This window comes from Diceros bicornis, chromosome 23 (genome assembly GCF_020826845.1).
Source record: "Diceros bicornis minor isolate mBicDic1 chromosome 23, mDicBic1.mat.cur, whole genome shotgun sequence".
NCBI classification, from domain to species: domain Eukaryota; kingdom Metazoa; phylum Chordata; class Mammalia; order Perissodactyla; family Rhinocerotidae; genus Diceros; species Diceros bicornis.
In genome coordinates this window covers 28,527,635-28,671,813 of record NC_080762.1, presented here as the reverse complement: position 1 = coordinate 28,671,813, position 144,179 = coordinate 28,527,635, and the positions used below count along the sequence as shown (strand labels likewise).

The 144,179-nt window shown below is 40.7% G+C and overlaps 1 protein-coding gene across 4 annotated transcripts; it reads left to right on the top strand.

Moving 5' to 3' along the window:
* Positions 1 to 40,496: 40,496 nt before the first annotated feature.
* PRDM1 (PR/SET domain 1) lies at positions 40,497 to 142,608 on the top strand. 4 transcript variants are annotated; one of them, XM_058566548.1, is made up of 9 exons: positions 120,152 to 120,554; positions 121,859 to 121,874; positions 121,949 to 122,012; positions 122,119 to 122,372; positions 128,859 to 128,978; positions 132,352 to 132,604; positions 137,547 to 138,655; positions 139,094 to 139,222; positions 139,608 to 142,608. In XM_058566548.1, exons 1-9 carry the CDS (start codon positions 120,493 to 120,495, stop codon positions 140,178 to 140,180), a joined length of 2,580 nt encoding a protein of 859 aa, XP_058422531.1. In that variant the 5' UTR covers positions 120,152 to 120,492; the 3' UTR covers positions 140,181 to 142,608. The 4 variants fall into 4 exon arrangements, with proteins under 4 accessions (XP_058422529.1, XP_058422530.1, XP_058422531.1 ...); XM_058566546.1 differs by lacking the exons at positions 120,152 to 120,554; positions 121,859 to 121,874; positions 121,949 to 122,012 and adding an exon at positions 40,497 to 40,570 and having other exon boundaries at positions 122,124 to 122,372; XM_058566547.1 differs by lacking the exons at positions 120,152 to 120,554; positions 121,859 to 121,874; positions 121,949 to 122,012 and adding an exon at positions 82,121 to 82,223 and having other exon boundaries at positions 122,124 to 122,372.
* Positions 142,609 to 144,179: the final 1,571 nt, after the last annotated feature.

Genomic DNA, 144,179 nt, shown 5'->3' with positions numbered 1-144,179 from the left:
CCAAATCTACTCCAACAGCAGTCCTTCCGTAGTGATTCCAATAGATGACAATGGCCTACTTGCAGTTGCTCGGGACAGAAACCTTGGAGGCATCCTTGACTCCTCAGGTTCTCTCTCACCCCACATCTAATGCATCCTCACATCGGTGTTTTGTCTAAAATATTAAATCAATCCGACCACTTCTCACCAACTCCACCTCTAACACCTTGCTCTAAGCACCATCTCCCTCACATGGACTGTTTTTAAATGCTTCCCACCTAGTCTCTCTGTTTCCACTTTACCCCCACTTCAGTCTTTTCTATCTATTCATAATATTCTCCACAAAGTGATCCTAATAAAATGGAAATCAGATCCTGTTACTTCCTTGTTCCAAACTGTCCCAAGTCTCCCATTTCATCACAGCCTCTAAGGTCCCTACATGCCGGACAGGTCCTTACCTGTCCCATCACTGCTGATCACCTTTCCCCTCTTGCACTGTGCAACAGACACACGTAAAAGAGCTTCCTTTGTTTTCCTGAAAAAGCCAAACATGTATCCCCCTCAGGGCCTTTGCAACTTCCTTTAGCCTGGTTTCTCCAAAAGCAGAGTCTGAGACAAGGCTTGCCAGTAGTTTATGTGGGAAGAAATCAGAAAGGGACAGAAAGTAAGAGTGACAGAAGGAGTGTCATAGAGAAGGAAGGAAGGCAGATATAAGGATGCATGATTGACTTGATCATCTCTGTGGGAGACAGGTACTCAATCTCATGGGACTGTGCTTATGAAAGTCTTAGGAAATTCATCTCAACTGTCCACCATAGAAACAAAAAGGGGTAGAATTTATCTATAGTCTCCAGTTTCATGTTGGTCAAAGGTGGCCCATGAGCATGAACCCCTCGGCACAGCTGGGTTGTGCATGCATGAGTACTGAATGGGTTTCTGCTGGCATCCAACGCTGCAGCAACAGAGAAGTCCCAGGTCAGGAATCAAAAGTATGTGACTGTATGTGACACAGGCCCCAATGGAGGTGCTATCAGATTACACCTCCATACAGCTGGCTGAAGCCTGAGGAACTGGATGTTGCAGCAATGGCTAGAGTAAGTGGTAGGAAGAGTGGATTTGAAGTGGCACACAAGAGGTGTCAATTGTGAACTTGCTCTTTCCTCTGCCTAGAACACTCTTCCCCCACCCCCCCGTATCCAAATGGCACTCTCCTTCATGGCTCAAATGTCACCTATTAGAGAAGCTTCCCCAAGCATCTGATTTAAGATAGTAACCACTATACACACACACACACACACACACACACACAAATATATATATCAAAATCCTCCATACTTAACATTAAAATTATGACTCCTATATGAATTTAACTAATATTCTAATTAGAAGGAAATGGACAAAAGGGAAATAATAAAAAGATTCCCACATACAGCCAAGAAGATTGTGAACCATTCTGAAGTTTGTGAAAAAAAAATGGGCATATGGTTGGCTCATAATACTTTGCTGAATCCCATTTAATATCAGCTTTAACTTTATAAAAATGGAATATTAATCAGACAGCAGGAAAATAAAACTTTCATTATACGTGATTTCCTAACCTGAGTGAAGGATTTTATCACTAGGACAAACAGGAGAAAAGAAAAAAAATCTCTTTCCCTGAACCACCTAGGTCTTTTGTAGTTACAGATCTGTCTATCTGAAACCATTGGAACACTATATTTAAGAGACATTAAAATCATTTTATTTAAGAAAAAAGGATTTGTAGAACTAATGGTCTGCAGACAGGAAGGATATGATAGATTCAGAAATAAGAGAAATAGCATGAGAATTTAGTGTATTGACTTACCAGTGAACACAGTCTATGTAATCACTCCTCCTATCCTCTGCTGTGAAGAGTTGCCCCTCAGAAGCCATAAGTGGGAATCAGGTTCAATGCCACTTTTAAACCCTTAGAAGGAACGCTGGGAACATCTCTCAACATTTAGAGAAGGTCTCATTTAAGGCAACCAGGCTGGGTGACCACCTTATTTTAAAGTCTTCCACGGGCCGGCCCCATGGCTTAGCAATTAAGTGTGTGCTCCGCTGCTGGCGGCGGCCTGGGTTCTGATCCCAGGCGCGCACCGACGCACCGCTTGTCTGGCCATGCTGAGGCCGCGTCCCACATACAGCAACTAGAAGGATGTGCACCTACGACATACAACTATCTACTGGGGCTTTGGGGGAAAAATAAATAAATAAATAAAATTATAAAAAAATAAATAAATAAAGTCTTCCGCAGGAAAAAGGATATTCAAATGTCCCATTTAGAAGCCTACCTATATCCTTATTGACAAATAATTCTATTCTGTATCGAATTCAATCCTGCCAAAATGTATGTCTATCATATATAGACTTAATAAAGCTATTAAACTCTTTGTGTAACAGTGTACATATTTGATATGCATTTTTATATCCCCCTGCAGTTTCCTTTTTTTTTTTTTTTTTTGGATGCTACGTGATAATTTCTTTTATCCTTTCTTGCAAGTTTAATTTCCTCTTAACTGAATCTCTAGCTCAAAGTCTCCTATGTCCTTGGTCTGAGGATTCAAGAGGCTAAGTAGCATGGGCTTCTATAACAGGCCTGATGACTTCTATGTCTGCTGTTTCTGAATTCAGTCCAGCCTTTGCTATTCCTCAAAGTGTGGCTCCCAGAGCAGCAGCACCTGGGATCTTGTTAGAAATGCAGATTCTTGGGTCCCACCCCAACTACTGAATCAGAATTTGCCTTTTAACAGGATCTCAGATGATTCATTGCACAGTTAAGTCTGAGAAGCACGTTCTAGAGAAGTAGAAAATGAGAGCGCCACCATCATCCCCAATACCCTCCAAGGTCCTGGTGTTTTTCTCTCTTATGCTGTTGATTTTTTCTTATAACCACATTTCTAGCATAAATTGGTATTTATCTGTAAAAATTTGTAAAAATACATCTTTTTTAGAGACATCAAAAGATAATAGTCTTTATTTTAATCCTTTAAGAAAAGTTATATCTTCAAGGTGCCGTTTGCTATTTATCATACAATGAAGTTCAATATGTGCTACCTTGCACTTACTGGTTTATGTTGTCTCTCACTCCCTAGATGATAAGCCTTAAGCCAACCCCAAGCCCCCTGAAGGGCAGGGACTGGGTTTTATCTCTCTTTGCAGCTCCAAGTCTGCATATATTCAGATTTTTATAAGCAGCTGTTAATGATGTAAAAGGCAGGCATTCCCTTGCATCTTTTGTCCTCAAAGGTTCACCCATGGATGCCAAGAGTTGCAGAGTCAAACTGCATTTCTCGATTTTATTGTGGAAAACAAAACCAAAATTCCTGCTAAAATCAATATAGATAAAATCTGTCATTTCCTTTTGCCTACCAATCCCATTACCCCACCACAGTAAGAGATAAGATAGTCTGATCAAATTTAAGACCAGGCTGTCACCACCCAGAACTTCTTCAAATTGTTAGCAAATTAAATCCATGATTACTTTTTGCCCTAATAGCACACTTTTAAGGGTTATACTTTTTCTAAATTTTAGATATAGTTTCTGTTATATACAAGTTCGTAAAGATAATCAGTGGCGTGGCATTGTAATCTTAATCATCGAGCTACAAAGTGTTAGCGTTTTTACAGCCCTGAAATATAAGTAATCAAGATCAATTTATTTAATTTTTCAAAAGGCACATTCCCTCCTTGATTTTGGTTCTTCTTTCTACTGAATTTCCTACTAGGAATGGAAGAGATCATTTTTTCTAAGGAATATGTCTACATACTATGACATTGCCTTTTTCATGTCATCTCTTAGCAGCCTTCCATCTTAAAAAAGGGGATCAGCATTTTCCTTTACCTTCTCTCATCACTCTGTAGTGTGGGCACAATAGAGGGATTTTTTTTAAAGTCTTCTTTATGCCTGACTATGTTCCAGAGTCTTCCCCAGGAAAGGCGGAGTACGATATGGCTTTTTCAAAGTGCTTTTCTTACCTCACTCCTACAAGCCTTCAAAGTTTATTTGTATTTCTTGATAATCTACTAAACTATCCCACTTTCTCTGGCCAACCCATTTGCAAAAAACTTATTCAATACTTTGTGGAAGTATATAGATTTACTTCTCTCATCTTTCACATTTTTATGTTCCTAGCATGCATATATATAAATATATAAATATAAAATATATAAAATTTATATATAAATGATAAAATAATTTTATTAAAAATTTAAAAATAAAATAATTTTACAAAAAATTAAAAATTTTTATATTAAATGTAAATATATAATGTATATTTATATATATATAAATATATACACATACATGTAGTATAACATAATATGAGCTCTATTTAGCAACACACTATAAAGAAAGCAGTGCTGGATTTAGTATCACAGCATCTCTCCCCTCCCCGCCCCACTTTCTCTTTGCCGATAAAAAGAACGAAATGACTCCTTGATTGAGTTAGGAAATGTGTCCTTATGCAGGTGATTTTCAAATATCCTAAGGTTATGGGAGCCCATCGCCATTATACCTAAGGCCACAGAAGTCAAACCAACAAGTGTCCCATGGGGCTGAGATCCCAAAAAGACTTTCGATGCCAGCTATCCCTCTCTAATCTTACTGCTACTGCCCTAGCTCAGGTCCCTGGACCTATGTGCACTGCTACATGAAATTTCTCATTGTCTTGCATATTGCCCTAATTATTTCATGTGAAACATGCTTCTGTGCCCCATACAAGCCACTTGAGGGAAATTATTGACACATTTTCTCTATTCCTCAGCACTCAACCAAATACCTAGTGCTTACCACCACCCTGAGCCCCTGGCACAATTCTGTTGACCTAACACAACCTTGAGCACTTACACACTTCTTTGTTGATTGATTCACTGATTGGCTTTTACTCTTTCACTAGTAAAGTCTGTATCAATACAGGTCATGTAAAATTGAGAGTTGAGGTAATTACCTAGCTCATTAAAGCAAAAGCCAATCATTCTCTCCAGCCTCCATTTTCCTCCCACAGTAAAACTTGCAGAATCAGCAGATTGGCTGTTCCCACCATGAATCCACACACAGTCACTAGTCAGTTACTCAGCCCTCTGTCAAAGTATCTTGTTTAGAAGTGGCCAAAGATAGCACAGAGCTTTGTTCTTTTGTTTTTTGGGGGATTTTTTTGTTTTTTGTTTTTTGTTTTTTTGTGAGGAAATCAGCCCTGAGCTAACATCCATGCCAATCCTCCTCTTTTGCTGAGGAAGACTGGCTCTAAGCTAACATCTATTGCCAATCCTTCTCCTTTTTTTTTCCCCCAAAGCCCCAGTAGATAGGTGTATGTCATAGTTGCACATCCTTCTAGTTGCTGTATGTGGGACGCGGCCTCAGCATGGCCGGACAAGCGGTGCGTCAGTGCGGGCCCGGGATCCGAACCGGGGCCACCAGCAGCGGAGTGCACACACTTAACCGCTAAACCACGGGGCCGGCCCCAGCACAGAGCTTTGTAAAACATAGAGCCAGGATAACCGATATTTCTCCATATGAGCACAGGATTTCAATTTATTGTATACATCATCCCAAAACATAATAAATCATGCTGTAGTTATTTATTCACATTCTTTTAAAATCTGACCTCTTTCTTTTTCTCAGGATACTAAGTGAAGAAGAAGGCATCTTAATTTTTATAGATTGCAGACAAATCAATAGGCTTTCTAAGAAACATTAACATTAGCTTTGTTTTTAATTAAAAATTTCTCCACTGTGTACACAGAGCCTATGGCTGTATTAGATTTTACGAAAAAAACTTTCATAATACTTGTACATGTGTAGGCACATAGACCTGGAAATAGAATATATATTATTGTTGGTATACAGAAATGTAAAACTCACATCTATATACTTATTAGCACACACACATATAATGACACCTACTATGAGACAGGCTAGGCACTAATGAGAATCAATTTTACAGCAAAATTCAAGCTTTAGTTCCTGTTTGATGTTGTGTGTTTCATTTAATTACAGAAAGCAGAATATTTAAATATTTTTTGTTATTTAAATTATAAGTTAAATTGTACTTAAGCTCCTTTGCTGGTTAGATTGAGTGAATACGACTGCATATTTTGATTTCAGGAATGTAAGTAACTGTATACTACATCATTAGTCATCTTCAAAGACTAGGAGGTCTTCACACCTTTCTCTCAGTTTCCCCTGGCCAGGACCGAAAAAGGATACTATAAATGTCATGCTGTAAATGATAAATCACACTTTTATGGACTTGGAAGTTAATTTTGCTTAGAAGCATTTTTATGGACTCTGGAAGCTAAAGAATAAAAGCAGCTAGGTTTGTAAGATCAAAAACTTTCCTTCCAGGGAGAGCATTTGTTCTTTGTTCTGGCCATTCACCATTGGTTTCAGTTTCCTCCTGGTATTTTTTCACTGCTAAGAGGTATAAGCTGAAAACAATATACTTAATGAAGGCAATTTTTCACCCAGCATCTCAACTGAAAGAGAATTGTTTTGGTTATGTATGGGAAACAATAAAACAATATTGGGAAGCCGTCCCCACTGGCCACTGCCCGTTCTTCCCTGTTGATGAGATCATGATTTTGTTCAGGTGTCCACACTCCTCCTGAGGACATGAGCAAGGCTGGCCCAGGTCCAAGGGGTGAATTTTGGTTAGTCTATGGCATTCGTATTAATAAATGATGAGATTAGGAAGGGGCATGTGACCTAGGTCTGGTCAATAAGATCCAATTTCTGCCTCTACTTGTTGTTGTTCCTCAAAGGGATTGTGAAACTACAGTGGCCATCTTCCCACTACGAAGGAAGCTAGGCTACCTTGATGAAAATGGCGGAACAGAAGCATGGAACCTGGATCTTTGGTGACACTATTGAGCCACTGAACTAACCAATTTGAAACTACCCTACTTCTGAACTTTCTGTAATATATGTTAATAAATTACTAACCTTTTAAGCCAGTTGAATTAGGAGTTTGGTTATGGAAAACTAACACACTCCCTTCTATCTCATGCTGTGACAGAGTAGGGGGAAATTCAAAATGCAGCGAGAATTTCTTGATATTTCACTATATAAGTAGCAGGAGAAAGGCAGCAAGATGAATACAGGATCTGAGCATGAGTACGCCACTCGTGTATTAACTGTCTCACTTAACCTCAGTGTTCACTCACTCATTTCCTAGTCTGTTGTAGAACACTAAATTCCCTGCCATTTTGCTGGGTTCTAAGGATATGGAGATTAACATACTACTACAAACCTCATCTTAAAGAACTCATAGACCAATGAATGAGACAGATGTGTCTACCAAAATTTTTGCCTCAATATGATGAAATACATATATATATGTACCATCTGCCACAGAAGCCCTGAGTGGCACCTAATTTAACCTGCTAGTGAGGGGCCAGTCGTTTGGCTGGGTTAAAGGAAAAGGATTATTCAGGGAGGATTCCAGAAGGAATTTTTTTTCATGTCATGAAGATATTTTCCTTTAATTTATCCAAATGTTTCACACTTATGAAGTCATTTACTTCAAAGCAAATCTAAGTGACCCTTGAAGTTGATCTTGAAAAAAAGAATCAGTCTTAGCCAGACACATGCAGTAGAGAAGGGACCATCCAAGAAGGGAACAGTGTGCACAAAGGCACAGAAGCACAAGAGAGCACAGCTAGGGAACCAGAAGTAACGTAGCATGACAGGGCAAAGGTGCATATGGAGAACTGGTAGGCCATGGCCCTAGAGAAACAGACATGGGCCACACAATAAAGATCTTTATCCTGGTGAGAGTCAAGAGCTACCGGAGGATTGCAAGTGACAGAGAGACATTATCCTATATGCTTTTTTAAGAAAACCACCTGGTAGAAGAAGGGATGATAAATTTGGAAAGGTGCAAGTTAAAAGACAGAGGGACAAGACTTGGAAGCTATGGGGGAAATCCACCCAAAACTGGTAAGGACCTGAGCAAAGGCTGTGGCAATGGGGACAGAAAGAAAAAAGGCAAGCTAAGGATAATTAAAAGAAATTGATTTATGGCAGAGTAGATGGAGGGAGGGGTAAGAGGTAACCTAAACTGACTCCCAGAAGACTGGATTGGACAATAGGGGAGATAGTCATGCTGAGAAGAGAGACAGGACATTCCTGGGGAGGAGAAGTGTGGCATAGCACGAGCAGGAGACATTGCTGCAGCCAATAGCCATAGGGAAAGCTGCCACGTGTTCCGACTGTACATAGTCCATCCCATTGTCATCGCTGCAATGTTAATCCACCGGAACTGAGTTCATCTCAGAAAATGTGTTACCTATAGTTGTGAATAAACAACTGTCAATAAATTCCTATTCCTAACCCCTTTCGATGTTCAAGTAACAGAAAACCTCAGAGGTAGATATAAGTACATTGATTTATTTTATAACACATGGATAAAACACACTGTAATAAAAGGATAATGGAAGAATAAGTTGAACATCTTTCTACGCCTAGAAGCATAAATAAGCCCCAAATTAAAGAGACATAATTGAAAGTGATGTTCTTTTTTTAGTTTCATTGGTCTACATTAAACTATGTAAATGCAACAGTTAATTTACTTTATTTACATTTGTTTACTCATGTATGCTGTATAGGAAATAGGAAATATATAAATACATAGATATTTTTAAGGTACCTTCTGATGGCATCCTTAAAGACACAGATGTTGCCTATGAATAAATGTATTTGCAGCCTTCAATGTCATTCTATACGAAAAGGAAATGGCCTTCTACAAATAGAGGGGAAACGAAAACCCCAAAAGGCAGCTCTTTTTGGCTTAAGGCAGGTGCCTGGGAGAGCAGAGTCCTGTTTCCTCCTGCTCCCCTTAGTCCTGGCTGAGAGTCAGCAATGGCTGCAACAATATCTCTCTCCAACACATCTGAGTTATATAACAAACAACTGAGGTTGATTTTTCTCTAACTGCCTACCTTAGAAAAATTGTAGCGGATGTGTAGGAGTTAGGCAGTAAGAGATGCCTACTGCTCATTCAAAAGAAACTTCATGGAGAACATATTGTAGGCAAAGTGCCTACTTCAGAGGGCTTACAATAGAATTACTACTATACCAAAAGTGAAAAGCGGGCACCAGAGCGGCACCAGAAGCTGCAGGGCATGTTTCACAGTTGATTGAATATTTGAGCGAGATCTTAAAACTGAGTAAGGTGAACAACAGGCAGAAACAGGAGAGGAAAGAATATTTCAAGTAAAAGGAACAGCGTGAGCAAAGAAATGGATTCCAGAAAGAACACGGTAAGTGCATGGCATAACCCACCTGTCTCCTCTTTGGTGACTTTGCTGGGCCTCTGACACCATCGAGGAGCCTCCATAGCACCTTCCACATGTCTTATAGTTATTCTCTCACAGATGTCTCTCGCCAGCTAGAATGCTAACTCCTAAAGATCTGGGACTGTGCTTTTGCATCTTTGCATTCACACATGATGCCACACCTAGCACATAACTGGTATTCAACAACATCTTGCTGAATGGGTGTATATGTGTGTATGCATCTGTGAAGCAATCCCAGTTAGCTGGAACCAGGGTGAATGGGAGTGATAAGATGGGAGATGAAATAAGAAATGGAGCTTGGAACCACACCGTGAAAAACTCAAACTCCATAATGAAAGAGTTTACACTTTATAGAGAATGTAGACTGTTTTCATCATGAGAGATCGGGGGTGGACAACCAGATAAGAACCTATCATGATAGTCAAGAGGCCGTGAAGATGAGGGACTATGAGAGACAGTGTGGGGGACAGAGGACTTACCTATTTAGAATTCAGTGCTTAGCAGGGGCTGGGTATCATGCTAAGCACTTTGTGCAGCTATTTCATTAAATCTTCACAGCACTGTAGAGTAGGTACTATTATTCCCAAACTAGAGACGATGAATCTGACGCCTGTGAGGACCCCTATAGATCCTTAAGTCTAAGATTCCTTCCCAACCCCATCTGACCCTGACAACAAAGCATTATTTTGCGCAAACAAGTGTGAAGAACCCCAGACAGAAGAAAATTCCAGCACAAATCAAGAAGAAGCATACTTTTGCAACAGAACTGGGCAGTCCTGCCCAGGCCAGAATCTCTCAAGGGAAGGAAGCCACAGCATGCATCCACTGGCACAAACATAAAATTATATCTTTGCAATAATTTAATCTTATGATGAAAAATTTTAGACACTAACTTTAAAATGTGCAGAGGTGCATAGTTTTTATTTTGTTTGTTTCTTTTTAGGTGGTAGGAGAGCAGAAACTTGGGAAGGCTTTTGCCCTGGACTAGATTTCTACATAAAATTTTCTGGGGGCCGGCCCTGTGGCTTAGCGGTTAAGTGCGCACGCTGCATTACTGGCGGCCTGGGTTCGGATCCCTGGCGCACACCGACGCACCGCTTGCCGGGCCATGCTGAGGCGGCGTCCCACACACAGCAACTAGAAGGATGTGCAACTATGACACACAACTATCTACTGGGGCTTTGGGGAGAAAAAGTGGGAAAAAAAAGGAGGAGGATTGGCAATAGACGTTAGCTCAGGGCCCATCTTCCTCAGCAAAAAGAGGAGGATTGGCATAGATGTTAGCTCAGGGCTGATCTTCCTCACAAAAAAAAAAAAAAATTTCCATGCAAGGTATATTTAGAGGGATAACTATTTGCTCCTGAAGGCATACATTTTCTCTTATTTATTTTTATATTTACTTTAACACAACACTACACACACACTTGAAGCTCAGATATTTTAAACCAATCTGAACTTAATCAGTTTGGAAACAACAGAAGGCCTAGCTGGCAAGGTGATCGACATCGAGTGTGACTCAGAATCCTAAGTTTTGTTTTGTGGGTCATGACTTTTGGAAATATATATGACAGGAAGTTTTTTGGCAGGCAAAGAAAGAAAAGGAGAAAGAGAGAGAGGAAGAGCAGAAGAGAGAAAGAGAGATAGACCACAGACTTCACCACAGTGTACAGTGATATTTTCCTGGAAGCAGCCTCTTAAAGCAGGTTGCTGTCAGAGGGAAAATCCTAACTGAGCACAAGGTAAGGTTTATTACCCTGGTCAAAAAATCAAGGAAAAGGAGAGAAGTCAAGATGGCAGTGTAAGCAGACTCTCAACTCACATCCCGCGGACACAGCCAATTTACAACTACTCGTGGAAAAATTATCCCTGAGACAGAACTGAAAACTGGATAAGAGGAACTCCTGCAACAAACAACAATCCTAATTGATGTGGAAGAGGCAGAAACTCCCTTCTGGAGAGACAAAACGCTGCCTTCACAAGCCGCCAGCTTCACGGCCGCCCGGGAGCAGCCCACAGGTCCACAGCCTCCCTGGAGGCGCGGGGCCCTGAGCCGGCGAGAGCCCGCTGTGGGCATTTTGTGGACCCAGCACAATCGAAGAGAGTCGCATAATATCTGACTTTGCCTGCTACTAAAACATTGGGGAGTAACCCCAGAAAAGCTGGTTCACAAAGAAATTAAAACCGGCTCTTAAAGGGCCCATGTGCAAACTCACCCATTTCAGAAAGCAAACTAACATCACCAGAAAGAAAGGTGCACAGTGCTTTGGTGAAAAGAGACTCACCTGATAGGCTCTGAGTGTATTGCAGTGAGAGGTGAGACCTCTCCAGGGACTGGGACATTGGCGGCGGCCACTGTTGTGGCCTGGTGTGAGCCCGCTGACACAGCACCATTGGAGATCTCCCTGAGGCCTGCTATCCCAGGGTCTACCCCACCCGCTAGAGCACCAATTTAATGCAGCTCAGCCAGGGCAGGCAGCCCACCCTAGAGACTGGCCCCACCCAACAACAAGCCCTCAGGCAAGTTGTGAGCCTGCATAGATTGGTGACTGGATTCTCTGCAGCCTGGCAACTGACCTGACTTCAGTGAGGCAGGGTGTGCACAAGGAGCGGGTGGAGAGTGTGGGGCAGTGGTGGAGTGTGTGGGGTTCCCACCGGGGAGAGACTGGGTCCACTTCAGGAGGTCAGGGCGCACACACGGGGCAGGACTGTGTTGACTGTGTGTGTGGACCTGTGGGCGGCGGGGCTTGTCAGCTGCAGAAGACTTGTGCTTCTCAAAGACCCACATAGGGGGTTTGCCCCACCTTCCAAAGCCTGAAACAATTGGGTGCTCCCGTGCCTGAGACCAGCCCCACACAGCTGCAATCCTCAGAGAGCTGACAAGAGACCTAAAGGCTGGAGGCTTATAGCATTTGTAAGCCCCTGAGCCTAACAACCTGCCATGCTGGGGGCGTACTCATTTAAAGGAAATACTGAAACACAAATGTGGTATTAGAACATGCAGCCAACTGTGCTGGGGCTCCCCACAGCCAATAAAGAGACTCAAGGGCCCACAACAACTACAAACAGCTGAGCATTATAACAGCTGGCCAGGAGCATAACTCAGCCTCCCTGGGCGCCTACAGGGAGAGCAAACAGGCCACAACAGAAGGACACATGTAGCCCACATAGGGATCACCCCTGGAACATTGAGAACTGAGGGAAGCACACTGCAGGCCTCCTAAGACATCACTTACATAAGGTCACCCAGCTAAGAGCAGGAGACGTAGCTGACCTACCTAATACACAGACACAAGCACAGGGAAAGAGGCAAAATGAGGAGGCAAAGGAATACATTCCAAGTAAGAGAACAGGACAAAACCCCAGAAAAGGAACTAAGTGAAACAGAAATGAGCAACCTACCTGACAGAGAGTTCAAACAAAGGATGCTCACTGATCTGGGGAGAAGAATAGATGAACTCAGTGAGAATGTCAACAAAGAAATGGAAGATATAAAAAAGAACCAATCAGAAATGAAGAATACAACACTGGAAATTAAAAATTCACTAGAGGGACTCAAAAGCAGAGTAGAGGATACAGAAGAACAGATCTGCGAGCTGGACAAAAGACTAGAAGAAATTACCCAAGCTGAACAGGTAAAAGAGAAAAGAATTAAAAAGAGTGAGGACAGTCTAAGGGACATCTGGGACAACATCAAGCACACTAACATCCATGTTATAGGTGTCCCAGAAGGAGAAGAGCGAGACCAAGGGGCAGAGAATCTATTTCAAGAAATAATAGATGAAAACTTCCCTAACCTAAGGAAGGAAACAGACATCCAGGTACAAGAATCACAGAGAGCCCCAAACAAGATAAACCCAAAGAGGCCCACACCAAGACACATCATAATCAAAATTTCCAGAATTAAAGATAAAGAGAGAATCCTAAAAGCCGCAAGAGAAAGACAAGTTACAAATAAAGGAAACGCCATAAGGCTATCAGCTGACTTCTCAGCGGAAACCTTACAGGCTAGAAGAGAGTGGCACGATATACTTAAAGTGCTAAAAGGAAAAAACTTACAGCCAAGAATACTCTACTCAGCAAGGTTATCATGCAAAATGGAAGGAGAGATCAAAAGTTTCCCAAACAAGCAAAAATTAAAGGAGTTTGTCACCAAGAAACCAGTGCTACAAGAAATGTTAAAGGGACTGATTTAAGAGGAAAAAAGACCACAAATAGGAAAAATTATCTATTTCCATGATAAGAAGTTAATGGATACAAATGCACAAAAAAGAGGTTAGATATGATATCAAAAACATAAAATGAGGGAGGAAGGGAGTTAAAGAGTAGAGCTTTCAGACAGAGGTCAAACTTAAGAGACCATCAATTCTGTACAGAAGGAGAAAAGAACAGAAAAGGACTACTAAAACACTGAGGAAAAAAAAAGTTAAAAAATGGCAGTAAGTACATACTTGTCAATAGCTACTTTAAACGTCAATGGACTAAATGCTCCAATTAAAAGGCATAGGGTGGCTGATTGGATAAAAAAACAAGACCCATATATATGCTGCATACAAGAGACACACTTCAGATCTAAAGACACTCACAAACTGAAAATGAAGGGATGGAAAAAGATACTCCACGCAAATGACAATGAAAAGAAAGCTGGGGTAGCAATACTCATATCAGACAAAATAGACTTTAAAACAAAAACTGTAAAAAGAGACAAAGAAGGGCATTACATAATGATCAAGGGAACAATCCAACAAGAGGATATAACACTTGTAAATATCTAAGCACCCAATGTAGGAGCACCTAAATATATAAAGCAATTATTAACAGACATAAAAGGAGAAATAGACAGTAACACAATAATAGTAGGGGACTTTAACACTCCACTTACACCAACAGATAGATCATCCAAACAGAAGATCAATAAGGAAACATTGGCCTTAAATGACACACTAGAACAGGTGGACCTAGTAGATATATATACAGCATTCCATCCAAAAACCGAAGAATACATGTTCTTTTCAAATGCACATGGAACATTCTCCAGGATTGATCACATATTAGGCCACAAAACAAGTCTCCATAAATTTAAGAAGATTGAAATAATACCAAGCATCTTTTTTGACCACAACGGTATGAAAGTAGCAATCAACTACAGGAAGAAAATCAGAAAAGCCACAAAGACGTGGAGATTAAACAAAATGCTACTGAACAACAATTGGGTCAATGAAGAAATCAAAGGAGAAATCAAAACATACCTGGAGACAAATGAAAATGAAAATACGATATGCCAGAATTTATGGGATACAGCAAAAGTGGTTCTAAGAGGGAAGTTTATAGCAATACAGGCCTATCTCAACAAACAAGAAAAATCTCAAATAAACAATCTAACAATGCACCTAAAGGAACTGGAAAAAGAAGAACAAACAAAGCCCAAAATCAATAGAAGAAGGGAAATAATAAAAATCAGAGCGGAAATAAATGAAATAGAGACTAAAAAAAAATAGAAAACATTAATAAAACCAAGAGCTGGTTCTTTGACAAGATAAACAAAATTGACAAACCTTTAGCTAGACTCACCAAGAAAAAAAGAGAGAAGGCACAAATAAGTAAAATCAGAAATGAAAGAGGAGAAATTACAACAGACACCTCAGAAATACAAAAGATTATAAGAGAATACTATGAAAAGCTATATGCCAACAAATTCAACAATCTGGAAGAAATGGATAAATTCTTAGAATCGTACAACCTTCCAAAACTGGATCAAGAAGAAATAGAGAATTTGAATAGACCAATCACCAGTAAGGAGATTGAAACAGTAATCAAAAACCTCCCCAAAAATAAAAGTCCAGGACCAGAGGGCTTCCCTGGTGAATTCTACCAAACATTCAAAGAAGACTTAATACCTATCCTTCTCAAACTGTTCCAAAAAATTGAGGAGGAAGGGAAGCTCCCTAACTCATTCTACGAAGCTGACATTACCCTGATACCAAAACCAGCAAGGACAACACAAATAAAGAAAATTACAGGCCAATATCACTGATGAACATCGATGCAAAAGTCCTCAACAAAATACTAGCAAATCGCATACAACAATACATTAAAAAGATTATACACCATGATCAAGTGGGATTTATTCCAGGTATGCAGGGATGGTTCAACATTCACAAATCAATCAACGTGATACACCACATTAATAAAATGAAGAATAAAAATCACATGATCATCTCAATAGATGCAGAGAAAGCATTTGACAAGATACAGCATCCATTTATGATAAAAACTCTGAATAAAATGGGTATAGAAGGAAAGTACCTCAACATAATAAAGGCCAACATATATGACAAACCCACAGCTAATATCATCCTCAATGGTGAAAAACTGAAAGCTATCCCTCTAAGAACAGGAACCAGACAAGGATGCCCACTGTCACCACTCCTATTTAACATAGTACTGGAAGTCCCAGCCAGAGCAATCAGGCAAGAAAAAGAAATAAAAGGGATCCAAATTGGAAAGGAAGTAGTGAAACTCTCACTATTTGCAGATGACATGATTTTATATATAGAAAACCCTAAAGAATCCACCAAAAAACTTTTAGAAGTAATAAACGAATATGGTAAAGTTGTAGGATACCGAATCAACATACAAAAATCAGTTGCATTTCTATACACTAACAACGAAGTAGCAGAAAGAGAAATTAAGAATACAATCCCATTTACAATTGCAACAAAAAGAATAAAATACCTAGGAATAAACTTAACTAAAGAGGTGAAAGATCTGTACACTGAAAACTATAAAACATTGCTGAAAGAAATTGAAGAAGTCACAAAGAAATGGGAACATATTCCGTGCTCTTGGATTGGAAGAATTAACATAGTTAAGATTCCATACTTCCTAAAGCAATCTATAGATTCAGCGCAATCCCTATCAAAGTTCCAACAACATTTTTCACAGAAATAGAACAAAGAATCCTAAAATTTATGTGGAACAAGAAAAGACCCCAAATAGCTAGAGGAATCCTGAGAAAAAAGAACAAAGCTGGAGGTATCACACTCCCTGATTTCAAAATATACTACAAAGCTATAGTTACCAAAACAGCATGGTACTGGCACAAAAATAGACACACAGATCAATGGAATAGAATCGAAAGCCCAGAAATGAACCCACACATCTATGGACAGCTAATCTTCAACAAAGGAGTCAAGAACATACAATGGAGAAAAGAAAGTCTCTTCAACAAATGGTGTTGGGAAAACTGGATAGCCACATGCAAAAAAATGAAAGTAGACCTTACCTTACACCATACACAAAAATTAACTTAAAATGGATTAAAGACTTGAATGTAAGACCTGAAACTATGAAACTTCTAGAAGAAAACATAGGCAGTATGCTTTTCAACATTGGTCTTAGCAACGTATTTTCAAGTACCATGTCTGACCGGGCAAGAGAAACAATAGAAAAAATAAACAAATGGGACTACATCAAACCAAAAACCTCCTGCACAGCAAAGGAAACCATCAACAAAACGAAAAGACAACCTAACAATTGGGAGAAGATATTTGCAAACCATACATCAGATAAGGGGTTAATCTCCAAATATATAAAGAACTCATGCATCTCAACAACAAAAAAACTAACAACCCAATTAAAAAATGGGCAAAAGACCTGAACAGACATTTCTCCAAAGAAGATATACAGATGGCCAACAGGCACATGAAAAGATGTTCAACATCATTAACTATCAGGGAAATGCAAATCAAAACTACAATGAGATTATCACCTCACGCCCGTCAGAATGGCTATAATTAACAAGACAGGAAACAACATGTGTTGGAGAGGATGTGGAGAGAAGGGAACTCTCATCCACTGCTGGTGGGAGTGCAAACTGGTGCAGCCACTATGGAAAACAGTATGTAGATTCCTCAAAAAATTAAGGATAGAACTACCATATGATCCAGCTATTCCACTGCTGGGTATTTATCCAAAGAACTTGAAAACACCAATGTGTAAAGATACATGCACCCCTGTGTTCATTGCAGCGTTATTCACAATAGCCAAGACTTGGAAGCAACCTAAGTGCCCATCAAGGGACGAATGGATAAAAAAGATATGGTATATATACACAATGGAATACTACTCAGCCATAAGAAACGATGAAATCCAGCCACTTGTGACAACATGGATGGACATTGAGGGTATTATGCAAAGTGAAATAAGTCAGAGGGAGAAGGTCAAATACGGTATGATCTCCCTCATTAAGTAGTAGATAATAACAACAACAAACAAACACATAGAGACAGAGATTGGATTGGTGGTTACCAGAGGGGATGGGGGGAGGGAGGAGGGCAAAAGGGATAATTCAGCACATGTGTGTGGTGATGGGTTGTAATTAGTATTTGGGTGGTGAACATGATGTAATCTATGCAGAAATAGAAGTATAATGATGTACACCTGAAATTTATACAATGTTATAAACCAATGTTCCTGCAATAAAACAAAAAATTTAAAAAAATATATCAAGGAAAGCACGGGGAAAAAGTGAAGATCCTTATTGCCTGGAATGAAAGCGTGCAACAGTGAAACGCAGAAGAGAAGGGATGCCTACATCCTTTTTGAAAGAAAACAAACCCCCAGGCAGTAAAAATTGGCCACTACCTTTATTATAAGTTTAGAGAGTGAGAAAATAGGGATTGAACTAGAAGAAACATGATATAGAAATAAGGAGATCATGACGCAGTTGCACAAAGCGGTACTATTATTGTAAAGAAAATAATTAGAAAATACCTTCACCTCTAAAAAGATATGAATTTATTCAGTATTAGTGTTAATGAACTTATTGATGACATTAAATAACATCTTAATGAATCTGTGTCCCCAGACACAGATATATCATATCAACTGTTCATCATTCTAAATTTGTTGCCTTTTAGTTGTTTTCTTCATTCACCCAAGTAGCAAAATCTTCTGAAAATATTCTTTTTGAAGGACCAAAATCAATTTCCTCATTCCTTCATTCTTTGCACAAGTATTTTTCCTAACCATGCACTCGATACTAGTGTCCCATGAGGAATGTGATGATAAATGGAACATTCCAGAATGCAGGGAGTTTTAATCTTCTAAGAGAGGTGACATGTACACAAAGAACTATAATTCAAGTAGTAAGTGCCACAAGAGAAAGATGAACATGCCCCTAAGATTTCAGAAAAACGAGCAATCACTTCTGGCCCAGGCGATCAGGAAAAACTCCACACGTGAGGAAATGAGCAGATTCTTGAACATAAAAATGCCCAGTTGTTTGGCTTTTAGAAAGAGATTTTAGCTAATGCCAAATTCTTTGCTTTCCACTCCATATACTTGCTGGTTGACTGAGGGAAGAAATCCTGACCTGTCTCCTTCAAGATTAGGATGTTCCTAAGATAAATACAACAGCACCCAAAACATATCCACCCGCAGACTTCCTAGACATGTTTTCAGATTAGTGATAATCACTAGAAGCAACATGGGTGATAGATGCAGTGGCGACTTCTGGGACGATTCACCCTTTCCTGCTCTGTGCTTTCTTTCCTTCGGTAATACAAGGGAACTGTTTTCATTCAACCTAGCAGCATACTGAGAAAAACAAACAAATAATATAACAAACAAACAAACAACCTGACACTATTGGCTCTAATGATCTAATCCTTGAATATTAGTGATGATGACATGATGTTGGATGTTAACTTCTGGATCCTCTGTGTTAGCTAGAAGCCCTCCTGGCAAGGGGAGAGGGACGGAGGAGAAATATTCCATTCCTACCCCCTACCTCCAAATATTTGCCTGCCTCTGTGCCCTAGTGTTCTTCACCTTTCAGCAAAGAGTCGGGTATAACAGCATTCTCATAATGAAAGCATTACACATGGGAACCATAGAGGGGGCTTTTCAGTTACAAAGATAATATATCTAAATCTTATGTCATGTATATTTTACCACATTTTTAAAAAAGTAATGGTCTATATATTCTTCCTTTAAAAAAAAAGATAGAGAATGTTAAAAACAGTTCTAGGGGCTGGCCCAGTGGTGCAAGCGGTTGAGTGCACGCACTGCGCTGCGGCGGCCTGGGGTTCGCAGGTTTGGACCCTATGCGCACACCAACGCACTGCTGGTCGAGCCATGCTGTGGTGGCGTCCCATATAAAGTGGAGGAAGATGGGCACGGATGTTAGCCCAGGGCCAACCTTCCTCAGCAAAAAGAAGAGGATTGGCAGATGTTAGCTCAGGGCTGGTCTTCCTCACACACACACACAAAAAAAACAGTTCTAAAGTTCCCACCATTTCTAAACCTGCTCACTTCCCCCAGAGATGTTCCTTTGAGTTTGGGGTATATCCTTTCTTCCAGTTTTTTCAACAAACAATATATGGTGTTATTTTCTTTGCTTTTTGAATTTATGCAAATAGTATCACATTATTTGTGTCATTCTGCAACTTGCTATTTTTCCCTTAACATTGTGTTTCTAAGATCTATCTACGTTTGTTTTGTATATGAGAGCTGGTTCATTCTTTTCAAGGCTTTGTATGATTGTGGTCCACTCTATGGGCCCATTTCCTACTGATGGGCAGTTAGGATGTTTCCTATTATTCACTATTATAGTGCTGCAATACGGTCCTCCTCTGTCTCTTTGTGTAACTGTGCAACAGTGTGGGGCATTTGCACCATGTCAATTTAGCTAAGCTGGAACTACATTTCCCAGAATTCTCTCCCTATATTTTTCCCAGTTAGCATGTGCCACGCAAGTTATTTTGCTCAAGGTTTGGGAGGCAGATGTGAACAGCAGCCGGGTGTGCAGCTCCTCCAACTCCTTCAGATCTCCTCCTTCAGCCTCTCTGCTGCCTGGGCAGGTGCACATTGGGCTCCATGACAAAGGGCACCAGCTTCTCCTGCAGGTTATTCCCATCATCAAAGCTGAAAGTTCGGAGGTGGTGAGAGACCTATATGGGCTTCAGAACATCCTCTTTGGTTCCAGCTTGTCTTTGCTCTTCCCCACTCTGTGTCTATTATTCCTTCCTAACTGCCTGGCCTGCTGACTTCAGGCTCCAGCACCACATGCAGAAGCAACAATGTCACATAAACTGCTTAGATCAACTCCCTATAATAAAGCCCTTTGTTCTGTATCATACCTAGTGGTTCAGCTTCTCTGGATCCAACCCTGCCTGGTACACTGGGGGGATATCTTCAGAGTCAGAGAAACCCTAAGCTGTTCTCTACTCCAATCGCCTCACTTCCTCCTGCTTCCCTTGGAGGTATGGATGGAAAGTAGCTGCCTTATTCTTAGGAAAGAAAAGTTGTTCATACTAGAATAAGATTGTGTCCCACCTCCTCTATTAACCTTCTTTCCTCCCTTTTGAGGCCACTGTCTCCTCCTTGCTCAAAAATTAACCAATCAGTTGAGCGTAAAATTCCTTCTTGTGAAACTAAACATACTCTTACCATACCATCTAGCAACTATGCTCCTTGGTATTTACCCAAAGGTGTTGAAAACTATGTCCACACAAAAACCTGAACACGGATGTTTATAGCAGCTGTAGTCATAATTGTCAAAATTTGGAAGCAACCAAGATGTCCTTCAGTAGGTGAACGGATAAGCTGTGCTACAACCAGACAATGGAATACTATTCAGCACTAAAAACAAATGTTTTTAGAAGCCATGAAAAGACATTTAAGAGGAAACTTACATGCCTATTACTAAGTGAAAGAGGCCAATCTGAAAAGGCTACACACTGTATGATTCCAACTATATGACATTCTGGAAAAGGAACAACTATGGAGACAGTAAAAAGATCAGTAGTTGCCAAGAGTTGGGGGGGATGGTGGTATTTTGAAAGTCAGTAGGATTTTTAGGGCAGTGAAACTACTCTGTATGATATTATAATGGAGGATACATGTTGTTATACATTTGCCCAAACCCACAGAATGTACAACACTAAGAGTGAACTCTAATGTATAAACTATGGATTTTGGGTGGTAATGATGTGTCAATGTAGGTTCATCAGTTATAACAAATGTACCACTCTGATGGGGGATGTTGATAATGGGGGTGGCTGTGCCTGTGTGGGGGCAGGTAGTATATGGGAAATCTCTGAACGTTCCCCTCAATTTTGCTGTGAACCTAAAACTGCTCTAAAAAAAAATCTGTCTTAATAAAAAAATTTTTTTAAATTCCCTCTTGCCAAAGGCCCACAAAGAAGGTAACCGCCTTTTTTTTTTGAGTTAAAGGAAATTCATTTCTTGATTTTAAATACGAAACACGTGTCATTTGAAAACAATGAGTAAGTCAACATCGCACTTCACCAGGGGCTTCCCCTCTATTGGGAGTTCGTCAATATTGAAGCAGACAAGGCTTAAGCAGAAACACAAATTTTTTAATCAGTTTTTAAAGCTGAAGAGTTTAGCTGAGAGAGACAGTAAGCCATGAGTAAAAATCCAACACATTTGCTCATCCCAAAGAGCAATGAGACATAACCAACTCTGTTACATTCTAAGAGGTTTCATATGGCAGGGCTCTGCTGAACATCCCTCTCAAGAGGATGCCAGCAGCCAGGGCCATTAACAGCAACACAGACAGTAGTGAAGAGAGAATGTGATAATGGAAGCTCAGCCTCATAAAAGAATTTCCCGCCTCGTCAAGACTACAGGAGCTGAAAGCTGGGTACTTGAAGAGAACTAAAGCACAGCAAGAAAGACTGAAATACACCAACACTCACGCTTTTTTTCAGTTAGGTTCCTTCATCCTGCCAAGACTAATAGTTTTCCCTCAACTTTAGGATTGACGAGGGCATTCGTCATTGCGTCATTGTTTTTCCTCTCGAGAGAGAAAGAAAGAGAACGTCTGAATAAGGTCAGTACTTTTCTCTCATGTAACTATGATCAAGCGGGGGTTATAACACAGACGTGAAATCATAAAAAAAAAAAACAGCACAAGGTAGGACAAGATATTTTTGGCAAACTAAGTAGTAGAACAGATACGCAGTCAGAGTTATTACTGTACCTGAGACTCCACCCGTTACATGCATTTATAAAGAAGTTCTACACATGGCATGGAAAGAATATATCTTTATACAGGAGTCTACTTTTAGAGTGAAGGGTAAGTGCACGTATGGTAGTGCCTAAATTCATCTCCTGTTAAATACTCAAATCCAAGTAAGAACGAGGCTCCAGACAACCACAAGTAACTCTTTGTTTTCATTAGGATGCCTGCATCAGTGAGCAGCTGAAGACCCAACTAAAGATGGCCTAAATGCTCAGGGAATTTATTTTCTTACATTAGAAAAGTCCAGAGGAAGATCAGTTTCAGTTGATTAATTCAGCGGCTCAGCAACATGGTCATGGATCCCGGGTCTTTGCGTCTTCCCACATCATCATTGGGGTGTCAGCTAGGTCTTCTCATAATCACAAGATGGTTGCAGCATCACATCCTCAAACACCAATGTCCAGAGGTTTGTGTCTCTTTATAAGAGCTAGGATGCCTCTTTCAGAAATGCCTTCGAACCTCCTTGTGAAGAATGAGATCACGGGCCCATCCCTAAGCCATTCACTAGTAAGAAGAATGAGAATTCTGTGATCAGCTTAGACCAGTCGAGGTTGAGCTGAGTCCCACCGGTGGACACAGGAGCAAAGTTAAGGCTCTGGGTGAGCCACTGATAACATGTGCTACATTGCTGCCAAGCCAATGCCTGCTTCTACTTCTACATAAGATTAAAATACTTGCTATCAGGTTCAAAATGGGCAGTTTCCACAATTTTTTTCTAGTTTAATATTTTGCCCCTTTAGAAGCCTAATGAATAAAATGTTAGCAGGAAATAACCCTATCTGAAACATATTTATGTCAGTAGTCAGAGCTTGTTCTGAAGGAGCAATGTGAAACATTTTTCCAGGGAACATTCCCCCTAAATATCAGCAAATAGCCCAAGACAACCTAACTTCCTTGTTGAGAAAATACTCTCTGTTACATGAACAAGTTCCAAAATACTGAGTGTTTATAAGACAACAGTCTTCTTTCTGTTGGAAAACATAAACCCCCACCACCCAGTATTCCTATGTGGATCTGGTACACCTGCCAACACAGTGCCCACTGCAGAGGTGGACATGGGGCCCAGGCCTCAGCAACTGGGCACTCCAGCCCCCTGACCACAATATTACACCAGCGATTAGACACTTAAGCTTAACCCAAGCAGGCACCAAAAAAAATAAGTCCTTCTCTGAGATTTATTAGATGAAAACCAAAAGAATTAAGTGTCACCCTTCTTTTTTTGGATCCTGCCATGTTTGGATCCTGGGGCCAGAGGTGAAAATGTGGCCAACGACACACAAAAAGAAGCAAAGACTAGTGGCCATGAGAGAGAGAGAGAGAGAGAGAGAGAGAGAGAGAGAAGAAAGAGGTAGATCCAGCTGGCCTGAAGCTGTGAACTTCCCAGTGTGACAGATTGCATAATTAGTCCCAATTTTCACCCCTCCCCATATCCACAACTTTCGCCATGAGACTTTGCAGCTTCCCCCACTTCCGAGGGGACAGTATATTTCCCTACTCCCTGACTTTGGGCTTGGCCAGGGGACTTAATTTGACCAACGGGATGTTAGCAGACATGACCCAACAAGGGCTCTAATGTGCCTTTGTCATCACCAGGAGAAGAACTTGCCTTGGCTCACCAGCCATCCAAGGAAGCTGCGAGATACATGGAGCAGACCCACAGCACTGTACCGCAGCCTCCCAAGCCTAAATCTGCTGATGAAGCTGAGATCAGCTGAGATCAGCAGAGCTGATCCAGCCACCCACACATGTGTGAGCTAAACAAATACTTGCTGTCACATGTCACTGTGATTTGTGTGGCTGTTATTATGCAGAAATGGCTGACCAATACATCGGTTGTGTGAGCCAGTAGACCACTCACAAAAATGGAGGCTTCAAGAGGGCAGGGCTTTGTGCCTGTGTTGTTTTTTGTTACATCTCCAATACCAATAAAATGACCTGGGACATTATAGACACTCAATAAATGTTTCATGAATGAAGCAAATTTGAGCTGAATTTCTGTCACTTCAAACAAAAGCCCTGACTAATACAAGCCACAGACCAAACGGGTGTTTTTTCCTTTGATTTTACAACATATATTTAGGTCACAAAACTCACATCAATAGAATCTAGCCTACCAATAATATTGTAATAACTTTGTAGGTGACAGATGGTTACTAGACTTGCCGTGGTGATCATTTTGTAATGTATACAAATGTCAAATCATTATGTTGTCCACCTGAAACTAATATAAGGTTGTATGTCAACTATACTTCAATTAGAAAAAAAAAAAGAATTTGGCCTAGTGGGTTTCTCCCATGTTTGGAGGATTCTCAGTGTTAACAAACCATTAATGTATCAAGGGCTGACACAAAAATACAGATTAGTACTTAATGAAGTCAATCCTCAATTGTTTCTTGACAGAGAAAATGCAAGTCATAAAGACCTAAAGTCACCCAGCCAAGGCCACACTACGGCACTGGATCCAACGTTATTCCTTTGTTATCTACACCTCTATTGATTATTGAGACCAGAGTGACTTTATATCACATGACCACCATTTGATTTTTTTTTTTTTTTTTGGTGAGGAAGATTAGCCCTGATCTAACATCAGTTGCCAATCCTCCTCTTTTTGCTGAGGAAGATTAGCCCTGGGCTAACATCCATGCCCATCTTCCTCTACTTTATATGTAGGATGCCTGTCACAGTATGGCTTGATAAGCAGTGCGTAGGTCTGTACCTGGGATCCAAACCTGCAAACCCCAGGCCTCCGAAGCAGAGCACATGAACTTAACCACTACACCACTGGCCTGGCCCTGATTTTTGTTTTTTACCTTTTATTTCACACAGAAAATTTGCCAGAATAGTACAAAGGATACCTGTAAGCTGTTTACCCAGACTCATCAATCTTTAGCATTTTGTTCCATTTGCTTTACCATCTGCTCATTCTGTATATTTTTTCCCCTGAATCATTTCAGAGTAATTGCCAACATAATGCCCCTTTATCAATAAATACTTCAGTGTATAGTTCCCAGGGATGAAGACTTTCTTTAACATACATAACCACGGCACATTTACCAAAATCAACAAATGTAACATTTAATACTGATATCCAATCCACCATTGATATTCAAATTTTCCACACCACCTTTTGTTTATCTATCCATCCCTCCATGGATACTTGGGTTGCTTCCACCTTTTTGCTATTGTGACTAATCCTGCTATGAAATATCTCGTGGAGACCCTGCTTTCAATTCTTTTGGGTATATACCCACAACTGGAATTGCTGGATCATATGATAATTCAATTTTTAGTTTTTTGAGGACATGCCATACTGTTTTCCATAGAGGCTGCATCATTTTACATTCCCATCAACAGTGCACGAGGGTTCTAATTTCTGTACATCCTCACCAACATGTGTAATTTTCAGCATCACTGAAATCAAGATAACCAGACATTATGTGCTTCAAGAAATGATACTATACGGGGCTCACCCAGTGGCACAAGTGGTTAAGTGCGTGCACTCCGCTTCGGCGGCCCAGGGTTTGCAGGTTCAGATCCCGGGTGTGCACTGATGCACCGCTTGTCATGCCATGCTGTGATGGCATCCCATATAAAGTAGAGGAAGATGGGCACGGATGTTAGCTCAGGGCTAATCTTCCTTGGGAAAAAAAAAAAAAGAGGAGGATCGGCATCTGATGTTAGATGAGGGCTGATCTTCCTCACAAAAAAAAAAAAGAAAAAGAAATGATACTCTAGCAAGTATGCTACACCTCTATGAAGTATTCCTGCCTAATATATTGAACCCAAATCTAATCACTCTAGATCTAATCACCAATCTGCAGGAAATAGAGGCTATAGAAGAACAAGGCAAACACCACCACAAAGGAAGGCAACCCACCAAGTCCACAGAATGTGGCACATTCTACAAGGATAAATGATCTGGTTTCACCAACAAAATCATTAAACAAAAAAGTAGGAGGGACAGTTATAGAATAAGAGAGGCTTATGAGCCATAACAATGATATGCAACGTGTTGACCTTATTTGGATGCCAATTTAAACAAACCAACAGTAAAAAGATAGCTTTGAGACTGTTAGAGAAATGTGAATAAGGTGTGGGTATTAGATGATATTAAGGTTTACTGCTAATTTTGTTAGGTAAGCTAATAGCACGGTTGTGATGTTTTTTAAGTCTTTATCACTTAGAGTTGCATACTGAAGTATTTACTGGTGAAAGAATGTGGATGCTGGAATTTTCTTTAAAATACTCCAGAAAAAAAAAAAATAAGGAAATAGATGAAAAAGAATGGCATAAAGCTAGGCAATATACAGACAGAGCTTCATTATACTATCCTTGCGATTTTTGTATATGTTTGAAAACTTCCATAATACCAAGTAAAACAAAAGACAAAGCTTAACAAAACAAACAACAGCAAGAAAAACCCTTTGACATGGAGGAGTATCAGAGCATCAGCAGGTGGGCATTTGCATTAGAGTCCAGATCTGCTACTAACCAGCCAGTGTAGGGCTCTGGGCCTCAGTTTCCTTATTCCTAAAGTGAAGAGTTGGATTTGGACTTCTCAAGTCTCTTCCAACTCTAACACATTATGACTCTGTTACTCTGAAATCCCCATCTCTGGTTCCTTCTCAAGAATCCTGTCCCAACTGAGTAACTGTAAGCAAGGCAGGAGTTTCCTCTAACTCTCCCAAGACTACTTTCTCTGAATATGACTTGCATATCTCACTTTCTATTCTCTCATACATAGAAAGCACCACAACTAATTCCTGTATATCTAAATCATTCAACACTCGCTGCACTCCACATATACATCTGCTTCTGCTATATGTGTGTATGTGTCAGCAGTGTATGTCTGAGACCGTAAACTGGGACGCTGTCAACCCAGCATATGGGTGTTCGCTTTAATCACGCTGATGACTCAGCACATTGTCATCGGATGGCAAATGTATAATACTATAAAGCTATAGCATAAATAGTGAACTTTCTAAGCAATCTGTTGCAGCTGGCCTAACTGTCCACAGACAGAATACAAAAACCTGTATTTTCTGACTTAATTTGCTTCTTTTCCTCCTGTCCAACATTATGAGTTGGCATTTGCTGGATCATATTTCCAAGGATGGATAAAAGATCTTTCGTCATGTTTCATGCAAAATAGGCCTAATCCACAAGTTTCTCTTTTCCCTTACTAAATTAGGTGCACGGCCTACTTCTTGTGTGAGGAATACAAACTTCTCCAATTTTGTCTTTTAGATAACTTCTAAAAACCAGGTAGTAACCACGTGAAAGCTTATGTGGATTTCTTTTCTTGTCTTTTTGTGAGGGAGGGGGGCAGGGATGGGATGGTTGTGCTTTTGAGTGTTTGGCCAATTCCAACTGAGTCACCATATTTTGCCTACATGTAAATTTGCTTATATGTAAATTTTCTCTAATCCATCCTCTCAACTCTAGGATGACCTGGTCTAAGGATGCTAAACACTGTAGATTGCTGAATTCCATACCTGCTGAGGCAGTGTCAGCAAAAACCTTTCCTAATTAAAAAAATGTGACCACAAATTTCCAACAGAGGTTTCAAAAAAGTAGCCCCTTGCTGTTGCAAGTGACCACACAGGACTATGCTCCCCTCTGCGGCAGTGCCTTGCTTCGTGAATTACACAGAAACTCCGCAGCTTGCATTCTGCTCCCAGGGTAATGATAATAGCTACATTTCAGGGAGCTGTTATGAGGATTTAAAGAGTAATTAATACACATAAAGTATTTAACACAGTGTCTGGGAGCAGTAGGCACACAAGACATTTCTTCAAAAACACTCCCAGCATCCCTTGCAGTCCCTAGAAAGACTACATTTTGAAAAAACATTTGTTGAACAAATACACTGAATGACATAATGAGAAAGATTAAGTTATTCAACATCTGTGAACAAATAGAGGTTCTCCCTTAACAGGGTAATACACCTTGTCAAGGATTTTGACACAGGTATAGAATGCCCCAACCTAGAATTTTAAAATCAAATAACCTCAATTTTGAAATTTTAACAGGAAGAATTAACAAAGGGAAGGCCCACTTATTCAGATGAATCAAAGATGAGTCCGAGACGTTTTATTTGAACAGGTCATTCACCCTGGAATCAAAGCCCTCACCACATATTTCATTAACCCTTAGAACACCCCCAGCAGGCAGGTAGATGTTGAAGATGATCCCCTTGTTATTGATGGAAAGAGAGCCTGAGGCCCAGGACACTGAAGGGACTTGTCAGAGGCCACATCAAGTAAGTGAGTAATGGAGCAAGAAAAGGAACTAAATTCTAGTCTTTATCTTAGGCACACTATTATGTTTCACCCTGAGGTTGCCAAACATCTCAATTACTTCTTATTCTAAAATCCATTTTAAAATGAACTCTCTCCCTTTTTTTCTCAATCAGCCAAGAGTACAAGAATCAATAACTAAGAGAAAAAAACACAAGTCAGCTGGGTTTTTTGTTTTGTTTTAATGGTTCCATGATATCAGTTAACAACACATCTAGGGAAGAAAACTGAAGCAAATATTGGTTCCAAAACAAACTCCTGCATGAGGCAAATCGCTACATTTTAGGGCAATTAATGTGAACTCTAATTTGCAACTGAAAACACAGGGGCTTGGTTTTGAGTTTCCAAATAGTTTCCAAATAAAGGTTGAGAGTATTTCTTCATTGATTTTCCTATGATTCTACTTGGGGATGGTGAGTAGATGAACTCTTTTTAATTGACTCATTAGAACAGGGATTACCAGAATTTTCAAGTATTTTAATCTCCAAATTTTCCCAGAAGCCCGCAAGATGAGTAGTTATGCTTTTAGTATCCCTTGACTAAATAAAACACGTATCGACAAAATGACCAAAAGCTCCTAAGAATTCGGTGACCTTCACGATGAATTTACTATCCCTTGTGTCTCCCTACATTTAAAAACTGTCGCGCGCGAAGGCGTGGTGGGTGGACGGTTCCCGGACGCGCGCAAACAGCCCCCGGCAACGACCGTGAATCGAGGCACGCAGGGCGCAGGGCCAGGAGGCTGGATTCTACACTCGCTCCATCTCCGCAAGGATTGAGAAAAACGGGCTCATAGAGTGAACCACTCTATCTCCAAGTGATTTAAGCGTGAAAACGATGAGAACGAGGAGCTAGATGGCACTGCCTTAACACGCCGCGCGTGGCGGTCCCTGCGCCCCCGCCCGCTCCGGGCGCGGGTGTCCGCGCGTCCCCGCCCGGGGCCCGGCGCCCAGCTTGCCCGGCGCCCTCGCTTCTCCGCCTACGGAAACGCGTGCGCCGGGGCTCGCACCGCACGCCAGCAGCCAAGTGCAGTCGGGTTCTCGGTTCCCAGAGTCGTAGTTCCCAGTTTCTAGTTTCCTTACGATACGATTTCTCCCTCGGGGTCTTCCAAGGGGATCGGAGGGTGGCGGAGCCCCCGGGCTGGGGAAACCCGCGCGCGTGCCGGGCTCGGTCTGTCGGGCTTTTGGTGGCTCACCTACGTCCCACTGGCCGCTGCTTGTTCCTACCCGGAAAATTCGAGTTGTTGGGCACCAACAGGGACTTTGGAGGGAGCGTGTATGAGAACAGGCTTCTCGGCTTAACCTCCTGGGCAGGCTGATGGTCCCAGTCCCATCCCAGACCCGCGCTGGCTTCGGAGCAGCTCGGCTATAGCCCGGGGCACACCTGGCAGCCGCAGAAGCCATGAGGGGATGCTTCGATGGCGGCAGCCTCTGGCCTCCTCTCAACCTTCAGACCTTTCAGGGTCCAGGCCTGCTGCTCCTGATGCTGCGATTGGCCTTCGGGCCCAAAGAGGGTTGGGACTCAGGCCCAGACTGTGTTGATTCTGTCCTTAGCGCCACCATTTCTCAGCTGCTGCATGACCGTGAGCAAGCTACTGAACCTCACCGGTCTTCAGTTTCTCTATTTGTAAAATGGGAATTATAACACCAACCCGAGAGAGGGCCGTTGTGAGAATGATAGGAGAGAATGCATTTAAAGTGTTCTGGCACAAGGATTGTTCCATTAATGTAGGGGGCTGCTTGGAAGAATTAAATAAGGTCGGTAAGAGGTCTTATTCAACCAAAAAGAATTTATTGGCAGCAACCTTGTGTGCCAGGCCCTGCCCTAGGAACTAGAAAGAAAGCAGAGAATGTAACAGACAAACATTGCTGTCCCCTTGGAGCTCACATGAGTGGAGGAGGTGGGGGGAGCTACACAGCTAATATATAGTGTCAGGTAGAACAGGCAGTGGGGCACAGATGCCATTTTAAACAGGGTGGACAATTGAGCAAAGCAAGGGGAGGTAGGGAGGCATGGGAGAAGCTGGGCCAGCTAGAGAGAAGAGCACTAGGGACCTACTGTCCAATTTCCCTTACTAAGGCCTACCACCCTCTCCCCATTCCTCGGCCACCCCCAAACCTATCACCACCCTTGGGGAGCCCTCCCTTGGGAGATCTGCCTAAGGAAACAGCCTGGGTAGCTGAAGCATTCCAGCCCATGGGATTTAAGTCAAGTGCCCCTCCCTCCATTCCACCGCACACCTTGCAGTCTCATCCTTTTAGTCTTCAAAAGAATTTCCCTGATAGAATCATAAAGGGGGATAACTTACATTCTCCTAAGGAATCTAACTTCCCCTTTCCATGGAAGATGACGGGGATGGTAGATGATGCTGCTGACACAAACCAAGCAAAAAGTGGCTTCCCTCCCCCGCACCTCAGCTGTCAGCAGTAATAGTGACCACACACTTCCAAGGCACTAAACAAAGCAACATCAATAACAAAGAAACAATTTCAGCTGGTGCTACATTCTTATTTACATTGAACCACTACAAATAGAGAAATGATTTCTAAAAGGTAGGTAAGGTACAAGACATAACGGACATGTACAAGTCTGGCCTGCATATCCACTATCAATATTATATATCAGTAAACAATCACTACCACTTATTATGCTCTTCTCAGGTGCTTAGTGTTTTACGTGTATTTACTTATTTAATATCATTGATAACCACATGAGGTAGTATCTACCATCATTTTAGAGATGAGAAAATTGAGGTTCCGAGCAGTTAAATAACTTGCCTGGGGTACAGAGGTGGTAAATAGTGGAGCCACTCCCTTCCTCCCATTTTATTGTGGGTTCATTCATAATAAAACAAATATTTATTTACCAGGCACTGTTCTAGGCACTGGAGATACAGCAATTAATAAAAGAAAAAATTCCTGCCCTCATATATATTATCTACATTCTTGTGGAGGGACAGAAGCAATAAGAGAAGGAAAAAAGTAAATTTAGTGTATGAGAAGTTAAGTACTATAGAGAAAAATAAAGCAGGGAAAGAGGAAAAAGAGGGGATGAGGTTGCAGTGCTAAATAGGTGGTCAGGGAAAACTTCACCCAGAAGGTGACGTTTGAGGAAAGGGTGGAAGCAAGCTATGCGTATGTGGGGGAAAGTGCTCCAGGCAGAGGGGACAAGTGCGGAGACCCTAAGGCAGGACTAACAGTGTAGCGGAAGGGAGTGGCTTGGGCAAGGAGAAGAGGAGTATGGGGGTCAGAGGTGGAGTGTCACTCAGGGGTGTAGACTCTGAAGGACTTAGGCTATGACCAGGAGTGAGGTGGGGAGTCACTTGGGGATTCTTTGTTCCCTTCTGGACAGGATCACTCTGGCTGCTGTTGCAAGTGTACTGTAAGGGGGCAAGGTAGAAACATGGAGACCAATTAAGAGGCTGTCATAATAACCTAGGTGAGAGATGATGATGGTGTGGACCCAAGTAGTGGCAGCACATGTCAGAAGGAGTGGTGAGATTCTGAATAGCCACAGAAGATTGAGGCACTGCATCTTCCAACAGGCCGCATTTGGAGTGTGAATGACAGAGAGGACTCAAGGATGGCTCCAAGGCTTTTGGCCTGAGAAACTCCTGAAAAAAATGGTTTGCTCCTAACTGACAGGGGAACACTGTGGATGGAGCAGGTTTGGGGGCAAAGCTTCAAACAAGTTAAATTTGAGTGTCTTTTAGGCATTCAAGTGGAGATAGATATCAAGCAGGCAGTTGAATAAACAAAACGAAAGGTTGGAAGAAGTTCCAGCTGGAAATGTACATATATTTTTTAATGAGAGGATTGTCAGGCTGTAGGTGCTGGTGACTGCAAGAGATCACTTAAGGGGTGAGGGCGGATGGAGAGAAGAGGTGGGAGAACCCGGCGGAGGTGTGGTCCCACTTTTCCCACTTCATCAGGACTGAAGAGTGAGGGAGAAGAGCACAGTCTTGGCACCTGGGTAAGTGTTACTTCCGCTGTTAAAACTCTGCCCACTTTCCTGGGCAAAGTTCATCCTTTTCAGCCAAAGGAACTGGAAGGAAGCAAGAGTTTGGTGCGCCACGTTTGGCATCAGACACAAGCTCCAGTGTCACGGCCCTGGGCAAGTCATTTAATCTCTCCAGGTGTCAGTATTCCCCTCTGTAAAATGGGGATACTAGCACCCCTTTACTGAGTAGTAATCTGGGTTCAGTGAGAGAAAGGAGCCCGTAAAACCAACTTTTTCGAGCCATCCTGCCGCTCAGAGCTTACCCCAGCGTTTTATGTCCCATTTACCTCCACACATTGTCGTATCTTGACAGATGCTTCCTTAGCGCCACGCTAGTACAAAACAGGTGTTCAGGGAAAGAATGAAGTCCAAGATCGGAGGTGGACTCCCAGGACAGGAGTTGAGCCCTGTCGACTCAACCTGCCTTGAAAGGAGGGGATCCCGCGCATGAAACGCAAGGCGGAGCCGCGACGGTGTGGCTCTGCGTGGAGCCTGGAAAGGGCGCCGTGTCCCCGGACACCCCCACCCCGCAACACACACCCCTAAGGAAGCGCATTCTCCGACCCGCAGCCCGGCGGAGAGGGGCCCCGGCCAAGGGCGCATCGTCTCCGACGCGATCGGAGCCGTGCGGGCCGCGGTTCTCCGGGACCAGCTGCGAGAGGCTGCAAGAGGTCGCGGTGTGACTGCGCTGCAGGCTGGACGCGGGACTCAGTCCGGGGCGAGGGAAGGGCCGCCCGCGGGACTGGGATGTGAGGAACTCGGGCGCACTCGCCGCGCCTGCCCCGCCCGCGTAAACGCACCGGGGAAAGGCGCCCTGGCTTCTAGTGTTTTTTTTTCCCAAAGAGATTCTTTTTTTACCTCTACTGCCGTCCCTTTCTGAAGGAAAAGCGGACCCACTGGGCTTCCTGTAGACAGGTCATCCAGGGAAAATCGGGTAGGGCCCTTTCTGGAGAGAGTTGTTCTGGCAAAAGCTGCCTAGGCGCCCAGGACGCGGCGGCGCCGGGTCTGCCCCAGACGAAAACGCCGGGAGAAGGACCCAAGCACTGGGACCACGGTTCCCATGTCCACGGGTGAAATCTCGAGAGCTGCTGCTGAGAAGCGCGCAGGTTCTTGTAGAAATTCATTAAAGCGAATTTACAAGGGGTCTTTTCAATACTTTCCAGCAAACCAGGCCTAGCAAGATCCCAGTCTGGCAACAGTGGAGGAGCTAATCAGGATGTTACGGGCAGTGGTTCTTAACCGTTGAGGGGTCACAATTGGACGCAAGCTATGGGCCCTGGTGCCCAAACACACAACACTTTGGGATGCACGTTTGACGTTTCAGGAACACACACACACCCCTCCTCTGTCACACCTAGAGCCCTGGATAAGAACCGGTGCCTGACAGAAAGTTTGCACAAGCTTTGTGATCTCTGCAGGGGAAAGAAAAACAAAAACAAAAACAAAATATCCAGTTAATTTCACAGGGCTGGTTTGGGTGGTTGTTTTTTTCCTCAGTAGCAAGTGGACAACAGTTAATCAAGCGAGTTTGGTGGATATGAAAGGACACAGACCTCCTGGGAAAGGAAAGATGCAATTAGAGTGGAATCATTCCCTTGGGTTGTCCTGGCCTCTCCAAACCACCAACAAAAATGTAATTAGGGCAAAAATGTTTTGGAAGGAAGTTAGCAAACACGGAAGGTTTCCTTAGACGTAATGATGACAGTTCAGTGATTTTGTTATTCTGTTAACCAAGAAATTTCTATGTTATAAGCCAAAAACTTTTAGTGGCCTCAGAGAAATAGTACATGCCTCAGGGTTTTTGGAGGGGAGAAGGGAGGGCAGGAATGCCATACATACTGCTCCAAGGACAGCAGCTCTTCACCATCTAAGTGGCCTGATGGTGGCGTTTCAGTGTAACAGTGGAGGATAACATATCTGTCTTATTTTATTTCACCAGATGGAGAAAATGCAACAATATTTGGGGGAAAAAAACATTTCCTGTCTTTTTGTTCTTAGCATAAAAAGTTCTTTATGGCTATTTTTTTCAGCATATTTTCTCCTCCTCTGGGGCACTTTTTAGAGCCTCAAAGCATATATTTGCCAGGAGTCTTTGGATTCTCACAATATTCTTAACCCTACAACCAAGACTTGCTGGACCTGCTCCATTAGAGGAACTTGTGTTTTACAAGCTGTGGATGATAACTGCAATAGCTAAGCTTTTTTTTTAAGAAAATTTTAAACTTAAAACAGTTACTATTTATGGGCCATTGCTTTTTCTTTTATTACCCATTTAACCATGTCTTTTCTTTGACGCTCATCCAGAGGGACTCTCATCATCCATGGCTAGATCAGAGAAGCCCAACGAATAGGTCTTCATCATCTCTAATCTCCATCTCTCACCTCCCTCCAAAACAGTTTACAATAAAAAGAACTCACTCCCACATCCTGATCCCTGCTCGTCTTTGATCTTCCCCATCATTTTCTTATTAAAAACAACTGCTCGGTTGCCACCACCACCAGTTTCAAGTTGTCTGAGTAACTATTTTCATCCCTAAATTTTTAATTTTGAAAATCAAGTCATATATTAGAGTTATTATGGCAAATACAATATCCCCACTTGAAAAACAGGGGAAATCTGTAGAGAACAACCTATTAATTTTCCACCAGTTAGAAAGCACTAAAATGCTACTTTCTGAATATGCGGCTCTAGTTTTCCAGCCTGGCTTCTTCCTGTCTCAGTCATACCACCTTTCATGGTTTCCTGGATTATTTCTTCCACTGACCAGTAATTCAAAGAGAGCAAATATTAAATTTCATTGCCACCGACATACTAAAAAAATTTACATTCTGTAACAAGTTACCAAACTCCAGCCAATGACGCAATATACCACCAAATTCCAGTGGAACAAAATAATTTGAATAAGCCCTCAGATTTCCTAGTTTGGGAATTTATTAACTACTAAAACACACATTGCATTACATCTTTACAAATGAATGGATCAAATAACTTATCAAATAACAAAAATAAAATAAAGGTTAAAAAGTTTATGCTTTAGGTTTTACACATGAAGATGGTAATCAAATTTGGGAAAAGGGCATTAACATTAGCCAAAGTTGAAAAAAAAATGAATAAAGCAAGATTCATTGAATTTTCAGATTTTTGTATAATATCTAGTACCTTATACAAGTCTACAGGGGATTCTTTTATTCACAGCTAGACATGTACCTCTACTTTCTGAATTTTAGTGTCCCTAAAGCCAATGGTACATTCCACTTGGAATTGTCTTCCTCCAGGACATATGCCCTCATCCTACAGTTTTCTCCAGGCTGGGTGGCTGGGTCAGGAGCTGCTGCTAGAGTTACCTCAGTGGCACCTGGTCCCCCCTCCATCAGAGCACCGGCTGCACATTACTACCCTTGCTTACACAACTGTGAGTCTTCCCTGCTGGAGTGTAAACTGCACAGGGGAAGGGACTACATCTGTTTTGTCCACTATTGTATTCCAAGTACTTGGCACACGATAGGTGCTTATTAAATATTTAATGAATTAATAAATAGACAGAATTAATAAGTGTGTGTTTTTTAAGCTTAGGGAAGCCAAGTGCAAGAAACAAAACCAGAGATAAATTCCCTCCATCTCTTTCATTCAATTTAGTCAGGAAGCCTGAGAGAACAGAATGCAATGTAGCAATTGGCCAGACACTGGAGTTTGAAATGCAGCTCAGATACTTACCAGTTGTGTGACTTCGGATAAGTTACCGAACCTCTTTGAACCTCGTTTCCTCTTCTGTAAGACAGGTATAATGAAGCCCACCTTGTAGGGTTGTTTTAAGAATTTATAAACATATAAAATACCTGACATATGTAGGCAATCTATAGACAAATATTATTATTATTCTTTCCTTGAACATTTGTGTGCCCGCTTTGAGGACTGGGGATACAAAGATGAATAAACCCAAACCCTTCCTCAAGACCTAAGTCCCATAAGTAATATGGCACATGCAGTAACAGAGACAATCAAAAGGAATTACGGGAGCAACTCAGCTGGAGAGAGGGGTAACAATCCAAACAGAAGGGAACACATGAATAGAGACACAAGGTCTAAACACCATGGCTTGTGGGAGCGACCACAAGTAGCTGGCTTCCCATTTAATGCAAAGTAAGCCCCCAACTTACTACAATGGCTGATGAGAACCTGTCCAAAAGCACACTCACACACCCTGTTTTCTCTCTGACCTCATCTCCTACTACGCCCTCTGTTCTCTCTCCTTGATATGCTCAGCACACTCCCACCTTAGGGCACTGGCTGTTCCCTCTGCCTGGATTTTCCTCCTCCGTTTATCCACGTAGCTCACTGTTTCACCTCCTTTCATTTCTTTGCTCAAATGTCACCTTTTCAATAAAGCCAACCTTGACCAGCCTATCCAAAATTACACTCTTCCCAGATCCTATAAAATGTGCTTATTTATTATGTTTATTGTTTACTGACACCACCTACTCCCTTCCATATAAGCTCCATGAGGGCAAAGATCTTAGTTTTGTTCCCCAAGGTATGCCAAGTGCTTCAGACAGTGGCTGGCACATAGTAGTGTTGAATGAATGAATGAAATGTGGCTGGAATGTGAAGTCAGGGCAGGAAGTGGAGACATGTACAGAGGCTTTGAATGCTGTGGTGAAGAGCTTAGATTTTTCTCTTCTTAAGTAAAAGGAAGCCATTAAACGTGAGTGGCATGTGCAGATCTGCTTTTTAGATAAGTCACTCAGGGAAAGGATTTGAAGGGAATGATAATGGCAGAGCCTTACAGTGAAGACGCTGCTGAAGGCCTAAACCAGAGCAGTGGGAATAAGAAAGGAAGGGAGGGGACTTACCAGAGGCATAATTACAAGGTTAAATCAGGCAGGACTTGACAACTGACTTAAAGTGGGGGAAGAGAGAAAGAGAAGACTCAAAGATGACTCCTAGGTTTGTAGTATGGATGACGGGGAGGTTGAAGCGAGGTCTAGAATGTGGAGAGGAAGACAGGCAGAGGAGGTGATTCGTTCAGCTCCATATGTATCCACATAGAGTGGTCCCAGTGTCATTTGTGGAAGATGGAATTTGGAGCTCAGGAGAGAGGTTTAGACCAGAGATATTCTTTCTACCTAGTGATAATTACATTAATTTTAAAGGGAAAACTTTCATTTCAAATAGCCAAATTTACTTCCAAAAACAGCAGAAATTAAAACACAGCTATGTTGCTTAATTAAGATTTTATATATATATGATTTTGTCCCCCAGATAGCAAAAAGAATGTGGGGTTTTTTTTTTTTTGGTTGTTTAATTGATTCTTGCTCCAGACTTCACTTTTTGTTAGAAGATTTTCAGCTAAGTGCCCAGAGAAAATAATCTCTTCCCTCTAAAAAGTTACCATGTTTGGTTGTGAAATAACTAGTGGTATAAAACAAAGAACATAGCCTTTCATTTTGTAAAAGTATAAGGGGGAAGTTAAAGAAATTCAAAGGCAACATTATATATTCAAAACAAATTTGAGGAAATACTTTCAAAATGACATGTAATTAGTTAGTGGAAGTTACTATCACAACACACAATTGAAGCAAATTGCTTTATGAGCTTTCCCTTCTCCCTAATCAAACCCCTATATAAATATAAAGCATGGAAGAAGGGACAACATTATACTGTCGCTTAAAATTACAAGTAGGAGGAAGTGTAAATTTTCACTTCAATAATAATAATAATAACTTACTGAGCATTAACTTTGCATCAGGCACCACGATAGACAATTGTCTAAGCTTTACCTGGTTTCCTCCTGCCCTTTGAAGGGTACAGATGATCAAATAACAACAAAACAGATAATTGGGCAAATTGCTAAAGGTCACTTTGCTATCAAGTGGTGGAGACATCTTTTAAGAGACAGGGGAAAAAATGTTGTTCTCTTTCCGAGATCCAATTATTTGTTGCAACTTGCCTTGACCTGTTACGGATGAGCACTATGAGGACACGATGTGCAAGAGTCTGACTGGTTCACAGGTTGCTGCTAGCAGGTCAGGCACTTGAAAATATGTGCTATGTATAATAACATAAAAGACCAAATGAATGGGCTAAGCCCGTGTTAGTGGAGATCTGAGTTGATCCCCCCAGTGTTAGTGATTAAGTGGCTTTTTCAATATTCTGACACATTTTCTTCGTAAAGGGGAACTTATTATTTAGGATACAGGGAGAATGTTTTTAACTCGACAGACAGTAACTAGCCGTGATCATAGATAATTAGTGATAACAGAAGGTGCCCAGGCACATACATTGTATTGATTATTAGCTGCGTCTGGGTTTCACCGACTGATTAGCTCACCCCGGAGCCAACGCTGAGCTCTCTGTCTACACTGTTGCCGAACTGATTCCAGTCAAGTCACACACGGATAGAGGTGCGATGGAAGCCATCGTCAGCTTATCTTTTAAAAGAGCGCTGTTTCCTAGGTTGCATAACAAGCTAGCTTTGGTGGCCCTTTACTCACGCCAAGGTAATTAACTACGCGGAGGACTTTCCTCCTCAAAACCAAATTACCAAGTCAGCGCTCAGAAGGTGAAGCACCGACCGCTTTCTTCTTTTGATCGGCATCCTGGCCGCTCTTGTCATTCGCAGAACGCTTTGTGGACCCGCAAACTCGGTTTTACCCTCGCGGTGTTTCCCAGACTCTCTTCCCGGAGAGCGGACTCGGAGTCAGCTTCCCATCACAAGCACTTATTTCTTTAGAATGCAACCCTTATTTCTTTAGAATACCTCCCTTTTGTGCCGGTCACCTCAAAATCTTCGTTTTAGAAACCCTCACGCTCCCGCTGGCGTGTAAACCCCCGGTGCAGAAAGTGAAAGTGGGCGCGAGGCCCGGCGGCTGCGGCAGAGCGCGCGCCGGGGGCGGGGCCAGGACGCCGCGCGCCTGTCACGTGACGCGCGACCGCCCAATCCGAGCGGCCCCGCGCCGCGCGCGCGGATCTGGCCTGGAAAGCTCTTCTCTGTCAATGAAAGTTGTCATGTGGGCTGTTACCTCCTAAACGCGGTGTAAAGAGGGCCTTGCACCTCCTTCCGCTTCAGGTCCCCCCTGCCTGGGGACATCGAAGGTCGAACGTCCCTACTTCGGGGCTCCTGGGCACTGTGCACAATCCCTTTCATCAGCCGCTACCTCCTTATGAGCAGGAAAGAGCATTTCCTTTTAGGTGTGTGTCTCCAGGCGGGCCCAGGAAGGATCGGGACCTCAGTTCCTTCTGATTTGTTTGCTAGAGAGGGAGCTAGGGCTGTACGTCTCCTTCCCCCAAAGCAGAAGTGCAAAGTGCTGGTTAGAGGGAATCCGAAGCCTTGGGCCCCAACATGCGACCCGAGGAGTCCCGCTGTCGCCACCTTTCCCAGTTTGACAGAGGGGACCCGTGAGTGGAACTGAGCTCCTGGAAAACAGGGCAGATAGATGGCAGACGTCAGCCCGTCTTTTACAATATTTCAAATGACTCTGGATCTTTTCTCCACTGGAGTCTTGACGCTTCTTAATTCAGTATTTTAATTCAAAAGAACTCAAGTCCTAATTTAGATAAGGTTTTACCCTTTCCAAGACTTCTGGGAGGCTTAACTGGCTTCTCGGTTTTTACCCCCAATATCCACCACGAAACAAAAGCTAGCTTTCCTAAACTCAATAACAATAGGAGAACTGGTTTAAGCCACCTCTGGGTAGGCAACCCCCACCCCCGAAGCCCTCCTTTAGACTCCAACCTGCCTTTAGGTATGTTTGTGTAATCAGAGACTGATTGTAGCAGCATTGCCGATTCTCCCCGGGAAAGCTTAGTTTGCATTCATTGAAGTTGCTTGTTTTCTAGATTTATCTAGGTGAGCAGAGAAGATGCCACTCGGAAGATAGCTGGGCTTCCTGCTCGACGTCTTCAGGAGCTGGCTGAGCTGCGCAGGTGTGCGGGTTACGATTGCAATGAGGAGGGTGACGTTAGCAGGTCTTTAAAATGTTACGTTTGCGATTTTTGGAAATAGATTTTCAAAGAATCAAGACCACAGTGGCAAAAAAATATCTGGGCTGGGATTTTAGTGAAGAGAATCACGCCCAGGGTTAGGAATATCGAGAAGAGTGGTGATTTGGGGCTCTGCTATTGCTTAATCTGTAAACACTGGCAATGTTGATAGTTCTCTTTCTGGCATTAATTATTCGGTATTTTAAAACAGGGTAGAAAGAGGGACGTTAAGATTGACCATTACGGTCTGTTTGAAGGATAAAATTCCGTGTCACCAACTTGCAAGTGTAAATGAAACGCAGAATCAGATACACCTCATTTTTGGAGTGTTAACTTTGTATCTTTTCCGAATCTATGAAAGTGCAGGGGAGTAAGGGCATCTACGTTAGTTGAACAAGGGCAGGAGCATTTATTACTCGTCAGTCACGTAAAAGCTGCGCCCAAAGTTTTAAAAAGCGCTGGCACTGTGGCGAGAGGGGCGAGGAGCGGGAGCGGCTCAGGGGATCCGGCTCTCAGCGGTCCTGTGGTGGATGCTGTTAGTAGATCGTCCACCGGTGACGCCGTGGGAGGCCAGGGGGTCGAGGTAAGACGCCGCTAAAGGGGGATCCGGCTCAGGACAGGCTCTCCCCCAGGGTCATTGTTGAAGAAGCAATTTCTACGGTGAATTCTACTGAGCTCAGCGTGTATGCAGCTAGCGGCTCTCGACTGCACTACATTAGCTTGAATTGTGAAATTAAAAAAAAAAAACCCGCAGCGACGCTTCCGCTTGAAAAGTGGGGACGTGTGACAGAGCAGAGATGGCTTGTTTACTACGCACCTTTTTCTCCGAGCTCGAGCTCCTTTTTTTAAAGTCGCTCACCTCCCTCCCGAAAAAGGGCGGGGGGCATGGAATGAGAATTACCAGAATGTTGCGTCCATTTGGACGAGATGAGAAGGAAAGAATTAGGGGTCCTGACATCAGGTCGAGAGGACTCTCGAAATCGGTTGAGTTCGTCATTTTGTCTCGAGGTCCGCGGGGCTGCAGGTGAAAGGGCTTATGTAAGACAAGCTTCCAGAGAAATCTTTCCCGGGGTGCCCCTGCCGTCACAAGCATCAGTCCTGCTCGTAACTTCTTAAATGTGGCTTTCTTGGAGCAGATTTCGCGGCTTGGATGGCTGGGTGTATACACTGTAAGATCATTTTCAGCGCGCCAGTCTGAGACTGCATTGGGAAGGCGGCAACGGAGGGTCGCGCCGTCCGCCCCGGTCGGGTGGCAGTGGGCATGTCACAGGAGCCTCCGCAGACCCCGGATCATCCCGACGGCTCGAGTGTTTTGGCCGGCAGAGAGGAGAGCCCCTTGCTGAGAGGACTAGAGCGCGCCTTCTCTCCCACCTAGCACCCCGCCTAACTCCATAGCAGCCGCGCACTTCCCTCTTCCCGGTTTGAAAGCCAGAGAGATGAGTCAAACTCAAACTCTGCAGAATGACAATCCGAGCTTCTCGCCCAGTCTCATCCTCCTTCCCCCACCTCCCCGCCCCACCTTCTCTTAGGTCCTCGATTCGAGGCAAGTGTATAGTTGAGGCTTGAGTGGAAGAGGGTCTGGGCAGGTGCCATCCAGTGGCACCTAGCCAGTGTTGTCACGTTCTCCTTGGGGGCCGGTGTACCAGCGACTGCCTCTCCTTTTGATACTGGGCTGGGCATGTGAACTCAGCCGTCTCGGCACTCCGGGGCACGGTCCCGCAGGGTTTTTGTTTCTTTTTTCCTTTTCTTTTTTAGCGGAGCCTTCTAGGAAAATATTTTTTTTACGTTTAACTATTTTGATGTAGTATATAGAAACGAATGACAAAATTTTAAAACGGGAGTGGGGGAACAAAAGGCAAAAGTCTGACTTGGAGGTGTTTTTACTTAACAGTCATTGCTGAAACGACCACTGTGCAGGACAGAGGAAGAGCGTTTCAGAAGAGAATTGATAGAGTAAAACCTTTAGCTGTAACGTGACAGGAAAGACACAAGTGGGAAAAATAATAAAATGCAAAGTAGATACATGATACAGAAGATTTGAGAAGCCCAGCTTCCACTGAAAGCCTTGTGGAGAAAAATTATTTGGTTATTTTCACAGTATTACATCTCCCTTTGAACTAAACTTTTTTTTCATCAGCCAACTAGACTTGGTTCCTTAATTAGGAAGAACAATGAAGTTTCCAGCAGATGTAGTTAGCCACAAACTCTGATCCAAAATAATAAGTAGAATTAATTTTAGGGGACATCTTTAGTTTATAAGGCCTGAAATTAAAATATGATGTTTTTAAATGTCGTGGTACAAAAACATAAGGGAACATATTTGTTCCAGAGTCTATAGTGACTCCATTTCCTGGCTCTGTGTTGAAAAAGCCTTCATTCAGTAGGATATAATCCTTCAGCTCTCTCACTCAAATACCTCTTTATTCAAACTTAATTTCTTTCTGATCAAAAAACATTTGAGGAAATTCTACTTTAAAAGTATTTCCTGATTTTAAAAAGTCACCAAGACAGGATGAAATCCTTAAAATACCACATGATCCTGACCAGATCACACAACTCTTTCTCGTAACCTGAGTGTTATAAAGAATCTGCTTAAGCAGCTATTCATGTAAATATAGTTTTTCAATATGCATAATTTAATCTGAATTGATGTTGCCAAACACTGAAATATAAGCACAAAGGTCAAAGTCTTTGTAATAATTGTCAGTGAAATGTGATAATAACTGGTTCTGCTCAGTGAAGTGAAAGTTAATTAATGATCAATCATTTCTAAATTGAATATTCAAGATTAAGACAAATTATTAAGTGAGATGTCCAAATATATCCAGTTCTTAATTCTTTTGGTATCATGCCTTTTAAGCTATGTGGTATGTTAAAGATTTTTCATTGTAAATTATCTGCTTCCTAAGCATTGGAAAAAAACAGAAAGTTAACATGTTTTCTATAGCATTCAACCCCTCCCCTGACAAAAAACCTATAGTTTGGACTGTATTTTAATGTATGCCGTGTTTTGAAATCTCTTTGGTTGTAAACAAACTTCAGCCTCTGTGCAAGAATAATTTATCATCCTTTAGTAGATCTTTATGGCTATTTTAAATAATAAATTTGAAAATGTAAATACCAAGAGAGAATATTACAAAGTGAAGTCTGTATCTTCCTGGGAGTTCATATCCATTTGAGTCTTTGGGCTTATAAGTACATTTCATTTTATAGTGATAAAATCTCTGAAGGCCACATAGGGCTGATATTATCATCTCCTTTATCCGCATTTAAAACCAGAATCCTGTAGTTCTGAGACAAATTAAATGTTTCTGCTAAATAGACTGTCTCCTGGGTTGGAGGCACATCACCAAGATTTTGGTTTGCCACATTTAAGTAAAGAAGACAAATACCGGCCTTGCCAATGCTACTGTTTATTTCTTTGCTTCTTTTATGAGTGTGTGATTCCTTCACTGACCTGCCCTGTACTATATACGCTGACCTACCCTCACACTATACACTTACAAACTGTTTTGGAGTTCTGCACAGTAAAAATCTTCCTGATAGGCAATCTAATGTAAATGACAGACATGTATTGAGCACATGCTATAAGAGGTGGGGTAACAAGTGGAAGACATGGAACCCAGTGTTTACAAACAAAAATGCCTCACAAATAAACATAAGGTACTGGGATGGATCACCTTACTTTCCCCACAAATTCTTTTCATAGAAAACTTTAAATTTTGTCCTAAGTAACTCCTAGCTCCTAAACTGTGCGTGAGCTTTGTCTTGCATCATGGAAAGCCTGAAAGCGTGGGCCGGGCTTATAATTTTTTTTTAATCATTTCTTTCAGTTTGTTCTGTCTTTTTTTAATATTAGGATAATTGCTGAATTGATAGTACAATTTTAATCCTTTCTTAAAAAAGTTACTTATTTGTTCTGTAAAGCTAATGACATTTCTCAATTGGACTTTATTAAGGGTCTCCTCATATTTGGGAAACTCTGCAGCCTTGTCTCCTTAACTGGTTAGAGGTGATGATCCTGCATCTAGGACGGAAGGTTCCCTAAGGACTGCTGTCAGTCCACTTATAAGCCTTTTTAATGGAAACAGGTTGGAGAGGTTGTCCTTAGAAAGCTTGTACTCTCCATATTTATAAAAGGGATTTTGAAGTATTTCTTTACTTATTGGAAATTATAAAATAATTGAAGGCGTTACAAACTGCTGGAAAATAATTAAGAGGAGAAATCTCTGGGCTTTGTAATGGGTGTTTGAAGAAGAGCTTCGAGAGTATGTATTGAAAAAAGGAACCATACCATCTATTTCAGTAGTATTTTATTGTTTGGTAGTTAAATATGTTGGTTTTTTTGCCCTTCAAAAATGTACCTTAATTCGAAGGAGATTTTTCTTTCAAGATTTTAGCCACATTTGCTGGTAACTTTGAAACAGTTCTGTAAAAACATAAAGTTGCGTACACAAAGTTGCTTGTGTAAGCAGTAGAAGGCTTTGTACACCACACAGAATGTCTTTCAACAGTTGCCTGAGTAAAATATGTGTGGAGTTTTTCCTAATGAAATTTTAAATATGGTTCTCTGAATTCTAATACAATCTGTGGATGATATATGAACAAAAGCATGTGTGTCAAACATTGCCATTGCAGAAGAGAAATATTTTGTTTCTTTTGACTGAAACACTTTAAACTTTAGTGATGGTGAGGCTCATTGCTTTAAAGAGCTCACTGCCTGTAGTATTTATTCGTGTCTGACAACTGAGAGAGTAATGTTTTGTAACTAATTCACTTAATAAGATGATACTGTATGTTTAAGCAGAATTAAAAAGTAAATTGGTATTGATTTTAGAAATATTCTATTAGAAAACTGTGTATGCTTAGATTTCCATTTTACATTCATATACATAATTGTAAAGTGCAAAGAGTTGGAATATATGAATTTTAAGTATTTTTATTACAAATTTAATTTGCATCTGGTTGTGGTTTTCTAACAAGTTTGTTATTACAGATTAACATTTGCTGCCTCTCACAGCATTTCACACTTGAAATATCTGTGAATTTTATTTTGAGTCCATCAAACTGGAAGTTTGTGGCTAAATATTAACTCTTTTTTCATTTTTTTAATTAAAAGGGTACTTTAGATATAAGAGAAGAAACATACTTGAAAAAACTTTTTAGGATACTTTGTATTTGATAATGTTTTCTGTCCCTGACATAAATTAATCTAAAAGATGCAGCATTTTGGTTCATAAGAAGTTTAGACTCTAAGTGCACCCATGAGTCAAATGGATACACTGAGTAGTTTCCTTTTGTACTTTCGACAGTTAATTTTACTTTATTTAGATTTTTACTTCTCCCAGGATGGCCAATTTCAGTCTCTTCATGAGTCAGACTCAGGGAAGCCAGTCCACCTGGTGTAAAAGAAAATGACATTAATTCCCAATTTTTCTCAGTACTTCATTCTTTCTTCTTCTCACACCATTTCCTTGTCAGCCCAGAGACTGGTGGTCAACTCTCACCGAAAGGAGATTTTATCATTTATGGTTCTGCCTCTGCTGGGCTGGTAACATCCATCTTGCCTTATTAGGTTGTTACAAATCAACCTGGCTGTGGTTTTGCATTGGGATTTTTAAAAAGAAAATACACATGTACTTTTTCATCCAAATTTAGAAAACACACTGTGATCAATTAGAACAAAATTTGTATACAAAAGTGACACATAATGCTTTTGTTTCCATTAAACCAAAGCAAGACAGCAGCTTCTGGAAAGTTTCTGGTTAGTGATTAGGTGGAGCACTGTACCTTGGAACCAGAGAGAATTGGTGTCCCAAGGACACAGCAGACCCAATGCCCTTCCAAACCCTTCCCCATTTGAAGCCTTTCTCCATCTGGTCTCTCTCCCCAGCTCTGCTCATCAGAATACTGTCTGCTCCTGAAGGTCCAATGTAGACTTGATTCCTGGGGAATCGGTTCAGCCAGTGGCAATCCTTCTGTGGACTTCTATTGCATTTGATGCCACTTCTGTGTTACTTGCCTTGCATTCAGTCCTCTTGCACTTGAGTGCCATTGTGTGATGGGCTCAAGTATACCAAAGTCGGCCTTCCTGTCCTCTGTCCTCAAGTAATGTGGCACTGGCTCAGGGCCTTGAGTGTGGTAGAAATAGACTTGGACTCAGTATTTCTAGCAAACTTATGTAACCTTTGGAGTTACTGAACTGCAGTGCTTCAGTTTCCCTATCAGTTAAACGTGGAGAGTTGAGATGAAATGATATTTGAAAAACTCTCCCACTTAAATCCAAGTTTCAGAGTATTTTCAGAGTACTTTGGTTTAACTTACATCATTTTTGAGGTAGGGTAAAATAGGTGACCTTCCTTTACTAATACATTTCAACTATACCAAAAAGTCTAGAGAATAATATAACCAACACCTATCTCCAATGTACTTCTCTCTATGTACCTATCTCCAAGGCACATCAAAGTCATCTTTGCTTCAACTTTTAAAAATATATACATTTTTTAAGTTAAAGCCTCTTTTACTCTTTCCATCTCTTTTCCCCTCTTCCTAACCAAGGTTATTCCCATGCATGGGTTTTAGACTTATTACATTTGTATGTATTCGTAGTATCGTTTTTGCTTATTTAAAAATCTGACATAAATAGCATCATACTGTATTCATGTGTTCTTTTTAACTAAACAATTTTTTTTTTTTTTTGAGATTTACCCACACTAATATATGCTGCTTTGGTCCATTGCATTATCAATGCTGTAGTATTCCATTAATGGACATACCATCATTAATTTATCTATTTTGTAATGTTTGCTCTTTCAAATGACACTGCTGTGAAATTCTCAAACATGTTTCCTTGTGCACGGGTTAATTGTCTCTCTAGAGTACTACATAGAAATGGAATTGTGGGGTCATAGCCTATGCATGTTTTCAGCTTTGATAAATATCACTGAATTGCTCTCCCAAACGGTTGCACCAATTTACACTGCTACTAGCAGTATGTGAGAGTTCCCCTTGCAACTGTATTGTCACCAAAACTCCATAAGGTCAGACTTTCAAATATTTCCCCACTTTACATGGGTATGAAATGGAGACTCTTTCCTATTTTAAGTTATATTTTCCTAACTGCTAATGAGAATCAGCATCTTTTCACTGTTTGTTAGACTGCTGGCTTTCCTCTGCTGTGAATTGCTTGTTCTTATCATTTTTTAATTTGGGATGGTTTGTTTTTCTTACTGACTCATCATTCTTTTTCTATCCTGGATTCTAATTCCTTATTGGTTATGCTCGCTATAAAAATATTTCCCTATTGTGTGGCTTAGCCAGGCATTGTTTATGGTGTCTTTAAAAATGCATAGGTTTTATTTTTAATATCATGAAATATATTTCCTTTAGAGTTTGTGCTTTTGTCTTGTTTAAGAAATTCTTCCTTAGCCTGAAGTCATAGGTATATTTACCCATATTTTCTTCTAAGTTTCATAAAGTTTTGCTTTGTCTTTAATCTACCTAAAATGTATTTTTGTATTTGATATGAGGTGGAAATCTATTTTTCCTCCCAAATGGTTATCTAATTGTCCAAGCACCATTTATTAAATAGCTCATCCTTTCCTTGTACTTTTAAAATGCTACCCCCATCATATATCAGATTCATACGTATACACCTGTGTGTCTCTTTTCTTTTCATTGGTGGATTTGTCTATGCTTGTACCACTACAGTGGTGTAAATTGCTTTCTGTCTTGACAGTCTGGCAGAGTGAGTTCCCCAACGGTGTTCTTCAAAATTGTCTTGGTTATTCTTGGCCTTTTGCTTTTCCATTAGATTTTAGGGTTGGTATATATACATATTTTTTTTTTACAAAGTGGAAAATAACATTTTTTTTGGATGCTAATATCTACAAATAACTTTCTGTGGAATTTCAAGCTGGGAATATTCATGTAATATGTTCTATATTTTTGGATCTTCATTGAATGGCATTATGTAGTTGATACACAACTACCTCCCAATCTGCTGCTGAATTTGGCTGTCATGAAGGAAAAGTTAATTCAGTTAAAAAAAAAAATCAAAATTTGACTAAGCTGAAGAGTGCTCAGTTGCAAAAACTGAAGGTTTTTGTTTTCTTAAGTAGCATTTGAATTGAGATGTAGAAGGAAGGCCAGGTAATCGCTTTCTTTTCTCCTTTTGTCATTAAGTAGAGCTAGAACAATGGGTGTTATTTGAGAGCAGCCCTCCTAACCTTTGCTGCTCTTAAAATGCCTTCAGGTCATCACAAGTTTCTTAGTGGCGTTTTAATTTTTTAATTTAATGTTTAACTTCAGAGAGAATTGTTTAGAAACATTTACCTTGTTGAGCTGCAGGGAAATGGTTAGATAATGGTGTCTATTGGTGAAGATAAGGGATTTCATAACATATTTATTTTGGGGAGTGATTAAAAACAGGATTGTCTAAGTTTTATCTAATTGGACATTTACTTTGAATTCTCTCATCCTTAAGGCATCTAGTATTGGAAATGAAATTTGATATTAAAAACTAAGAAGATATCTAGGGCTTTGATTTTTAAAATGTATTCAGCTTTATAAAACTTAGAAACTACTTTGAATTATCCTCGTTGACTATGAATTTACATCGTAATTGTTTTATAAATATTTTAAAGTTTTTTTCATACTTATTGCCTTTGTCCACTGGAAGAAGAAATGATATTTGAGACATCCAATTCATTCCATTCTATAATTTACTGCAGGTTGGCCCTGGGTGTGTCTGTGTATACCTATAGAGAGTGCAGTTTCTGGTTCAGAGGCCTGACTTTTCCCAATTTCTCATCCATTTTCTGTTTTGAACTTTACTTGGCCACGTTCCTCAGCTGTGTGTGGCCAAAAGAAAAAAAAAAAAACCAGAGTTAGCCATTCTCCTTTGGAGCCTTCAGCAGGATTATATATTACAATGTTGGGAGTTTTTACTCCCAATGGTTTCAGTTTGTGGGGTTTTTTTTTGTTCTTTAGTTGGTTTATTCCAAGTTAGTAAAGACTAAGACATAACCTAGTTGGAGAATTCCTTTACAGATACACCTAGGAACATGGAGTTAGAGTTGAAGATAGTTTCTCATTTATTCATTCACTCATCATACATATACATACATCTAATGACTAGAGTGACCGTATAGTTATTATCCAAAGCAAGACACTTCTGAGAGTGAAAGGGGACATTAGGAACAGCAAACACAAACCAGTGTCTTCCCTGGCAAACCATCAGGTACTGAGTACTGTGTATCGTGCTTCCTACAATCAGGAAGTTTTTTAATAACCTAGTTAACTCTCTCAGGATGAGAAAGGAAGAGGAAGAGTTGATTAGAAGGAAAGGGGGCTTCTCTACAGGCCCTGCCCCTATTAATATAAAACAAACACCCAGAGACTGCAGGTTTATTGGGTGCTAAGTGTGCCCTGGCTATCATCTGCTGGTTTCATTGAATCCATACTCTGTCTTGGTGCTGCTTTTCTAGAAATTGTGTCTCTACCTTGCTTTCCTTACTATCCTTAGACTTTTTTTTTTTTGAAATATAATTGACAACACTGTATTCATTTTAGGTGTATCTTACATTAAAAAAAAATACTTTAGCTTCTGCATTTCTTTTATTCTGGACTGGTAACATACTTCTTGCCCTAGTCTTTGTTACTATTTTCCTTAGTTTAGAGTTAAGTTAATTAGATTTCCAGGCCATTCTCTAGACAAACTCAGTTAGCTATTTCTTTTGAGCACCTGAGAAGAAGGCCTCCTCGTAGCACATGTGCTTTTCATTCCCGTCTAATCTCTCAAGTCATAGGATTTGCAGGACTATAAAGAATCTGAGAGGAGTACAAACTTTCACCTCAAGTCTGGATCTTGCTGATTTGTGGACACGCGTGTCCGTGACTCTCAAAGCAGAGCAGCATTGGGTTCCTGTATTCCAGCATCGTTGCTCTGAAGTCTGCCTCTTCCTCCAGAGGGAGAGTGAGTGGTAAGAGGAGCGTGATGGATGGAGGAAGGGATTGCCTTCCCTTGTGGAGCAGACAGGATGGTAGGAGGGATGGATTGTTTTGGAAAGAGTTATTTTGTTTTTGTGGATAATAACCCCCCGCCTTTTCTGAAATCTATACCTGAAAGTACAAAATATGGGAGTGTGTGTTTGCTGACAGTCAGATCAAAGGTTCCCAGGGGCCTGAACTACCTGAAAAGGGAAAGGGGGTAGAGGAGCTCTCTGCAGCCTGACCTCTCCACTCTCACATTGTAACCAAATTTTCCATAGGCACCTAGATAAAAGCCCTTGGGTCTGACCTTCCCTGGTGCTTCTGAGAAGGAATGTGTATCTGTGTATGGATGTGGTAAATTTGAGCCAGTGGAGGTAGAAAAAAGACAGTAACATACATGCTAACATAAATATTGAAACAGATTGTTCATCTTTCATCAGAGCTCCTTGATTTAATCCCTTTGTTCAGCAATAATGAATGTAACTATTGACTAATATTGTTTAAAAGGCTGGTATTTGTGGCACCAAAGGTGAGCGTAACCTGAGTAACTTCTTGACCCTTTGCAAATATTTACGGGTTGAAAGAATATGGTTTGACAAAAGAGCCAAGTGAATTTGTAGTGGTTTACTTTCTGGTTTTCCTACAGTTCGGAAGATAACTTATCTGGAAAAAAGGGAAGGTTTTGCTTGTGGAGGTGTGATAGATTACTCTAAACCTCATTCCTTTGCTTTAAGGGTTATCGTGTTCTTGCTTTGTTTTTAAGTTTTTAGAAACAAAATCTGGATGAATTTTTTTTTTTGAGGAATGCTGCTGATAGTGGTAACAGCATGACACATAATGCTGTTATGAATATACTAAAGCACTTTAAAATATTAGAGTCATCAAAAGTTACATCCACTTCCATTTTATACATTTTGGAATTGTGGTTAAAAATATATGATCAGCATAAAATGACTTTTTCTTAGAATAGATGTTTAGTTAAGACGTATCCTTATGAGCTTATCAAAACAACTGTTAGAAATGATCTTTTTGTGAAAAGGAGAACAACCTCCCCAAAATAAATGTTTTGATGGAAACAGTGAACTCCTTGCTAGATTTCCTCTTCTGGTTTATGGTTCTTCTAATAATGTCATAAGTTTACAACAGGACTGATGCCTTTCATTCTCCAGTCCCTTTGTACAGTTAAGTGCTGGCTGGAATCTTCTCAAGGCTGAAAGAATGACACATTCAAGAAGTCTTTGACAGTGTTTAAACACCTCTTATCAAAACTTAATTTCCATGAATGATTGATTTTGGCACTTGATGGAAGGCTGAAGAATGTTCAATTACCCCATTTTCATGTGCTAATGAAGCCGAAAGTGACTTAAGGGGATCTCTTTACACTGTGGCAGCCTGTTTGGATATGCACAGGACTCCTTAGGTTTCTCTCCCAGGGTTTGTCTCTCTTAAATAGTTGTTTTACTGAGCAACTGTGGCTAATCTGTCTGCTTGGCCACGGGCCTTGGCCTTCCTCTGTCAAGTGGACTGTAATTAGCAAAGCTGTCAAACCAGGTGTTTAATTTCAAGAGAATTTATTTTGTACCAATCTTCCAGTAACTTGCAAAATCAATGAGGTTTAGATTTTCTGTTTGTTCACAGGTACTCCATGGGTATTAGGTTTTGAGTAAAATCAAGACGGAAAACATTCTAAACTGGGAAAAAAACAAACTTTCAGTTTCAAACTTTGGATTTAAAAGCTTGACCATTAGATTCAATTTTTTGTACACTGCACTAGAATTTTTATTAAAACATTTAGTCCAAGCTTGCCTGGAAATGTAAGTATAAAATTTAAGGATTTCCTGCCCCCCCTTTTTTGAAGGGAGTTAAATGAGGCAGAAGAAAAATTGCACTATAGGAAAATACTTAAGATTCTCCCCACTAAAATATATGCTGTTCATGGATTTAAATCTTGAGGATGATGCTACATATTCTTTTATAATCATCATCAATCTAATTTTGGTATTAAGAAACCAGAAAACTTTAGATTAGATATCCTTCTGGATTGAGACTCCCTTGGAGTTTATAATTCTGTGGATTCCAGAAAGGTTATTTCTCTGGCTTCTGAAGACTTCTCAGGCCTGAAGGAAGTCACAGAAATCCCAGAGGAGCCACTTCTAGCCTCTTAAGTTCAAAACAACAACGGTCCTCTCCAAACTACTTATTACTTCCTCACAGGTTGCACTTCCTTCTAATGAAGGTGTCTGACTCCTCCGAGCATGGAAAGTGCTGTATTCCTGGGAGATCAGATCCTTGTTTAGATTGAGGCAAACGTGCAGTGTGTAAGCACTTAAGCCTCTCCTTATAGGTGTGTTCACACTCAGCCAAGACCAACAGCGTCTTTTTCTCTATGGATGGAATGTCATTTAACTTCGGGTATCGTTTTATCATCTGTATGTCCTTAGAAGACACCTTCGCTTTTCCTCCATCTTTCCACCAGTTATCCCCACGCCATCCCCTCACTAAAAAAAGAGAATGAAAACAAGATCGTTACCGGAGATCACCCAAGTATCCTCAGGGTTTGGCTGGTACACATAATGGAGAAATTACTCTCTGCTTTCCTGTTGTGCGGGGTGAAGACCGTGTCCTGGTCCCTGCTCTCCGTCAGAAGCTGCCTGTCTTGCTTCCCGCTCAGGCACTGTGTTGTAGTGGGAGAAGAGTAAGAAGCTGGAAGGCAGGCATCCCTCTCGTGGCCTCTCTACTTTAACAACAGAGCAAAGTCATCTCGCTCCCTGGGCCAGGGTGTATCATAATAGGTTTAAAATGTCTAAGGTTTCTCCTAACTCCCACGTTCAGTGACTGCTTGTGCCACTTGTATATAATTTGGAAGGTGTACCAACAGATGATAACATACTGCACTCAAATCAATTATTATTATTTGCAGTTTCCCCAGTGTATTTCTCTAGGGCTTAGTCACAATGAGATCCGACCTGTTTTCTCTTCCTTCTGAGTGACTTCTCTCTCATTTTTTCTTAGTTTGCTGCATTACCCTTTTACATGTTCTGTAGGACTTGGTGAATCAAAATTATTTGAGGCAAAGGCAACTATCATTTTTGTGACAATACTATTTGAGCAGACCATTCGTGTAAAATTATCTACTATTTCATCTTCCAAATCATATGTAACTGAAAATGAAGGGGAGTTGGCAATTAAAAAGTTATAGTCAAAACTAATTTTCTTGGTACTTTTCATCTAATTTCTTAAGACTTTTAAACAAAGGAGATAATATGTACACTTGCCACATTATGTGAACTTTTCCCTTCTTTACTCCCGGTGACTTTCTCCTACTGTCACTCTTCACTCAAGGGTTAGCAAATCCGAGCTTGCCTCCTGGTTCCTTTTGCGTCACATGGGGCAGCCGTGTCTCTGTTACGTAAACTCAACTTCTAAACCTCTCTCCAGCTCCAGGCTCTCCCAGCGCCAGTTCTTCCTCCACAATGATGTCAGTTTAAGCTTCCTAATGCACCAGATGGTACACCCTATGAGGGCAGGGGCCGGGCCTGTCCTCTTCTCACTCTAGCCCTGGCTGTTTGTTCAGTGAAAAATGTGCCATTTTGATGAAATCTCTTTTTATCTCCAGAGCCTCTAATGGCTTCACATTATATACAAACTAAACTTCAAGCACCTTAATCCCGCATTCTTGTCAAAGCCTTTTAGGAAATGGCCCCAACATTTCTCACATAACTCACACTAGTGGGAATTCTCTCCCAGGCTTACCTTCCTTCCTGTCCTTGGGCAGGGGCTGGGTACCCCCCACTCAGGCCTCCCTGGAACTCTGCACTGGACCCCCACCCTTTCAAAATCGTGTTCTTTCTTTTGCCCCTTTTCTTTCTTTATAACATCAATGACCACTTACTGAATATTTACTAAGTGCCCAGTACTGGGGAAACAGACAAGGTAAGTCAAGCAGTTTCTGCTTTCTAGGATTTTCTTCCCTCCCGGACTGGCAGGTAACATCTGAGGGGGGCGGGGAGGAGTTTGGTGGTGCCCCTTTCCTGAAGGAAGGGCAGAGACTAGAGACTGGCTCTTTTTTTTTTTTTTTTTTTTGTGAGGAAGATCCGCCCTGAGCTAACATCCATGCTAATCCTCCTCTTTTTGCTGAGGAAGACTGGCCCTGGGCTAACACCTATTGCCAATCCTCCTCCTTTTTTTTTTTTCCCCAAAGCCTCACTAGATAGTTGTATGTCATAGTTACACATCCTTCTAGTTGCTGTATGTGGGACGCGACCTCAGCATGGCCCGACAAGTGCTGCGTTGGTGCACGCCGGGGATCCGAACCAGGGCCGCCAGTAGCGGAGCGTGCGCACTTAAGCGCTAAGCCACGAGGCCGGCCCTAGAGACTGGCTCTTGATTCATCCCTGTTTCTCTAGGGCTTTGCCTGATGCTTTGCTTAAAATAGGTATGTGATTACTGGCAATCTCTTTCCGCTCTTTCTTGCCTTGTCGTCTGCTCCCAACGGTACCTCCTACTCGGAATCTCCTCCCCTTCAGCTCTGCCTTTCACCAAGGTCCAGATCAAATACTGCCTTCTCCCGGTAGCTACGGCCAGTCCATGGCCAGACGTCATCTTTCCCTCCTGAAGACCCCAGAGACTGAATGTAATTCCCTCCTGGCAGGGATCACATTCTGCTCCCTTCTCCTGTCTTAGTCACTGTTGTCTCCCCCAGAACACTGGCATGGGGGCCATTATGCTCTTGGTTTTGCTTCTCAGCATGACATAAGTTCACTTTGACAAAGATAGCTGAAAACAAGGACATTGGACAAATTCCAAATGAATGAAATACACTGGAATCATATATGTGACAATTGGGTTTTAAAATGTTCCTCACATGCTTCAAAGTGGGTTCATTCCAGTTCCAATGTATAGCGAAGCAAATATGAACATGGATGTTTAGGATTACTTTCTCTTCCTTCTGGTCCAGAGAGCTGCATCGCAGTAAGGTGAAGAAAAATTTTAGAAAGGCTATAAATTTACTTGGGTGGGTAATTAGCAGTCTTCAGGCAAATCATTCCCCCAGGGTTATGTTTTGCTTTGATTTTCCTAGAACTCTGGTCATTTCAAAAATTCACACATATTCAGAGCTGTAGTAAGGAGGAATCGGGTACAGAAGATGTATCTACATACATATATATGGAGAGGAAAGAAAAAACCCTATCTAGGTGGAGAGCAAAAATGAATTAATGAATCAGGGGTGCAAGCAGAAGAGAAAGCACTGAAATTAAAGGAGCTAACAGGAGACGGAGACCGGAGAAGTTTTCTGAGCTTCTGCCACGAGGGGGATGTGAGTCCTGAGTATCTGAATATCTGAGTTACCCTACGATAGGTAAGAGTCAGCAGAAGTCCAAGAGGCCACTCAGAAATCTATGGGGTCCCAAAATGTGCCCAAACTCCTCTCTGTAGAGTCTGGTGAGGCTGGTTTAGGCCCTCTGCAAGCTAATTTAGCCTGTATAATTAAGTCGCACAGCTTGAGATACCCAAGAATTACAGGCAGGCCATTCTCCTACAGGCATTTCCAATCCTTTATTTTTTTTTCCTTAAGGAACAGCACCTCTTTTTCAAGAAAGTTTGCTCAGAATCTTGACTGATAAAATATATATCAGTGATAGCTTAATACCATAAGTAAAATACATAATAATGTAAATTTAGTTTATATATTTAAATTTAAAGTATTTGTTTATTTATTATGAGATGAATCAATTCAATTCTTGTTGAATCCCAAATATGAAATCCGTGGTTATGGATGATAGTTACAGCCTTACATCAGCCTGGGCATCCAATTAATGTCTGTGTATTGTTTTGTGTTCGCTTTATCAAATCAATCTATTTCATGAAAGCATTGCCCAATTTGGCTCAGTTCATCTTAAGACTGATTCATCATGTTACATCTATCATCGAGTTCTCTTTTTACATTTTCCCTTTTTTATTTCTAATTTAAAGGTCAAAGAGGCACCTGAAACATACAAGTGCTAAAACCAGAACTATCCGCAGCATGCCACTGTGTTATCACGGGCCCTGTTCTGTCAGGGCTTCATTTGGGATCGCATCACTCACTTTTTGCATGGGGCGATGACCCCAAACTTTTTCTGGGATCTCATTGAGCTCAGCCTGTGGGGACTGGAGGTCCATTCAGATAGCTTTACGTGCGTGGACTTGCTCGGGGCTATGTTTTTAAAGTGACCCAGGCAAGGCAAGTGGCCTTCTGATCAGTAACGCACGTCGTCGGAGGATTCCAGCTGTAGCCACTGAACTGTGGCAGAGACAACCTGAGGAGCCCAGTTTGAGAACGGTTGCTCTGGTCCACTGGCACTCTTCTCTCCATACCGTATAGCTTTTCATCTTTATTGTCCTCTCTCATTTTATCTTTTTGTCTTTTGAGTAGTTCTTTCTGTTTGTTTGTTTTGTTTAGCTTTTTTATTTTAAAGAATTAAGTTGCATTGTTACAGATATTACCCAAGATATACAAAGGGCTTAAATTTGTCATTTTTTGTAACAGACAATCCCAGAGGGAAGACTAGGAGGAATCTCAGGCGCCAGCTTTTGGCCTGGCCTGTGAAAGGGAAGTTGCCCCTACCCTGGGATGTCTTCATGTTGACTATAGTTATCTGAAACCTAAAAAGGCACTTTGGTCCTTTTATTCGTGAGACCTGAATTCTCCTGTCTCTGGTCTCTAGACGAGTATACGGAGAAGGGTGGGACATGTTTGGGTCTTGCCTCCCTAGGCTAGAAGTAGGAGGGTGGTATGTGAGTGGAGTGAGCCCTCTAAGTGTGAGGAACAGGGTACATATGCTGCTCTCCCTAGTCAGCTGCTCTCCCTAGTCCCAAGAACCTTAGTCAGGAACCCCCTGGTTCTCTCCTGCAGTCACACCCCATCCGGGGCACTGATCCCATCGCGAAGACCCCACCCTCAGGAACTCATCCAAACCTAATTATCTCAAAAACCCCAGTAAATACCATTACATTGGGGGTTAGGGCTTCAACATATGGATCTGGGGGAACGCAGTTCAGTCCATAGCATTGGGCCATATGGTCTCTGTCACAACTACTCAACTCTGCCATTGTGGCACGAAAGCAACCAGGAAAAAAGTGAGTAAGTCTGCTGAAATTTGAATTCTATGTGAAAACTTGTCACGAATTATTATTCTTCTTTTGATTTTTTTCCAACCACTTAAAAATTTTAAACTCAACCTTAGCTCAGCGGCTATACAAAAACAAGCAGCAGGCCAGATAGCGCCTCTGGGCCACAGTCTGCTGTCTCCTGAACCTGTGAGGCCTCACTTGTCTGACCCTTCTAGGTTCTCTAACCTTCTCTCTCCACTCCCTTCTCCTCATCCCCACCCAGACTCTCTGCCCTCTGCCGGTCCCTCCCTCCCTGCCTTACCCCTAATCTCCCTCTCCCTTTATTGGGTTTGGTCACCTCCTCAAAGGGGCCTGTCTTGCTGGTCCTAAGGGAGCTTCTTCCTTCCTCCTTCCCCATCCTGTTATCCTGGGGATAACAGGAGTTATTTCATAGCTCCTATCACTATCTAAATGTATATATCTATTTATTTACTTCTTTATTGTCTGTCTCTCCAGTCAGCAGGCTAACTCCACGAGGACAAAGCAATGTATTTGCCTGCCTTGTTCACTGTTGTGTCCCAGTGTCTGGGACTGTTACTGACACAGAAAAGATGCTCAAGCAAATACTTGATAAAAAATATTGAAGAAATGAATGACGAATGAATGCAAATGCTGAAATGTTTAAGATTTTTTTACAGTTTGAAACCAAATTATTATTATTTTTTTATCGTGAAATTTTTGTTGTACATTATTGTTTATCAGTCACCATATAAGTGCATCCCTCCACCCCTTGTGCCCACCCTCCACCCCCGTAGCCCCTGGTAACCACCAAACAGTTCTATCTGTCCACGTGTTGGAAACCAGATTATTTTAATATATGTTATCTACCTTAATATATAATAGCTACCATCATCACATTTCTAAATTTTGGATTTATCCTGAGAAGATAGAAAGTGTTGTTTCTTTAATAGATCCTTAAAAGGCAGCAGTTGGTTTTCTGGTGACGAGTGTCTTTCTCTCTCTATCTCGTTTAATAGCCCAAGTTGTAAATTATTGTGACTCAGATAGTTTGGGAAGATGATGGGCTGGGTTTTGCTTGTCTTGTCCGTGTATTTTGTGAGATGTGGTTGAGGAAAAGAGGAGGCAGAATAGGTTCATAGAGTTCAAGACACAGCCCTCTGGGACACCACCAAGTGAATTTCCTTAAATTTAAAAGAACAGAGCCTTGCCCTTGAGGAGTGGTCATCTAGAGGCCACCCCCCACCCCCGACCTCAAGTGTTCTCTTTCTGGGACGGATAACTCAAAGGTGGGGAGGTTTCTTCCTTTCTTTTACAAGGTGGTAATCTCTTAGCTGCCTATGGAAATAAGGCTGCTTTGAAAGAGGAGCTTTACACATTGTAAACTGTTCCCCCAGGGCAAGTCAGCCATCCTTAATGCTTCTTGAAGTTAAAATTTCTCTCTCTCTCTTTTTTTTTTAGCTTTTGTTAACAAAGTAGAAAGTGAACTTCTCCGCACTTGTTAAAAAGTGCTACTTGGGTTAAGAAAATATGTCTGTATCCTTTTCCCTTACAGATGTGTAAAATCATCAATTTTGAGTTGCATTAAAACATTTCAATCTCCTCAAGATTTAAATGAAAGGCAAGGTGCTGAACATTGAATAAAATATGCCATGTTTTGTGTAAGAAAGAGGGAAAGATGTGAATGTCTATTCGTATTTGCTTCTGTTTGCTAAAGAAATACTGGAAAAAGAAAGAAGAAAGCAGTAACAATGGTCTCTGATGGACAGTGGGAATGTGAGGGGCCAGTGGGAACGGTGAGGTTGGAGACAGAACCAAAAGTGAGACTCTCCCTGTATATCTTTTTATATCATTCTGACTTTAGATTCATGTATTGTATTCCCCATTCAAAAATGTAAAATAAAAATAAATATTTTCCAAACTCCTAACTCCCATCTTATTTTCATCTTTGGCACTTACTTTCTAGTGTTTTCTTTTCTTTTCTTTTTTGAGGTAGGTGCAATTTTTTTAAAAAAATTGTGGTAAGGGGCCTGCCCGGTGGTGTGGCAGTTGGGTTCGTGTGTTCCACTTTGGCGGCCTGGGGTTCACCGGTTCGGATCCTGGGCATGGACCTACTGACCACGCATCAAGCCATGCTGAGTTTTCTACCCCACGTAGAAAAACTAGAAGGACCTACGACTAGGATATGCAACTATGTACTGGGGCTTTGGGGAGAAAAGAGAAAAAGAGAAAGATTGGCAACAGATGTTAGCTCAGGGCCAATCTTCCTCAAAAAAAGAAAAAAAATGTGGTAAAATACACATAAAATAAAATTTGTCATTTTAACCATTTTTAAGAGTGCAGTTCAGTGGCAATAAGTACATTCACAATGTTGTGTCACCACTACCACTCTCCATTTCCAGAACTTTTTCATCATCCCAAAGAGAAGCTCTGTGCATATTAAACAATGACTCTCGCACTTCACAGCCCTGGTAACTTCTATTCTACTTTCTGTCTCTATGAATTTGGTTATTCAAGGTACCTCATATAAGGGGAATCATAAAATATTTGTCCTTTCGTGTCTGGCTTATTTCAATGAGCGTAATGTCTTCATGCATATTGTAGCATGTATAGAATTTTATTCCTTTTTATGGCTGAATAATATTCCACTGTGTGTGTGTGTGTATATATATATATATATATATATATATATATATATATATCATGTTTTGTTTATCCGTCTATCTGTTGATGGACATTTGGGTTGTTTCCACCTTTTGGCTATTATGACTAAAGCTGCTTGCTTAATACCATTATATACTTATGGCATGTAATTATTTGCACTTTATCTTTCTCCCCTTCTAGGCTGGGAACTTTGAGAGTCGGGGCTGTGTCTTATGTATCTTATTCATCTCTGTAACCCCAGCTCTGGTAGAGTAACAAGCAGGTGTTTAGATGCCACATAATAAATGTCTGTCTGTCAAATGACTAAACAGTAGGTTGAAAATTAGTTTTGAGTTTACTTCACAAAGGACAACAGAGAATTCAGAGGTATTTGTTCAGCTCTGTCAGCTTAGAAGCAATGATCTTGTTTGTTTGAAATTAGTTTTAAGTTGAAGCACATTTAGATGATAGGAAGTAGCTGCAGAAATGTAGCCATTTTCCAAACACAACATGGCATCCAGAAGGCGATAGTAATGAACGCAGGCTAATAGAAAACACTCCTGCTCTGTGTGTGTCTGAGTGTGGGCGTGTGACTCTACTGTGAACTGACAACAGAGGCTGACCCGTACACCTCCACCCCTACCCCTGCCGGAGGGCACCACGTTAAAAATAAAGCAACTAAGTTTAGAAATGGCCAAAGGGAAGCAGTGATGGGGTTTGGGGTAAGTTCACGCAGTTGTTTGGGCAGTCTGACCCTGGGCAGATGTCCCCTCATCTCCCGGTGATGGATGACGTGGCAGCCTTGACCAAGCTGAACAGGCCTGGTTCCAAGGCCAGCTGCCAGAGTGTTTTGCTTTTTTGCACAGGGACCCTGAAGGAATGTTGATTTAGGGGCAGCCCCTCAGGTTGACTCCGTCAGTCATGGTGACGATGTGGACGCAGGGGCAGATGAAAGGGCAGGCCCACTTTTGGAATGAGAAATAAAGCCTGTGGTGGGCTGAGAAAGGGGGATGGGGTGAAAGAGGAAAAGTTCTCTGCTATTTTGAATGTGCTCCTCTCGCTGTTAGAGAAATGCTGTTGAATATGGTGGAACTGCAGAGCTGTAAGGAACCGTACAGATAACCTAGTCCAGCTTCTTGCATTTATTGGGTAGGAAATTAACAGATGAGGTTGCTTAGGACGCCTTGTATGTGACCATATTACTCTGAGGCCAAGTTGGGCAAACCCCAAGACATTGTCATCTGAATTGCTCAGCGTTGATGAAACAACGTGACTTTCCAACGATGGCTATTCACTCAACAGAACACTGTTTTTTTTTTTTTACAAAGCTGGAATTAATAGATATTTGCCTCTAGAAAAATAAGTTTGCTAGTAATGGAGTGTATAGTTATTAAAATAGTTTTGTTAATGTAATGACTTGTAGTGGTTTTTTTAGAACAGACAGATTTACAGTTCAGAGAGTTTCTTCCGTTATTACCATCTTACATTAGTATGGTTCATTTGTTACAATTAATGAACCAATATTGATACATTCTATTAACTGAAGTCCATACTTTTTTCAGATTTCCTTAGTTTTTACCTAATGTGCTTTTTCTGTTCCAAGATCCCATCCAGGATACCACATTACATTTAATCATCGTGTCTTCTTAGACTCCTCTGGTCTGTGACAGTTTCTCAAACTTTCCTTGTTTTTCATGAACTTGACAGTTTTGAAGAGTTCTTGGTCAAGTATTTTGTAAACTGTCCCTCAATTGGAATTTGTCTAATTTTTTTTTCATGATTAGGGTTTGGCGGAGGAAGATCATGGAGATAAAGTGCCATTTCCTCACATCGTAGCAAGAGTATATTTATCAACATGACTTATCACTGTTGGTGTTAACCTTATCATCTGGCTGAGGTAGTGTTTGTCAGGTTTCTCCACTGCAGTTTTTCTCGTTCCTTACTTTTCCATAGTGTACTCTTTATGGAAGGAAGTTATTATGCATAGCCAACACTTAAGGAGTAGCGAGTTATGTTTCCTTTCCTTAAGGGCAGAGTATCTACATAAATTATTTGGTGTAGAGGGCTCTTACATCCTAAGAAAAGCTTAATCTTTTATGTGTAATTTACTCATGTAACTTTACCCAGGTGGCATCTTAAAATAACATGAATAATTGGAACAGAGGTAAATCACAAATATGAGTTAGTCTACAGCTTTTGATTGTTTCTTCCCCTTACAATTTTTTAAAAAATTAGAACTGAAAACTTGATTTACTTGCATTTTCATCCGTCTGTGCCAAGAGTAAGTTTGCTAAAAATGGAGTAGAGTGGTTGGAGCAATAGATGTAAGTATTTCACATATTGCTCATTCAACCCCTAAGTAATAAATGATGCATTATGTTCATTATTGACTTGCTTAATTTCTTTTTTGTCTTTTTTTTTTTGAAATTTTATCTGGTGAAAGTTAAGGAGAGAGAGGACCCACATTTACTTAGTACTTCTTGTATACCAGGCAGTTTGAATGTATATCATCTGACAGAAGCTCTGAGAGGTGATGGAGGGATAGGAGTCTGTTTTCCTCATTTCACAGATGAGGAAGCCGAGACTTGGAGAGATGAAGGAGTTCGCCCACAGTTTGTATTGACTAATCTGGAGCCAGTCCAGGTCTGCAAAGCCCTCGAGTGCTCTTTGTACGCCAGTGTGCACCTCACCCCCAATCTTTTGTTCCTGTCCTTCATGGTGAATTTGATAGAGGGGAGGGGGGGTTCGTTCTGACACAGAGAACATTCTAAAGCAACATTCTTGGCATTCCACACAAAACCGCTCTTCTATGACTTGCATAATTTATAAACTGACTGTTGGCCAATAGTTCCTTGGACAAATCCCTTCACATCTGAATCTCAGTTTCCAAATGGGTAAAAAGAGACCTTTGGGTAGGTCACCCTAGGGTCCCTTCCCAGCAGTCACACCTGCATCCTCTTCTGGGTGAGCTCTTCCCCGTTCTTTTCCAGCGTCACATCCTCTGAGGGTTTTGATTCTGTTGGTGTGGATTTGGGCTCTTATAAACGCTAGCTAGCATTAATAAGTAGACTAAAAATGTTGGCCATTCATAACAATAACTTATTAAAGATAGTTTTATTTGGTTTTTGATAATCGAAGAAAAACACAAGTGTTCACACTAAATCAAGTTGGCAAGAGTGTGTAATCTGATGCCAAGTGTAAACCGAACAGACTTCAGGCTTACTGACGTCAGATTCTTTGGTTATGTTTTTTTCTTTTTTTAAGTACTTCCAGTTTCCCATGTTTGAGTGGTTTCCCTTCTCGACATCTTCCCCTACTCCCATTCCAATCTCAGCATAAGATGCAGAGAACAGAGGAAAAGCCAACAAAGACTGTGTGTGTGTGCAGGAGTGGGCGGCAATGCAGGACTTCAGCCAGTCTCCCTTCGATGGAAATGTGCCCGGGTAGCTAAGACTGCACCCTTTTAAGCCGTACGGGGTTGATTTTCTCTCAATTTACCTAAGAGGCTCTTCCTCCTTTACTTGGGGGCCAAAGGAAGCTTTCTTGAGCACTATCATAGGAAAAGATAATGGTCATGCCAGTAATTAAGAAGCAAAAGAAACAGTCCCATCCTCCCCCCAAACTGGAATGTTTTCTTCAAGTGTGTGCCAGCAATCAGGAGATTGTTGCTGAGTAGACTGACGATCTGAGAAAGTCATTTTATGCCTGATGTTTGAATTTCCTCATATCTTTTTTTTTTTTTTTTGTGAGGAAGATCAGCCCTGAGCTAACGTCCATGCTAATCCTCCTCTGTTTGTTGAGGAAGACTGGCTCTGAGCTAACATCTATTGCCAATCCTCCTCCTTTTTTTTTCCCCAAAGCCCCAGTAGATAGCTGTTTGTCATAGTTGCACGTCCTTCTAATTGCTGTATGTGGGACGCGGCCTCAGCATGGCCAGACAAGCGGTGCGTCAGTGCGCGCCCAGGATCTGAACCCCGGGCCGCCAGTAGCGGAGCGCATGCACTTACCCGCTAAGCCGTGGGGCTGCCCTTCAATTTCCTCATATCTAAAATGAGAGTTGAAATATCTGCCTTCCCACCCAAAGGATAAAAATAAGACGAGAAAGCACAAGAAGTTAAGGTGCCACAGAAGCATGATGGTATTTCTATCGAAACAGCAAGCCATTCTGGCAGAATTGAAAATATGAAATTCCATGTAAATCTTCTAAATATTGACGTGTACCCTTAGGTACTAAATAGAATATTGAATATCATTTTACTATTTCTTAAAGATTCAAAATCATCATCATGAATATTGATTATGGAATTGTTCAAGGTCCCTGGTGTCAAATTTAGAATGGGGCCAGTTGTTCTGTAGCCTACTCATTGATTATCTAAAGGAAAGAGGTACTGGGCCGGCCCGTGGCTTGGCGGTTAAGTGCGCGCGCTCCGCTGCTGGCGGCCGGGGTTCAGATCCTGGGCGCGCACCAACGCACCGCTTCTCCGGCCATGCTGAGGCCGCGTCCCACATACAGCAACTAGAAGAATGTGCAGCTGTGACGTACAACTATCTACTGGGGCTTTGGGGGGAAAAAAATAAATAAATAAAATCTTTAAAGGAAAGAGGTACTGAATTTTGTTAGGGGAATATCTATCTACCTATTTGTTACATGTGAGAACAAACAGGAATGTTTACTTAGGAAGAAGGAATAACAACTTAATAAAAGCAGATACTCAAAAAAAAAAAAAAGAATTGTTCAAGGTCTTTGCCCTCGTTTCTTTTCTTTTTTTTTTTTTTTTGTGAGGAAGATCAGCCCTGAGCTAACATCCGTGCCAATCCTCCTCTTTTTGCTGAGGAAGACCGGCCCTGAGCTAGCATCTAGTGCCAATCGTCCTCCTTTTTTTTCCCTTTATCTCCCCAAAGCCCCAGTAGATAGTTGTATGTCATAGTTGCACATCTTTCTAGTTGCTGTATGTGGGACGCAGCCTCAGCATGGCCAGAGAAGCGGTGCGTCAGTGCGAGCCTGGGATGCGAACCCGGGCTGCCAGTAGCAGAGCGCGCGCTCAACTGCTAAGCCACAGGGCTGGCCCTGCCCTCATTTCTAAGTAGCTTCATGTGCTGTGATTTTTTTGAGTTCTTAATCATGTGTCCTGCTTTTTCATTTCTTTCTTACTGAAAGACTGTCAGCTGCCCCTCTTGTGTTATTAATGTGGTTTCCTTCATTCTTTCTGATTGCCTTTTCTGATTCTCTGCTTTGGTGCTTAGAAATCTGGTAATTAATTCATTAGCATTGTCTTTGATATATAAGTAAATGACCAGCAGTTGGGAATTGCCATGATTTGTGGATGCGACCTTTGTTGCCTCTCCATTGGTCATTTGGTCTGTTATATACCACGGACATAACTCTAGTCTTATTTTCTTTCTTTTCCTCTACTACAATGTATTTTCTATAGTGCTTGTCCAATTCTGCACTTTGCTAACACTACCTTAATATTTAACAATAGTTTAGATTTTAGTGATTTGCAGTAAGTTCAGATCAGCCTTCACTTCCTCTGAGAAGATTTCCTTAAATAGGCAAGGGAGGTCGTTACTTTTTCTTCATTTGACAGGAACTTTGCTTAATTCCTTGTCTTGTGGTTCCTTAGGGTAGGAACCACACTTCTTGCCTGAAAAAGCCTGTCCTTTAGAACAGGCTGGATACTCTTTGCAAACTGGAGTTGATTTGAATAGCACAGGCTTCATTGCTTGTGGCAGGGCCAGGACTGGTACTGATGGAATCTGCTGGTATCTGACTCCAAGTTGTTTTTCTACCACATCTCAACTGTGACCTGACTCCTTACATTTTCTCTGATAACGGATCCAAAAAACTCAAGCCAAGCGCCTACATGTCCATTTAAGTGTTCCTGAAGGCTGTTTGATTCCTTTTGTGCCTAGCAGGCCGCCTTTCCCTGTGGAGCATGGTCTTGTGGTTGTCTCAGGATGGCCTCAAAACCCCAAATTAAATGCAAGAGTTTGCGTGCCTATGGCTATGACTATAGCTTCCTTCAAAGTTTCAAGGAACTTTGGCCTTTAAAAAATTGTTATACACTAACACATTATTGTTTTTACACTATAGATAACATTTTATCCCCACCTAATTAGCACTATGTCCCATTCAGCGGATTAAAAATACTTCACACACCTTATTTTATTTGCATGATATGATAATGACGGATTGCAGTTGAAATCTGAAGCTTGCCTCGGACTGCTCTTTTATGAAAGGAAATGAGTTTCTCATGAGACAGACATGTGGCATTTGAAAATGTCATTATACTGTAAATTCCAACTTATTTTCTGCATTCTTAATCATCTGTCCAGTGGAAGAAGTCACATAGGAAGGTGTGGAGCTCTTTAAATTTCACCAAATCTGAGTCAATCTTTTTCTCACCAGTAGAGTACAAGTGAAGAAACTGGTTTGTCCATGGGGGAAGGAAGAGAGTTACCATTGGTTTTATACACATCTGTATCAAACACTGTGTTTAGTTCTGCTTTCAGGAGGTTATTTGCCATGCTCTAGGTAGTGAAACCCCTATTTCTTCTTAGCCATCAGATTTGCAGTCAGAATTTGTGTTAAGTAATATAACCATGCTTGTAAAAAAAAATAAATAAATAAATGAAGGAAATGGAAATGGTTCTGTGCAGAGGAGAGTACTTGGGAGTGAATCTCACGGTCTCCTGTCTGCCACATATTCTATTTCTTACCTCTGCAAGGTAGAACATTTTTGACTCTGCGAGAAAAAGAATATATAAAAGTAATGATTTAAAAATAAGTCATGCTGCATGTAGTTGAAATTTTTTTTAAACAAGGACACCATGCCTGAGCTATCTGGTAGAGCTGAAGTATGTTATCAATCAACCCCTTTCACATTTAAAAGGAGAAAAAAAAGGGGAGGAATAGGGGAGATGGAGACCTTATGTTAAGTTTAAAAAGCACTAAAGGCCTAAATGTTAAAATGCAAAATTGTTATTGTGTAATTTAGGCTCTTCCAGAGCTGTATTCCTTTGTGCTGTTGAATTCATTTACTTTTATGCCATATGCTTGACATAGTCCATACTACGAAATAATCCAGAAGCACACGAGGTCTGAATTTGCTATACAGGATGCATAACTTTCAGCTCACTGATGTTCCTCAGGTTTAGTATGCTGCCAATTTTTAAAGCTTAAAAATATATATTTAATGGGTATTTATTACCCATAGAGATGCAAGTTAAGGACTGCTCCTCCTTTTGGAATTGCTTTCCAGTTGAAATGCAAATTGGGAATATTCAAATCTTGAATCTGCTTCTTAGAAGAAACGTTTTAGTATGAGGCTAAGAGCCTGCTTAGAAAAAAAAAAAAAAAAGAGGGAGAGCCTGCTTAGCATGTTCAGGCTTAATTGAGAGGAGAGATAGATGTAAGAGTAATTTTCATTTCTCTCCTAAGAATAAAAGGATGACCTGTGTCCTCTCATAACTAAAGTCTTAAGGGTGTAGTAACATGGCATCATTACGCATCTTCATAATATCACATAGGTACTCTTTCAAGAGTTACTAAGTGGCTTGAGCAGTTTTCTCACAAAGTCAGCTGGCCTCATAACATACTAAACTAGTGTCTTTCTGGTGTTTAGTCATGGAGAGTAATAAGAACAATAAACATGACTAAAAGTTGGTAATCTTATATACAGGGGACTCAGAAGTTTTGAAACAGACCTCATGCATTTCGTAAAGTAAGTGAAACATTATGAAGGCATTTTTTTTTATTTTCTCTCATTCCTTTTTTCTTTATTTATTTCCTTCAGCAATCTTCTCGAAAATTCTATAACTCATGAGAGCTCTATTAACAGAGACGCCTATGATGGATCCTTTTCCTTGCCAGCAACATTAAGGAAATACATAATCAGACAACTTCTTTGAAAGAAAGTTGTTTTCTTTTTCATTGTAATATAGTTTTCAGTACAGGAGGCATTTTATTTGTGCATTTGATTTAAACAGCAGAAAATTGAACAATGTGTTTTTCTCTGATGCATCCAAGGAGAGAGAAGAGCGTAAATTTCCTGCTCATTAGTGACAGTAAGCCGAGGGTGTACTGTGAGGCGTCTGGCTGTCCAGCACCAGATGGGTATAACCTAATAATTAGTTTCTTACTTCTTACTTAGTTCAGCCCTTAGATATGCAGGTCTTTATTTTTCCTATCTTATAGAGAGAGGTATTTGTGCGTACGTAGATACATATTTGTAGAAGGGAGACCATAGACTAAGCATGAATGCGGATCAAGACTGTCATGGATAAGAAGCAGCATGCAGAAAACTCCCCGTCTGTGGGAAAACATGGGAACGGCAAAACCACAGACAGGAAACAGTGCTATATCTAAACGAGTCACTGCAGTAAGTTTCAGCAAATGGGAAAGAGAATGTAGGATGTGCTGTTTTTACCAAAGACATGTGTCAGAGTTTGAGCATCGCCTACCGCAAGTTCCATCTTTTCTCCCCGTGGCCCACCCCCCGACTGCCCCTCTGTTGAAATTCAGATCCCCACCACCCACCTTATTTTTCCACAATATGTCCTATGTGATCTATTCAGATCTCATTAAACTGATTTACTGGGCTCGCTGGCTCTGCTCACCCTCAGTTTATTCCGACTTTGTTTAAAATTCGGGAAGTGCTGGGGGAGGGGCGGGACATTAATCGCTGCACTTGTGCAAACGGAGTGCCAGCTGATTTATGGCAAAGGTTATAAAGGAAAAGTATTAAGTGTGCTTCATTCCATTTGGCAAAACCATCCTGCACAATGTCCACAGAAACCCCAAGAGTCCTGTTTTGTAGAAAGAAGGGGGGAAAAACTCCACCAAAGATGTGCTCTTCTTCTTTTGAGCATTAATTAAGACTGTAAATCACAAGCCACATGAAACAACTGTATACGACAGAACGTGGATGGTCCGGGAATTCTGCTGGGCTTGTGCGATCAGTCTGAATACCTACACCAAAGCCCTAAATGGGAGGGCGGACTTCAAAGGGCAGTTTTGGCATGGAGGAGAGGTCTGCTCCAGCACTGCAGGGAGAGAAAGAGTTGTAAAGTACAGGCTGCGTGGAAAATAGATGGGTGGGGGACGAGGAGGGAGAGGAAGAGAGAGAATGAGAGAGGAGCAGTTTATTGTTTTTTTCTTGAGAGTGCCAGATAAGTATTAAATAATGTATTCTTCTTCTATTGTAAAACAGTGGTTTTGATTTTATCATTTGGGGAATATCTTCCCAGTGAAAAAATACCCCTATTTTGGGGGAGAGAAAAGTATTGTATATATTCTTGTTTTTTTACCTGTGTGAAACGTCCTGTGGCTGCTTTGTTGACCATACAGCATCTCTTCTGCTGGGTTTCAGACCATTTCAACACACGGTAGTTAGCCCATTACACATGGTCCCCTGGAGTGGGTTTGCAAATAGTGAATTTACCTACTTAATTCACTTTCCCCAGTGCAAGATCAGCTTTCAGCACCCATGAGCTGAGAGAGTATTATTTTCCTTGGAGAGCTCTTCTGCATTCCTCTTCTACCCCAGAATACATATTGAATATCTGCAAGAAATATTTTTCTTTCATCTTTCTTTTAAGCTTGATTAAATGTATTCTTTGCATTCAGAGATAATGTAGCTGATCCTCAGTTTTAGCATATGCTTCTTTCTCTTCTGGTGGGGCTGGATTTCTGTTGATTTTTTTTCCTTACATTGAGCTGATCCAGTGCCTGTTGGTCCAATTGTGTGTATTTTTAGACGGCAGCCCAAGACTAAGATTAAGTCCAAGTTCAGGGTTATGGAACAGAATTTTAATGTTGCACCTTTGCTTCATGAGTGTAGTATTCTGACTAACTGAGGTCATGAGAATTATGTATGGCCTCTCATTGGAAAGACTATATTGTCTGTGGTTTGTAGTAGTGAACAGTTGAATGCAACTTGAATATCCAGTAACAAGGGTTTGGTTAAATAAATCAGAATATGTTCATGTAATGGAATACTAAAACACAGTATAGAAATATAGGCATTAATATAGAAATGTGTTCACATCATATTATTAAGTTAAAAAATAATAGATGTTTGATTTTGTTTTTTCACTTGGTTGGGATATAATTGAAGTAAACCAAATTACACATTTTTTGTGTGTGTGAGGAAGATTAGCCCTGAGCTAACATCTGTTGCCAATCTTCGTCCACTTTATATGTGGGACGCCTGCAGTAGCATAGCTTGGTAAGTGGTGCGTGGGTCCACGGCCGGGATCAGAACCTGCAAACCCCGGGCAGCCGAAGCAGAGCCCGCGAACTTGACCACTACACCACCGGGCCGGCCCCAAACTACACACGTTTAAAGTGTACAATTTGATAAGTTTTGACGCCTGTGAAACCATCACCACAGTAAAGATAATAGACATTCTATCACCCCCACCTACAAAAAAAGTTTCCTTTGTGCCTCTTTGTAATTCCTTAATCCATCCCTCCTTCCACCTCCATCTCCTTCCAGACAAACACTGACCTGATTCCTGTCACTATAAATTCATTTTATAAAATTTTATAGAAATGGAATCATGCAGTAGGTGCTCGTTTTTTGGCTTCTTTCATTCAGCATAATGATTTTGAGATTCACTCATGTGATGGCATGTATCAAGAGTTCATTTCTTATGTTGTTGAGTAGTAGTACATTGTCTATTCGTCTCTTGATGCACATTGTTCTACTTATAGCTTCCTGGTAGTTTTTCTTTGCTTTATGGCTTTGTGGAATCTCACCTTAAGGATACTAAGCATATTCAGCCAGAGACTCAAGGGGACCCTTATGAAGATTTCTTGAGGTCTTTCTCTGCATAGCTCTCTTCTGTTTGGTTTTTTGCCATACAAATTCCAACCACCTCTGCCTCCTTGTTCCTTGATATCTGGCACCTCAGCTTACTGAGATGGCAGTAAATCTTCTTGGGTTCCCTTCCTTTGTTGGTATTTGGTAGGTGCTCTCAGGCAGAAAGCTAGATGATGGTAAGGCTCATCTTGTTAGTTTGCCGTTTCTCAGGGATCACAGTTCTGTCTTGTCTATTCTATATCTGAAAATATTTGTATCATATATTTATCCAGTGTTCTAGCTGTAGCTGGAGAACTGATTTAGTACCAATTACTCATGACTGGAAGTGTAAGTCCACATGAATTAATTTGTGATAGTGATATCTAATGTTAAGCAAGAAGATTTATTTTTAAATTCTTTTTTTTTTTTTTTTTGTGAGGAAGATCAGCCCTGAGCTAACATTCATGCCCATCCTCCTCCCCTTGCTGAGGAAGACCGGCTCTGAGCCAACATCTATTGCCAATCCTCCTCCTTTTTTCCCCCAAAGCCCCAGTAGATAGTTGTATGTCACAGTTGCACATCCTTCTAGTTGCTGTATGTGGGACGCAGCCTCAGCATGGCCGGAGAAGCGGTGCGTCTGTGCGCGCCCGGGATCAGAACCCGGGCTGCCAGTAGCAGAGCTCGCGGCACCCAACTGCTAAACCACAGGGCCGGCCCTATTTTTAAATTCTTATAATGATTTTCCAAAAAGGGAAGGGGATTGGCTCTTAGTAGATATTATCTTCTTATTTCTCAGAGCAAGTATTTCACTTTAACAGTATTCAGTGGGAATGCAGAATAAGGGAGCATTAGTAGAGCATATATCATATATCTATGGTAGGGAGAAATCTTAATGACTTATATTTCTTTGAAATCACTTTTCATTTTTCATTAGGAGCTTTCTTCATTGAGTAGAGTGAACTAGAGCTAACGTAGAAGTGTTAAAATATTTTCAAACAGCCATTTACCAGATGAAGCCCATACTGCTCAGCAGAGGAAGCTTGGTTTGGGATGTGCATACTATCTGTTTAATGAGATAGAAAGAGTCCAGCCTAGGACTTTCTGTTTTTCTTTCAAATACATTCCCTAGTGATCTGTGACAGATTCTATGTATAAAAACACTCTGCTTCAGAATCAGGGAAAAAAACCACACAACCTTGATTTTTGCTGTTTCAGTAATATATTTTATCGTCTTCCAAAGGTTTAGCTAAAAATTAAAAAACAGAAAACAGCAATACAACTTACAGAATAGGCATACAGCTGATAAAGCCCTTGCTGTTTTTTCCATCAATACTTTGGGAATCTACCATTGGTGGACCCAGGCTTGATTTTTGACTGGAAACTTCTAGAGAATTTATTTAAGTGTTAGCCAAGCCTTACCAATTACTTGGCTAGAACAATTCCCAGAGGTTAATTTTTTTTTTAATTTAAATTATCTTTGTGACTATTTTTTTATTGTGGTAAAATACACATAATATAAAATTTACCATCCTAAACAGTTTTTAGTGTACAGTTCAGTGATATTAAGCACATTCATATTGTTTTGCAACCATCACTACCATCCATCTCCAGAACCCTTCGTCGTTCATAACTGAAACTCTTAGCATAATGTCCTCAAGGTTCATCCATGTTATAGCATATGTCAGAATTTCCTTCCTTTCTAAGGCTTTATAATATTCTATTATATATATACCACATTTTGCTTATGCATTCATCTGTCAATACATACTTAGGTTGTTTCCAAGTTTTAGCTATTGTGAATAATGCTGCTATGAACATAGGTGTACAAATATCTTTTTGATACACTACTTCCAATTCTTTTAGATATATACCCAGAAGTGGAATTTCTGGATCAGGTAGTAATTTTATTTTTAATTTTTTTTAATTTTAATTTTAATTATTTTTAATTTTACTGTTGTCTGCAATGGCTATACCATTTTACAATCCCACCAACAGTACACAAGGATTCCAATTCATCCACAAATGCTCCAACACTTGTTATCCTCTGGTTTTTTGATAATAGCCATTCTAATGGGTGTGAGGTATTATCTCATCATGGTTCTGATTTGCATTTCCCTAATGATTAGTGATGTTGAGCATCTTTTCATGTGCTTATTGGCCATTCATGTATCTTCTTTGGAGAAATGTCTATTCAAGTCCTTTGCCCACTTGTGAATCAGATTTTTGTTGTTGTTGTTGACTTTTAGGAGTTCTCTCTATATATTCTGAATATTAATCTCTTATCAGATACATGATCTGAAAATATTTTCTCCCATTCCATATGTTGCCTTTTCACTCTGTTGATAGTGTCCTTTGATACACAGTTTTTAATTTTCATGAAGTTTAATTTGTCTATTTTCTCTTTGTCTTTTGAAAGTTTCATAATAATGTGTCAGTGTGGATCTCTTGGAGTTCATCTTCCTTAGAGTTTATTGAGCTTCCTGGTTGTTTATAGTCATGTCTTTTGTCAAATCTGGGAAATTTTCAGCCATTATTTCTCCAGATATTCTCTCTTCCTCTTTCTGTATATCTCTCTTCTCCTTCTTGGACTCCCATGATACATATTGGTCTACTTGAGTTGCAAAATAATTATATCAGACAGATTTTTTTCCAGTAGGCCTGTTGTCTAGGTGGGAAGACAGATTTCTGATGCTTCCTACTCCACCATCTTCCCAGAATCCTCTCCCCCAATTGCCATTTTGAACACATATATTTTATCCTTCTACATGTATTTTCAGGAGTCTTATACAGATTTGCATTGAACTTGTCAATCCTAATGACCCATTGCTAGAGAAGATCAAATGAGGTAATATAAAAGTATGTGCATTTTAAATAGAAAAAAACTAAGGTCTCTTCTTTCTTGCTCACACTCTTTACAAGTAGACCATAAACTTAGCAAATGCAGAAGTAGCTATGGTATTAGCATTTTCTTTGATTTCTTGTGATCATATCTACTTTTTCAGTTTGTACTAGAGGGATGGGGAGAAGCTAAGAGGTTTCCTCAAAGGATAAGGACATTCATTAGAAAAGAGACAGGTAGGGAGCACTTTTGTGGATATAGATTTTATTATATCAAGAATATAAAATTATATTTGGTCTGTGTATTCATAGAAGTCTGTGTTAAGTTTTTCTTTCACCTAAAAAAGAAGTGAATCAATTCTTGTTACAGTTTCATAAGTTTCTGTATTATCCAGCACATTGATTATAGGAAGATGAATTGTCTTCTATACCTAACTGTTTTGGTTACACATAAACATCATGCCAACTTATCAGACAAGTCTATATTTCTAAACCCATTCATTTCAGGAAACAGCCACAGCTATCTTTTTTTTCTATTTATTTTTATTTTGTAAGGATTGAAATATAGGCCACCTGGAATTTGCTTCCTTCTGTCTTTGTCATTAAATTCAAATGTATAATTTTATCCCAATGTGTTCAGTGACACATGATTAAAATGTTACTTAAAAAGTTAAAATAAGCTAGTTTGCAAAATAATAGTACTAAATGGGTTAGTCACAAATCTGTTGTCATATAATATTAGAAATAAGTATTTCTTAGTGACATCCCTGCCTTAATCAGTGAACTAGTCCGTAGCAGCTTAGTGAGATTGTGTTTATCCTATATCCCAAATGGCAATTAAGAAATGGTTTCATTTCCCAGTAAAGGTTTGCCTGTGAAATCTCTCTGGCCTGTCCACCCCTGTGAATTCTCTGTCTCCATGCCTCTTCCTACCCTCCCCACACCTCTCTAGAAACCCTCCTCCTTACTCTCATCCCTAAGACCAAGGCTTTTCAAATATTCCCTGTGTTCAGGCGGTGCACAGTGAGGAAGAAATGATTAAGCAGCTGAATGTTTGAATCCCAGCTAAATGCACAGATTATCATCTGTTTAACTCTTTCTTATCTTGAACTGCGAGGGACTTAATGGCTGGGACTCATTGTTCTCCTCTTTTTGACATTAATGAAGAAATCACACATCCAGCTGATTTCCTAAGGTGGCTGAGAGTGACCTGCTGAATTGATTTATTTGTCCCCTCCTTTCCAGGACCCTCCAACTAGACTGGAGCAATTCAGAGAGTGGTATTGTTAGAATAAATACACATGTGCATGCATGCTCGCACACACAAATATAAGCACACCACCTCTGTCCATACTCAAGTCAGGGTGTATTTAGCCTCTAATAAAAGGATTGAAGGGGCTTGCAGATAGTCTGCTTAAGAGTACTGCTAGTTTCTGTTCTACTTTCTCAATGATTAAGAATCCTTTCAGCAGCAGCCTGCAGCTTCTTGGTGTAAAGCAGGCTTTCCAGTTCACACCTGTATCCTGTGAGCTCAGGTGTAGTCTGAATACATACCTGACTGTAGTAGGTCAGAAGGTTGTCTATTTCATATTTTTTATAGTTAGAAGAATTATTATTAATTTGTATTTTATGAATTAAGAGTAAAATCTCCATTTTTAATGTTAACAACATGGTGTGTATCCTTTATTACCTTCTTCTATGCTTGTATAATTATAGAGAAACATAAATTTTGTTATTTATTAGAGGAACAATTTATTGTTATTAGAGGAACAATTGTTATTAGAGGAACAATTTTGTTTTTGTTAGAGGAACAGCATTTTTTGTTATTGTTTTTGAAAAATAAGGTCATATTATGTATCCTGGTTTTCTCAATGAATGGATGATGGAAATCCTCCTAAAGCCATTATTACAGATCCAACTTCTATTTAATTTGTGCCTGACATTCAATGTGGCTGTACTACAGCGTATTCAACCATTCCCTGTTAATGGGCATCCATTTAGTTTCCTATTTTTCCCCACTATAAATAAAGCACAAAATTCTAGAAAAGATAATAGTAACATGGATTCTGAAGTTGAGCTGCTTGGATAAGAATCCTGTAACCACTTACCAGCTTGTTGATCTTCGGCAAGTTGCTCAACCACTCTTTGCCTCAATTTCTTCCTCAGCAAAATGGAGGTAATAAAAACGAAAGTTCTACCTTCAGGTCTCTTATGCAGCAAAATTGAGCACTTGCCTAGCTTTAGGGCAAAAATAATGCAGCTCACCTGTTCAGCTCTCTGGTTGGAAGAAGGAGTCAAGGTAGACCTTCAAGCTGTGTCCTTCTTGGAGGGTTGAGATGGGGCTGTCCAAGAATGCTGTTTGGAGCCTCAGAACTTTCCACATCCCCGTATGTTTCCCTTTGTTGTGTTGTGTTTGGGGAGTTGTGTGTGTTTGGGGTCAGGTGTGGATTCCATCTGGATTTTCCCAGGTCTCTCCATCCAGGTCTTATCTTTAGACAGGCAGAGCCCACGCCTCCCACCCACCATCCAGGCTTCCCGGCCCCTGCAGGTGCTCCCTACTCAGATTTGGGTTGGGAGAGGAGGGCAGCAGGAACACTGCAAGCCACTGTCTTCCTGAAATCCTGTTCAGAAGAAAATTATCTACCTAGGCTTGGCTTTATAGAAATATATTTTTCTGCTCAATAAATTAAAAGTGAAACATGTCTTGAATCTACTTTCAGTGCTGGATAATTGAATCAGAATAGACCTCCATAGCTATAAAGTTGTGGTAGCTAGTTCTTGTGATACTGTGCAAGGCCTAGTATTGCTTGTATATGTTCTGGTCTCATCTGAATACATGCTTAATTACACAGAAAAAAGAACAGGAATGTTTCTTGTGTTGAATTCTATCTCTTCTCCCACCAGATCTTTTGAGCTGGCATTACTATTTGTGTTACTATATGTCTATTACTTTTCATTGTCATTGTTCATTTGAGAGAATCTTCTTCTGGATAACATAAACATCTCCGCAGGCCCTGGCCCCAACAATGATATTCTTTTCACATTTGCTCAAAGTTTAATATTTCTGGCCAGGAGCAGAATGATTTAGTTGAGGAAGATTCTAAAGTTTAAAAATATCTGAAACGTGTCTATTTCAAATGATTAAGAAAAAAAGTCATTGATTTAGAGAATGAATGTTTATTATATTGTTCTTTTATTTCTATTACTTCAAAGTATGGGTTTTTGGTTTTTTTTTCCCAACAAATAAAAGCAGTACATGCTAATCATAGAGACTTTGGAAGCTACAGAATAGTACAAAGATTAAAATAAAATCATCATGTGTGGCTTTAAAGGAATAATGTGAGGGAGGTTTTTTGGGGGGCGATGGAACCATTCTGTATCTTGATTGTGGTGGTGGTTACCAGAATCTGTACGTGTGTTAAAATTCAAAGAACTGTACATCCTCTCAAAAAAGTTGACTTTATGTATGATAATTGAAAAAAGTTAGATAAAAAAACAGGACCATCTATAATTCCTCCACCCAGCATTAATCATTTTTAACATTTTGTGCATTTTCTTCTGGTATTTCTATGAATATAACTACAGATTCATTTCTTTTTTACAAAATTGGTACTACACGTTTATGAATATACTGATTTTCAATAGCTGGAACATTTTTTGTACCATTAAATATTCTTTTAAAATGTTTTTATATGGTTGGATAATATTCCATCACAAGATGTACATAATTTATTTAACTCTTCTCCTATTGTAGTATGTTTCCCCAGAACTACTTTAAAAATTGAATGTGCAAAAAAATTAATTTAAGAATAAATACATAACTTTTGCTCCTACTAGAATTGTCCTCAGAAGAAAAGCCTTCAGAATAAAAATCCTTTTCTGGGCCGGCCCCGTGGCTTAGCGGTTAAGTGCGCACGCTCCGCTACTGGTGGCCTGGGTTCAGATCCCGGGCGCGCACCAACACACCGCTTCTCCGGCCATGCTGAGGCCGCGTCCCACATACAGCAACTAGAAGGATGTGCAACTATGACATACAACTATCTACTGGGGCTTTGGGGAAAAAAAAGGAGGAGGATTGGCAATAGATGTTAGCTCAGAGCTGGTCTTCCTCAGCAAAAAGAGGAGGATTAGCACGGATGTTAGCTCAGGGCTGATCTTCCTCACAAAAAAAAAAAATAAATAAAAGAGAACTTTTTTAAAAAAAAAAAAAAACCCTTTTCTTACCATGGGCTTTGAAGTTCTGTCCACTTGTGCAGCCTCAACTCATATCACTCAACCAGCCACAACTGCAGCTCTTTAGTTACCAGAACTCCTGATTTTGGCCTGCTGGCATGCTTCTCTCCTTTCCATCCAGCCTTGCCTCCACCTCTGTACTCTCCTCCTCTCCTCAATCTGCAAGTCTGACACCTTTAAGCCTCTGCTTAAAGCCTCTTACCTCACAGAGTGGTCTTCCTTGAACACCAAGTTCCTCTCCATGCCCCTTTTCTCTCACATAGCACCCTCTCCTTTTTTTTTTTTAAATCACTTCCCATACTTGGTAATTATATTTTTACACTTACTTGTTTAATGTCAGTCTCTCCCACTTAATGATAAACTCCATGGAAGGCAAGGACCATGTCAGTTTTGCTGAACACTGTATACCCACTGCTGAGCACACCAGTGCCTGGTACCTAGTAGGTACTCGATAAACCATCATTGGCTGGCTGACTGAATGAATAAGAGCTAGCATGTTCTAGTAAGACATAGACCTAATGATTACAAAAATATGTTCAGAGAGCTTACTTTTAGATTTTAATATATTTAATCAAAATAACTCTGAGCATTGGATTGGTTAGTGACCATCAGTGTATCTTCATTTAATAAAATGGGTTGAGATCCTCTTATTCTACACTGGAGTGAATATTTTAAATCTAAGGAAAGGCTTTTTCTCACTTTTAGTTCTTTTTGTGTTGGATTTGTGCCCTACTGCCCACCCCCACTATTTCTTTCTCTAAACACACACACACACACACACACACACACACATTTGCCAAGGATATTTGTATCTATAGTTTTTAAGTTACCACTGGTTTTGCACTTCTCAATTTCTTTGGAAAATAAAAGCTTTAAATTCTTTTTTCTCCCACCAACCACTGTCCTCCTTTTTGTTCTTCTTTTCTATTTTGGTGTTACCTTTTCTTCTTTTCTTTCCCCCTAGCAAATTCTGTTACTAACACTCTACGAGTTTGGCTGTCAAGATTCTAACTCCATGTCTCTTCCTTTGAACTGTTTAGAAGATTTTAATGTTGTAATTAAGTAATCAAATTGAACACTTGGTAAAATTTGGCACTGAGTTATTCTGTGTGTGTTTGTTTGTCTTGTTGTTGTTGTGTGTTTGTTTAATAAATCACTTAGTATTTTTTGCCAAAGGAAGCAAGAAGTTAACCATCACTGCAAAGTATAAAATAGATACTATCCAACATGAACACTGGGTGTGGAGGAAGCACTCCTGTTCAGTGTCTGACATCAAATCATATAGCCTGTTTCTATCTTTCACTTCTTTCAATCTTTTACTAATACTTCCTAGAAATTGTTAATTGTCTGGTCCAAAGTGGATCAAAGACCTAGAGCTAAAAGGTTTGGACCCCTGTTACTTCCTATACAGTGAATGGATCGTTCTCATTCTTGTGTTGTCAAGCTCAGGTATAAGCTTCATGGTCATCAAAGACAGAGATAAATCAGGTTCCTTCTCAAAGGACAGCCTATCCACCTAGATAAGACCAAGGAAAGGAGGAAAGATCACTGTGATTTCCAGGGAGAATCAGGTGATAACAAAAAGGCAGTCAACATTGTTTTTACTGAGGGTTTTTTTTTTCTCTCAAACTGGAAAAAAAGGGGAATACACAGACATCTTCTGAAACTTCACTTTCACTTTAAAGTGAAAACCAAATGGCTAGAAATGTTAAATCCAAGTTAACCCTTAAAGATAAGATAATTGGATAAACTGTAAATGGAAAATGTGGCATTAAAATATATTAAGTGATTTAAAAAAATTTTTATCTTTCTGGTAAGGCACTGTGGCCTGAATATGATTTCTCAGCTGTATTACCAACGTTCCAACAGATTCAGGAACTATCCCAGTAAAAACCGGCATAATCATGACGTTGCTCAGGTGAGTAAGAATGGCAGCGTTACTCCCCAGAGAACTGGCTATTGCACAAGTTGCAGGAGGGAGATAGGGATGTCAACAGGATTCAAAACTTGGATTAAGGGTCGCAAGTCCACGCTTTTACTGCTTTCCTTAAGATATGTGGTTAAAAAAAATTAGTTTCATATTAGACTGTTTAAAAAAGCAAACAAACTTCATTTAGTTGGGTAGATTTTCTTCCTGGTGTCTGGAACTCTGCCCTCATTTATTGTGGCTATTCAAAACAGCATATTTTAAAGCAATAATTATAGTTACAGATGATCAACAAGGCTAAATATATGTGCCATGCTAAACTTCGTAGAGTTTCCTGAGAAATCAATGTTGTTCTCTTTCATTAGTGGCTGAAAGTTGTTAAGAAATATTTTCAGTACCAATCTTGTTGACATTCAAGGTATTTTTATTCTAAGAAACAATGGAAAGACAAAGGCTAAATCTCCGTTGGCTTTTGTGTGGCTATCATTGGTTCTCTCTAGAATGTGATGGATGAAATAATACAGAGAGGTAAGAATCTATTACTTTGTGCTTCAGTCCAATGAGGGTATGGGGGAAGATTTAGAAGAACTGGGATTTTTTTTTTTTTTTGATTTTTATTGATATTTTAATGGTTTCTAACATTGTGAAATTTTGGGTTGTACATTTTTGTTTGTCCATCACCCCATATATGACTCCCTTCACCCCTTGTGCCCACCCCCCACCCCCACTTCCCGGGTAACCACAGTCCAGTTTTCTCTGTCCATGTGTTGGTTTATATTCCACATATGAGTGAGATCATACAGTGTTTGTCTTTCTCTTTCTGGCTTATTTCACTTAACATAATACGCTCCAGGCCCATCCATGTTGTTGCAAATGGGACGATTTTGTCTTTTTTTATGGCTGAGTAGTATTCCATTGTATATATATACCACATTTTCTTAATCCAATCGTCAGTCGAGGGACACTTAGGTTGCTTCCACTTCTTGGCTATGGTGAATAATGCTGCAATGAACATAGGGGTGCATAAGCCTCTTTGGATTGTTGATTTCAGGTGCGTTGGATAGATTCCCAGAACTGGGATTTTTAAAACTCAAACTCAATGTAGTGTTTACTAGGCAAAGAGTAAGCAAAACCAATGTTTGTGTTCTAGACAAATGTTCTAAATAACAATCTCTTCTTCCCCATCAAGGCTCACAAGATAGATTCAGAGCCTGCTCCAGATCCTTATGGGTGATTTTATTATAAAATACACTCTCACACCCAGTGCCATCAAATGTCTGATTTTTCACCTTGAGCAAGACAAAAAAAACTACCATTGTTAGAAGAAAGGAAAGTATTAGTCCTGATTTTAGCAGAGCTGCTTTAGAGAAGAAAAAAACATACACACATACACACAAAATCCTTGGTAGGATGCTAATTAGGCCTATTCAGAAAAAGCCCTAATTAATGTAATTAAAATCTGTCAGATCAAACTGATTAGCCTGCTACTTAAGCCAGAGTAGAGGGAGAGAGGGTCCTGGGGGGAGGGGAGGCAGTCACCGCCAAGGTGGGGTTAGCTTTCAGTAGAGGAGGTGGTTGGTCTCCAAAGTGATCAAAGCAACTTGTCTTTCATTTCCATGGAGTAAAGACAGTGGGCTCATGGCCACAGATCCAGTTTCCTGCGTCTCTAGTTCCTGGCAGGTACTGAACCATTCAGGTGGGAGAAGCAGGTCCTTTCTGGGCTGTGATGGAAGGGAGTGGAAGAGGCTGCTTGTCTTCCCTCTTTGACAGCTAGAATACAGATGAAGCATTTTTCATCCCCTGGCAATCCCCTGTCTCAGTCTTTGGCCATGACCACTGACACACCCGCAGGAAGGAGACAAAGCCCATGTCATGTGATCGTCCTGATAGGGCTGTTGACACAGGCCTCTTTTGCAGATCCACATTCTAGGGTGGGAGAGAGGCGAGTGGCCTCTGCCACGCTCTGCGCTGGGGAGAGAAAGAGCTCTGCTCAGGGGCAGCCCTTTCAGAGGACCGGAGGAGAATTCCAGGCCACTTGAGTGGAAAAGTGAGTATTTCATCAACAGTGGGAGAGATTCTTATCGTAGCCAAATTAAAGAAGAATGAAGGACAAGTAAACTCAGGGTTAAGAAATTCTCTGAGCTTCTAACTGTGTCCTGAGAATATATTCTTTCTTCTAGAGGCAAATGGCATTCTTCCTAATAACAGTTATTCTGAAGTTTCAAGTAAGATCATCATAGGTATTTTTCACTTCTTTACTAACTAAGAAGTTTGAAAAGCAAGACTCACTTAAGAGATTGATGATCACCATATGAAATGACTTATGTGAGCTTTCCTGGTTTCTTAACAAACTGATAAATAAATAGGACCAAGTGTCCTGGGTCTTCATAATTCTTTAGGTACATTGTATCTATTTTGATTTCTCTGCTAACACCTATATCAGCAATACTAGGAAAGGAAAAAAGAGTAACTAACGGAGGTGAGGGCAGAATTTGGCATCTTAATTTGTTTCCTTAATCGTAAGTACTACATGTAATGTACCCCTCATTTTTTAGTCACAGCTTAGTAATTTAAGTTTATGCAATTTCTTTAGTTTTGAGGACAGTGATAGAAGTAGTGAATTTGGATTTTATTGGCATAGTACATCTTAAAAAATGATCTTTAGCAGTGAAATAGGTCTTTGGTGGAAATACCTGTGGAAAGACAGACAGACCCGTGAATAGTTGGTCAAAAGATAAATTTAGAATTGCATATCTTCTTTTCATTGTGCATGGCTTAGCTAATCACACAAGAGGGGGATATAAGGAGGTAAATCTTTGTTATAGGAAGTTGATTGGGACTTTCCAAGGGGAAATGTGTTAGGATTGCCACCACAATGCCCTCTTCTGTCACCCTTATCTGCAGAGTTCCATTTTGCTGCAATCTCTCATAATGGTTGCACCAAAGGAATAGGAATTACTTTCACTAAAATTTTAAAGACTAATAAGAAAACCATTAATGGTATCTGAGAGAGTAAGAGCCAGGAGTTGAGAACCCTGGGTAGCTGTCAGTTTTTGCTGTTGATTAGCCAAGTGAGAGCAAATCCCATACCCCTCTGATCCTTGGTTTCCTCAGAGCTGAAATGCAGAGGCTGGCTAGAAGAAATGCACCATTCTAAAAATCTGGGACATTTTAACAAACAAATTCAAAGTAGAGGGGTAGTCCTTTTTTTAGCTGTAAAACTTCAGATGTGGCCCTTCTTTAACAGCTTACACCAGAAATTCTAAAATGTAGTGGCAAAGAGTAAACTAGTATTACGCCTTTGTTTATATTTTATTTGGTATGAATAGAATTTGGAAAACTTTCTCTCCCTTTTCCAGACTTCTGACGGCCTGGGCTCTGCATCTCTCAAAAATACCATCTCTAGGAGAAGCAATGTGTGAGTGGAGATGGGCGGGACTCAGGCACTCAGAACTGACCACACTGCATTATCGTGATGTCAACAGCTTAGCTCTGTCCACACCTGCACAGATCAGGCTAAGCCAAGCCCATGTTTGACTTAGCCCCCTTTTCTCGCAATTTCACAATTTTATGACTCTTTTGGTCGCATTGATATCCTTGAAAAAGACAGCTTAGTTCAGTTAGTGAACCTGCAGTAAAGTGTGGTTGCCTGGTCAGCACAGGGTCTTATCAGGAAAGAAATGTGTTTTATGGAATACTGAAGGCCAAAGAGGTAGGGGAGGGCTTCTCTCTCTTTCTTTGGTGTTACTTTTGTCGTGCTTCAGAGTTAACCTTTTCCAATCCGTGGTATTTTAGAGCTCTTTTCTCTAAATGTGAGGGAAAGGATTTCCAACTTGATGTTAGCACTTTTGGAGCAGTAGAGTATGGGGACAGGGGGTTGAATTGTAAAGACACTGCTTCTAGAAAGCAAACTAGTTGCAGCCCCTAAAGCTGATTATGCTACCTCTAGAGCTGGGCAACAAATGTTGAAATCTATAACTTTCTTTTACCAACAACCCTTAGGTGGCTGACCTAATTTTATACATCTTATTTCCATAGGGATGTGTTTTCCATGCGTCCCTTCAGTAAATAAACACTTCCCTTCACTCCCCAGTCCTTTCCCCCAATCTGAAGCCTTTGTCTTCACTTGGTCTCCTGGCTGCCTCTCTTCTCCCTACCCCCAACCCCTTTCTTTTTTCCACACCACAGAGTAGGGGCAGCTTCAAAGTTCTGACCAAAGGAACTCTTCCAGACATACTTCCCACACTTCTGTAAGAGTCCTTGGTTTTAGCCAGTGTGAAAGACCTGCTTTCTTCCCTTCCCTTCCACAGCTGTGGCTGATGGGATCCATCCTTGTTGTCACCATCCCCCACCGTACTTCTTCCAGGCTCAGCTCAGATGACACCTTCTCCATCACGCTTTCCTGATGGCTCTCTTCTCTCGTCCTCACTGCCTCTCCTGTGTCGCTTTTGTGGCATCTATCACCTCCTGCCTAGGATGGCGTGCACATGCGCGCATGCGCGGCACTATGCCACGTTGGAAACTCGAGCCCAGAAACAATGTCATAATTTATCTTGACATCTTTCTCAGTACCTGGCACTATGTCTGTAATAACTGTCCACTGAGCAAATGAACATAGGAAAGAATGATGAATGGCTGCCTTTACCCTTCAATTCCATTTGGTCCCTCCTTGTCCCGATTCTCTGTTTCTCTTCATTTCTTGTCTTTTTGCCCTTGATAATCCAAATTTAGGTGATCAGGAATTTCAAACACACTTCTTCCACACACACACATACACACACACACTAATCTTTGTGCTACTTCTTTAGTTCTCCTACAAGTGCAAAATAATAAATTATTTGAAGTTCCAAACTATTAAGGTTTAGTGGAGAGTAACATCAGAGAGAGCACTGAGTAAGGAGCTTGCATGCTGGTCTCAACTCTGGTGCTGGTGTGGTGTGAATTTGGAGAAGTCACCTCACCTTATTGGCCCTCTGCTTCCACTTCTGTAAAAAGAAGGAATTAGACTGACAGACTGTGGGTTCTCAGACACGGGCCTTGTATCCTCAGGTTGCCTACCCAACCAGAGTTCTACTTTTATCTATTCCATTTGTTCAGATTAGTGTAAGATTCCAGTAGGTTTCTACAGAAGAAAAAAAGGTAATCAATGGTGGTTCCACTACCAGAAATATATATACATATTTGGATACTGTTATACTATAGTCTATTTATTTCTAAAGTTCCTTACGGAATTCTAAAATTGTGATTTTAAGAGAGCATGAGAAAACTTTACAAAAATTAAAACGAAAGCCTAGAAGAGAATTATTACACATAGAAATTGCTTTTGTTTTTTTTTAACCTGGGTTATTTATGGCACTTTAGGATATAAAGTGTTGAGGTTCTTTTTTATGTTTATTTTTTATTCTTCTGCAAAAACAGATGAGATTATTTCAGAATAATGTATATTCTTGAGCTGTCAGCTTTCCAGGTGTGCTAGGCTCTCTCCCTTCATCCATTTCACCTACTGAGATAGAACTTCCCTCTCTACAGAAGGCTCTCTATGGACTTGCTAGTTGTGTGTGCTAGATGTCTTACAGAGCTACACCTTCAAAAACATACTTTATGAGAGTCAGTACATGGGTGAATTTTGGCCATTCATCCTTTCTCTTTTCTTCTTTGAAGTAAAATAAAGCAAACAAATATATCCACACCTAAGGCATTGAAACACTGCAGAAGTTACAAGTAAAGGAAAACGTTTTTACAAGTCATGTCCTTGAAGAAAGAATTGTATATTTTTTGTACTTATAAACTAGTGTTAAGTTTTACTTGGAGAAAAATTTATAGAAATATATTTGGAAGAGGTACACTCATAAAATCTTTACACCTGATGGGTTGGTTTTGCTGCTGTACCTGTAGTGTTGTATCAGTTTACAACAACAACAAAAAGTCTTTCTAGAAAAGTCAGATTTCACCTGTCATAAGTCCACAATGTTATCCATTTATTTTGGGTATTTGTTGCATTCAGAGCCTTTGGGCTCAACTGAAGAAAAACTTAAGAAAGATCAGAAAGCAAAAAAGTCTCCTTAATTACTCCTAGGACTAAAAAGCATCGTAACAAGAAAATGTGACATGTAATATGGCCCTTGTTAATCGTTAACTCTTCGGGTTGGACCTGGCTCCTTAAACAAACATAACCACAGTGGGATGGGTCTTTTTCCCGGTAGACCAAGGCTTATGGACTAAGCTGGAGGATTGAGGCAGCCTCTTCCCCAGACTTAGAGAGTGGATTCGCAACAGGAGGGCTTTCACTGTCTCTTCAAACAGGAAGGGAAGGAATCATGTTACTTCAACTGCTATTTTCACATAAAGAAGGCGGAGAAGGGGGACTTGTTCTGTAAATGTCTTTCAGATCAGAGGGTAGCTGACCTGGCTTTCTCAGCTGTTATTTTGCTTGTTTAACTGACCCGTTGTCTGAACAGGTGTGTGGTGCAGCAAAGGGTTGCTTAGGATAGCTGGCATAACTTTCTTTTCCGGGCAAGAAGTAGACCACAATATGGCTTGTCCAGGAAGATTCTGAAGTCTGAGCCCTTGAAGGGGGAAATGATGCTGAAACGTGAATTTTCTTTCTAAAAGGCAAAAATTGTTTTTGAAAAGGTGAGTGGGTAGCCTATGATGGTTCTACTGTATTTGGGGTATGGTGTTGCCTTTATATTTTCTGGGTAAAAAGTTTGTTTTCTTTCTTTTTCCATATATAAGTTGGATAGTTAAAATTTACATTTTTTAAATAAATTAACATTATGCTAAGTGAAACAAGCCAAACATGAAAGGACAAATATTATATGATTCCATTTATATGAGGTACCTTGGAATAGTCCAATTTATAGAGACATTAAGTAGAATAGAGGTTACCAAGGACTAGGAGTAGGAAGGAATGGGGAGTTGTTGTTTAATGGATTTGGGGATGGTGAAGAAGTTCTGGAGATGGATAGTGGTGATGGTTGCACAACAATGTGAATGTGCTTAAAGCTACTGAATTGTACACTTAAAATGGTAAATTTTACGTTATGTACATCTTGCCACATTAAAAAAAGTCAGCTATTATAAATATCGTCCAAAGACATTTTTATTATAAGATATACTAAAGGAAACCTGTAAAAACTTGGTCCAGTGACTTAGAAGTTATTGTTATTGAGAAGAGCAAGTTTTTTTTTTTAAGTGAACTGAGTATTTTGGCAATATTTTTTACTCTGTGGAAGATTTTTCGCATCCTGTGCTTTAAAGGCATAGTCTTCTTGAATTTCTAGTTAACAGATGCCTTTTATATCTTTTATGCTTTATGTGCTTTACATTTAACTAACAATTCTAATGGTCTAATGATCAATTTGATGTTAATATATATTTTACCTCATCAGACTGTGGCATAGTAGAATATCTAGCATATTAAATTCAACAACTATTTTGGATCCTTTGTTGGAAGACAAACTGTCTCCTGGTTGTTGGCAGTTGATGAACATTTGGTGGGATGGCAGATTTATACCCAAATACTTCTTAACTAGATGTGTTTAAATCATATAACTTTAAAAATCCACAGTCACCATTCAGAGGTTATTAAAACCTAAAAATTATATATTATTATTTTCTACAATTTTACTCCTTAATTTAAAGTAATTTTTATAGTAAAATTTTATTTTAATTAAATTTGAGTTTTAGAACAAATTGCTCTTTTATTTTATTCAGTTTAGGGAAACTGGACCCAATTTCACTTCCCACTTCCCCTGATGATTTTCTTTACAACAGTTTTAGGAGCACAGTCAATGAGCTTTGCATTGGCGACCCCATTTTTCTCTACTATCTTCCTCTTGCCAAAGAAGAAAAGCCTTTTTGCAATCTAGGATCAAATAATTTAATTTGAATTTGTAGTCAAAACATCTTTGAACCTGACAGAAGTAAGACCTCTTAATGAAAACTAAAACTCAGTCAAAAATTAAAATTAAAACAACCAAATTAGAATGCAGAAGAAATGCCAAGTAATAAGGAATCCCTTTTGAGTAGCATTCCCCCCCTTTATATATGGTTTTTTTTCCTGCGTTTCATTTACAATTTACAAAAGAAAAAACTGTTGAGACTCAGACTATAACTATATAAATATACTATTCTATTGTACCCTGATTCTTTTAACTCTTAAATATACTTTTTCTTAGCATCTAAGCACACTTAAAATCTTTAAAATGCTAGTATTCTAAGGAGGGTTGCTTGTCCTCATTGGGAGCTGGCTCTTGAGTAAAAGGGTTGACGTCGAAATTGGGTTCTCTGAACTGAGAGAGGCTCCCTGAATAAAAGTGTCTTGGTTAATGTCCTTTTTTATGGTTTATTTTAGCAGTAGCACCAAGCCTCCCCCAAATGTTTACAATACCCTGTTTGGGTAGAAAGTTCATGCCTTCGAGCATCCTTAGCCCCCGGGTTTACAGAGTGGTGAGGTAGTTTGAATGAGTGTCTGGAGGACAAAGGTTATGAACTACTTGTAACAACTTCCAGAATAAAAGCCCCTCTGGGGTTTCATTGCTGAGCATGATCATTGGGTTGGTCTCTTTTTTTCATGGAGACTAAATTCTTGGATCAGAGGTCATCTGCTTGCAGCATCAGTCTGCCTACTGCTGGTGAAGTGGCTGACCCAAAGACTGATGGTGTCTCGAGGTAGCTGTCATCATTTGATTGTCGCAGACAAATAGAGAAGGAGATCATCTAAAAGTTCTTATCCAAACAGTTATGTATAAAGAAAACTGAAGGAAGATACCAACTCAGATATTTTACAGATGGGTTTTGAAATGCTTTTTGACTTCGAGCAAATGACTTACCTCGTAGTCTTCTTAAAACTATTTTTAAATATTTTATGGGTATGCTTGATTATACTTCTGCCTTAAATTGAAAATCAAATTGCTACTTGTTCCCTTCAATCTGTCCATCTGTCTCCCACTTAAAACTAATTCTGAACTGTGTGTGTTTTGGGGTGGGAGGGTGTGTCTTTGGTGGTATTTAGTTTTCTTTCAAGATTTTCTTTCAAGAATATATCAAGTATTTAAAAGACCATTAGGTAGATAATAAGCATAGCTCTTCAACTAAAACAATACATTTTATGTGTTTTCTTTTGTGCTTTACAAAAGACTTAGACATTTCAGCCTAAGAAGATCAGTGTCAGATTAATATATAAGCTTTAAGCAGATAAGAACCATGTGTATTTTAACTTCTTCAGGTAGAACTAAGAATAGCTACAGGCAGCTTAATTATTTTATGGTGATTGTAATGAATCATAGCTGTACTTTCTAAGGAGAAAGCAGAGAGAATCGTAATTCAATGCTTTGCAAACTTTTCTATGCCAAGAAAAGATATACATTTCTTTTATCTTTATGGGAATGGTGTTTATGTGTTCCTTTATATGCAGAAACACACTACTTAGTGATCCTTTGACAGAGGGCACATATATTTTGAATTCACAGTGAGGATGGAGTTTTGACATTTCCATGCACATCATTTTACTCAAGAAATCACTACCATTGGCACTTGGTTTATCCCTTGGAACAAAATATATTGAAATGATCCATACTGCTATTGGATTTGTGACCTGGGTTTCATCAACTAACTAGCACTTCTCAGTGTGGTCTGCCCTGGATTATCTGAGCCATGGAAGGAAACCATCCACGCTACGCCTGGTTCCACCTTGAGTTTCCCAACAATTAATGGGTTAGAATTCAGTTCACCACACCCAAACTGCTCACCCTCCCCTGAATGTCTTTACAGAAGGGGTTGTTGTGAAGGATGAGCCTTCCCAGTTAGCACTTCTTGGTTCAAAACATGCCATGGAGTTTTGACCCAAGATTGCTCAACAATTAAAAATCACTGCTAATTGAACCTTGGTAGGAGACTGTGCGGGGGCCTTAAATATCTGATAATACCCTACTTTGCAGTTTGGTGAAACAAAAAGAAGACTTGGCTTTTAGAGGAATATTTTTTCTTTGATTTAGTTATATTTGTGTGAACAAAAGGCTGTCATTCCATCAGGAGGACACATATAGGTCCTGAATTATTATATACATGAGACATGTTATTAATCTGGTCGGGGCCTAGTGTGTGTTAGCAACCTGGCTCTCTACGATAACTAGTTGTCTATATATCTCTTATGTCTTATTTACTTGTTAGAACATTTTAAAGGGAAAAATGTTTGTCATTTGAGTCTCTGAAATAAAAAAAAAAAAAAGAATGGAGTATGTGTCCCTTTGAAAAGCCTGCAGATTAGATTATCAGCACATTTAATACTTCAGGGACCTTGTGTCTCCCTAACTTGCCAATATCTATTTGTTGAGTGTTGCAAGAGTTTGCTAATTAAACAATTCACAAGGTGTTTTGAGCAGAACTTGTGGACATTTCACCAATAGAACAATTTATTGCTGCAGTTGAAAAAAGTTAGCTGGTGTTTATTAACTAAGTTTCTTGCTATGTTTATGGAGAATCATGAGTACAACTCCTGGCCCCTGACTGGATTTTTTAAGGGTTCATAATTATTATTGACACATTAGTTGCCCATGTGCCTGTTGTTATTTCAAGGCACAACCATCACTTTGCTTTATTTGCAAAAATAGATTAAGTAATAGGACTCTTCTGACTGAGAGGCCACATAGAATTAAAGCTGTGTATATGGGAAAGGGATTGGGAGAGAGTTTCATTCTTAAGAACAAACAGCAAATTTTTCACTCAAGGAAAAACACATTGTTTCTGATATAAAGGTAGAAATTGAGATATTTAAGATTAAAAGAAAACCCTTTCAAGTTAAGAATATCCACAGCATAATTCTTTACAGATGAAGCTACAAAGCGGTCTTATTTCATTAGTTAAGCGCAAACTTCCATCACCAACTCTTTGTTGTTACAGCCCAGCAGGACTTAGGCTGTTGGCCTACCCACTCTGATGTCCAGTGAGTGAGCCCTCGGCGGTGAGATGGAGGAAGCACAGGGATCCACAGATCCCTAAGGGGATGAGGGCGGTTTCTGGCCTCTCCATCTTCCTGCCACCTCTGAAGTGCAGGTGATTTGACTTAAACTAATTGGCCATTCCTAAAATGCAATGAGTAGGAATATTAATCTAGGCTTGACAAGAGTGGAAAAACTGTTCGACTCACCAGATACCATATCTAATCCACTCGGATGTGCACTAACTAGTTTAGGCTTTCATTCCTTGAGACCCAGTAGCCCATTTTATCAGCCACACATGAACCGCTCAGCAGCAAGAGAAGCTTCAGCAAAGGAAGTGGGTTTGAGTCTATTTGCCCTTTGTTGTGGTCAGTGAAGGAACTAGTTGAGCTTTTTAATTAGAAGGGTGGGACCAGATTCGTCTTAATTGCGATTTGAGCTATAATGTAAAACATTTAAAGAAGAATGATTTTTTACAAGAAATTCTTTTACGTTCTCTCTTTCATGCAATCCCTAGCCTTTTCTTTGAATGACTTCTCACTTTACACTTTTTACTTAACCTTTCCGCCAGAACGTATTCAGCTTCCTCGGTCCTGAATAATTAGTTTTTGAAGCTGCAACCCTACTTGTTTGTTATTTAGCTTGTCAACGTGCCCAAAGTATGCAAGGTCCTGGCGAATGAGAATGAGGAGACACTGGGTGTGCCTTTTGTTTTCGGAATGGGGATTCAAAAGTGCCCATGAAATATGAATTCAGCAGTGCACATTTAGAATAGCCAGAAAGAGTTGATCAGAAATTGCAGACAGCTGCTTGTGCTAAGTGGGATTTATCCTTAGAACTAGACAAGGAAATTTGTATTTCCTGTTTTAATTAGAAGGGACTTTCACAACATCAGAATAAAAGGCATGGTTTGCCCCAAAGACACGCATCTGCTTTACATAAAAATAAATGCATTATAAGTGTGAGAAATTGCTTGAAGATGGGCATGATATTGAGAATATGCCATGTGTTTACTTTTTATAGTCATCTGAGGTTTTCTTTTCCAGTAAGGTTAAGAACCTCAAGAATTTTTATGAGTGGTTTAGAGAAAAGCATGTTCAAGCACTCTTGTTAATGTTATATTTGTACAGAAAGGTGAAAAGAAGTTTTTTACCTCATACACCTGCCAAATATATTCACATAAATACAGCTTTTCCTTGCAGCCCTTGAGAGGAGGCAGTGTTTCTTAATTTTTCATCACAATTGTTGGTGTAGGATGCATACTGTATGGAGTATAAGTTGACAGGCGTGTGTGTGTATGTGTCTATTCTCCTGAATTTGTAGGATAATTTACAATTAGGTTTATTGCACAATATTGATTTTTCTTTTCAGTAAATCAACTGTACATATATCTATGCCAAATTCACTATGTTTCAAAGGAAAGCATGTCAAAGAGCCATTTGAAGTCATTTGGAGTTGGATCATTCCTAGCAGAACCACAAATCATCTTGTAAAATGATACTGGATGTAATAATCACTCGGTCCTTGATCTATATAAAACTTAGTTTTCATTCCTATATCCCTCTCACTCTAAGAAAATGTGCCTTGACACTTGGATAATTCATTTTCCTTTTTAAATACACAATTATAGGTAAGAGAAAATAAAGAGAGGTATAGTCTGAAATTCATAGTTCAACTATTGCTGTCAAAAGTAGGTAGAACATGATGCAAATTAACTTATGGTCTTCCTCTCTCACCCCCATTCCTGTACTTCCTAACCTTCCCATGTGTTTCTCCTAACTTTCCCATTTGGGCAAGGGGCACCTCTTGGTTGTGCAGGTTTACATTCTTTTTTTTTTTTAATTAATTAATTTATTTTATTTTTTCCCCCAAAGCCCCAGTAGATAGTTGTATGTCATAGCTGCACATCCTTCTAGTTGCTGTATGTGGGACGCGGCCTCAGCATGGCCGGCTGGCCGGAGAAGTGGTGCGTCGGTGCGCACCCAGGATCCGAACCCGGGCCGCCAGTAGCGGAGCGCGTGCACTTAACCGCTAAGCCACGGGGCCGGCCCAAGTTTACATTCTTGAAGTGTTTTGTGACTCTTCCTCTCTTTGGAGCCTCCTTATATTACATACCACCTTGCACCAAAATTTTGCAAAAGTTCTTTTCAGCTCTCAGATGCTTCTTGGAACAGCCTCAGAGCAAGTGATGCTGGCCTCCATTTGCTTCCACTTTAGCATTCTAACACAAGTAGCTAGCGTATTTCTCCAACTCCATCTTCATAATGTCAATATTCCTGTTCAAGAAATCACTGTGTTTAGCAATCACTCAATGAACCAAATTTAAATTTATAGCATTCAAGTTCTCCATCCATTCATTCAATACTTCTCTCATCCAACAAGTATTTCTTGAGTACCTATAAGTTCCAAGCACTGTTCTAAGTACTGAGGATATAGCAGTAAAAAACAAAAACAGAAAACAAGACATTCTGTAACCCCAATGGGGATTACATCCTAATGGGAAAGACAGATAAATAAATAAACAAAATAATTGATATGATTTCAGATAGTGATCATGATAGTGAAATTAAAACAGGGTAATGGCATAGAGAATGATGAGATAGGGTGCTATTTTAGATAAAGGTAGACAAGACAGGTCTGAGGACCTGGCATTTGAGTATAGACTGTAATGAAATGAGTGAGTGACCCATGTAAAGTCTGGTGGGAGAATAGTACAGATTCAAAGATGTAAATGATCTTGTGTGTTAGAGAAATGGCAAAAAGACCAATGTGGGGGAGCCAGTGGGAGAGTGAAAGGAGATGAGATTTGAGAGATGGTAGAACATGGAAGGTCTTGTATGCCATGGTAAGTAAGTAGTTTAATTTCCTTCTGAGGATGATGGAAATACCTTGGCAGGTTTTATCATTGGAATGATGTGAACTGACTTATGCTTTAACAGGATCTCTGGATGTTGGGTGAAGAACAGATGGTAGAGAACAAGACAGGGAGAAGAAGACCAGCTAGTAAACTCTCTGAACAGCCCAGGCAAGAGATGATAGTGTCTTGGGCTAGGGTAGTACTGGTAATGATGGCGAGATATGGTTGGAGGATTTGGGATATATTTGGAAGGTAGAGTCAGTAAGACTTTCTGACGGATTGGATGTGGGGGAAGGGGAATAGAGAGAAAGGGGAAATTATGAATGATCGATGATTCCTAAGTTTGATCTTGGTGAATGGAGGTACTATTCACTGATATTGGAAGACAGGGAGAAAGTATAGTTTGGGGAAGAGAAAATAAATTCTGTTTTGGATTGTTAAGATGGAGATGTCCATAAAATGTCCAAATAAAGATGTCAAGTAGCGAGCTGGTTATAGAAGTCTGGTGTTCAGGGGAGTGTTCTGGGATGAAGATCTAAAATTGGGAGTTGTCAGCATGTAGATGGTTATTTAAATCCAAGCATTAGATGCTGCAGCTGAGCCCTACCTTTATAAGGAGAAAGATGAGGATCCGAAAAAGGATCTAGAAATAGTGGCCAGTGAGGTATGAGGAAAACATGAGGATGTTGTGCTCACAAGCTGAATGAAGAATTTTCTCAAGAGGGAGAGCATGATTGTGTCAACTGCTGCTCAGAGATAAACAAGATGAGAACAGAGAACTGCCTGTTCATTTGGCAAGATGTAAGTCATTGGTGAATGTGTGGAGTGATGTCAGTGCAAATGTGGGAGTGAAAGCTTGATTGCAATGGATTGGGGAGAGATTGAGTTGAAAGAAAGTAGAGCCTGTAGACATAGATAACTCTCTTGAGTACTGGGGATTGGGGTAAGTATGACAGGAGAGGAACCATGTAACTGAAGATTATATGCAAGGGAAGATAGATCATAGACTTGAAGCTGGGTGATAAGGGAAGTCAGGACAGGAGGTAAATATCAAAGAGTGAAAAAGTAGGGTAACTGGTCTTCGGATTGGAAGATCTGATGTGATCTGAGGAATTTTTGGAGACAGGATAGTAATTATGGGAAGACTAGAGAAGAGGACGTTGGAGATAGAGGCTTGGAGGAAGTATGCTTCATAGTGCTTCATGGTGTGGTGCCATTAAGTGGACTGGGAGTGGGTGGCTGGGGTGGGAATGAAGGGGAGAAAAGATCAGATGATGTCAGAGGTAACAAGAAGTAACAGTAGCAAGGAAGACAGTGAGCCAGGTATAAAAGTCTTCAGTCAATAAGGGGGATAGACCATGAGGTCTGTGGATGATGGCAACGAGCAGAGGAGCAGCAGATGCATGATGTCATGTGCTTCAAAAGGAGGGATTGGGGGCGGCAAGAAATGATCTAAAAGTAGTCACGAAAAGCAAGAAGAACCCCAGCCCAATGCCATGCCCCTGTTCCTTTTTTTAATTTTCAGCCGATGTCCCCAGATTTAGCCAGAACAGTTAAATGGTTACACTAACCCGGACTGCATGCCTTCCAGCAATTCGTATCGGATTTGTCCCCAACACCTGATTTAGGAGTTACCACCCCAGGCGGGATATCCCTGGCTTTCCTTCTGATTGAATTCATCTGCATTGGGCATGATAATTATGTCCCATAGCTCAGTGTTATTTCAAATGTATTTTCCAGTACACAATTAGATTCTGAGTTCCTCTACTTCATTTCAGCCATCTCCAGCGACAAGTATTGTGTTATACGGACATGCTATTTCTTGTTTGAGTTGAAGGTCTTAATAAGGAAATTGAGGCTCAAAGACATTGAGTGATGGGCTCAAAGCTTTCAGCTAATTAGGGGCAGAGGTCTTCGTGCATTTCAGAGTCACTGGGAGACTTTAATGATATCCAACAGGCAAATTCAGCCCTGACCCAGCCATGATCAGTTTTTACTTCAGAGAATGGACTCTAGACCTGTAGAGAATGTAGACCTGTCCAAGAGGCCTGGAAGTGAAGTGGACAGGCTTTAAAGCACATTTATAAGATATATTCAGGAAAGGATCTATCCTGATATAAAACTAACCATCCCATACCATTTTGCTTATCAGATTGGCAATGATGATAGCTGAAAAATGCCAGTATAGCCAAAGTTGAGGGAAAAACAGCTACTGGTGAAGTTGTAGATGCATTCATCAGTCTTGGAGAGCAAGTGGGACGTATCTATTAAAATAAAAAAACTCTTATCCTCCAATGTCTACATATCTTGTTTTTATAACTCTATTGGGATATTTATAAAGAGGTTCTTAATCATTTCAAATTGGGAACTAGCTATAGAATCTTAAAAATACGTTTTTGTTACATATATCGGAACACATCTCTGTAATGTGCAGTGTGTCTTTTTATTCTTCTTTAAGATCTAATTACCAAGGGTAATAGTCTATGTCTTTGTCCAGTAGAATTCATTTTAAATCTATTTTTCTTCCCATAGGGAAGGAAAATGGGTAACCCCTTCCTTTGTGAGGTTAATCCATAACACAAAAACTTATTTCTTGAAACTGATTTTTCCATGATTATACTGCAAACCAATTTGAGATGCATTTCCAGTGCTCCAGACACCACTGGCAGCACAGTTGCTGATGGGAGTGTGAGAAAGCAGACTCTCACCAAAGTAACTGCAGTGTGGTGTATGCAAAAAATATTGGCTGCTCCTGGCCATTTCTGAGAGTGAAATAGCCTTGATATGGAATTGCTCTAACGGGAGTTAATCCTGTATAGAAAAAGTTATGAATCGCTTTCAAAAGCTTTTTCACACCCCAAACCACCCCCCTCAACATACACACCATTTTAAATTGTGGTTTCGGCTAAGTTGTGGCTTGCTGCTGCTTGTCTTGCACTGGTTGGTTGGTTAATAGGAGGACTGCTCATGTGTCGGCCATGTTGCTTCTTCTCGGTTGCCCCAGGAGGGTTTGGTGGGGGGCACTGGGGTTGAAATGAATAATCACTGCTGGCTTCTGTTTTTAAGAGCCCAAGGAAATGGCAGTCTTCTCTCCTTCGACCCCCTCCCCCAAAAAAAAGCCTAATGAAGATGGATGGATTCCCTTCCCCACAAAGGGCGAAGAGGATGCCCTCCATCTGCAATAAGAATGGTGGGGTGACTCTTGGGTCCCCGCAAATGCAGTCCTTTCCTTGTGCTGTTTTCCTGGGGTTTCCTGGCTGTGGCTGCAGCTCAGCTCTTAAAACCTCCACCTCCAGGTCAGGCTGAGGTCAATGTAAACTAACTCAACACCTCCTTTCCAGATCATTCTTCAAATGGCAAAAAAATAAATTACCAGGGGAAATAACGTGCTTAGATTTTCAAAAGCTGCCTTGTACACCAAGTCTTTGCACTCCCAGTATTTTCACATCTTGGCTACAGAGCAGGTAATCTTGGCACAAACTAGAATGATCTAAAGTTGGTAGAGTTTTCCTGATCTTAATCTATATTCTGCTCATAAATGTGCCCCACCCCCACCCCTGAGAAATGAGCAGTCACATTTTAAAGCAAGAACATGAACTACTAATATGTCAGGCATGAGTCTTCTCCTCATTTTCAGGTATTTAAGAATTAGGTATGATTGCCTGCTGCACGTGAGACATTTTTTTCTCTAAGGCATAACTTCATGTATAAAGATAATGAGTCAATTCAGCAATTCCTGGTTCCTTGAAAAATAATTTTTAAAAAAATAGAAAAAACATGGAAGAAAGGCATTATGGTCAATCTCACAAATATTTGTTGGTCAGTTCTGGAAATTCCATTTTAAGTTTACTACATGCTGAATCAAGTTCTTAATCAAATCATTTGTTAGCCTGAGATTAAAAAGATGGAATGAGGATAAGAGCTGGGAAGGAGGGTAGAAGGCAGAAATGTGTCAAGAAGCTTTTTTGCTGTTGTGTTGGTTAATTTCCCCCTTGTGTGCTAGTCTTATTTAAAGTAAATTGTCTTTTGTCATTGTGCCAAGTGTGTGGCTTATAGGGATTTGCCTATATTCTGTTTTAACAGAGCACAGTGTAGAGAGTAGCTTTGAATTTAAAACTGTCTTAAAGAGTTCAAAGCTCACTCACTTTGCAAAAGGTAGTAATGCATTCTTGTTAAAATTTTACCCCAAATCCAGCATCTGGGATGGACCCAACTGCAAGAGGAAGTACATTTCTCATAGATGAAAGGGAGAGATCACTTCCTGCCTAAAAATAGCGTTGTATTTTCCAGCAGTTAATATCAGCTGGAGGTAGGATTAAACAGTAGTTGTCTAGGAGAAAGAGACAATAATTGAGTGTGACTATTTCTTCTGCAAGGACGGCCCATGTGGTGAAAGTTAAGCATCGTCATTCAGATAAGGCCCCAAAGAAGTTTGCCTCGATGTCTATTTAGCTCTTCTGCAAAATGTCCTCTCTGGGTGTTGAGACACGGACAGACAAAATCCAGGCCTGTTCACAGGGCTCCCAATGGCAATAGTTCTCACGGGGTCTTGGTGGGAGGCTTAGCTAGCAGGGAAGCTGTGCGCTGTTAAAACACAGGTGGATATTTTTGCGATGGGTCCAAGTACAGAGACTTGAAGAGTATTTGCCAAATGACTTGAATCTGATGTTTTGAGGAACATTTGAATAATTCTACGCTGGCATGAAACTGGAGAAAGCAAGTTGGGCAAAAACGAGTGCTTGACTTCTGAGAGCATGCAGGCAGCACCACTATATCTTGACCTCTATTAGCAGGAAAATTCTCTCTGGTTTTCCTGGCAGGGTAAGCATAAGTTGGGTCTTGATGTTTCAGTTGTTCCCAGAGCTGATTCTCCTTAATGAGAAGGAAAGAATGCACACTTAGCCAGAGTTCTCACACATGCTGAATTAAAGCTAGCATTGATCGGGGAACTTGCCACTGGGGGTGAGGTGAAAGGGACAGCAGGGGAAAGAACTTGGGGTGCCTCACAGAGATGGTGGAGTTCTCAGCCTGGTCACTGAATTGGTCTTTGAACTTGGGACAGTTGCTTAACTGAGTTACTGTTGCCTCATCTGTAGAAGAGAAATGATGTTCCACGCTGTTAGTCTAGCTGGTCCTCAGTAGGACGTTAGCCAACCATAGCTGCTGTTAATGTGACTAACCTTGCGCAAGCTGCAGGAAGGGTCGAGGACTCTCATTGAATTTATTCTCATCTCCAGAGTACCTGGAGGATGTCTATGGCTTTAAAGTCTTTTTTTGATCTTATACATTATTTATTTAACAACTCTCTTTTTTTATTTTTTTGTTTTATTGCAGTCACACTGGTTTATAATTATGTAAATTGTATATCATCATATTTCGGCTTCTGTATAGACCGCGTTATGTTCACCACCAAAAGTCTAGTTTCCATCCATCACCATACATATGTGCCCCTTTCCCCCTTTCGCTCTCCCCACATTCCCTTCCCCTCTGCCAATCTGTTCTCCGTATCTATGTGTGTGTTTGTTTTTTTTATCTTCCACATATGAGTGAAATCATACAGTATTTGTCTCAAGGTGCATCCATGTTGTTGCAAACGGCACAATTCCAACAAGTATTTCTTGAATATATATCTGCCCCCACACAAATCAATGCACAAGAGCTAGACCCTAGACAATAATACATTTTCAGAGAGCATCCTATAATTTAGCTCCTTTTACAATGCCTTGTGCTGTTAATAAGCTGAAATGAACAGTGGCTAAAAGTCTTGTAGGAGGAGATCATAACGAAAAGTTCACTTTTTCTCATGGATATCGTTAGCATCATGTATTATTAGTAATGTTCAGGTTATTGTAATTATATGTTAAGAGGGCTACACTTTTGCTATCCAAATAGCTTTCAAAAGGATGTTTTTAATTACTGTTCATATGTGACTAGGCTGCCTGTCCAATAATGTCATGTCAATATTATAGAAAATGATTCTATTATTTATCATCTGTAGTTTATCAGTTTATTTTAAATAAAAACTGGGTCAATAGGCCTTCAGATAAGAGGTTAGGATAAAAGAAGATTGAGACGTCATTGCTTCCATAGACTGAGCCTATGACTTCCAAAATCAAGGGCTGCTTGGTAATCCTAATGGATTGACTTCCAAAATTCCTTGGATTTGCCCTGCTGGACTTGTCTCTCTAGGGCTTAGCTGGATCCCTGCAGATAGATATTATGGTTTATATACAGTAATTCCACTTAGTCCAGCTGTAAATTTAAGTCTATCGTATTAATGTAACATTGAAAAGCAGCTTCCCTCATGTCCCTGGAAGCTGAACCTGTCTTTCAGGCATGTTTAGCAGAAAATCAAAGATTTTCAATTAGTTGGTTGAGAGACCCTTGGAGAAACAGCCGCCCTTCGTAACCACACATTGTCTGTGGTTTCTGCCTGCTCCTTCCAAATGGGACAAATGAAGAGATTCTGTTCATGGTCATTAATGGACAAGCTTTGGTGGGGGCTTTGTTCTTAAATGGGGGCTTTATCTTATCCCTGCTGGTTAAGCCCCTCCATGCAGTCCTCACCTGTCATATCTGTCATACATTTAATTCATCACACTGGGGGACAGGAGCTAGCTGATCATGTTGAAAGGCAGGCGGGAGGGAGCTGGAGGTGGGCTTGGTCAAGTCAGTCTTAGAACTTTACCATCAGAGATACTTATCAGATTTTATTAAAGATTTTTAGACAAAATTTTAATCAAGTAGGCAGTTTTGTGAAGGACAATTTTCTGCTTCATAATTTCCCCTCAGGTTGGGAGAATTCTGCTTTCGCCACAGCAGGTTGGATTTTAGGATTTAGCATTTCTGAAGATAGGACAACAAAATCTGTTTAATCTTAGAATCCAAATTAAAAATATGATGGATGTTCTTGGGGCCGGCCTGGTGGCGCAAGCAGTTAAGTGGGTGCGCTCCACTGCGGCAGCCCGGGGTTCGCCGGTTCGGATCCCAGGCGCGCACCGATGCACCGCTTGGCAAGCCATGCTGTGGCGGCCTCCCATATAAAGTGGAGGAAGATGGGCACAGATGTTAGCCCAGGGCTGGTCTTCCTCAGCAAAAAAAAAAAAAAAAAAAGAGGAGGATCGGCAGATCTTAGCACAGGGCTGATCTTCCTCACCAAAAAAAAAAATGATGGATGTTCAAAAAATGGCATTCTTCTGCTCCTCCCTTATCTAATTTTTAACTTTTTTCTGACTGTAAAAGTAATATTCATTCTTTTTTCAAAAATTTCAAAGATTTGAAAAAATGCAGAAAAGAAGAAAATGAATACTATTTTCATCACCTAGTTGTAACTGATTATTAATATTTCATGTACGTTATTTCTAATCTTTTTTCTGTAGAAATATATACACATTTTCACCAAAAATCCTTATAGTAATGTGAGCTCTGAATCCAAGTATTTTCTCCATTATTACATATCTTCTGCAACACTGTTATTTATTATAAAATTAGGAAATGCTAATCGTTAGAAAATATTCTAACTATGTATATGGACATTTGTTAAGCACATTCTGTGTGCCCAAGCCCTTTTCCAGATATTTCATGTGTATTAAGTGATTTAGTCTTTGCAACCTCCCAATGAATTGAGTGCAATTATTGACCATTGTGCTGATGAAGAATGTGAGAAGGAAAGAAGGTAATTAACTTGCCTAAAGTCAGATAGCATGTAAATAGTAGAGACAAGATCTTAACCCAAGCAGGATGATCGCAGAGCCAATTCCCTTAACTATTACCCCAATGATCTCATAGAATTTGCTTGTATAAATAATACATTTAACCTATTTTATATCATTGATCATTTGCCTTGTTTTTAATTTTTCAATATTATAAACAGTGCTTATGGTCAATAACCTAGTAGCTAAGTCTCTGGGTACATCCACAATTACTTCCCTAGAATAAATTCTTACAAGTGTAATTTCTGTGTTAAAATGCATGAGTTTGCTTCTTCAAAAAGCTAAACAGAATTACCACATGACCCAGCAATTCTACTCTTAGGTATATACTCAAAAGAATTGAAAACAGAGATTCAAACAGATCCTTGTATAACAATGTTCATAGCAGCATTATTCACAATAGCTAAAAGGTAGAAACAACCCAAGTGTCCATCAACAGATGAATAAACAAAATAGAATACATGAATGGTATATACAGAGAGAGAAACAAAATGTAGTATAGCCACACAATGGAATATTAGTGAGCCATGAGAAGGAATGGAGTTCTGACCCATGCTACACGTGGATGAACCCTGAAAATGTTATGGTAAGTGAAATAAGCCAGACATAGAAGAATAAATACTGTATGTTTCTACTTATATAAGGAACCCAGAATAGGCAAATTCAAAGACAAAAAGTAGAAAAGAGGTTACTAGGGGTTGGGGGTTGGGGGTTGGGGGTACGGGGGAATGGGGAGTTATTTTTTAATAGGTACAAAGTTTCTGTTTCAAGTGATGAACAAGTTTTAGAAATAGATAGTGGTGATGGTTGTACAACTGTGTGAATGTAATTAATGCCACTGAATTGTACACTTAAAACGGTTAACATGGAGAATTTTGTGTTACACATATACATTTTACCACAATAAAAAAAATGTATGCTTGTCAGATTGCCCTGAATCAAGATTTAGTACATCTTCAGCTATACTATTATTTTTAAAAATTTAAAGCACTTTATATATAATTTATCTAAATTATATTTAACTTATTTGACATAGGTAAATATGTTCACATAGTTCAAAATTGAAAACGTGCCAGAAGGTGCACAAGGAAAACTCTGCACACACACCCGGCTACCCAGTTCTTTTATGCAGAAGCAACAAGTGTTTTAGCTTCTTGTGGAGCTGTATGAATATATGTGCAAAGTATGTATATTCTCCTTCCTCCCTTTTCACATAAATTGTGTCTCCTAAAGCATTCATTTAAATTTGTATTTATAGAAATCTCTCCCACTTCATGCACTTTTTAAAAGCCTGATTAAACTTTCCCTTTCCCATCTGTAGTCATACAATTGAATGTTGTTATTAAACAGGCTATACTGAGCTGGGGGGTGGGAGTTGGGCCAAGAGATGGACACCCGTGTCTGGAAACATAGTGCGGTCTCAGGGTAACCTTTCCAACTCTAGATATGATGATACCCTAATGTCACCTCCTGCACAGATAAAACAAAAAGGCATTTTCTTTCCCTGCATAAAGAAACCAACATTATCTTCTCTAGTTTGTTTTCTGATGAAAATAGGCAAGTTCTTTAGGAATTTGCACTGGATGAACATTCTCTGTTTGGAGGCTGTGATGTGTCCCCTACCTTTGACCGCTATTATGTTGGCATGGACAGAGCCCTCCTCAACCACAAGTGACTTCCCATCACTCACCGATCTTTGTGCACCATGGGCTGGCAGCATCAGGTTGCAGAAAGCACACAGGAACGTGGGGGTAAAGACTTCAGACCTGACACCAGCTCTGCCTCCACTAACCACCACCTTTGGCAGGTCACTTAGCATCTCTCACAAATGAAGGAGGAGATGACTGTGCAGTCTCTTCTGGGGTCTAGAGTCCACTAAGTGTTTAGTAGCTTAGACAGGGTCCAACCAGTTAAAAAACTTAAAACATACGCAGCTTTGAACAAATTCAGTGACTTGATTATATATAACTCCCAATGTCTATGTTTAAATAAAATAGTAGCTCCTCATAATGCATAAATGAAGATTCTGAAACTGCCTTATGATGCAGAGGTTTTTTTTTTTTTTAAATCAAGGTTATCAGAAATTGTTTATAGACTTATGCAACTCCAAAGTGGTGTTAAGAGGAAAAGTATGGAAGAATCTTTAGAATTGAGGGAAAATATTACAGGTTTTTTTCTTCCAACAGTGATAGACAGCTAGAATATCCTTTAATAATTGTATCTGTCATGGAAAGAAAGCAAACTGGGACCTGAGTAAAATCCCCACTTTGTAAATTCAGATCACGGTGTATCTTACTACAGCAGGGAATGACATCACTGTTCGATAGCCTGGCAGCCCTCTCCACTGCTCGGATACCATGGAGAAAGAGAGAGGAGCTTCTCAGATACTCTAAATGACGCGTGCCAAACACGTGGAAGGTAAATCCCCTAATTCAGTCCGTTCCTCCAGCATTCCCTGGCAGACAGCCAAGCTAAATATTTCTGCTGGATAAAAAATGCACTCTTGTGCACTGCACTCTTAACTGGTTGCCTGACTTCAGTGGAAGGGGTTGCCTTAGCAAGGAGAATAGGAAATGAGGAATTGGCTTCCAACCCCCTGTGTATGTTTTTTCACCTTAAAACATTTCTCTAAGCTATTTATGGACTGTGATTGGATTAACTTATGCTTGAAGGAAGGAGAAAAATTGGAAAATAGATTTAATGCAATTCTTCCCTCTCCCCACCCACCACTTCCCCCTCAATTTGTTTTTAATGATTATCTTTTCAGATTTCCTAGGTGGCTGTCATTTTGTGTCTGTTGCATGTTTTTTAGCTAAATCAATTTTCAAAGACTGTTACATTTGGTCAACTAAGAGGCCCAACATATGGACCAGCGGGTGTGTGTCAGATGGGGATTATACTTAATTGTAATTTATGACAAAACTGCTGACTTCATTAAGACTAATTAGAGGAACACAATTGGGAATCAACATTCACATATCCTCTTCTAATTGTTTTAGATGTTTTTCTTTTACATAAAAGACAGGACATTTTTATTGTAAAAAGAATATAAATGGAATCATATCATAGTACAGTTTTGCATCCTGCTTTTTTCATCCAGTAGTATATTATGAGCATTCTCTCATACCACATTCATTTAAAACCTTTTTGAATGGCTGCGTAATACTCACATCATGTGGCCATATTTAGCAATTTCTATAAATTTGAATATTCAGGCTGTTTCTATTTTGTCATAATTGTACATAACATTGCAATTAATATGTTTTTATAACTTTGCTTCAAGTATTTTCTTGTCAATATATTCCTGTAAGCATAATCATTTGATCACAGGTCATGAATCTTTTTTTTTTTTTTTTTTTGTGAGGAAGATCAGCCCTGAGCTAACATCCATGCTAATCCTCCTCCCCTTGCTGAGGAAGACCGGCTCTGAGCTAACATCTATTGCCAATCCTCCTCCTTTTTTCCCCCAAAGCCCCAGTAGATAGTTGTGTATCATAGTTGCACATCCCTCTAGTTGCTGTATGTGGGACGCAGCCTCAGCATGGCCGGAGAAGCGGTGCGTCAGTGCGCGCCCAGGATCCAAACCTGGTCTGCCGGTAGCAGAGCGCGCGCACTTAACCCCTAAGTCACGGGGCCAGCCAAAAGGTTATGAATCTTTAAGCCTCTTGGTATGTATTGCTAAATTTCTTTCCAAAAAAGTAATACCAACAAAGTATAGTTTGTAAATATCTAGACATTTAACATAAATTTTCAAGAATTTCCATATTTTTATATTTTTCTCTATGTAAATATTGGGGGCATTATTAATATTTGGGAAAAAATGCCCTATGGCATAGGGCTTCTATCAGTTTTTCATTTGATAGACATATTGGGCTCTGGCTGTGTGTTAGGCACATGCCATATCCTGAAGAGTAGCTTTTACTACTTTCAAATATTTATTCTTAAGACAATCTTTCACTCCTTTTCTTTGAACAATCATGATTTATAATGATAGATTTGAACCATCTACATTAAGAATGCATCTTGCTAATGACCATCCATTTCTCTTCTAATTCTGAGAATGATCAGAATCTAGTTTGATAAGAGCAGTAATATAAAGGCCAATAAAAATTAATACACAAAGATGAGAGTACTGACCCACTTCCAGTAGAATGTAGAATTCTGAGTTGATCTTCCGGCACTGGGTATTGCATTGGTGTTTACCCATCCATACTCTTGGTGATGGTTTCCCTTCCTAGTCACAATATTCACCCATAACTGGAATTAGGGACACAATCTGTGACCACAGACCCAAGCCAGCCTAAGTGGCCCCTGTGAGTACAGAACTCATGTCCTTGGCCTCACTGCTCCAGTTCTTCGCTAATCTCAGAGGCAGATTGTCTATTACCCAGTGATCACCCCACGCCATACATTCAGATGCCATTCTCGTGAATGTTCCACAACCACGAGGGAGGATCGGAGAAGACGATATTTTAAGTGTAAATATAATCTAAAAGGTGGGCATCTGATTAAGTAAAGCAGTTGGTTTCTAAACTTGGCAGCACATCGGAATCATCTGAGGATCTTTAAAAGCTAGTGGTGCCAGCTCCCAGGCCAGCATTCTGATTTAATTGGTGTGAGATGTGACCAGGGCATCAGGATATTTTAAATCTCCCCAGATCATTCTAGTATGCAGAAAAGTTTGAGGACTACTGAAGGCTTTTGTGTGGCATATTTTAATGACCTCCTATCAATGTCTTCCATTTGTGGATGCCCTGGGCTGGGCTTCTGCCTTTATGTCCACAGGAAGTCATAGACATGGATCTTCTTTACCTACTGTGAGGAAAACCTCTCCTTCATACTTCTTAGCTATTTCTTTGGGGGCAGGAAAAGAGGAGACAAGTGAGGAGTAAATTCACATTCTGAAAGGTAGCAACAAACTAACCTGGAAATCACTCTGCAGGCATATTTTGGGGAGTAATATATGGGTCTTAAGCAGAATTTCAGAGTATAAATGAGATAGTTCTGGGAATTGTGACCTTCTCTGTCCTCTCTACATTACAGTGCAGCACACAATTGGGCGTGCCTCGTCTGCAATGAAGGTGTTTCACATTCCCCAAGCACAGCTCTCCTATTGTTTGTTATAGAATTTGAATATTGGTCCGGCGCAGGGAGGGAGAGAAGCCGGGAAGCAGCAGTGTGAATTCCTTCACACAGTTAGTTAGTCCCACAGTTAGTCTCTTCTCTGAAACCCGGCTCTAATAAAAGTCAAGGCCAAATAACCAGATTCAACGTGTCCCATTCGGGAGCCTCCGCCCAGATGTGTGTGGCTTTTTCCGCCTTTCGTGGTGCTGTCTGCGTGGGGGAGCTGTGGCACAAGGCTTATGTCGTGAGCCCGGAGTAAATCAGAACAGAAACACGGTGGGGTGGATTTAGCTCTTCCCTGGAAAGGGATGGTTTCTATACTCCTCGTCCCACACAGACTTCCAGGGGATGCTTTGAAGGGAACCTTATGCCAGCAAGCCTTTGAGCTTCCCCAGAAGACGTGGCCTGTGTTGTGTACAGACTTGACTCTGGTGGGCAGGGGAATGGGAAGTAGCGAAAACGACAAGGGCGGAGTAGAAGGGACGAGAACTGGCTGCTTGCCCTTCTTTTCCCTATGAGGCAACCGATAGGAGTAGACATATGAGATCCCAGTGATAAGTGAATTTGTGCCTGTGTGCATATCATTCTAAACCCACGGTTTCTGTTTGATTACCTATGTTAAGGGCAATATTACATCATAGCATATTCTAATATTTCTTCAATCTAAAAAACGATTAGGGGCCAGCCCAGTGGCATAGCAGTTGGTTAAGTGCGTGTGCTCCGCTGCTGGCGGCCCAGGTTCGGATCCCCGGCGTGCACCAACATACTGCTTGTCAGGCCGTGCTGTGGCTGTGTCCCATATAAAGCAGAGGAAGATGAGCGTGGATGTTAGCTCAGGGCCAGTCTTCCTCAGCAAAAAAAAAAAAAAAAAGGAGGATTGGCATGGATGTTAGCTCAGGGCTGATGTGCCTCACCAAAAAAAAATAAATAAATAAAAAATGATTAAACCATTTTGTTGTCCCTGTCTTCTAGTCAGCGGAACAGTGTTAAGGAACTATTATTTTCATTTATTGTTTTGCCTAGATAACATGTGGCTATCTTATTATTGATTAAGAATTATTTGTGATTTTTAAGTTTGTGTGAAGAGAAAGGATTAAAACTTAGTAACTGACTTCAACAAATATATTTGTTGGGCCACAGTCAGTCACTGCACATGGGGTCACAGGCCCAGTAGCCGTCTGAGGAAGGAGACCTGGCTCTAGAATTGACCCTGATGCAAGGTCCCACTCCCTTGTCTGCATCCCTCAGGGCCAGTTGTGACTGGAATTCGGCATTTTTCAGATTTTAGAGAAGTAATATTGATGCATATACACAGTGAGGTGTCTTATTCAAACATTAGTGTTTCCACAGCAGGAAACAGCATAAGGTTTCACATTAATTGAGGCAAAGACGACAGCCGGTCTCCAGTCAGCAGCAGTGGGAGCAGTGCGTGCATGGTTTGGAAGAGGGCAAGACCATGGGAAGGCTGTGAATCAGAGTGATAATTCTGGTGGCAGTGGTATTGATGAAGATCGGAAAGGAGCAAAACCGGAAATGGAGAAAGCAATTAGAAGACCATTGTAGTATCTTAGTGATGAGAGTTGATCCATGGTAGTGGGAATAAAAAGTAAAACAACTTTCCATTTTCCGTGCTTTGGGATTTGGGGATTGTAGATAAGATATCGTGGGCCTGTACTAGTAACTAGGTGACCAGAAGAAAATTACATTCTCTGTCTAGAAGTCAGTTTCTTCTCTGTGAAATTAAGAGTTTAGATCAGCTTTCTAGGGAATGTAACTTTCCATGGACTGAATGCTCCAGAACTTGAGACTCAAATTGCCAATTGCTCACAGCATTCTGTACAATAGTTTAAAAATACATGAGTAATGTGTGTTTGATCATTGGTTAAATAAAACATGATATGATATATGCACTTTGGAATACTCTATAGCAATTAAAAATGATGCAGACGTGGGAAGATGTTCACATTAGTAAGTGAAAAAAGTGGTTATAAGACACGATTTATAATATGATTCCATTTAAAAAAAAGATACTTGGATAGACTCAAGAATCTACACCAAATGGTTAGCAATGATTGTTTTCTTGGGGTTCACTTGGTAGCAAGGAATAATAAACCCCTTTAAACTACCTCAGGTATAGAGCTGTTTGTTGAGCTTTATACAAGCTCACACCAAATCATCTCATGGACATCTAAAAGCAAATGCAATAAAGTTGCTGTGACATTTTAGGAAATATTCATTTCTTCTTTATTTACAGAAATTTTGCCATGAGCACTGATTACTTGTGTATTAAAATAAAAGAGTAATTTATTTTTAAACGTAAGTTTTTGAAAACTTTCCCAGCTGAATATTTCCTTGATCAGCATCACTCTTGATTCAATTCCCAAGTAGAACCTCAAGAAATATCTTGCTTCTGGTTTGAGTTCTGCTAATAACTATTTGTTGTTAAATTCAATGAACCCATCTCAGATAACTCTACATATGAAAAAAAGTACATATTTTTGTATAATACCCTCTTACCTAAGCATCGGTTTTATAGTTTTGTGTTATAACCTTTTACCTTTTAGATCAAAATGTTTATTTTATAGAATCAATCTTTCAAGTTTACTAATTATTAAAAATAATTTTTCATAGTTCAGAGGAAATTTGGACAATCAGAAAAAGTTGAATAATATTTTAAAATTGCAGTTCCTTTTTGGTTCTTTACATCATCAACTGCTTCAAAACAATTTATTAACCCAAGCAGGGTGATGTAGAAGAATTCAATTATTGGCTGATCACTGAGAAGTGCTCTTAACCAACTTGCTATCTTCTCCATGTCCTCTGTATGGTGCCTTGACTTTTTACTCCCATGCCTCTCTAGTCGGCTCCTCTCTAATATTCCTGAGCATTTCTGCTTTATATTTTCCAATCTGTATGCTTACTAAGAGTTGTTTGTATTTGTTCCCCAACTTGATGATGCTAGTTGTAATTATGCAATTTAATTAAATATTATATAAACCAATGAAATATAAGTATTAAGAGTGGGTTCCATTAAACCCAAATAGAACTCTTTGGAAAGACTTGCTAAATACTAATTGAAAGTGTAAGGGAAATAGGTGTGGGTGAAGCAATTATGAAATATTGGGGGAGGTGGCATAAATCTAGGACAATTTTGCACTCAGGTTAATTGGACTGAAAGGCAATGCATTATGGGATGGTTTATGCAGAAGAGACTTTGGAGACTGCAGAAGAAAGAGATTCATTCTCAAACAGAGGCCTTGGTCCTATATCAAAGATGGAGAAATTGACATTCATTGATATATTGGTTTCAACTACAATGTTTAAGGTTAGTATTTATCATTTTTTTGTGAGTCTCTGATTTAACTGGGTAATTAAAAAACTGTTGGTCCCTATTGCATTGAATAAGAAAGCATCAACTGTATTGACTATTGACCAAATTTTTTTTTTTTAAGTATTTTTGACCCTCATTACAGAATTTGGTTTGTATTATCAATATCTCTTAATATATCAACATATCTCATTTATAGAAATTTTCTATAAAACCAAATTTTTATAAATTGAGCCATATTTTTAAAGGAAGGACAATTTGCTATTTAAAGGCGTCCTTCAGTGTCTTCATTTCTAAAGCAAACAATTTTCAGAAGTCCTCATTTCCTACACTAAATGAGATTTCTAGAAGCTAAAGTAATGTAGCTAGCTCTGGGTCTTCACCAGTTGTATATATTTTGAGACAACTGGGGTTTTATTTCATTCAGAATAAAGACATAATACTTAGCAACAATGACTTCTTGGGCAATTGATGAGATAAAAAAGCTTTACATAGCCTTATATTAACCATTAAATGTCCCTGGTTCTAATAAGCGTCTTCCCCGCCTTCAGAGGCTATTGTGTTTGTTTTCCTGTAGGATTATCCCAGTTTTAACACACTGAGAATTTGTTACTGTCAGATGCTCATCAGGACTTTAGTGAAAAGGAGACATAATTTTAATTGAATATAGACTTTCCCTTTTCAGGTAGAGTTGCAGAAACTTCTTTTTCCTTCATCACCATGTTCTTATTCCAAAAGTCAAGGGAGTTGATATAAGACTGTCATAAAAATCACTACAGGTAAAAAGTCAAATGAAAACATATAAAACTCCAAATATATGCTTGAAATCTTATGTGGCACTAGTATTGAACAATTAAACAAAACATTGGAATTGTACTGCATTTTTCTTTTGGTGTACAGAAAAAAGAATTTATAGTGATAGTGACTGAAAAAATTAGACTTGAAATCACAGTATTTTGTGTAGAAGGCATCCAGGTAATTGGATGGTGTTGATTATGTTTACATCAATCTTCCATTTAAAAAACAATTTACTTTTTAGTAGGAAAAAAAGGAAACATTTGTCTCTGAATCATTTAAGACTCTATAGCACTGGAAAAAATAATCCAAATTAGATTCATTAGATCTGAATCAATGTCTGAGGAAGGCAAAATGCTTAGTAAAACATAGCTGAAATGTAATGGTAATTTTGGACTGTGTTATTTAGGATGGGGAACTGTGTTACCTACACACAAATGGACTGTATGCAAAATGGTTGCATAACTTATTTATCTTTGTTTTAAACTGCTTTGCACATCCTAAAACAATTTTGCAATCAGAGTTATCAGCCCACTAAGCATCAAGGAGTTTGTTTTGTTGATTGCTCTTGTTAAACCTAATAACTGTGGGTGGGGTGGCTGTGAAGGGGAGGAGGCTCAAAGACTGGCAGGGGAAAATTTTAGGAAGAGGTCCAGTCCCGGGATGTGCACACGTATGAGAGGGGACAAAAGCAGACCCCACAAGAACTATGTAAATCACAGATGCTTGGAAAACTGTTAAAGTTTGTTTTTAGCGGTGAACTTATTTTCAAGTGCTATTGTCAGAGGTAGGTTCCTCCCTTCGCCGGAAAATACACATTTTTATGCCTGTGGCCTCTACTCCGGAACATTTTTTTTAAATTCCATGAACAAGGGCTGAGCAGCAGTTTATACTTTCTTTAGAAAAGGAGAGAGTATCTCCTGAGCCTACCGCGATGCTTCATTCTCGGGTGGGACCTGAGAACCATTTTTAATCTGTTCATTCAGCGCACGTTAATCAACCATCTAATACATGCCAGGCTCTGTGCTGAGCGCTGGGTTTTCAAAGATGCCTGGGATTGCTCTCGGGCCAGTAGGAAGCTGACCACAGAGACACTGCCTGGGTTCACTGGCATGAACAAAAAAGTGGTACACATGAGGAAATGGAACCCAGGGGCACAGCCGGGACCGGAAGCCAGGTGTCCGGGGCGGTGCCAGCGCTGTTACCTTTCCCGGAAACTCCTTAGCAAAGCATGTACTTCAATAACCCAGTATTATATATTGACTGTCGTGCTGGTCTTTGCTGGTTGGGACTTCTGAAATTAAAAATATTTCAAAGAATGTCCAAAATCGTATGAATGAATGTGTAAGTTTAATATGCGTAACAATTTCAAGAATCATTTCTCACACTGTGTTTTCATTTGCAATGGTATTTTGAAAACTTTGGCTCCTAAGGAATGGAGGAACATTATCAATCAAGAAAACTTTTTGTTCAATCTGGCAGAACAAAAGGTTCATAACTTGAGCATTTTTATATTGGTGTGAACTAGTTGTTAATGAAAGAGAGGTTAACAGAGAAAGAAACCTTTGATTTGTTTAAATATATTCTGGATAGGACATCAAGATGAATTGGTGTCACTTGTCTGATGAGTGAAAAGCTTGGGGAGAACACTGAGTTAGGCAGTGAGGAAGCTGGGATTAGTCCTTTCTTGCTGGGTAAATGTGTTTACTTTTTTCCACCGGTATTTATACTAGTTAATGTGTTGCAGCAGATAAATCTACTTCCTGACTCCATCTTTCAGCGTGTTCTCCTCTCTTTGGAGCTGACAAATGGTTCCAGTTTGACACAGTTTATCAATTAAGCCCCTGCTGGGTGCTGCCAGCCGCTTGCTCAGACTACTGCAGAGAAAAGTGAGTTATCTGCAATATTTTGTCCCTAGTCCCTCTCTCTAGAGGAGGGTGCGCCACTCAGGAACAGAGTCGGATGGCCCTGAGTTGTTGTACCTCCCGTAGCGCACGTGTTTTCAGTCGAGCTCATAATCATCTCCTGGTAGGGTAACTGTAAAATCCCATCAAATGAGACCCAATTTTCAATTTTATCGGAAGGGCAAAATTAAACCTTATTTGATGGCTGTTGTCATACCTCTGACGCTGAAGGGCACTGAAAATGCCTTACATTTGCCAACCACTCAAAAATCATGTCCCCAAAAACGATGGCAGTCCCAGAGACTGCTTCTTTTGACAGGGGCAGGACAGAAGTCATTTCATATCAGTGCTTCTCAATTTAACGTTCATTCACACTAACGAAAGGTGATAAACTTAAGTTAAACAGCATGAGAAACTTGAGTGGGTCAGGCAGAACTTAAGTTTTATTTTTTAACCTTTTTATTTTAAAATATTTTTTAAAATACTAAAGAGAGTGGTATGATGCACCTTATGACCCAGTGCAACAATAGTCAACTCAAGACCTGGGTTGTGGGGCCGGCCTGGTGGCGTAGTGGTTAAGTGCCCACGCTCCACTTCGACGGCCCGGGTTCGCTGGTTTGGATCCCAGGCGCGCACCGATGCAACGCTTGTCAAGCCATGCTGTGGCGGCGTCCCATATAAAGTGGAGGAAGATGGGCACGGATGTTAGCCCAGGGCCAATCTTCCTCAGCAAAAAGAGGAGGATTGGCAACAGATGTTAGCTCGGGGCTAATCTTCCTCACAAAAAAAAAAAAAGACCTGTGTTGTTTCATCTATACCCCAGGCTACCCCTGATGATTTTGAAGCAAATCCCAGAAAGCATATAATTGCGTCCATAACTGTTTCGGTATGTATATGTGAAATACAAGGATTTCTTTTAAAATCAGCAAACACATTATTGTCGATTATTGGAATTACTGTTAATTCCAAGGTTATATTTTTTAAGGACAGATGACTGCACGCTCTTTAGGCTACTGAGTAGGGATAGGTTGGAAGAGATGGCTTTTTATAAAGATTTTTCAACGTAAAAAATATACTCTAGGGACCAAAATTGGATTGCAAAGATAATTTTGCTCCTGTCGTAGATTCTGGAAGGAGAGCACGCACATGCAGGCACGCACCAATCGGGCATTTAAAGCTCTGTTGTTTAGATAGAATTACATGCTTTCGGGTGCTGGGTGAGAATGAATACTTTGCTCAGTAGCTGGTGGTGGCAGCATAATTAGTGAGGTGTCAGATACAAGTAGAATCACCAAGGCATAGACTCCACACACACGAGCACACGCAGATTTGGCAGCTAGCAGTAATCTGACAGCTGGATCCTAGGTGTGCACCGTGCCACTAGTTGAGGCTAATGCAAAGTGTGGGTTAGTCACTGGTGTGCCCGTGAGCATGATTAGCTGTTACCAATTAGTAAACTGTCTGAAGCCCCAGAGTTATTGATTTGGGTGCAGCCTTCTGTTCCACCATCCCCCACCCCGCCAACACCCTTCCTTCTCCTCCCATCGAGCTATAAGGAACACGAGAAAAGAAGAAGTGGAAAACGGGTCCAGATGGGAAGAAAAGAATGCTGAAAAGATCCTGTAGGAAGTAGGTCAGGTATTTTGGAGATTAGAGTGGCGTGCTTCATCCCTGAATGCAGGAGCCAGGGACAAGTAGCATACAATTAGGAGGAATTAGAACAGCAACAAGTAGCTTGGATTTATCAGCTTTAATTGTCTATTGTCAGGACAGAGCTCTCCTCCCGAGGATCATGGTGGCCGTCTACATCCTAATACTGTTAATGGACCTCCATTGTGGGATTATCTCCCCTAAAGACGGTGCCTGTTCTTTTAAAAGGAGCTGTTGGGAAGCCAGCCTGAAAAACACCGAGCTGTTGCTTTCTCTGTGATTGGTCCCATTCTAGGGTAATGCAGTGTTGCCCTTCTGTCCCCAGGGCGCACCTTAAGGGGGAAGATGCCTATTGAACATTAACCCCTGTGCCCCAGCTGCCCGGTAGGTACTTGCAGGAAACAATGGGGAAGATGGAGACCAGATAAGCCAGGGCAGATGGCTTCAGAATCTCACAGTCTTCATGTTAAAAGGTTTCCTGGCTTATTCTTAGTCAACATTAGAGAGTTTTTCAAAAGATAAGGTGTCTATTATTAAGTTTGTCATTGTATTACCTTCTCTTTCCTCCAGCACTTCTCATCCCCTAGGTGGGGAAGAAGGTGTTAAAGGGACCAGTCACCACTCTCCAAACCCAGGCACTGAATTAGGTTTGTTTAATTTTATTCACATCACCACCAATTAGCATTTGAAAGGTTCTACAAGAGGCGCATCCCCTCTCTCTCCCTTTCCTAGCCCACCTGTACCTTAGGCCCAAAGTAGGTGCTTAACAGTACATGAGGATTCAATATAGAACTCTGGCCTCTCGGCTGGAAATCCGGAGAGCCAAGTTCTGGTTTCACTCTCTGCCTGAGCAGCGGCCTCTCTGTGGGCTGGCATCCGCCAGGTTCACAGTTGTACATAAGATGCAGATATCCAGAGGGGGCCAGGAGGGATGACCTTTCCGCTTCCTGACCTCTGGCCCTCAGTTTCCTCAGCAGGAAAATGTGGTGTTGGGCTGGATCTGTGGTCCTCAACTCAGCTCTTTGGAGCAGAATTCGGGGATGGGGGCATCTGTCTTTAAACAAATTACAAAGGTCCTCCCTTTTTTTCCTTCTCTCTGTTTGGCAAAGAGTTCAAAGGATTTCACTACTAACATTTATAATTCTGTCTCTTCTCTCCTAACTCATCCTGGCGCATAAAAATCAAACCTCTACAATCTTGAATCTTCCCTTAGAAAGGATGAGAAGAAATCTTTGGTGCCGTTTTTCATAAGGAAGAATCCCTCTTTGCTCCTTTGTGAAACGTTCTGTGGTTTCAGGGATGCACGCCGCAGGCCTGACCGTGGAGCACTTCTGTTTCGTGGGGAAAGCTCTTGCCCACACTGGCTCTCCTGGACGCACAGCCACTTTTCTGCTCCTCTTTCTGGTCACCTTTTCACCTTCATTTTCAAGCCAACTCACTCTTCTTTCATCTTACTCTAGTAAAACGCTCCTATCGACAGCCTCCCTTTTTATTTCCACCTTAAGCCCTCCCCTCTCTCCTCCCTCTGAAAGGTGAGAGAAGCAAACATTTGCCCCACAGTCTTCCTTCTCTTGTGTGGAAGCCGCTCTTCCTCTCCCCTAAATGAAGAGAAAAGGAAAGAGAAAGCTGAGTTTCAGAATGTACACCTTTCCTGGTGCCTCATTCTCCCTTATTTACAGTCCATAGTTTGCCTTCTGTTGTTAGTTTAGTTTTATTGCTTTTTTCCCACCCAATGTAAGATTCAGAAATGTGTTTTGAGTTCAGAAATGGTCTTCCTTCCCATGTCCTTCCCCACAGGCTTTTCAGAAATTTAAATCCCTCTCTTGTCTGCATAGTCACTAAAATAAAAACATAATCAGGAAGAAAAAGAAATATTGGAAACCTACCTTGGTTTCCCCACACATCTTATGAAAATGATTATAATTGCTGTTGTTATTGATTAAGTTGGTGGATGTCAAACTCAATGAATAGTTTTAAAATATATAAATGATTCGATAAGAACACAACCGTCTGTCTGAAGGGAGAGCTAAAAAGACACTTAGGTGCTATGATAGGCAGGTGGTGCTGTAAATACTGAGACCTCAGACATTGTGTGGATTTTATAAAGTCCTCCGGATGGTACTTAAGAGATCTTTATTCCCAGGGAGGGAAGGGAGCTCGACTTTGGTTCTTCAGTTTACTTAGTTTTGGTTTCCTTTATTTAGGAAGTCAAAACACTAACCTCATTTCAAAATAGCCGGAGCCCCCTAGGATATCAAGGTTTAGGCCCTGAATGTGTTTGTCTGAAGTGTTGAGGTGGTGAGCTGTGTCAGGAGAAGGAAGGCTTGTGCTATTTTTAAATTGATGCAACACTTCATTGACACATATCATACACATATCGTACCAGTGACACACACACTGCATTGTAACATAGCATGTGTCATACGTACATTCTCTCTCACTCACACACGTACTTGCCCTTCTTGTTGGGCTTTAGAAAAAGAAGGCAGCCAGAAAGCCGAGCCCAGCGATTTGAGCAGAAAAGGCTGTTCAAGTTTAAAAATCAAGTGTCCCTCTAGTTCTCAGCCTGGCTTTGAGACATGTGGGAGGGCTTCAAAGCCGAGGTGCCCCTCTTTTAGAACTCAGACCTACAGTTGGTCCCCAAATGTTTACCAGCATGAAGATGCCTAACTTACAGGAAGTGGGAAATGGGTGTGGGGGGTAGGGTGGGTGGGTGTGTAGGGAGTGGGGAGAAGAGGGTGGGGGGTGTTCTCTTGATGTGGTTAGTCTGTCATTGACCTTGTTTGGGTATAGCAGGAGTTGAATTAGAAAATGAAAACACGTTTCATCTCGGGCACATTTCATCCCATTTTTTACTTTCTTTAGGAAAAAATAATTTTTTCCCCCCAAGTAGAGTCAGGTTTCCAGATTTGGTACTCAATTTCCCTTCATTCTACAATAGTCTTCCCCTGCAGTCTCTGGCCGCCCACACTGCAATTCCCAGCCCACCCGAGGACTAGGACAGACCCAGTAGCTGAGACCGAATGGCACGGGCTTGCTGAGTGTCATGATGGTACCATCAAAGGGAATAGATGGGGGTTTCTGAGAGCAGAGCTGTTTGGATCATTCATGATTTGCTACCATTGTGCACACTCTTAATGAGAGAACTCTGCCAGAGAAATGCTGATTAATAAAGGTAACTGAGGGTTTTGTTTTGTTTTTTTTGGTGTTCTAACAGGGAGGGAAAAGATATAGTGACTAAAAATGCACCAAGTTATTACTTAGAAACAAACATTTTGAGACTTCAGATTCCAGACAGTGGCAGCCTCAGAGAGCTCTCTGCGCAGCTGTACCGATGCCAATGTCTCCCTGCTTTAGTCAGCATTCTAAATGCGATGCTGGAGGCTTCTAGAACAGGCGAGTGAAGTTCAGAAGGTCACCCCCTCTTCTTCCCCTTTAACATTTTTGTGCTGGACAATACCTAAATATGACTTTATGAACATGCTTTTTCCTATTATGGGGGCTGCCGCTTTCTCTTTTGTCTTTCTTTTTTGCATCTTTCACATTGAATTATATTATTGCCTATCCTTGACTGCTATAATTGCAACGAAAGTGGTTGGGTGGTTTTTGATATCATTTTGAGACAAGCAGCAAACATTTGAAGGATTTTATATTCCAACACTCTGTGTCTCAAAATTTCCTTAAAGTTCCACTCGTGGCCTTGTCCAGCTCAGCCAGAACACCTGGAACTAATTTTAGGGTTGCCTGGCTAAGCCCCACACTAGTATTTGAAGTCTGCGTCTTCCCTAGACTCAAAGCCCGTGTCACCACCTCTGAAGGTGAGTGCAGGCTGATATTAATTAACAGTGAGTTGATTCACTGGCATCTTCCAGTCATTAAAGTAAATATTTGGCTTGAAATAGCCTCTTCCCACCTCAAATATCCAGCTTTTTGCCTATTCCCTTACTCCATCACGGTTGACTCACCAGCCCTTGCATGGTGTATGTGGCCTCAGAACAGAGTTTGATTCTAAAAGGGAAGTGAAATACTCTTTAACATCTGCAGGCGAGACTGTTTGAACAGCAGGCCGGCCTTCGGTATGACTACATTGTTTTTCTGTCCATTGTGGCGCTGACTCAGCATCAGTTAATAAACCCTCTCAAGAAGCCTGGATTTCTCTTGTTTAATTATCATCTTGGAGCTTTCTGAGCACTCTTTTAGGAATTGTTCATTCAGTTTTACACCCCCAGCTCATCTACCCACTGAAAGTCCGGTTTCCTCTTGGTGCTAGTGTCCCCTCTGGCATAACGTGCAATAACAGGCCACCAGGCAGTAAGTGGTGAGTGTGTGTTACTTATGTCCCCTAGTGGGAATTTAATTGTTCTGTGCTACAGAGATGGTGGAAGGACTTTAGACACCAATGCCATTTCCTGGCAAATAATCTTTTGCCTCCCACCCACACTCCCAAAAAGATTTTAGAAAAGTTCCTAAAAGAAAGAAAAGAAATTTTAGAGATAGATATATTTTTATGATGGAGTTGGGCTTTTATTTTGCTTTGTTTCATTTCTTCCTGTAAACAAATACTCCAATGTCCACTTTATTGTATGACTAAGTTGGTATCATTAGGCTGGGACTGAGTGTGTGGACTCGGGGGCGTGTGTGTGTGGACGTGGGTGTGTATGCACACGTGTACTTAAAATGTTAGAACAGGCATTGCAGCCTAAGGTGGAAGGACGGATGATTTTAAAAACAAGCAGGAAAAGTGGGAGACTTGGGTCTCAGTGACCTAAACAGTACTTGTAATGGGGTGCTTGCTATAAATGGATCCTTTGCATCATTGTTTCTCTGAATTAGAGAATTCCTTGCTGAAGGCACAAGACCATTGAAGGAAGTAAAGCATCTGGTTTGTTTTGTAATGAGAAGCAGGAATGCAAGGTCCACGCTCTTAATAATAAACAAACAGGACATTGTATGCCATCATCACAGGATGTCCTTCCTTCAACAGAGGACTGACGGGGGGCTGGAGGAAAAGCCCGACAGGGCTCAGAACGAGCCCCACTAATTGCTGCCTCCGTCTGCCTTCCACTCGCAGTGATCAGTTCAACATTCCCTTTAACTGTGAGACGGTTAATGCTCTGCACTTTGCTTACACACTCCTTGGAAGTCTGGCTGTGGGTTTTGGGGAGGAGAGAAAAGGCAAAGAAATTTTAATCTGTAGGATTACAACTTTTTCCTAATTCACTATTTACTAAATAGTTGAAAGAGGGAAGTTAGTTCTGCCAAATTTGAATGTATTTTAGCTAGCAGGCGAAATGGAAGCTTATAACTTTTGGTGTGTGAAAACATATTTCATGGGCAATAGCTTGAGGACTAAACAGTTACATTTTATTACATTCGATGCAAAAATAATCTCACTTGCTTTTTTCAATTAAGTGTTGTATATTCTGTAACTGTGGAGTTGAGCCGAAGAACTACAAAATTTTTAGGTAATTTTTAGGTTTCCCTTAATTTAAGGAACATGCGCCCCCTTAGAAAGCCTCAGCAGGAAGGAGGGAGGTCTGGAGTATTTAGAATACAATACAGCCCGAGTAAACGTTGAGGTTAAGTGCCTTCAAAGGGAAGTAGGAAGATTCCAAGTAAATGTTGAAATTCTGTGCGGGGAGAGGAAGCTCTCGGCGGCTCGCAATCTGGGGGAAAGCCCTGGGCTGAGCTCTGCGCGGCTCCGCCGAGTCCAGGTGTGGCCACGCCCCCACTTCAGGCAGCTGGTAGGAGTGAATCAGACGAATGGGAAATCTTCTGCAGGGAGGGGAGAGGAGCCGCCGGTCTGGTTAACACAGACTGAAAGTGCAGCCGTGACACTCGGCCCTCCAGTGTTGCGGAGAGGCAGAGCAGCGCGCAGCACCTGTGCGCCGCCGCCGAGAGCCGGGACGCGGGCGCCCGGGCGGCCGTAGGAGAGGAGGGACCGCCGAGGTGCGCGTCAGTCCTCAGCCCGCGAGGGAACGCGGAGGAAATGCGGACTGTGTAGGGATGAGCGACACTTATCTCAGATGTTGGATATTTGCTTGGAAAAACGTGTGGGTACGACCTTGGTAAGGAACTTCATCTTGTTTTTAATTCTGAAATTGATCTGAAAACTTTTTTTTTTTTTTTTTTTTTTTGCTAACGTAGTCTCAGTAGAAACCAAAAATGCTTCTGCTTTAGGGCACTTAGAACTGTCAAACATTATAAGACTTTTTCCTTATGAATCATTAACCCTTTCAGTTCTAGGCATAATTGTCAATTCATTGAAATTTCGGTAGCGGCTCCCGCCCGCCCCCGTCAAACAAAATAACTACTCCGGCTTGGCTTCATTTTTACATTTTGTTTTATTTTAACGTTTATTTGGCATCGTGACTCTACATGTTGGAACTCAATAAAAATAAGCAAGTTTGTTTACATCGTAACTGAGGGAAGACAACTTTGCATCTGACTTTTTTTTAAAAGAGCATCGTATTTAGGGAAGAAATAGAAGAATGTAAAAGCCGCCTTGAAGGACTTCCACAGAGCGTTATGTTTACGTTCTAACGAGGACACGTTCCTACATAGGAATGATACCCATGTTCCTACTTTTTATCAAACATCTATATGAGAAAACGTTGCAGAAGCTGTTTCCCTTTTTTTCTCTTTGGAAAGCACTTTTCCTGCGTGCGAGGGGAGATTTGCCGGAATCTCCTCATCAATTTTCAAGTCGAAGCCGAGCTTGTCCTCCGAGTCTCCTGTATTTGTTATAACTTTAGTTACAGTAAACTGTAGCACATCAGTGAGTTCTGGGAATATGTCCACTTTCAGATTTAAATGGAAAGTGCTATTTGTAGCCGAGGGCTCCTAAAAGGAATTCTCTCCAGGGAATTCTATTGAAACGTTTTGTGTTTTGTTTTTGCTTTTTCCATTTGGCGTGAGATGCCCACCAGTCAAAGAATCTTCGGGGAGTTTTCCCCCTTCACCCATTTTTCCTCCCCTTTTCCTGTGGTCCAAACGATTTCTGAAAAGCTGCAGCTCAGGGATGCTGGCAGGATGCAACCCTTTTCAGTCTTCCATGCGAGAGGATAAAAGAGAGCGCGCAGCAGAGGGGGGGCGAGTTGTTTTGAAAGTTGTTTTGCGTTGGGAGCTGGTGGGAAAGTTCAGTCTTCCCCATTTGGAAAAGGCAGGCTGGGTTCCGCTCCTGCACCACACGCGCTTTCCATTTTTAGCTTCATTCAGAGGCAGACAGAGCTCCTTCCTCTTCCTCTCCTTGTTTGTGACACTTTTCTGAGGCAGCTTTTCCACAGCGCTGAGGGTCTGGCGGCCATGACCCCAGGCGATCTGGGACATAGGACCGAGCGCCCACAACATTTTTCTGCCGTCAGAGGTAAAGCCAGCGATTGTTAGGAGTTGGTTGTTTTTTTTCCTTTTTCTCCCAGTGAATTTGCTACACTTTTTTTTTTTTTTTTTTAACTAAGAGTAGCATTTTAAGACCTTGCTTCTTCAAGGCAATCTTCTTTATACGGCTTTTGGCTCTTACTCAACTGTACCAAGCACTCTGCATCTGCTTTTCAAGTCTTCAGACTACTGTATTAGTCATAGCCTCTCAGAGGGAGCCACAGGACAATGGGGATTAAAGGCCTTCCCTTCTCTTCCAGGCTGCCCCGAAGTGTAGCTCCAGTGCTGTGAGATTTCACGAGTTGGCAGAAGGGACCGAGGGGACCATGAAAATGGACATGGAGGACGCGGATATGACTCTGTGGACGGAGGCTGAGTTTGAAGAGAAGTGTACATACATTGTGAACGACCACCCCTGGGATTCTGGCGCTGAAAGAGGGACTTCGGTTCAGGCAGAAGCATCCTTACCAAGGAATCTGCTTTTCAAATATGCCACACACAGCAAAGAGGTAAGCCTCTGGTTTATTGCTGAGGAAGATTGGCACCTGCCGCCAAATCTCCCTACTTGCCCTTGAGCCCTCGTATATCTGTGAGAATCTGTAAGTATCAGTAAATAATCGATCACTTAATTCATCTCTTTCATTGCTTTCTCTTTCCCTTAGTCGCTCCCTTCTCATTTCCTCCAGCCCTCAACTGTTTCATACTAATTAGTAAACAGTTAAATCTTTTGCAAGTTGACACATCTTGGAAAAGCCTAATTGCAGCATAGGGTGGGCAAAATTGTCAGTGAGCTTCAAGAAGGCCCAGAAAGCTGCTGGCCACTCTGGACTCACTGGCCCTTTTGAGAGAGAAAACTTTTTCTTAGAAAAAACGTTTTTCCTGTTTCTTTTGTCTCCTTCTGGTGGTTAGATGGCTTTATTCTTTTTAACGAGCCAGCTTTATTAGCTGGGTTTCTAAAATTATTCTCAAAACCTTGACGTGTTTATGAACTGAAATGATGGTGTAAATCAGGAAAAGGTTCATGTAAAAGTGTCCTCTGCCCGGATGACTTCAGAGCTAACCACTGTTTATCTACGGCAGCTCCTTTGCTCTGGCTGGGCTGGCAGGCCGATTCCTTATTGGCCTCTGAAGTGGGTACACTCTTTGTTGTTTCAAAGGGGCTGAAACCCCAAACTTGGCATGAGCAAAGGATTTGTGTTTACGCTTTTATATAATGATTAGAGTGAGGCGTGATGTTTAGCTGTGAAATAACTTGCAGAATCCCCTCTTGTTTTGAGAATTCAGCTACTGTAGTTGCTCTTACTTGTCTACTACTGGGCTGAGTTGAAGGAATCAACCCCTCAACAGACTCCCACCAACACCATTACCACAGGTCACTGTCAATTCTATTACTGCCTTCAGAAAGTAGTGGAAAGGGGATCATTGGCTATAGGGATCCATAATTCGATACTGGGACTGTTCATTCCAGCCATGTCAAATCGCTTTCCTCCTTCCCCAAGGACTAGCATTTGAAGGAGTTGAGGAGCCTGTTTGGGAAATACTTTGTCTCTTTCCTGTTTGTGTGTCTGAGTTCAGTGTTTTTGGTTGAGGAGAGACTCAGCTGTCTGAAATTAAATAGAGCAACTCTGCTTTGAGTTTCATTAAAGCTCAACCTTTTTTTTTCCCCCTGCTGGGAGAGTGGAGGCAGATTTTATAAAGAGCAAAATTTAAATGCAGTTGTACATGAACGTTACCAAAAATTTAACCCCAGAGGTCAACCTTAATTATACCTCTCGCTGAAAGTAACACTCTTCTCAATGAAAAGTCTCTTAATATGTGGCCCGTGGAATCAATGTAGGATTTGTTTGGGTATTTAAGGTTTGGCTGTGGCTTTAAAAGGTGTAGTGTGTTTTTTCACATATCAGATTTGACCGAATACTGGGCTGTTCCCAGGATTCGTTTGTGCTGTGTTGCCCTGTCCAGCCCATTGGGACTGAAATAAAGCCCTCCATTCTGTGGGTCATCTTTGCCTTTTAATTCTATAATGATCTTATCCTTAGTTCAGCTCTTAGCTTAAGTTTTTCAGTTTCCATCATTCTACTTAAAATCATAACTAAATCAGCTAATGCCCTTAAATCACTTGGTCCAGGGTTCAGAAAGATAGTCACTTACTTGAGGTGTATAGTTAGAGCCGGAGCCCAGAGTTGGAGCAAAGTCCTTCTGACTTTCCCAGCCAGTGCTTCTTGATTGTGCTACACTGGCCCCTCTTGGTGTCACTGTGGTTTTATTTATCGTCTTAACATGTTTCAGACCGATCCTTCATTAAGCTTGCTTGGTATTTTTCCTCTGCACATGTAACTCCCTATTTCAGTATGTTCGGCACCCAGAAAACTCACAGCGCCTGTATTCCCAAAGAGGGTCTTTCAAAACGAACCTAATGAGAAATCAGAGTTCTCTTAGTTTATGTTCCCATGTTTTATTTAACTGAAACACTTGAATAAAAAGTACATCTTCAGTCCCTAATCATAGAAGCAACGAGGAAACCAACTTAAATATGATACTGTCTTAAGCTTACTCTGGAATTTGTACCTGTTTTTCTGTTTCTCCCTTCTTCCTTTTTGAACTTTGGGAAAGGACAGCTCCCTTGAGGTGGTGAAAGAGGATTGTGGGATTGAGCCATTGAGATAGCTGCAAACCAATTCTAGAACAGACACCTTTAGGATTGATGAAATGTTTACATTATCATTGTTCAGTTGGCCCTTTCAGTCCCACGAGCTGTGGAAATAGGAAAAAAAGCCTTTCTACATGTAGTTTTTATCTGACTGATTTATCTCGCCCTCCTTTAAATGTGTTCATTTAAGTAGCAGAAGAGGTTACATTATGTACTGTTGTGCTGACATACTTGGGGATTTTTTTTTAACAAGACCATTTTTCATTATGAATTTGTGCTATGTGTCAGCACCTTTTTTTTTTTTTTGGTTTAAAAACAAAACATACAAACCATATTTCTGATCTTGACCCTCATTTTTAGATTTAGTTTAGAATCGTTCTGTACCTTTTATGAGGCTGTTCTTACTTCCTATTTCCAGAACTCAAACCAAATATAGACATACTATTCAAAACTTTTAAAACTTTTTTAACTGATGGGTTATTCTTCTAGGGGGATTTTCCCCTTGTCCTCCTGAAATAATTTTCTATGAATACTTGAATACAGAAAGATCAATTTAAACATTTATATTTTAGTAGCCTGTACTGAGGTTGCTTGCATTCAAAGGCACTGTGGTGCTGTGAGTCTGACCTCCAAAGTTGTGCGGTGATAAACATCAGGCCCATGATGGCCACTCACTCAGCATCCATTTTGATTGAAGTCCATTATTATCTCAAGCCATTTGTAAAAAGTATCTCTCCATAACATGCAATTCCCTCTTCTTCATACTGCCTTTTATTTGGGAGACAATGTACCGAGGTATTACCACGTTTCCTTTAATATAAAGATAATTAAGGAGGAAACCATCCAAAAATGTCTCCATTCACTCCACCCCCTTTTTTAAAATTGGGGTGAATTACAGGCTGACGTCTTGGTCCACCACAGAGTTCTAGTTATCTCAATGCAAATATCCTTATATTCAAAATAGAATTTTAATCGAGTGAGTCATTTTGTGGGGGGGAGACTCGAGGAGGGGGAGAGATAGCTAGTAATTAAAATGATCTTAATGTAATTTGGGATAAGGATGGTCATACCACATTTAGACCTGAATGATGTTTCTGCTTAAAACCCACTGCTGTGTGTGTCTGTTTGTATAGTACTCCCTAAAGGAGGAATTTGCTTAAAAAATAAAAAAAAAACACTTATATTCTCCTTGCTAGCAGACTTTCATTCAGCAGCCCCACTCAACTCATCCTAAGTCGTGAAATCTTCATTTTGTAAAATGGAAAACAAGCCCTGTTTTTTGTCTGGAAGCCACAGACATCAGGGTGTGTTCTGTAACTGAGGCAGTGACAGAGACAGATCTGCCCAAGTGGTGGAAGGGTCGGCTTCCCACGTAACGCACGGCGTTGAAGAACTTCTGGGGGCACGGAAGTGTTGAGGCCAGCGTCCTCTCGCTGATAGGTTTATGGAAGGCACACAGCAGCCTGTCCCCAGCAGTAATTCTTTAGGACCCTGGTCAGTTCCAGTGAAGTTTCCTTCCTGAGCGAGGTGAACACGGTCTTAATTCGTCTTTTTAGCACTGGGAAATTCAAGGCACACGCCAGGCTTCTCTGCATCTGTGCTTGCTCTGAGGAGAGAACGTTGTTGGCTAAGATTCCCGTCTGGGTCTTTCCAGGGCCAGAGGGAGAACTATGACTTGGTCTTCACTTTTCATTGAAAACAACCCTGGTTCCTACCCCCCTCCACAGTTACCTGGCTGAGCACGTTAACGTTGCACCTCTTATGTCCTCTTTAAATAATGTCTCAGACATGGATTTGAGATGAAGGTGTTGATTGTGTGTATTAGAGTGTGGACTGAGAATGGATATAGATGGCATATAAGCTACGCAATTCCTTCCAACCTCAAAATTGTATGATTTTGTGTCTCTATTTATCTATATGTGTGAATTTATATGTACCCTATAGCTCTGTGTGTAATAGAAACTTAAAATATTAGGATTCTGTCCCCTTTGTAAAGATAATCTAATATTGAGGCTCTTCTATTTGTTTGGGGCTTGAGGTTTTTCATAGACCTGTCTTCCACCACAGACCCTCTTCTTTTTAACTGTTCTCCTGTCTTGCCTGCTGAATTGCATTTCTAAGGTGATAGATGGCAAGATCTACTTCCAATACTGCCTTATAGCTTCCCCAGTGACTGGCCCATGGTTGTGCTCAGATAGGTGTTGGGTGGCTTATGTCTTCTGTAAATTCCTTTGTAGGAACAAGATTCTAGTTGACTTCTTTTTGGCCCTAAGAAAATGTTATGTGCTTCCTTAGTGTAAGATTGATAGCTGAAAACCAAGAGGCCCGTGGGTTGAAAGAATGGCTATTCAGAAGAAAAGCCTGACCTCAATGTAATGCTACCTGTTGGTAATCAAGCTCTGACTCCCAAGTCACTGTCTGGAAGAGACTATAATTTAACACAAAAGTTGATGAACCAGTTGAGTACCTTTCTTAAAATTACTGCTTTAAAGTGGATATGTTGAAAATATCAACTGCTAATTATTGGCTCACCAACAAATGACATTATTTGTTTTTCCTGTTTGTCATTTTAAAGGTATGGAATAATCAGGCAAATATGAATGCCAAATGATTTGTGTCATAGAATTCCATGGAAATTCAATTCCATGAATTTTTCAAATTAATTAGGTTCAATAATGTAGCATAAGCAATGAGCCTCTGAATCAGTAAGTCTGCTTAAGCTTTAGTATCTATTTTTATCTCAAGACTGTTCTGAGGTACGCCTGTCCCCACTAGTTGTACTGCCAACAAATACCAATAACGACAAACTGTTATTGAAAGGGCAGATAGATGTAAATGAACGCAGAGGAGGAGGATGAAATGAACATCTGCTTTTTTCAGCTTTCTGCCAGAAATTCATAAAGGACCAAAAATAACACTCTAGCTCACCAACCTTGTTTCAACTTATGTTAGGTGTAGGAAATTTTCTTTTTTTCTGTCTTTCCAGTCTGGGTATGCTCCATTGGCTTGTATGTTGAATACTAAATTGTTAAAAAAAAATCATTGATAAGAAATGTACATGAGAAAGACTGGTCTGTCACAGCCATGGAGGTGTGCTTAGTCCATATCCATTTAAACAGAGGTTTAAATTTTTGATGAGATTTAATGAGGTATCAGTGTATCATAGGTATCAAGGTATCAGCGTATGTCAACCAAAATCTTGGATTCCGCTGTGGATATTTATTGATTCATATATTTAGGCCTGCCATTTCAGGTACACAATTACACAGGAGCCACCAGGGATAATAAAAACTGGAAATAAATATTATCTTTTACCTCCCCTGTTGGTCCGTTTCAGTAAGGTATTCAGTAAGTAATTCATAGGCTGTTTTGGATGAGAAGAATATAAAAATGGGAAAGTGAGTGAATAAAAGCCAAAACAAAACTGTAACTGCAAAATGTTGTTAAAGGACTCCTTACAGAGGAGTTCTGAATAGTGATGAATTGCTTCCTGATTCGTGGTTGGTGATTTTTTTCACCCCCTTAAAGAAATTTACGATCAAGGAGGAACCGGCATAGTTAACATGTTTCTTTAGCACAGCCCTAAAAAGTCAAACTGTGTGATACATTCAGTCTGAGAAGGTCATTTCCTCAGATCTTAGAACCCACAACCCTCCGAACCCAGAGCTCTCCTCAGTTATAAATTTCATTTCAAAGGAGGACTTTTGGCCACTGTTGAGTAGAAGATACTAGAGAAGAACAGAGTTACTTGGAAGATCTTTTTTTATTAAAGAGAATGTACAAACTATGAAAAAAAAAGCCTCATCTGGAATGAAAAAAATATAATAATGTATTTGTTTTCTGGTTCCTTAGGCCTTTGTGGAACAACCAAAGAGCATTATTTTGGTTTCTGAGGTTAAAACTGTTTTATTCCCCTCAAGCACACTGTTTATGGTTTGAGGGAGAAGGAGAAATAGGAACCTAGGAGCAGGCTGAAAAGGTCTAATCTTGACCGTCTAATTCTGCCCTATCTGATTCTCATTCTAAAACAAAATGGTTACCCTCTCTGTTCTTCTAGCATAAAAAGTAGTAATAAAAATAAAGGACCCTCGGTCACTGGAGAATAATCCTCTAGACTATTTTAATGCCTGGTTGAGTATTTGCTCATGATCTGGGAGTTTAAAAGATGGTCTTCCTTATGGTGAAGCTCTTTGTTAATTATGTAGGCACCATTAATGTCTGCTTTCCATATCATAATTTCATCATCGTTGGTTGAATTACCTTGAAAATTCAATTCATTGAAATAAAAAGATTGGTTAATATCTTACAGCTGAAGTAATTGTTTCATATGTTTTACCCCTTTTAGGTTATTGGAGTGGTGAGTAAAGAATATATACCAAAGGGAACCCGTTTTGGACCTCTAATAGGTGAAATCTACACCAATGATACAGTTCCCAAGAACGCCAACAGGAAATATTTTTGGCGGGTAAGTAGGGAAAAATTTTCCAGACTCAGTTACGTATTAAGGAAAAAAGTGGAGCTAGAGTTTCTGGGTTACTTCCTTTTTCAACCTGTCCTGGGGCTCACCACAAGTATTCAGGGTCCCCATGGACACAGAGAATGCTAAGCAAGTGTGATGAAACTGGTTAAATGTCTGGCCCTGGAAACACAGCCGTGGGTAGGTGGTTAGGGATAGAGATATGAACTATATGTGAATTTTAATTTTTGCAATTCATTAGAGCTTTGTGATGAAAGGAAACAGTTTGCTGCTTGCTTCAAGGGAAGGCTCATTTGCATCTCTGCAAGGAAGTAGTAATGAGTCACCAAGCCTTAGATTTCGCCCCTTCTTGATTTCTTGCTGAGTTAACTTTAATTGAATGGAGAGTAATCATAAACGAATTATCTTGAAAATAAATGCCATTAAGGAAGGATGGTTGGAAGATGGCGCTAGGGGAATAGAAATGGACCATGGGACTAGTCCTATTTAAATGTGTCTGCACCATAAAACTATTGGATTTGACAGTATGTAGGTGACTCCCAGAGCAGAAGGAAAATGCTTATGATCATGCAAGAATGATACACTTTCCCATAACATCCGGTAAAAAGTCTGGCTAATACAATTTCCTTTGGAATATCAGGGTTAGATAGGACCTCAAAGGTGAACTAATTGGATAGAATCCTTGAGTAAAAGACCCTGAATTAGGAGGGAACAGAAAAAAAAAATCCAACTGCTTTCCATCTTCCTGTAGATCTCTCTAGGATATTTAGTTTCCTTATTAGAAAATAGAGATACTTTTACTAAATTTCAAAGTAGTTTTTTTGTATATACTTGCATAAAATGTACATGACTACTGGGGAGCCATTGTTTGAATTCTTTTAAGAAACAGCTGCAGGGTAACAATAAAAATTGGAATATACTTACTTTGGCCAATATTTACCTAGAACCTTTATATCTTTTGGACGAGTATCTCTATAAAAGACCTCTATTTGGGGATCATTCGGAAGCTGTTCCTAAGAAGCAAGATTTTTTTTTTTATAATCCAGGAAATTTGTGTTTTTATGCATTTATTTTACTGTTTTCCAAGCAAAAGAGAGCACTCAGAATTGTTCACTAAGAATTGTGTGCTCACAATTTTTTAATTAATAATTACTCATGCTTAAAATGTATTTACTACATGCCTTATAATGGGCAAAATGTAAATGAGTACATTTTTGCCTTTATTGCCAATGAAGTCTTCTCAGAAATGAGCCATGGAAGTGTATAATTCTTGGAGTCAGAGGTCTGAATGAAGACAATCCAGCGGAAGTCTTATTAATGCATGATAATTTTGATAAAAGGCAAGAAATACCTAAGAACCTCCTATCTCTGTCCCAGTTCCCTGGTTCATGAAAGATTCACTATAAGTAACTGAAATACTTTCCTTGGGAGGATTTATTTGAATCAGTCTTTCACATGCAAAGGATATTGTAGGATATAACTTCCCACGTGTTATTAAAAGCATCCTGATTTTGCTGGCAGGAATATGAACATCTGTTGTGAGGAAAGAAAAAGTTTCATGCAAATTACACAGTCAAAGAAGAGAAGGGATGTTCAAGTTGAGAAACCAGTGACATTTCTTGTAACTGTACTATGAGTCAGCACGTTTTTAATCTTCCTGATAATAGATGGAAATGCAGTGAGGTGACAGGGAGCAGTGTTCATTTGACGTATGCCTCATTTTATTTTCTTGTGGGTGTGCGCGTGTGTGACTTCATGGCATCAACATTTCTGTTTTTAAACGAGGATACAGTAAATTGTAGTCCGAGGAAGGCTGACTGGAATCAACACACCCGTAGCTTTAGAAAGCAGTTTCCGCCCAGCGAAGAGTGCAAGAGAGATGGAACCCCATGTTCCTGGAAGTTTGCACATCAGAGTAAACAAACTTGATAGCAGAATTCACCCAGCCTTGTTCCATTTTCTCTTAACAAAACACACCGCAAAAGCTCTCACAAGCTGCTTTGATGAAGCCACATGTATTTCCCCCTTCACAATTTACAGGAAGTTACTCTTAAAAGAAAGTGATTCTGGTGTTTACTGCTCGTGTTAAAGGGACAGAGTTCCTTTTCGTTTCTGATAACGTTGGAGCGAAAGACAGAAACAATTTATAGACTAACGTAGTCAGTATGTGACTGAGAACAGAGCAATAACCCGCTGTCTGTCCGGTTAGAGCAAAATTTCTGCTACGAACAGTGCCCTACTACTTGGAGACCACAAGTTGCAGATAACCAGGTATTGATTATGTGGAAATGTCTTAAGTGAAGAAAAGGTGGTATGTATTAAAAAGAGGGAGAGAAAGAAACTTTCTGTGGAAGGGGAAGGAGTTTGTTTATAAAGTAGTTTCAGTAAGAATGTGTATTTTCATTTTTCCTCTTCTTACCTCGCCTTTTTACCGAGTGGTCTGAGTGCATCTGTTAACCAGAAGTGGTATTACTATAGGGCAAACCGAATTCTTCATTTTGCGTTGCCTTTAAAGAACGGCATCGTTTCTTCCTGTTCTTTTTCCAAAAACACATGCCTATGGCTCTGTGAGTGGTGTTTTAGCCAACCTCCTCACAGATAAGAGGGTTCCCTCTGCCCTCCTTTGGCTTGAAAGAAAAGCACAAGGCCCAACCTGTTTATCGGGAGGAAAAGTGACTTCTCAGACTGTCAAACTCTGGCTCCTGGCCTGGTGTTCACTTTGTTATGGCAGGTGAAGTTCACCTTTGCCCCACCCAGTGTTTCCACAAAAAGGCAAGGTTCCAAGTATTCATATGAGCAAGTGTTACTTCTGGACTTGGAGGCTTGGGGGTGGAGGATGTTTGCATAGTTGAAGCCTTGGGCGGGGGTGTAGGAAACGGCAAGTACAGGGGCCATAGAAAAAGTGGAGACTCAGTTTGACGTACTCAGTCGGCTTGGTCTTCTACCCAGTGACTCAAAGCATTAAAAGTCAGCATAATCAGAACCGGAGTCAGGAGCATCGCTGTTTGCCATTCTTTGCTGTAGCAAAAGTAGTACTCTGCGGTGGTTTAATCTGACAGAGGCAGCTCCTTAAATGAAATTTTGTGTTTCATTCTTCTGTTGTTTTCCCCCACCCATGAAAAGACGATAAAACTGAAATGGAAAAGGTAACTGACAAAGTGTACCTCACCTGTTTCCGCCCTCATTTCTGCTGATTCAAGACTACTCCGGCTAATCTGATTTGATTCTTTTTCTAACTAGGCAACAGAGGACCAGAAATCACACAGGGTACTTGCTGTATTTATTCTTAGAGGTGCTGTGGAAGCTTTCCATCACTTTGGGGCTGACTTTCCTTGACACGTCTGTCTTCTCTTTTGGACAGATCTATTCCAGAGGGGAGCTTCACCACTTCATCGATGGCTTTAACGAGGAGAAGAGCAACTGGATGCGCTACGTGAATCCGGCGCACTCTGCCCGGGAGCAAAACCTGGCTGCGTGTCAGAACGGGATGAACATCTACTTCTACACCATTAAGCCCATCCCTGCCAACCAGGAGCTTCTTGTGTGGTATTGTCGGGACTTTGCAGAAAGGCTTCACTACCCTTATCCTGGAGAGCTGACAATGATGAATCTCAGTAAGTGGATTACAGAACAAAAAAATAAAAAATGTCAGTAATGTCGGTTCTGCCCCTATGAGCTAATAACATGTTGTTTAATTATATGGCTTCCTCTGTTTGAGCCCAGTAGGTGGCTTAAACTAGAGACTAGGAAGAGGAAAAAAATTTTTTAGTCCCTATTCCCTATTATGAAACTCGATCATTTAAAAAATCTTAAGAGCTACTTGAGTATTTAATTCAGAAAGTTAAAGGAAGGAAATATATGTCCAATTCTAATCTTTCTGAAAGGTAGGAGTATAAAGGAGATTGGTCCTGACATGCCTAGTATGCAAGGTGTAGCATTGCCTCATTGTGTACCACAAACTGCCTTGTTTGTGGTAATTTGTTGGTCTTAAAATGTGCATTGAAATATTGTAGAGATGCACATTTGGTTATCAAGTTATGGTCTGATGTGGAACATATGAGATTGATTCTAGAAAAACTTGCAGTTATAATTTTTCAAATATTATTCTAAATTGATAACTCGAAAGATTTTATATCTTAGCTTCCTTCCTTATGGTAAAAACCTAATTATCTGATCTTCTGATTGGTATTACAATAGCCACCTATCAGTTTATCAGCACAAATTCTTAGTTCCTTAGGTTTTTATAAGCTTTTACTTTTTTGTTTGGTTAATGTTGCTGTTGTGACCTCACTGCAGAGGGCTACTTCATTTTAGTCATTCTCAAGTGATCTCTGTGAATGATTTAAGAATTACCAGAAAATTCCAACCTGTTGTAACTATGGTTGTGTGTTCTCAGCCTGCTAAGTTTTAAAGCAGTTTTAAAAATTAGCTCCTTTTGGCTTAAACATTTCAGCACCTAAATGCTGAAGTTTTTGTAACTTTTTGTTTTAATATTTCGAACTTGAGATGTTGCAGGAATAGTACAAAGAATTCCTAGATACTCTTTACCCAGATTCATCAGTCATTGATGTGTGGTCCCATTTGCTTCCTCTGAAGGCTAAATTGTTTTAGTTCACGGTTTCACCTTTGAGACATTTGGAATGAGTGTTAATAATAACATAAATTGGAATTTTAATTTAAACTTTAGGACCAATTAACAAACCAGTTGCTTATCTTCGTTGGGTAGGTATAATCAACTCTACAGCTCTGTGGTGCTCATCCCACACCATCCAGTTTACCTGATCTCCCCATGATTGAGACTGTATTTGTAGTCTTCTGAAAAGCTGGGGCTACAAAAGCTTAAGGACCTCCCCCATAGGATCACCTTTTAAATTTGTGTTCGTGGTCCTTACGCGCACACACTGAGACACACACACACACACACACAGGCAGTGTACCCTGAGCTTCGGGAAGAAGTCTTGGAATGTTTGGAAACAAACTGTCTTCCTACATGAGCCCACTGGGTATAATCAGGACCTGGCCAAAAGTGGTGGTTCTTTTTCCTCATCTCTTCAGTGCCCCCAAGAGTCTGTGTCATATCTCTAGTGCCAAGAATCCCAGGAGCCATTCAGCTGTTCCACCATCTGTATGTAACAGTGCTCAGGGCCTGGTGGTAAAAGACAACTTACAGCAGGGCATCTCGTAGGAAGACTCGCTTCCTCTGGAGCGTCTTCTTGCATTCCTTGACCTTAATCACTCATGGATTCAGAGCAAGTCTTTGATTTTTTTTTTTTTTTTTTAAACAGTGTCTCCATTTGGTCTGGGGTTGAGGTGACCCATCCCAACGACTTTGCACCAACCACGAAGAAGCTTTTTCTATACTTCCCTCACCCTCTGCCAATCAAAGAAAGGTTTTAAAGGCCTCGCCTTTTTTTTTCCCCCCCGACAAGAGGCTTTGCACAGTATTTTAAGATTCAAGTGCTTCTTCTTTGTGTTCAGAAGCAACTTGCATATCTATTGTGAAATGACACCTTTGTTCCTTCAAATGTCCCTTTTTGCTTATGCGGAATTTTTTCTAAATGGTGGCTTAACATTTTTAGGTACTCTTGCATTGTCCAGTATTCATAGTAAAGAATGAGAGTTAACAATAACCAGTCACCTTAAGCCAAGACTCCTGCTGCCGATTGTGAAACCAGTTGTCTTAGGTGTGGTAACTGATGATTGAGACTCTGATCAGGAAAATTTCCACTGTTTCATCAGGCCTAATAGGTAGATTGTGTCTTCAAATGAGTTGTGTTAGGTTTCTACGCTTCAAGCACAACAGAGGTTTGTGTCAGATCCTCCTGGAGGGCTTCTAATGGCAGTGATGGTTCCATAGGCAGAGTTTTGAGGAGAAGAGCTTCAAAGTAAACTGAGGCAAAGCAAAATAAGTAGCCAGAAATCACAAATTGGGGGTTTTTTTTAAACAAAAGAAAAGGAGTAGGAGCTATTATGTTTAACTCCTACCCCACCAAGTTTTTTGGTAATTTTTTTTCTATCTAACTAGCCCATCTAGAAAACAGTTGACCAAATTATAGACTTCTAAATGTTAATCTGCTTTCTCAGTTTCAGTTGAAAACAGACTTTGTTTTGCCTACTGCAGAACTTCTAGGTTCTTTCTTGTAGTCTTGGGGGTTCTTATTATAGATCGAAAATGTGAGTCGGCATAATTAAGCCATTCAGAGCCTTCAGAAGCAGTTCACTCTTGAAATGACTCCTTCCGCCTACAGCCATTTAAGATTTAAGAACAAAAACAGATCTTGATTTTCTTTTTCATGTTAACTCAAGCTGCAGCTGAGTGGGAGAGTCAGAAATGACACCAGCTCCACTGATTACTCAGCTGCTGAAGGATGGTTTTTTAAAATGTACCTTCAGATAGACTCCATGATTTCCACCTTAGAACATCTTAGTGGGGCTAACGTTTCTCCCGGATGTTGTCTTGGAACAAGATATAAATTTATTTTTATGAAGGCATAAGAGATAGCAAACATTTATTGTGGATTTATGGTATGTCGGGCACTGTGCTAAATAAGTACTTTGTGTAGAAAATTATAAATTCTGACTTTCTCCTTTGTTGGCCCAATCATTAACTTTGTTTCAGTTTAATACTCGAATTATTGAGGTGCTTAGTAAGGACACCCAAAGAACTAGGAGGGACAGTGCTGTGGATGGACTTAAACCTTTTTGCTTATGGCTTTAATTTGGTGAATTTTAGAACCAAGGGAGTATTGAAGCCGCAGGAAAAATTATGAGACTTCAGTGTAATTTGCCACATAAAAATGGCAGAAAGTTATGACGGTGACGTTTGTGTATTTTCATTTTATTAGAGTGACATCTGATTTTTTTTTTTTAATGTGGGCCTCTGTGGATGCCTCCAAATCATTCTTTTTCACCTCCGTAAAATTCCTTCCTCTGGCTGTGAGATGCCTTGCCTATCAGTTTTCCAACTTAGCTGTCTCTCTCTTTACCATTTCAGCTTTAAAAAACAAAAGTGACAATTTGAACTTCCTGCCTGCTGGGCCTCACTGAAAGACTGATATTGGCCTGATAAGGGGATATTTATTTTGGTTTAATGGCTTCAGAAATCTCTCTCCCTCAACAAGCCTTCCATCACTGCCCCCATCAGCATCTTCCCTGATAGTGTCTTGGCTGTGTTTATTCTGGGGCTGCTGGCTCACCCGGGAGTAACTGATAACGGCCAGCAGGAGATAACATTCTCTGAGGGGCTCTCCAGCTGGAATCAAATCCCTCAAGCCTGTGTCAGCCTAGAGAATAGGTTTGAAGAGTTCAGAATTTGGAGTTCCACAGGGTTCCTTTCTAGACCTATCAGATATCAAGCCTGGAGTTCTTTCTCAGTTAAATCATGCAGGTACATTTTTTTAAGACGACAGATGATACTTTTACAGAGGCTTCAGCATGATCCCCCGAACTGGTCCTCTTCTAATGCTGAGACCGAGAGCTCTCCTGCCTCTCGTGGTGTCTTCGCACACCGACGGGGATGTCTTCAACCTGCTCCTCCTCCTCGGGCAGGTGCTGCGGTTGGAGTGATTGCCCTCCAGTAACCAGGGCTCCGTCCAAGCAGTGTGTTTTGCTTTTGATTGCCAGGGAAGGCTGAGCCGGGATTTTTGGGCTTTCCCTGCTCTGACCGGTGTTTTCCTGAAGGCATCTTTTGTTCTCTGTATTTGGAGAGGCAGGGCTGGCAATGGCCTGGAGAGCCTGGAGCTGTCCTCTTTGCTGCTTTTCCTAAATAGTATATTTACCAAGTAATAATATATGCTGTCTTGCCGTCTTTTGGACTAAATGCTTTCATCTTCGTGGGCTGTTTTCTTTGGTGCTCTAAGTAATTGAACTGGCTTGGGAAGGGCCTGTTGTGGTTTGGCAGAGATGACTGTGTCACACCTTGTGATTCCAGGGGACAGCATTGCTGGGAGCCTGGTTAGACCAGACAAAGGCTTGGAGAAATTCTTGTGTTGTCACCAAATCGGGGGGGGAAGGGGTGGCATCCACGTTGTTAATCTGCCTGTTTGGCACAGGCAGTATGAGTAGGGTTTTATCAAATTCGTATTAAACAAGAATCGAGGCCAAAATTGATGACTGCTTGTTACTTGAAATGAGTCTTAATCTTTCACATCTAGCTTGCACAGTGTGCTAATTTCCTTTAGGTAAACTGTGAACATCAGAATGACTTTTATGAACCCCCACCCCACTATTTTTCCGCCCCATTTTAATGGAAGCACTCCTGTTCTAGCTTGAACAGCACTTTTCTAGCATAAGGTTTTTACCAGTGGAAACAAAAGAGTCCAAACGTTGCTATTTGTTTGATCGACGCTGCCATTGTCCCCGTCTTGCTGAGAAGCAAATGGAGCAGTGTTTTTGAGTGAGTGGCCCCGAGCCCTCTAGAAAGAGAGGCTGTTGAGAAGCCAGGTGTCTCTCGCTTGTGGCCAGCTGGGGCTCAGGTTTTCTCAAAGAGGGAGCAACTTCGGCAATTTCACTTCAGTTCTCTATATCCCTCTGAGTAACCGCCCTTCTTTATTTCAGCACAAACACAGAGCCATCCAAAGCAGCAGAGCACTGAGAAAAATGAACTTTGCCCAAAGAGTGTCCCAAAGAGAGAGTACAGCGTGAAAGAGATCCTAAAATTGGACTCCAACCCTTCCAAAGGAAAGGACTTCTACCGTTCCAACATTTCACCCCTCACTTCAGAAAAGGACATGGATGACTTCAGAAAAAATGGGAGCCCCGAAATGCCCTTCTACCCTCGGGTGGTCTACCCGATCCGGGCCCCTCTACCGGAAGACTTTCTGAAAGCTTCCCTGGCCTATGGTATGGAGAGGCCAACTTACATCACTCACTCGCCCATTCCATCCTCCACAACGCCCAGTCCTTCAGCAAGAAGCAGCCCCGACCAGAGCCTCAAAAGCTCCAGCCCTCACAGCAGCCCGGGGAACACGATGTCGCCCCTGGCTCCTGGCTTTCAAGAGCACCGGGACTCTTACACCTACTTGAACACTCCCTATGGCACCGAAGGTCTGGGCTCTTACCCTGGCTACGCGCCGCCCCCGCACCTCCCATCAGCCTTCATCCCCTCCTATAACGCTCACTACCCCAAGTTCCTCTTACCCCCCTATGGCATGAACTGCAATGGCCTGAGCACCGTGGGCAACATCAACGGAATCAACAACTTTGGCCTCTTCCCAAGGCTGTACCCTGTCTACAGTAACCTCCTTGGGGGAGGCAGCCTGCCTCACCCCATGCTCAACCCAGCCACTCTCCCGAGCTCACTGCCCTCCGAAGGAGCCCGGAGGTTGCTTCAGCCCGAACATCCCAGAGAGGTGCTTGTCCCGGCGCCCCACAGTGCCTTCTCCCTCACCGGGGCCGCCGCCAGCATGAAGGACAAGACGTGCAGCCCCACCAGTGGGTCCCCGACTGCTGGCACAGCTGCCACGTCAGAGCACGTGGTGCAGCCCAAAGCTACCTCAGCAGCGATGGCAGCCCCCAGCAGTGATGAAGCCATGAATCTCATTAAGAACAAGAGAAACATGACTGGCTACAAGACACTTCCCTACCCCTTGAAGAAGCAGAATGGCAAGATTAAGTATGAATGCAACGTTTGCGCCAAGACTTTCGGCCAGCTCTCGAATCTGAAGGTAGGCCTCGAAATAGAGCAGTGCAATTGTCTGCCAGTCTCTGTGCATGTGTTGTATTGTGCTTGCTTTCCACAGGCTGTAAATTGCCTTGTCAACAGCATGAGACCTGGGCTGGGAATAGTCAGTGTGGGTTTTACTTTGCTTCCACCACTTCTGGCTATGTGGCTTGGGACGAGTTCCCCTCTCCTGGGTTTCTTCTGAGTAATTAAAACATGGGGCTAGAAGATCAATTTAAAGTCCCTGCTCTGTGACTTTTGTTCCTTCAGCTCAAACTAAACAAAGTGTTCCAAAAACATCAGGCTTTATTTTTTCTATTTAAGACCTTATCTTGATGCTTTTCCTAAGATGTTTGCATCATAAATGCCTGAGTCCTTGAGCAGAGACATTCAGTCTTCTAGGGGACTGAGAGCAGAGCTAACGCGTGTGGCTTCTTTCCAGGTCCACCTCAGAGTGCACAGTGGAGAACGGCCTTTCAAATGTCAGACTTGCAACAAGGGCTTTACTCAGCTCGCCCACCTGCAGAAACACTACCTGGTACACACGGGAGAAAAGCCACACGAATGCCAGGTGGGCCGTGTTTTCTGGGTAGAACTCTTGGCCTCTGTAGAAAATGTCTGTAGAGGTGCTCTCCCATGTCATATAGCTTGTAGTTTAAACCAACGCAAGGATTCTGCCTTGCCACAGGCTGATAGCCCTGTCCCTGCTGATGAGCTGAGATGATGACACAGCCAGCTTCCAGTGGGTGGAAAATGGTAGGGGAAATAAACACCACCTCGTGCTTGGTGTGCCCACATCGTCTTGTTTGCTTAATGCCACACCATAGGTGCCACAGGGAGGCTTCTCGACTCCCGGGTTGCTGGGCGTTGGCTTGTAATCTTACCCCTCCCATCAGCAACTCTTAATCTTCTGGTCTTCGCGTCTCCCTTCCCTGCCCTCTTTCCCCGCGTTGTAGGTTTGCCACAAGCGATTCAGCAGCACCAGCAATCTCAAGACCCACCTGCGGCTCCACTCTGGAGAGAAACCTTACCAGTGCAAGGTGTGCCCTGCCAAGTTCACCCAGTTTGTGCACCTGAAACTCCACAAGCGCCTACACACCCGGGAGCGGCCCCACAAGTGTGCCCATTGCCACAAGAGCTACATCCATCTCTGCAGCCTCAAGGTCCACCTGAAGGGGAACTGTCCTGCGGCCCCAGCCACGGGGCTGCCTTTGGAGGACCTGACCCGGATCAACGAAGAGATCGAGAAGTTTGACATCAGCGACAATGCCGACCGGCTCGAGGACATGGAGAACAACATCGATGTGACCTCTGTGGTGGAGAAAGAGATTCTGGCCGTGGTCAGAAAAGAGAAAGAAGAAACTGGCCTGAAAGTATCTTTGCAAAGAAACATGGGAAATGGACTCCTCTCAGGGTGTGGCCTTTATGAGTCATCAGACCCATCCCTCATGAAGTTGCCTCACAGCAACCCACTACCTCTGGGACCTGTAAAGGTCAAACAAGAAACAGTCGAACCAATGGATCCTTAAGATTTTCAGAAAATAAAAAGTGTTTTGTTTTGTTTCTTAACTTATGACTTGGCGAGTCAGGGTGCCTATAGCAAACGCTTGTACATAATTCCAGTTCTGCAAAGCTCTCCTGACGGCAGATGGTGGCCCCTCACCTCTCTGGAATTAAAGAAGGAACTCCAAAATTACGGAAATCTCAGGGCATAAATGAGGCAAAGACAATATCTATACATATTATATATACTTATTTACACCCCCATCTATATATTTGAACCTGTGTATTTTGAATATTTGTGTGGATATGTTTGCATAGCCTTCCCATTGCTAAGACTATTGCCTAGCCATAATTATTTTTTCAATGATAATCCTTCATAATTTATTAAACAATTTATCATTCAAAAAGCAATAATTAAAAAAGTTTACAATGACTGGAAAAGTTCCTTGTAATTTGAGTATAAATGTTATATTTTTTTCTTGTGGCCATCTTTGTAGATAATTTCTGCACATCTGTTTAAGTACCTAAGACTTAGTAAACAAATACATTACTTCAGTCCACCTCCATCTATAATGCTTTGAAAATGAGGTGTTGGTATTCCCAAAGTTAGACAGTTGATGTGTTAATTCTTAGGATTGTGTCATGTGAACAGCATTGTATAACTTGGGGGTATGTGTGCAGAATTACCCAATAATAACTTCAGTAGAAGAAACAAGAAAGGGAATCTTGTATGTTTCTGTAGATAGTTTGGACTTGTTTTTTCCCCTAGCCACAGATTTACCAGAAAGGTGACAAGAAGGCTTTGCCAACCTGTCTCCCTCTCCAAAAAGCAAGGCCACCCCACCCCCGAAGTCATATGACCATCCAGGGTGGTCGCCTGACTTTTATATCCCAATGTATTATCTGAAAATGTGAAGACAAAAATGCCATGTTGAAAACCACTGAGAAATGGTCCCAAAGCACAGGTGTTTTTGTATGTGTGAGGTTTGGGGGCTTGAGTCTGGGTGTTGTTTTTGTTGTTGGTTTTTTTTTGTTATGTCAAAATTGCACAAACATGGTGCTCTACCAGGAAGGATTTGAGGTAGATAGGCCCAGGCCACACTTTAAAAACGACCAAAAAACGAAAAACGGGTATTCTCGTTGTCTTAGGGTCAAAGCGGGTAATGAACATTCCTATCCCCGACACATCAATTGTATTTTTTTCTGTAAAACTCAGATTTTCCTCAGTATTTGTGTTTTTGCATTTTGTGGTTAATTTAATTGAAGATGAGAGGGCATTGCAAAGTTGTTCAACAACAATTACCTCATTGAGTGTGTCCAGGAGTGCAAGAAATGATGTCTTATCTAATGATTTGCTACTAGAGGAGAAACTAGGTGTGCTCCAGAAAGACAGAATGGGTCTTATTCTCTCTTTCACTCTGCTAAGCCCAAAGATTACCTGTCAGCATTCAAGGTGTAGCAAAGAATGATGTATATTTATAAATCTATTTATACCACTATACAATGTGTATATATAATATATTTATAACCACTTAAATTGTGAGCCAAACCATGTAAAAGAACCTACTTTTTCTAAGGGCAAAAAAAAAAAAAATCAAACTCTTTCTGAGACCTTGCTTAACACTCGATGACCTTGCAATTACATTGGGGAGTTTGGGCACCCCCTTGCTATTCTAAGAGACCCCAAAACCTTGGTGCAAAAGTGGAGACCGCATAACAACCAAGGTTAGAGAGAGACACCGTTTTTTACTGTTAAAGACAATCTAAGATGGCTTTATTTTTGTTTTGCCACATTATCATTATGTGTCCCACCCAAGTCACAGAAATAAAAATCCCATTATTACTCCCTTAACCACTAACTTTTCTCTGTTCCTCTCCCTCCTTCATAAGTCACTGACATATCCCTAATCAATCCGGTTTATAGATTCAGCATTTTGTTCACGGCAACTAATGCCAACTGGCGGAAAAGACCAACACGTTTAGGATAATCCAGGGAAACCTAAGAGCCTTACCAATCTGTTCCTATAAGTTGCAAAACTGACAATTTTTTATGTATCACCGTTTGACAAACGCAGTCCTTAATTGTAGGTAAACCAAAGCATCACACGCTGACATAGACACCAGCTCATTTCTATTCCCAGCCACTCATATGTTCTCTTTTCTCCCTTTTGGGCTTCCTTATACGTGGGAATTCTTACCAAGACCTGCACGGTGGCTTGAGACTGGCCTCTGTCATCTGACTTTCCCTCTTAGGCCTCTTACATGTGAATGTTGAGCCCACAATCAACAGTGGTTTTATTTTTTTTTCCTCTACTCAAAGTTAAAACTGACCAAAGTTACTGGCTTTTTACTTTGCTAGAACAACAAACTATCTTATGTTTACGTACTGGTTTACATTGTTATTTATGTGCAAATTGTCAAAATGTAAATTAAATAATGTTCATGCTTTACCAATGCTTGTCTATCGTCTTGAGTGAAGGGCCAGTGAGCGACATCTTAACCACACTGTACGGGTGGCCCCAGAACAAAATTTGAACATGACACAATTTGCCTCTCTCCTGTTCCTGTCCCCCATTCCCTGTTGCCTCTCCCCACCCCTCCACCCCCCACCCCGCCCCCGGAATGATTTCCTAACCGCCCTACCTAATCTCCTGCCTCCATTGGGGACTTTGTGAGTGGTCTCTGTCATAACTCAAGTGTAAAATTTTTCTTTAGTTATGGGCTATGAAAGTGTTTTCTAAGGAAAGTATTTCAGGCATTAGCCGGTAAGATGGGGAAGAATTATTTGCTTTTGTTGGACTTTTTTTGTTTGTTTTACTTTGTTGGTGGGCGTGGGGTGGCGGGAAGGTGAGGAAGACTTGGATCAATTCCAGAAATGCCTTCCTATGGGACATTGTGTGCCAGCGTGTGTGTGCAGACTGAGCCCGCTCATGGGTCAGGGGCCCTGGCGAAGCCCTGGGAAGCTGAGTCAAGAACACTGCCCATTGGTGACAGCATTTTTGCTTCAGTAGCTAGCACTGAGTGCACTGCAGGGAATAAGTCTGCATAGTCTTCCTGCCCTACATCCCATGGTACTTTCTTTTCCTTCACATCTTAACTTGGAAAGTAGATTTGCCACTTGTTCATTTAAAACAAATTTCAAGAAAGCGTCTGTTTTACCAGAATCTGAGTATTGTTAGTGTGAAACCCAGGGATCAGGGTGGTCTCACCATGCAGTGCTGATGGTCATGTGATGCAAATGGGTCCACTTTCTTGCCCATTTGATGCTCGAGCAGAATCCTGTCTCCAGGCACAAATAAATTTGAGTCTCATTTGATAGACGTGAGTAGGAGATGCTTCTAGAAAAGTGTTAGTGCCCTCAATGAAAAAAATCTAAAAGCCCTTTGCAAATGGTTTTCATGCTTGCCATGTCATCCATCACCAAGCTCATGATTCCATGCCCATGCTAACTGCATGTTAAGAAAATAATGCTCCTTCTTACATTTGGATACTCAAAACTGCCTGATTTTCTTTATAATGTTTCTCCTTTACATTCACTTAAACATCTGTGCCAAGAATTTGAAATGTTGCCAACATGTAACTGTGGAGTTAAGAAAACCAGAACCCTATTGTCATAAACGTGCCAAATGGTGCTGGTTGCACTACTAAATTCTACAGAACCATTGTGGTAATAATTTTTCAAAACAAAGCCCAATAAGATCCAGAGTGTAACAGTTACTACCATAAATCATAGTTCTTTACTCGGCAAAGCATATCTTTTTTTCTTGAGAGTTATATGTCTTGGGAACAATTGTGGACTTAGCTGTTTAATGAAACATTACATCAAAAGATAATCTTCACTCGGAGCTCAAGTCTACCGGGCCAACATCCACACTGTTGGATCCAGGCTTCATGCAGCTGTTTGTAGGGCAAGGCAAGAGTGAAGAAGTCATCTTTTTCTGAGTCTTTTCCTTAAAATAAAAGCTCTGTTCACAAAGGACGCATTCAATTCCACACCTTAAGGGAATGAACAGAATATAGGGTTC

Coding starts and splice junctions, on each gene's coding strand:
- PRDM1 (XM_058566548.1), top strand. CDS start 120,493: ATGAGCGACACTTATCTCAGATGTTGGATATTTGCTTGGAAAAACGTG. Junction 122,373..128,858: donor ATGCCACACACAGCAAAGAG/GTAAGCCTCTGG, acceptor TACCCCTTTTAG/GTTATTGGAGTGGTGAGTAA. Junction 132,605..137,546: donor GCTGACAATGATGAATCTCA/GTAAGTGGATTA, acceptor TCTTTATTTCAG/CACAAACACAGAGCCATCCA.